General features: G+C 48.2%; 2 protein-coding genes across 3 annotated transcripts; one reads left to right on the top strand and one right to left on the bottom strand.

The window, feature by feature from the left end:
- Positions 1-5,396: 5,396 nt before the first annotated feature.
- FOXRED2 (FAD dependent oxidoreductase domain containing 2) lies at positions 5,397-26,729 on the bottom strand. Of its 2 annotated transcripts, XM_032969985.2 has the most exons (10): positions 26,589-26,720; positions 24,368-24,434; positions 20,001-20,642; positions 17,215-17,466; positions 14,988-15,260; positions 13,835-14,001; positions 12,724-12,889; positions 11,915-12,156; positions 10,036-10,206; positions 5,397-6,620 (listed from the first exon to the last, which is right to left on the bottom strand). In XM_032969985.2, the coding sequence occupies exons 3-10, from the start codon at positions 20,528-20,530 to the stop codon at positions 6,520-6,522; spliced, it is 1,902 nt and encodes a 633-aa protein (XP_032825876.2). In that variant the 5' UTR covers positions 20,531-20,642; positions 24,368-24,434; positions 26,589-26,720; the 3' UTR covers positions 5,397-6,519. The 2 variants fall into 2 exon arrangements, with proteins under 2 accessions (XP_032825876.2, XP_032825875.2); XM_032969984.2 differs by lacking the exon at positions 24,368-24,434 and having other exon boundaries at positions 26,589-26,729.
- A 17,072-nt stretch (positions 26,730-43,801) lies between these two features.
- On the top strand, positions 43,802-64,401 carry TMEM204 (transmembrane protein 204). Its single transcript, XM_032970004.2, has 3 exons — positions 43,802-45,182; positions 49,512-49,667; positions 58,437-64,401. Exons 1-3 carry the CDS (start codon positions 44,879-44,881, stop codon positions 58,688-58,690), a joined length of 714 nt encoding a protein of 237 aa, XP_032825895.1. The 5' UTR covers positions 43,802-44,878; the 3' UTR covers positions 58,691-64,401.
- Positions 64,402-103,220: the final 38,819 nt, after the last annotated feature.

Here is a 103,220-nt window from a genome sequence, read left to right as displayed (position 1 = left end):
CGGAGACCTGACATCTCTTTGCCTTTGCTATCATGTCTCAACAAAGGGTGAAATTAGCCTTGCTGCTCAATGTCTATGGCAACAAAGGGGGGAGAGAGGATGGGGTTCGATGATGCATTTGGCTTGCTCGAGTCAAAGTGATGACTTTGCACAAACGTGCGGTATAGAAGAAGGTTGCTCATCTTCTATATTTTTTGGCTCTTTCGGTAAAGTCACGTAAAATATAAAACAATATTATTATTGTATTGTTTCCCTGCTAACGCGGTGACTTTACCGAAAGAACCAAGAATATGAATCCCTGCGGTCACGAAAGCTTTAAATCGAAATTTAACTGCTCATCTTCCGTTGAAAGCCACGATGAGACAATGTGTCGGTACATCCACATTCCTTTGGAGTTTGCGTGTCTCACACTCTCTCCCCGTGGTCGCGTGGATTTTACTCCGGGTCTTCCGGTTTTTTCTTCTCCACATTTAGAAACCATGCCTTCAGAGTATTCGGCTGCAATAATTTTCCACATGATAGGCCACGCTGTTGAGCTTACTTGTGTGGCCAGGTCGCTTATGAAAAAGAACTACAGTATGTAGCTCAGTGGGCCTTACCTGGTAAAATAAAAACATATTTTAGTTTTCGATAGGGGGACAGCAACGATGTTTATCAGACATCACTCGCCACTGATGTTCTGGTGTTAGGTGTGGTTTGAGAATTAAACTTGGGTTCGTTACTTGGTAGGTTCAAAGAACATTGCGCTCACCATTGCGCCACCACTCCACCCCCGCAACGTATCGCTCAGTTTAAACCAGATTATACCTTCGCATGTTAAAACTCCACCGGATAGCCACATCACTTTTTTTCCCGTGTTGATTGCATTTGGTTGAACCGTAGAGTCGGTATCAAACAGTGGCGTGACATGTCCTCTAGGTGGGGCTGTTGTGAGTGACCTCTGAAAAGATGGTGTTGTAATTAAGAAAATCCTCGTACTGGTAGGAACCTCCTGGGTACACCAGCCCACAGGGGATTATTGTGTCCGTCCGTCATGCATCCAAAAATGGGAGGGGTGGGGCTGGGTGGAGAGGGGAGGGGCTGGGTGGGGAGGGAGGGGCTGGGTGGGGGGTGGGAGGGGTGGGGCTGGGTGGGGAGGGGCTGCTCACCCCGTGGTGCCCTTATAAAACTCAACGTTTAACCTACTCACGCCGGCTTGTGCCCGCCCTCACAGCCGGGCATATTTGCGGAACACACCACGTGGTGCCGCCGTTGACCCTGGCAATCAACCCAACGTTCCTACCAGCTCCCTCTGCAGGAATGTGTTCATGTTATTGGCCTTCCCGTGAAAGTGATGTCACTGTCTTATCTAACCGACTGTTGGCACGCGAATGCTGTCCCCATGACCCTCAAGTCCACACTGCACAACCCGTTCGACACTGCCGAAAAGCCGTGAGCTGGTATATTTGCACAGTGCAACGTAGCGTCGTCACATCGTCTCTCATTACAGCCACGGGCGCCCTTTTTCACCGCCCTGAAAGGGGTCTCAAACGGCGTGGATAAAAATGCTAGAAGCTCATCGCAACGATCGAAGGGAAAACCTCTCACTCGGACGCCTTCACTTGCCACCCCCGAGAAAACCTCCACCCGAGAAGGCACAAATCAGGCAAGGGCGTTGCGGCGGTTTTGAATACGAACAACGTAAAATGTTATCTTCATTAGGCAATTCACGTCGAATGAAACACAACAAAACTATTTCTAGGAAAGTAGTTTCCCCCCCCCCCCCTTCGGGGCCGTCCATAAATGACGTCACGCGATTTTGGACGATTTTTGACCCCCCCACCCCTTCGTCACACGGCGTCACAAAAAGTCAGACCCCCCCCCCTCAAATATGACGTCACAAAGCTCTGCCCCCACCCCCCCCAAAAAAAATGCTTCAAATCTCTTTGAACTATTGTCATTGTAGTGCCTCATTTAATGTGCCGCTGCACTCTGACGTTGTAGCGGAAAATAATAATTAAAACGGCTATTTAATTAAGTAGAACGTGTTTGTCTATATTTATTTAAAGTTGCGCATTTTGATGTGACGTCACACTTCTTAAACCCCCCCCCTTCTCGTCACACATCGTCACAAATGTCTGACCCCCCCCACCCCACCCCCTAGGTGCGTGACGTCATTTATGGACGGCCCCTTAGAAAAACAATTTCTCATCTGCAGCTGCTTGATGGGGCGGTGCCCCAACGCCCCTAGTGGACGAACCGGCGCCTCGTCCCAACATTTGTGTCATTCTTCATTTGAAGCTTTCGTGACTGCAGGAATCCATAATCTCTGGTTCTTTCGGTAAAGTCACCACGTAGGTAGAAGAAGCACACAATGAAGTAAAAGAAAACACGTTTCGGACGCTTGTGGTGCGACCGAAACGTCGTGTTTTATTTTCTTTTTTTTCTATCTACATGACTTTACCGAAATAACCAGAGAGTATTTGTGTCATTCCAGGCAAATGTGCCTCTTGGCTGCCGACGTCCGACATTGAACCTCAGGGCGGTACCCCGGGGTGTCCAAGGTACCCCGGCTCTCGCATAATGTCCGCGATGCAGTCACTCGTAGTCTGTTGACGGGTCGGCGATGCGGCAATCGACTCATCTCGACGAGCTGTACTCACGAGGATGCACCGCTACAGGGGTTTGGAGCAATCGTCCTCACTGCGTTTCCACATCGTGGAGTGTGCCACCGATTTCGGATTGATTGGTTACCCCCAGTCGCGGAGTGAAGTTACAGCCCTGGGGCAAAAATAGTGTCCCAGAAATAAAATACTTAATTGCCTCGGCCATTCTGTATTATTTGGAACCCCGGGGTACCGCAATGAGGATCATTTTGGCAGTGGTTATCAATCACCACACGATCGAGCTCGTCGTTCTGGCGACGTGTACAGGGCTACAGGCGACGACAGATTGACGCCGCGAAGTTCAGAAAGGCCAGTCGGCATCTGATCGCAGGGTTCCTTCCTCCCACCCACCCCGGACGATTGAATGTCTTCGTAGCCGCGCTGAATAACGGTAAGTCGTTCTCGACCTTGCGATCCAGAGGTCAACGGTTTAGTTCGATCTCCCCGTGCGGGGCATGTATTGTATGTTGAACTTCTTTCGCACCGCGCGTGGTCAACCGTGCTAATCGGAGGCGTGGGGGATGCGTCCTCAATCCCCCACCCGGTTGCAGTGCTGGATTAATTATCCCAGTAGCAAAGTAGCTACATATATGTAGTAGCTACTACATATATGAAGCTACTACCCCGCACTTTCAAGGGCCCCACGCGCTAAATGCTTTCAAGCTGTCAATTCCGGTTCGGTGATTCTGCACTTGCTCTATTACTGTAGTACTATACCGCCTTCAACTTTTATTAACGACTGGGTGTTTAAGGTTAACGATTTGTCGTATTATCTGGCTGTATAGCAAATGAAAAAATACAATTACTTTACTACACAAGTTAACAATGTGTTATTATTTTGTTTCCCTTTAACGTGACTTTACCGAAAGAACCAAGAATATGAATCACTGCAGTCACGAAAGCTTTAAATAAAAATTTAATGTGTGTTAAATATTTATGTTTTTTTGCGGCCTCTTTATAACAAATGCTACAGGCCCCGCACTAGCTTAATCTGGCCCCTGCCCAGTAGTATGAATGCATTGATACATCGCAGTGAGGCAACAGGCAGTGCGCTTGTGGTGGGGTAAAGTGTGGGTACGGTCTGTCCAGTGTGGATATATTGTCTAAAAGGCGCGCTCTGGAACTCCATCCCTGATGGAGAGCCCTTCCACCAGCAGTGGCGTGAGCGTGCAATTGGAGGGACTGCGCCTTTACATTTTCCAATAATAATAATAATAATCATCATCATCATGGTGATGACAACGATAATTCAGCGGTCTTGCTTTTAATACGCATTGATCGGAGTTGTAAAAATGCGACGAAAAGCGCTGCGAAGACGATAAATAAGGAGAGAAAATCAACACCAGACGCGGGAAGGCGGCCGGGGTGAGAGAGGCAGCGAGAGACGCGCTTCGAGGCGGCCGTTCAGCCAGAGGGCTCGGCGGCATGCGGTTGAACACGAATGGGGTGAGCACAAAAAAAACCGGGCGCGAGACGCAACGCTGAACAAAGGCCGGAGTTGAGTGCCACCGTCTGCGTTTTTCAGTCCTCGATTTCATTGTGTCCGCACGTGCATGCGCATGCTTCTGAAAAGAGCGCGTCGCCCCGTGTTTTTAACGTTACCGGGCAACAAAACAACGCTAGACTTGTACAGTAGTCGAAAGAATCCCCCGTGGGATCATTTTAAAAAAACAAAAGTGTGCGAACGAAGCCAGCGGGCCTGAATGTCAAAACCGGTCGTGGGTTAACGGCAGGAGTGAGGGATATTGGAGCGGGCGCTCATCATCATTGCATCGCAAACGCGGAGAACCAAGCACACGCGCCAACGTTGGCCCAACGTTCAATGTTCACTGGGATTAAGAACCACTGTGGCCAGGCAATTCCGGAATTTCACACCATATCGGTGCTGTGCGCCCCACCCCGAGCAGCGTGGCGAAGTATGGTCAAAGAACCCCCAGTGGCCGACACAGCGAGAGAGAGGGGGGGGGGGGGGCTTCAACTAGTCGCAGTGGATTGAGACACAAGACGTGATCATCGTGGCCAAAGCCATCGGTGCAAACCTCCGGCTCGCCAACGCGTTGCCGTAGATGCTGCCGATTGGACGAGCGACCTCCGAGATTTGCCTCCACAGTGTCCCACCACCACCACCTGGGGTTAGTTCGACTTCCCCCCGTTGGTCAATGGACTCGTGAAGACCATTCCAATGTCTGTCTCGGAAAATGGGCATTCTCCCATTCTGCAAACATTTCACCCGGCTAAACTTTTTTTTAGCCTTATGATACCTGCGACACTTCCCTGCCTGCCGTGGTCTCTAACAAACTTCTGCTGCGCACGCATCTTAGCTTGCCACACAATTTCCAGTAATTCGTTTCAAAACAGCCGTGCTGAAATGCCATTTTTTTGTTTTTCAAACTGCACAGAGTCTAGCTGTCTGATTCATACAGCAATAGATACACTCTTGCCTCAAATATTGTTTACACTCAGACTAATCCCTGCTCGCTTCCACAGTGGCTTCCATAAACCATCAAAAACCTGGCTCCTTGCTGGACGCCTTCCCTCGATCTACGAGCAGCTGAGTTTTGAGTGACGTCCGAATGAATACATCTTTGACACAGACGACGTCTTGAAAGATGCAAAAATAAATGTTGGCTTCATGTAAATTTCAACGTACGGATTCAGTCACGTTATTATTCTGATTGCGCGACAGCACAGGGTAATGTACTTAGTTCACTGTTGATGTGGCGAGAGGTTTGAAGGCAGAAATAATACATCTCAGGCACGCAGGCAAACGTTTATTACCACGTGCATACAATTTGGTTTTCAGACGGCATCAGAATACAATTGCATCTCTTAGCTTGGCATACACATGATCGGGGGTTAGAGAATATGTAATAAAAAAACAACGTATAGATTAAAGCAGATATGTACACATAAGTAACGTATATACAAACAGGACTTTAATATATAGTAACGTTTATATAAATAAATGAGTGTCAAAAATGAGCTAACAGAGACCCCAGAAAATCAGTCTACACACAGTAAAAATAGGCCTTCGATTCGTTACAATAATAAAAATCATAATAATTTACCCGGAAAAGCCTCAAGACCCTTATTTCAGGAGTGTCCTACTTGGTATGTTTGGGCCAATTCCACTCGTGAGCGATTGGCTTTCACATGGGACGACACCGGAGGAGTACCCGGAGGAAAACCCACCACGCCTACGAGTGCCGAGATTCAGAGAAGGTATTTTTTTTAAACAAAATCCACCCGCAGACGAAATGCATTCGGCCTCCACGCGTGCCGAGCGCCCATTGCTGGACTGTCATCTCACCGGCAAACCGTGCAGCCCGCTGCCTCGGTGATTGCCTACAGCGACGCCTGGCGTGTGTCCTGGTCTGTACCAGCGGTTACCCCATTCGAGTGGTAAAAGCAGGGTCAAACCCTAAAAAGGCTTCAAGATGATTTGATCATCGGCAGATAAAAAATATATGTGTCGAGAGAAGGGGGGTCCCACTGCGTCCGTGATGCAAGGGGCACCCGCGCACAGATTGTACCGCTTGGAAATAACGGTTGTAGACGAAGAATGAGTTTGGCGAGTTATAAACGTTTCAGATTTATAAGGGAAATTGTAAAAAAAAATAAAAAAATCACATTTACAAATTATTTCCATCGTGTAACTAATTTAAAATGTCTTCGCGTCGCCGACGTCACCCAATGCAACGTGGCGCCACGTTTTATTTGTTTTGGCTCATCCGAAATTCTGTATCCTGGCCAAATTGTCGGATTTGTCATCCGATGAGCCCTGTCCCGCAACCGTTCCAAGTGCTCGCCATGGCATGACCCCCCAGCTGTGGGTAAAAACAAACCGCCAGATGTCTGTGGAGCGGGGGCAGTGCTACACGAGGCCGTCGGCGGCCAGTGAGCGCCCCTCCGAGTAGCCCTGCTGGCAGGAGAGCGGCGACTGCTGACTCGTCAAGGCCATCTTGAAGCACGACTCTGCACACGCACCACCGCAATAGCGTCACGTACCACCGCAATAGCACCATGCACCACCGCAATAGCGCCACGCACACGCTGCAATAGCATCACGTGCCATATGTAGAACTTCTTTTGTACCATACGTAGACAACTGTGCTAATGGGACGTGCGGGGGCAGGGCAATAAACTGAACACAACAAGCAGTTATAGAGAAATTGGTTTTCAATCAACATTATTTAAGAGTGCATAGCTCCAGCGGCTTCCGAATATCGTAGAAGCGCATCTGAAAGCGCGCGATTCTCGCGACGGTTTATGCTCCTAATTGCGGTGGTGCAATGGGACCATTATTCTCACTCCGTACTGTGTCCCGTGCTGAGCAAACTTTAGTTGCGTGTTGTCAACAACAACAACAACGCGAGTTGTAATACGACCGCGTAGGTATGTCGCGGTTGTACCGTATAGCCCTCCGGATTTGTGTTCATAGGTCGCGTCGTTCGATGTTCGTCGTGATTGTCGTTTCGCTCCACGTGCTCGCCACTTTTGCTCTGTTATCATTTAGGAAGCCACTGGGGCCACACATGACTCTAATTCTAGATGTAAAAACAAATTCCTTCAGGGCTGCCTCTCGTGTTTGGTTTGTCGTCTTTCCCGCCAGCAACCTCTGATTGGCACGGTTGGCTATGCACGGTTGCGAAAGAAGTTCAACGTGCATGCCTTCGCACGTCATTCCGCCTCCTGAAAAAGCTTCCAGCCACACGGAGCGAAACGTTGGGACGATCGCGCTGAGGCAAGACGCGCTGCAAACCCGAAACCACATCCGGGAGCTCACGTCGTCCTGTTCACGTTTGCCGTTCCAGCGTCACGGCCGTTGCACACCGAATCGTACCAGCGTCGACCGTGACGTGCGCACCCCCCCCCCCACCCCCCCCCCCCACCCCCCCCCTCCACCTCATTTTGGGTTTGGCAAAGCGAGTTGTCAACTGATGCGTGCATCCCTATCGTCAAAACAGGTTCTGGCGGAACATTACACGCGCTAAACGGAATGCAGGTTCGCGTGCAGTCTGATCTTGGCAAGGCGGCACCGGATGCAACGCTGTGGGAAGATGGAACAAATTCTTCCAGACGCAGCGCGAAACCCCCGCCCCCCCTCCGCTCCGCGGGTAACTGCAAAGAACCTTTTATTTTCTTAGCGAGGTAGATGCCGCAGAATGCGCCGAAGCTATGTTTGAGTGAAAGCGATGGACGGATCGTTTCACCCCCTTCCGCACCCTCTCCGGGACGGCTGCACGAGTTGTCACGATGTCGAGTCACGCACAATGGAGGCGAAACGGAGAAATGTGTGTTTGCTCGTTTGCGTGTTTTTTTGTGGAACTTTCATCACGAGTGTGCTTTGCGGTGCGACGTCACGGGACGAGAATCATCCATTCCAATCTCTCGCGCGGCAAAGTGAGCAAAAACAACACTTAATAATTCATAATAAACGTTTTTGGGTTAGATCGCGTTATTTATAAATGTGTCGTAGCCCTCCACCACCCGGACACGGCCAATCAGCAAAATAAAGTGTCACGTTGTCAAAAGACAAAATAGTTCACTACTTTAGCCCACCGGTGTGTTGAAGAGTGAATCCACAACATTAACAGTTTTTGAGTACGACGTTTCGCTGGTAATTACATCCAGCATCATCGGGCAATTCGCCAGAATGCTGTAGCCCTCACTTGCTCCCGGTCTTCAATGGAGCAGCAGGGTGACGCCATCATTTAACTCATTCAGATGCAACTCGACGCGCTGAGGGCCTCTCTGCGCCAATGTGGGCACATTGGCACAGAGAGGCCCGGAGGGAGACGGAGCGACAGAGGGCTTCGCGACGTGCGCAGCAGTCCGCCGTCGTCGAACAAACGGCCCAACGGAATCGCCAACACCAGGGGTGGACCCATCCGTGGACAGGAGTCGATTCCGAAACGCACCGATCCGCACGTGCGCCGGCGCAGGTTCGTAGCAATCGGCGCACGCGAGTGACGCCTGCAGCATAGGCGGAGTTTGACTTCTATACTTGGGTGGAGAGGGGGGGAGGGGGGTTCGCTTTGTCCCCCTCACAGTAGGAATCCCCGGGTGCATATAATTAATAATGTTATTATCTTAATTGTAAACAACTGAAAATTACTAATATAATGAGCCAGGAATGTGTGTGTGTGTGTCCCGCGCGTGACGTCACTCCACATGAGGCCAACCCCCCCCCCCCCCCAATTGATATATTCAAGAGTGGGTGCATTATTACACTAACGCAGAGGAAGGTCGAGCTGAATTAAATAATTTATTACGCAAAGTCGCTTCAAATGTGACGACGTTTCTTTACAGAAAGTGACGGCAAAAAAATAAAATATACGCAGCACAGTGCTACATCCGTACGTGACGTCACTGCAAAAGAGCTCCCCCCCCTCTTCATTAATATGCCGCACCCCCTCCCCCCCCCCTCATTAATAATCATGAGCTGAACAATTTTTCTATTGAATATTTCAGATTTACTGCAATATACACCCGTCCTTGGATGGCCAAACGGCTAGTAAATTAATAAAGGTGCCCAGGTTTGGGAGGGGTCTTAACCCCCACCCCGTCTCCCCCCTCTCCGCAAACTCTGCCCATGCCCTGAAACCACTACAGCTTGTTACTTCTCGCAGCAATGTTACAAAAACAAAACTACAAGCAACAACAAACATTATGAGACCTCCTTTGCCAGAAACAAGATATAGGAATAGGTTTTACCCTTTTAACTGGCACAAAAAAACTGACACCTTTATTCAAGGCATCATGTTTGCAATGACCACAACACAAGCAGTCAAAATGCAAACAAAAAAGACAACTCTGATAATAATATTGGCACTGTCCTTGAATTTGATTGGTCCACACCCGAGACGGCTTTTCTTAGAGCCTAGTCTCCATTGGTGTTGGACCAGAAGACGCCAAAAGGCGTACAACTCAAAAACAGCGCACAATCAGAGTATTGAGGGCTCGGGGTGAGCATTTACATTATGAGACCTCCTTTGCCAGTAACAAGATATAGTAATGGGTTTTACCCTTTTTAACTGGCACAAAAAAACTGACACCTTTATTCAAGGCATCATGTTTGCAATGACCACAACACAAGCAGTCAAAATGCAAACAAAAAAGACAACTCTGACAATGATGATGGCACTGTCCTTGAATTTGATTGGTCCACACCCGAGACAGCTTTTCTTAGAGCCTAGTCTCCATTGGTGTTGGACCAGAAGACGCCGAGTTGTCTTTTTTGTTTGCATTTTGACTGCTTGTGTTGTGGTCATTGCAAACATGATGCCTTGAATAAAGGTGTCAGTTTTTTTGTGCCAGTTAAAAGGGGCAAAACCTATTACTATACAACAAACATTATACTCCTTCGGGTTGCGCGTGTGTCATCTACCCGCAAAGTGGTGGCGTAGGTCTCTGTGCAGGCAGGCCTCCAGGAATCGGCGCAGTGGCAGCAAATGAGTGTTGGGAGCGCTCCAGTCGGTGAGGAAGTCCTCGACCATGTGGTGGATGGCGTCCGGCCGAGGGAGCGGCCACTTCTTGGGCCTCCTCCTCATTTCCGACTCTGCCGGGGGGAATTGTCGACAGTGCGGTGTCGAGGGCAGGCGGGAGAGTAATCCCGCAGGAGGAGAGTCTCGAGCATCCGTGGGAGGACTTGCGCCGGGCTTGCGGATTAAAAGCGTGGCATTTTATAGGAAAAGATATAAAAGTGAAGAAAAAAATAGCGTTCACGTGCACGCTGTCTTGTTAACTCTTAGCTACTCCTCACTTGTCGAGGAGTCCGTAACTTCGTGCCCACATAGACCGCAAATGGGTTGGCAAGTAGAACGATCACTTGAAGAGATTATAAAACACTCGACACATTCCACATTTTCACAGTCATTGTCTGCTTTTGAGGTGTGTTTTTTATTTATCCGGGCCACGCCTCTACCAAGTAACTTGATACCCCATTCTACGCTTTTTGCAGAGGGTCGCGATTCGAGTCTGGCAGGCCGCCCTGGTTAATATTTCACGTGTATTAACTTGAAAATACAACGTGCTGTTCACTTTGCAGTGGACGTTAAATATCCCATGACACCATTCAAAAAGAGTAGGTCATTATTAGCTGGTGTCCTAGGTCCAAATTTTAGCTAAATTTGTCAAATTGCTTTAAAATTATTCAATGGGGATTACACACAGCAAGACCGCCCCCTGATAAAAAAAAAACTACTGCAGGAATATGTGAATAAAACAACGCCTTCATAATTGTCTTGCACCTTCATGATATACTAAACTAAAAATTTAACATTTTTTTATATTATAGCAGCTAAGGCCCACTGAGCTATATAGCACTTTTTCAGAAGCAACCTGGCCACAAATGGATGGCTTGTCACTTGGAAATGTATAGCAGGCGAATGCTTTAAACGCACGTTTCTAAATGTGGAAGGTAAAACCGGAGGACCCGGAGAAAAATCCACGTGACTGCGGGGAGAACATGGAAACTCTAAATATACAACAGGCATCAGGGTCAGGATCGAATCCACAACCTCCTGTATACCAGGCGAAGAAGTTAACACCTCACCACCGTGGTGCCCTTGCGCTGCAAGAATAGCATGAATACCAGAACTACCAGCGAAGTATCGTACCCGATCGTTAAATGTGTGGATTTCTCTCCGACGTACCGGTGCGCTGAAGCCACACTAAGCTGGCATGTTTATTCACGTGGCGACTCTATTTATTTGATTTGCTGTGTCGGTTGGAGGAGGCTGTACGGCACACATTTCACTCACGCAGCAACCAATTACGAACCGCACACACTGGACTGTGATTGTTATTGTAACTGAGGGTTTACTGTACCAACTGGAGGGGTGGAAACCGAACTTGGATCACAACTAGACATCGAGCACGAGCTCTTGGGGTGGAATTGGGGGGGGAGGTGGCGTGGTAGGACATAATGGGGAGATGATTGTTGAATCTCTCTCTCTACTCACCACCACTCTCCTACCACTCCCCTCTCATCTCACTCTACTCCCCTACGCGCATTCTGCTTTCAATGGGAAAGTCTGTTCCCCCAATGAGTCTGGCTTCGGGAGGTTTTCCCGTTTACTAGACCCTACCTTCTACAAGAGATGCACTTAGAGCCACTGAGCCCCTACCTGGGCCACTCAGCGTGGGTGGGGGGGGCGGGATGCAAAGGTAGCCATTTTCCTCCGGTCCTCACACATACGATGGGGACCCACAACAATGGGCCCTCCCGGGCCTCCAGGAGCCTCCGAGGCGGCCGTGGCTCCTACCGGTGGGCAGCCGCTCGTAGTAGTAGATGACGGGGTGGAGGAAGTTGGAGCGCCAGGCGTCGAGGGGCGCCCCGACGGCGCGGTTCGTGCGGAACACGTCCTCCCCGGGGCCCGAGAAGTTCTTGCCGTACTCCATGTTGACGACCAGCAGGCCGCCCTCCGCCGACTTGCCCGTGTTCGCGGTCAGCGCCGGCAGGGCCGCGATGGGGTACTCCTCCAGATATTCAAACTCGGCGCCATCCCTGGACAGGGACAGCAAAGGGGACGCCAACCCCCTCGTTCGACAAACGGTGCTGTGCTGCGGCATCGCGGGGGTGGGTGAGGCTGTCTGCTCGGTTGTGATACCGCGGGGAGCTCTCAGGTGTGCGTTTTTGGGGGCGTGCCGAATGGCACGCGGCCCAATGGTTACGGTGAGCTTCTCCGGGGAATGAACGGGAACGAAATGGAGCTCCCAAACGCGCGTGGAGAGAAACATCAGACGTCATGCAGAGCAACACCGACAAAACTGATATCGAAGTCTCAGAGCTGGACGTAATTTGAAGTGTACAACCAAGTCATTGGTGACCAGGCTAGGGACGATCAACCTGCTACACTCGACAACCTAGTTAAATCACAGGGCGTGACCGCCTGGATTCAAGCTCAGAATTCTCAGCAGTCTGACCCCTGAACTAGCAGATCCAACCTCGCTCACGGCGACTGAAAAATAGATTTGCAATTAAGGGCATATGCCGATGCAGACGCTTCAGCTTCGATGGGACTGTGGCCACCCTCAGTCTACAACGAGAGTGAAGGACGCTGGATCCTCTCACCGTTTGAGCAGGGCGATGTCCCCCAGCACGCCGAACATCTGGTAGGGCCCCGAGGCCTCGTTAATCCGCCGCGCGACCGTGGCGAGCAGCAGCGAGGACGGCAGAGTCTGCGACGGCCAGGGCAACCCGTGGTACCGCCACTCCATCGAGCGGAACACGGCTCTGGCTGAGCTCGCCCACAGCGTTCACACGAACGAGTCAACGCACGCGCCTTCCGCGGACGCCTGCGATTGCAAGTGTGGTTGTCTGGGCCTTGGGTCTGCGACGTCGAAGCGTTAACAGACTCGGGCTTTCGCCACGCGCTACTACTGCGTCTTATGACGACGGCCAGAGAGCTTGAGAGAAGAATTGCTCAATGCGTGTCGATCGACGAGGAAAGCCCCGTCGCTCCGGTTTCCTCCTGCATCGAACACTCATTACTTGGCTATAAACGTCTTGATACACAGAGGACCAGAGAGCTTGGGCAATTGTTGGCGCCGGCTCCCGGGCCTGGCTGCCTTCCCGCTTGTCTGTGGTTCCTCGCGCCTCCGAGTCGTTCCCCCTTTCTTGTCGAGAATGAGTGAATGCCGCGCGGCGTGTTTACAAGTTGAAATTATTATATTATTGTTTTTTTGCTTAAATATTTTTTTTATTCGATTTTTGTTGGACACGAGAACAAAGGGCCGCTGCAGAATGTTGGCCGACAAAAGAAAACCAACCGCACGCGAATATCCACCAGGCCCCATGTACCCGACACATCCTGGTTGATGAGGCGGGGGGGGGGGGGGAGACAGATAACCTGAGGAGGGGGGAGAGGGGGGGGTGTATGAGAAAGTAAAAGGGAAAAAGAAGGGGGGTGGAAAGTCCCCGGCTTGTATGGTGGAGGAAGTGAGGGGGGAAGGGAAGTGGAGGGTAAGCCGGGGTGGGGGGGGGGGTCGCCCCAAAATCAACAAAACACAAGCGCGGCTGGTGCTCGACAACGCTTCCCCGCCAATAGGCCGAGTATTCTAATGTTATTGTTGAATAATTGAACTTCGGATTGCAGGGTTCACGGGGGCATTGCGCTTTCCACAGAGCACACCATCGTTGATCGCCCGTTCGAATTACCACCGTGGCCTCGGTGTCCACCCACCTGTGTAGCGGAAGCCGTGGATGAAGCCGCCGGCTGACTTTCTGTGGTCTACCGAGTGGCTGATCGTGCCAATGAAGAACATCCCTCTCGTGGTGGGCGATTCGTAGTCTGCCTTTATCTTTGGGTATTTTTTCTTCTGACCTGATCCAGCTTTGGTCTTTGTCGAGCTAAATGAAAGACATTTTGAGAAAGGTTGAAACAACAAAAAACTGGCAAGTGACATATTTCGAAAACGTAATCTGCTCAGCCGTGGATTCACTGCAATGCAATACGCGTTGATGGGAGAATGTGCGCGCACACTCCTAGCTTAGGGGAAATACAAATATTAAAACGCAACTTTAATTTATTTGGCAGTAAGGGGAAATCCTTCGCAGCACAGCAGAGTGGAAGTTCTTTGAGACTGCTTCTCAAAAGAACATTTTGGCAAGACATTTTTGTGTGTTTTGAAAACCTCACGGGTAACCAAAAAAAGACTAATTATCTTGCAATCTTGCATTGGCATAAGCGGCAAAAATAACACTGAAATTTTACTTCGCTAATCGTCTTAATACTGAGTTTTAAATTACTTTCGAATCAATTTTCCTTATCGAGAACCCCAACCACACTATACGATGATGAGAATTCCCAAATGCACACGCTGCACAAACCAATTATAGGTCTGTCCATTTCTCAAAATTGCAAACACTAAAATTTATTTGGTTGCCGATAACCTTTTTGTGATAAGCACCACCTCTACCGGCGCACTGGACGTGCAATGTCAACTTCTACGACACACAGATAATTAGCTTTTGTCAGAAAATCCATACAAGAGACGACATCAAAACTTACCAGAGATGAAATGCACCTGGTATTACCTTGAGAAATGTAATTGCACCGCTTGCTTCACGGAAAACTACGTACCGTATTCACCGCATTCAACACATTATAAGAAGCTCCGAAAAGTTAAGACACACACGCCCGGTTGTCAATAAAGTTATACAAAATCTGGTCACGCACTGAAACAAAAAGCAAGTTGTGAGATGCATCACCCCCAACTTGGGCATGTACAGCACACACAGAGAGAAAATTGCACCTCATGGGGTCCAGAGAACACGGTGCCCATTCTTGTTTATGAAAACACGGGCAAAAAACGTGAGCCAACATTTTGGCATACCTGTGAAAGATCGAGAAGTCAAATTCAAAGCCCAGGCAGCGGACGATGCGGTCGTACGGCTCGCGGAGGGAGAAGTTGTCCTTGTTCTTGCTGGGGTCAATGATTTTCGAGTTGCCGCCATTCGTCAGCGTCTTCCTCCCGTCCGTGTCGTGCAACAGAATGCGCAGTTTCCCCTGTCGATTGCGCACCACCGCCATGGCCTCCATGGGCGCCTCCAGCAAACCGTCGAGGGACTTGAGTTGGTACGTGTCCAGCAGGCCATTGTTGATGGCTCTGCGGAGGCCAAAGTCATTTTTAAAGTGCGTTCTTTTTTTTGTGTTTGCCAAAAAAATAACGTTGAGCTGTGGCGCAAAGGTCAGCGCACTGCGCTATAAACCCGCCGATCCAAGTTCGACTCCTGGCCACGGTTGGTTATTGGTGGTGGGTGAAATGTTGACCCAGCTCGGCCTCGCACCGATCCAAATTAGCAATGAGGTGGAGCTCATCTCTGGTTTATAGCTCTGAGCCATTGGTGTAAATTGCACAGTCCTGTGGCAGGGGCAAATCTCTCCCAAGGAGAATCATTGCTGACTTCCTCACAAAGTGGTACAAATTTTATCGGCCGACGAGGGGCGATTAAATAGCCGGGTCAACCTCTACCAGGATTTGATGTCGCAAAAACTCTCTCCAAAGGGCAACCATTGTTGATTTCCTCATATTACTGATTTTATTGACCGACGAGGGATGATAGGCTGGGTCAACCTCTACCAAGATTTTAACCTCGCAACCTTCTGAATGCGAGCGACTCAACCGCACACTCCCAGCGTTTGGAGGCACCACCAAGCGAAATCACGAGCAGAAATTCACACTTGGCATCCACTGCTCCCTGAAGAATAGAGGCAAGTAAAATCAACGAGGGCATAAATGGGCCATCACGCGGGCTGTGAATAACCTCCCAGCGCGAAGGAGGCACGTGGGGCTCGCGTTTAACACCGGTGATTGGAAACATTTTGCGCCGCAATGATCGAGGTTTGTTGGCAATGAGGCACCCTGGACGCGCCCTCATTGACAGATGTGCAAAACACGGTTGGCTGTCGCGATTGGTTATCCAGGGTAATGGGGGAAGCGGAATGACTGGGGTAAAATAAAAGACACGGAAAATATTCATCTTCTTTAGTTGTTTCGGTAAAGTCACGTAGAATGAGAATAAAATCATAAATTGATAAAATAAAATAACACAATAAAATTCTCACGACGTTTCGGCCACAACACAAGCGGCCTTCACCAGTTATTGTGTTATTTTATTTTATCAATTTATTATTTTATTCTCATTCTACGTGACTTTACCGAAAGAACCAAAGAAGATGAATCATTGCAGTCACGAAAGCTTTAAATCGAAACGGAAAATATTATTATTATTATTACATCTGCTTACCCATTAAAGCGTCACTGACACTGGAGACATTTGCAGGGGGGTCCTGCAAAGTTTTCGCTGCAGCAGGGGTGGGTGTGACAATCGCGATGCGTTTCACGATAAGCAATATGCGAGTCATTTTTCAATTTGGGTAAATTTTGGAGAATTATGCCAGCACACAGTGGGCCTTAGTCTTCTATGCAAATATGCCACGGCATTGTTTTTTCTTTATTGGATTTTTTTTTTTATTCAAGAGGCCGATACAGAACACGAAGGTCGGAGAGGGAAGCGCATAAATCACTCGCGAGCGATAAACCCGGGGCCAGGTGCCCTCTCAGATCCGGGACCGGGCAAAGTGGTCTGGGGGATCACTTAAGGGAGGGGGAGATGAGTGGAGAAGGGAGCGGGGGAAGTGCAAAGGGGGGGGGGGGGGCAGAGAGAATATAAACAAACACACGGCCACGGCATGTTGAACGTCGACTGCGACGCAGACGACGGGTACTTTACGGTTATTTGTCTTATTTTGGATTTATGGAGCGCCGTGCCTCAAGGCGCTTTTTACATCGTTTAAAAAAGGCCGGATTTAGATGGCAGGGGCAGTGCAAGGGCCGAGGAATGAGCGAGCCCACCAGAGGGCACGTGGTGGGTGGAGTGGGGTGGGGGGGGGGTGTCACAAAAGGGCTATAGGGGAGGGAAGAGGGCAATGAAGAAGAGGTGAGGTCACGTGATAGAGGGACGGAATGAGGTTAAAGGTGGGGGAGGCGCCGCAATATGGAGTCGTCGTTGATGTCGTTGACCTCTATACAACACAGGGGTGAAGAGTAAGAACCTGACCTGAGGTCTCCGACGTAGTGCGTGGCCCAGGAGAGGCGAAGGTGGGATCGGCCCAGCATGTGCACGAGGTTGGTGGAGCCCATGATGTTGTCGGCCGTCTCGAACGCGGAGTTCCCACGGCCCAGGATCAGCACGCTCTGGCCCTCGAAGTCACTCGGGTTCACCGACACGTTCTCGTAGCCCTCCACCAGCTCCGAGCCGATGAACCGGGGAACTCTGGGCAGCCACATGCCCGTGGCCACCAACAAAACCCTGGCAGATTAAAAAAAAAAACCAGTTGACAATAAAAAAACGACAAAAACATAACATCCAACTGCCTATTGATTACCCCCAGGGCAGATACATTTCCGAGGGAAAAGTAGGTCTGCCACCTCACCTGGTGTACAGGAGGTTGTGGGTTCAATCCCAATCCTGCCAAATTCCATGCGCGGGCATGCGATTTAACAGATAGAGAAGTCGAACATTCTCTACTCCCATTAATCAACCATTAGCAGTCGCAAACACCACCGCTTGAAAGACCCCGGACCCACGAGACCCCTGGCTTCGATCTTCCACGAAGCATCCACACGCAAACCATGGCAGCAGCAGATGGAGATACTCATTGCACAAATGGAAAATTAAACGCTCTGGTAGTGTGCAACTGTGGCCACCCAGAACAGATGAGGATTTTATTCAAGCGCCACGGTGGAGAGATGTAATCGACCTCGACTGATATACAGGAGGTTGTGGGTTTGATCCCAACCTTGACGCCTGTGTATTTGGAGTTTGCGTGGATTTTTCTCTGGGGTCCTTCGGGTTTTCCCCTCCACATTTGGAATCAAAATGTGTTTAGAGTATTTGGCCATTATACATTTCCACCGGATGATAAGCCACTTCGTTGAGTTAGAATTTCTGATAGCCACGTTGCTTCTGAAAAAATAAAACTACGTAGCTCAGTGGGCCTTAACCTGGTAAAGTAACAAAATATTTTTTATAAATAGTTTTTATTTCCACCTCTTGGCAACTGTAGAGCTGCACCGTTGAACCTCGCGCCTTGAAGCCACCGACATTACAACTCGAAGGGAATTACCTTCACGGCCTATTTTAATGGTGAGCATTAAAGAACGCTAAAGCGTGATTTTCAAGAGTAGGCTATTGTGTTCATTTCATACAACAGGTTACAAATACGACAATTTGTATTCACGACACATCACGTTTTCGGTTAAGCGTTGTGAATAAAATATGCACGCATAACCATTAGCGGACCTTTGAGATAAAAGCATCTTTTCTTTTTGTGCAAATGTAAAAATATAAATTAATAATGCGGCTCAATATTGAATTTATAATTGACGAAGGCAGCACCCCATCCCCCCCCCCCACCACGAACATTTAAATGGCTAAAGGCGAATTGAAATCGTTTTTTAATGCCCTCATTCCCGTCTGGAAATTAGCAGCGCAGTAATAATGACACAAAGCCTGTAAAACACAATTTAAAAATGCGCCGGACGTTTGTGTAATCACCGTATTCAATCTCACTGCATCGCCTTGCTACGGACGTGACACAGCGAACCAAGGCACAGTAAATATATTACCGTGATCATTCTATTTTAAAAAAAAAACAAATCCTTGCATAACTACGGGAATAATCTACAGAGGCAACACTGCCAAATTCCATGCGCGGGCATGCGACTTAAGAGAGAGAAGTCAGACATTCTTTACTCTCGTTAAATTGATGAATCATTAAAAGTCGCAAACGCCTCCTCGTGGAAGACCCGACATTTCAGATCCCTGGCTTCAATCTTCCACGAAGCGTATGGGCCAAAACCCTGAACCGTATCCACACGCAAACCGTGGCAGATGCAGATACTTGATGCACAAATGAAAAATTAAACACTCTGGGCGGTGTGAGTATGCGACTCTGGCCAACAAGAACAGAACCATGGGACGTATAACAACTCAATGCCCCATTCACAAACACGAAGGTGGCACTGGCTAGGCGATTCGCCGCTCGGCTACTCCTGACGCAATCATCTGGCTCAACCACCTCAACGTAAAATTATAGTTGCTGCTCCACATCAACACCAGCCACACACACATCTACTGCTGGATGAAGGCCTCCTCCGCCTTGGGGTTCTTTGATCATATTTCGCCACGCACAAAGCAGGTACTAGAGGCTGCTGCGGAGCTACACTGTGGCTGGTAGAGGGCAGTTCAACAAAACCCACCGTCGTACGGCCCTCTGCTGCCACGTCCAGGGTGCCATGGTGGTGAGATGTTAACCACCTCGCCTGGTATACAGGAGATCGTGGGTTCAATCCCGACCCGGACGCCTGTGCATTTGGAGTTTGCGTGTTCTCTCTCCCCCGCGCGTGATCGTGTTGATTTTTCTCTGGGTCCTCCGGTTTTTTCCACTCCACATTGAGAATCGACGTGCGTTCAGGAGTATTCGGCTGCAATAAATTTCCACGCGGGAAGCCGGTTCGTTGAGCTATCATTTGTGGCCAGGTAGCTCCTGAAACGGAGCTACGTAGCTCCAGTGGGCCTTACCTGGTAAAATAAAAATAGTTTAAATAGTTTCGTTTATGCTCCCCGCTTTCACCAACCCACGCCCATCGGCATGACACTGTACATTCAGAGAACCACCCCCCCCCCCTCTCCACGACACGCACGGCGTAGCTAGGGCCCTCGCCCGGCAGCGGCCGAACGACGCGATAGGGCCGCCCATGGCACAATGCCCGTGTCTCGCAAAAGCTTCGGATGTACGGGGGGGGGGGTGGGAGGAGGGGGGTGGGGTGCGCTCCACTTACTGGCACCGCCACTCGTTGCCACTCTGGTCCCCGAGGACAAAGCGGTGTCCGTTCCATGCGCTGCTGTCTGCCGTGGCCCTAATCTCGGTCACGTTCGTGTTGTAGCGCACATTCAGGCGGAACCGCTTGGCGTAATCGCTCAGGTATCGCACCATGTCGTCGGCGTGCGGGAAAAAGTCTCGGGAATAGTGCCGGAAGAGCATCGTCTCGTCGTGGCTCAGCAGGGAGTTCCAGTCGTGGCGAAGGTTGAACTCTTTGTTGCGCTTGCCCGTGTGCCGCTTGTTGATGCTGATGAGCTTGCGGTGCCGCGGGTACACGGCGAAGAAGTGGCCCGGGGCACCGCTTCTCTCCAGGATGACGTAATCTCGCCGGGACTGCTCGAGGTAGTAGCCCATCTGCAGGCCGGATGGCCCGGCGCCCACGACGCAGAAGTCCTTGGCGATGGAGGACGACGCGGCCCCATTCGCATGGACGAGAAGCGCCAGGAGGCAGCATAGCGTCGGCTTGAAGGGAGCGAGTTTCATCGGCATGCTGTCTCTGCACGGCCGTACCACAACCCCCCCCCACCTCCCAACGTTCCCTGCCACCTGCGGCAGCTCAGGATCGTCAGCTTCTTTTCAGACGCGTTGACGGTGTCATTTTCTAAACGGAGGCAGAAAAACGATATCAGAATCTTTGTTTGCACTGGAGGAATCTGAAGAGCTATAAAGCTCTTTTTCACAGATGTCCATTAGGGGCCGGTCAGAAAGTTACAACAACAAACAATACAACAAACACGACAGAAGTGCAAAGTAGAGGAAAGTGTAGCATATCACCAAAGAAAATTAACTTTTAAATGTATTTATTTTACCAGGTAAAGCCCACTGAGCTACTAGCTTCTTTGTCAAAGTGACCTGGCCACAAATGAGAGCTCAACAAAGCGGTTTTGATCATTTTTTTTATTTATAGCAACCAAATAATCTAAATAAATAATCTACATCAACTCGAAAAGAAACACTCATATCACGGTTGGGAGTTGACTCAGCCCATCATTCCTACCAGAGTCGATAAAACGAGCACCACTTTGTGTGAAAGTCAACAGTGATTGTTCTCTGGAGAGATCTTGCCCCCCACTCACAGGATATGTGGAATTTCCACCACTGGCGTCAATTCCTCATTTGAGCAACAAGCCACTTTGACTTTTAGAAAACAACCTTGGGGAGCAGGTGGGGTGAGTGCGGAGTGCTTGGCACACGACCGCGCGGTGAACCCAACCACAATCTCGAGTCAGATTCCCGGCGACGGTGACAATCAGCGGCGAGAGATATCCTAACCGGGTCCTGGACCTGCTCCCCTACCTTCACCAAACCCACGCTGACCAGCGTGGTGGCGACAGTACGGGTCAGAAAAACTTACGACACAGCGTCGGGAGGCCGTCATCCAGCAGTGGATCGACCAAGGGCTGTGAATGAACGCGATCGATGAATGGGCAAATGTTTCCATCAGAACATCAGCAGGAGAAAAGAGGCGAGGCTTTTGTTCGTCAGCATCTGATTTCAGTGACGAAGCAGTTGAAAGCATTTTTCCCCCCGACTACTCAGCTAAAACATGACGTTATACTTTACATACATAAAAAAAAACACGAACATATAACCTCCGTTGCATTCATCTTCATTGAATAAACAATGTAGTGAACCAAGTACGCGGGAGATCACGGCAGACGGTAGCAACGTGGGGAGGCCTTCATCCAGCAGTGGATTGACCATCGCTGATAACGAGGGTGACGATAATGCGTTCATGAAATGTTTTCTTCTTCTTCCTCTTCACGGATCAAGAGTGGCATTTCAACACGGAAGCACAACTTCTCTCCGCATGTGCATGACCAGACATACCGATGCACGGACAAAGATCTCCCAGTATAGCCTTACGGTATTTTTCGGGGCAAGTGCTGTTAGTGAGCAGCGCCTACGAAGGCCAACACAGGCCACGAAGGGAGTGGCGATGTCTACACACCGCGCCAGGCATTCATTTTTTGAGGCTGAGTCGACCTAGGGGAGGCCCCAGGACCGGTGCGGACAATCGTCACCAATGTTGGCCGCGGGCGTGAATTGAACCCATGCACACACGCAGGCGCATACCCCGTGCTGTAGAGGAAGTAACCGGGAGGAGGGGGGGGGGGGGGAGAGTCAAGGTTAAAGAAAATGCACAATAAATCGTGAAGGCAAATTAGGGGGCTAAACGCCTCCAGCCCCGCTCCCCTCACCCACCACTATCCTAAGCTTGAGAGAGAGCGAGCTCTCGTTTGATGCTGTCACCAATCCCTCATAGGGGCCCTGCACACACACACACACATACCTCGTGTGCCACGGGTTGCCAGAGTCAACAGGGGCACATATCGAGTTACAGAGAAACCGGGCCCCACAAGGTGACCCCATGGGATTTAAAACAAACGTCCCGGGCAGTAAGTGCATCCCGGCTTCCCTGCACGGACGGACGGGACAGGCACTACCCCTCGACGCTGTCAGCCGTCCGTCTTCCGTTTCGAATAAGAACACGATCATAACAAATGTTGTTGTCGTCGTCGTGAGCCTGTAACAACCTCCCACTGCTGGACAGAGGCCTCACTCGCCGTCTCCTTCCTTCCTGCCTTGCGTCCATCTAATTGCCTTTTAAATATCCCGAGAAGAAATAATGGGAACAGGGGCCGTCCATAAATGACGTCACGCACCTAGGAGGGGGGGGGGAGGGGTCAGACATTTGTGACGAGGGGGGGGGGTTGAGAAATGTGACGTCACATCAAAATGCGCAACTTTAAATATATATAGGTAACACGTTCTACTTAATTAAATATAATGTTTAATAAATGTTTTCTCCTACAACATCAGAGTGCAGCGCCACATTAAATACGCAACTACAATGACAATAGTTTAAAGCGATTTGAAGCATGTTTTTTTTGGGGGGGGGCAGGCAGAGCTTTGTGACGTCATATTTGAGGGGGGGGGTCTGACTTTTTGTGACGCCGTGTGACGAAAGGGGGGGGGGGGGCGGGGGTCAAAAATAGTCCAAAATCGCGTGACGTCATTTATGGACAGCCCCATAGGTGACAAAGGCTTTGCCGTTGCAGCGCCAACGTTTCGGAAAGAACCTTGTTTCCGTCTCTTAACATCGTAAATCTTCCTTAAAAGAATATCCTGAAGCAGAAGAGTGGTGCCGGATACGAGGCACGTGTCACTTTGATGCTTACCTGTGTATATCGATAGTTCAATGTTGACGTGGGGACACACCGTGCGGTGTTTTCTTGGCGAGGTCTGGGACTGTTTAATTCTTCTTGTTGCCTTGCCCGTGCGCGATAAATCGGACTCACAATGGGGGGGGGGGGGGGGGGGGGTGGTGCAACGGTGGCTAGGAGATGTTAACTACCTCGCCTGATATGCAGGAGGTCGTGGGTTTCGATCCCGAGCCTGACGCCTGCTGCGTGTTTGGAGTTTGCGCGTTTATCTCCACGCGGTAAGCGTGGGATTGGATTCGTCTCGTCGTTACCGCCGCCGCCGTCGCCGCCTTCGCCCGATGTTGCGCTGCTAGAAGTAGCTGGCTGTCTCAGTCAGGGCCGTCAGTTTAAAGACGGCTCGTGTTAGTGCATAGGCCAGGCTACGCGACTGTAGGGAAGCGCGTAGGACGAGACCGTGAATGTTTTGAATAAAAGAAGCTGCTTCCTACAAAGGTCACCTCCGAGTCACTGACACCACACGAGTACAGCACCAACCGGTTGTGTGCTGGAGAACAAAACGCCACAACATGTACAATCCGAGCACGACGTTTCGCCAGCAATTACAACCTGCTTGATTCGGCGACAGCCAGATCCGCGGAGAAATCCTCCGGTTTGTGGTAACGCATTGGCGTGTTCGGTTTACGTGACAAACCTTACTAATTGGCTGCGTCGGGTGGTGGCGGGTCGAATGACACATTTATATATTTACGCCATCTAACCCCAAAAAGCAACGCTCTATTATGGATGCGTATGTACAGTTTAGCCTGATAGCTGCAGCTGCGTATAAAGTGAACGCAGCATCTCTTTTGTAACCCTCTCGACTTTTTTTTCCAAAATTTTCTTAAAATTTAGAAATAAAAAAATCACCTTTCTCTTTGTTTGAAAAGAGAAAATGTGATGCACGTGCGGAAACGTACATTAGGATTTGAAATGCAAGTGTTTATTTTTACTTAATGAATGTTCGCAAAAGTTACGTTAAGTTGCAATAAATGTTTGTTAGGTTTATTTTCATTTATTTTCGTGGTCAATTTGGGTATTTTTTATGGTATGCAATGGGTTTCCAGGAACGTAACCCCAACGTATAACATTGCGCCCTATGGGAAACGAGGGTTCGACTTACGACATCCTCAACTTGCGACCGTTGTACAGGAACCAATTAGGTTCGTAGGTGCGGGGGTCCCCTGTGCCTGGTAAAAAAAAATAAAGTTTAAAAGTTGAAAGTTTAATTATTATTACATTTTTTTGTGACTTGTTTACCCCTTTCTCTATTTTGCACTCCTATCGTCTTCTGTCGTTGTACTGTTTGTGTCACTGTGACTCGCTCACCGCGACTTCAGAGCTCATTGGATTCCTCCTCCTGCAGTCTAAATTCTGATTCCGATTCCTTTCCCGAGTTGCCTCCCTGTCCAGCCGTGCCCCCCCCCCTCCCCGCTCGCCCCCCTTTCCAACTCTGTGACATCGTCTCCGCCGCTGCCACCTTTCCTCCGCTCTACCCTTTGCCTCTCCTCGGCGTCTACCACCCCGTCTACGGTGATCGATTCTGTCTCCTCTCCTCCCCTTCTCCTCCTCCTCCTCCATCCTCGGCTGCTTTCGCTCACCCGGCCTGCACATTTGCACTCGATTCGTCTCGCTTTAAACGGCAGCAGACGGCGGGTCAGCAGCGGTCAGCAGCGGTCAGCATCGGGGTACCCGCGGTCTTCTCCGTATTTGTTTATTTATTTATTCCTCTTGTCGCAGATGTCGACTTCTTCAAAACACCAAGCAGACGCACACGCCACTGATCGACAAACCCGCACGGGCCACATCGTGAACCAAAGCGCGCCTCTGCAATACCCACAATCAACACACGCACACCGCAGACCTGCACTAAACCTATTACTACTGTAAGTCAACTTCTCAGTTCAACATCCACAAAATATGTATTGATCGCCCAATGCCAGATGATGGCAATGTACGTACAATCCCGTATATATATCGAACAATGATTGCCGCGTGATACCTGCGAGGTGGCTAGCAGATGTCAGTGTAGCGATGGATTATTGAATCCATCTGTGAGGAGCTTTGAGCGTTATTTCCCCCCCTCCTCCTCCACGCCAATCCGGGTCCCACCGGATGTGTTCTCTCTTGCCAAACTCTCATGAACGAAACTGACCAAACGGACCAATGCAGCATCCTCCTGACAAGTGTGGCGTCCCATTACAGACTCAGGTTGAGGCTTTCCGTGATAAATAAAAGGAAATCATCATTATTATTATTTGCTGTCAAACACGGCGTGTCCATCGGTCTACACAATCGAATCACCACAAACGACAACGCTCGACTCAATCAGAGGGGAGCAAACCCGGCGAGAGAGACGAAAACGCGAAACGCCGATCCGTCATCGGTGCCGGCAAGGCCACCGTGAGGCTTCCTCTCGCACCAAGTGGAGAATAATCATCACAGAAGCTGGAGGCGAGAGAAGCAAATACATACATCTCTCTCTCTCACACAAAAAGACAAAGATCCCACCCCCCACAGATTGTTGGGGGCAAGCGCTGTTAGCGAGCACCTATTAATGCCAGAACGGCACACGAGGGGGTGGGTGGCCAGCACCACGGCCGGCCGCCTTTGTCTCCCCAGTGGCGATGTTTACGCGCCGCACCAGGTACTAATTGGAGGCCGAGTCGACCTAGGGGAGGCCTAGGACCGGTTCAGATAATCGTCACTGATTTTGGCTGTGGAGCGGGAATCGAACTCGGGTCGCCGGGTTCGTACGGCAGCGTAGCGCTAACCGCTACACTAGCGCTCCCCACACAGACACAGCCAGACACAGCCAGACACAGACACGTGTGCTCCGATGTACACAGACACGTGTACTCTGATGTACACAGACACACACACGCAGCAGTAACCACGCTTGCGCTCAGAACCCGGCGAGCTGACTTTCGATTCGCAGCCACGGCTAACATCAGTGGCGAACGAAATCTGAACACGATGCTGGACACCACCCCCCCCCCACCCCCCCCACCTTCACCAAACCTGCGCTGACCAGCGTGGTGAAGTATGGTCAATCACCCCCCACCCATGACCGACACACAGCGTGTGTGTGTGTAGGGGGGGGGGGGTAGATTTTCCTTCATCCAGCAGTAGATTTTCGAAAAGGCTCTGTCTAACAACGGCACACACCGACAGACACGAACGCGTGAACGCGCGCGCACACACACGTGCACTGGTGCACACGCACGCACACACGTGCACACACACGTGCACTGGTGCACACACAACAAGCGGCGCGTTGGTTCGCGCAGGACGCTGCTGCTGCTGCTGCTACGTGCGCGCTTGACTGTGGCTCCGAAACGAACCTCACAATCACGAGACGCCGTTGTATCGAAGTGGTCCCGCTCCTGCCCGCCGCCACTGCTACTGGTGCTGCTGGTGGTGCTGCTGCTGCTGGTGGTTCTCCGTGGTAAGTGACGTGGGGTTGAGAGCGAACGAGATCGATCCGAGCGCGCGCGTACAGCGCGCACGGCGTCGTGACATCGACCGCGCTTGTTAAAGGGACCGCGCGCCGCTTCCGTGAGCAGCTCCACAGTGACGTAGGGAGCTCCACAGTGACGTCAGCACCAGGACGGACCCCCCCCCCTTCCCCCGAAAGGGCCCTCGTGAAATTTGAATGGAATTTGTCTCGCGACTAAAAATAAATAAATCCACCCAACGTTGCAGGAATCTCCTGAGAGTTAATTAATGAATGAGAAAAAAAATCAACTTTGATTCGTATTTATGCACATAACACCTTAACACCCCCTCCCCCCCACCGTCGCCGCCGCACCTTCGTTTTAAAAATAAATTGTTTCAGTTGATATGTAATAATATATGTATACATATAGCGTCGTTCATGCGAAACTGCATCTCACAGCGATACGCATCAAGAAAATAAAAACAATATATATAACAATAAACAATATATATTGCCCTTCGCAATTTAAGGCCACAGTCAACAAACCGGTTTTGAAATGTATAAATGTACGTCGAACTTGGTTCGCGCCGTACGTAGCCAAGCAATGGGACTTAAGTATTAGAATCAACGTGGGTCTGGTGCCCACAATTATTTGCCGGGCACGTGGAACAAAGACGGCTGCCACCGGCATCGCGCGGCGCCTTCAGACGCGCTTCTGCGGCCGTCTGGAACACTCTTCTCCTTCCCGATGTTAGGAAGCCACTTGGAACTACACATTTTACAATCATCATCATGATCATCATTATCTAGATTGAAAGCTCATTTCTTTCGAACTACCCAAAGTATCCTCCCCATAGACTACCCAAAGTACTATGCAAACCTACCCGGTTATTACCAAAGATTTGTCCATGAAGCCATCCAGATATACAAACATAGACACAACTTCAATCGAGAGGACGGTTTCAAATTGAGCAACTTTTGGAAAGATGTCATCAACCAAGTCAAACGTTAGCTGGCTGATAATTGTACAGCCGTTTCCGTTTCTACCAGGATGGTGCTTGCTCTTGTGCAGCACGCCATCGCTCCCCCTGAACCCCCTGCAGCATAACAAAAGGGGTTGTACCCGCTTTCTTGCAGTGCACCACCGCTCCCCCTGAACCCCCTGCAGCATAACAAAAGGCGTCTTAACTTAGACCCTCCCCCCCACCCACGTCCCTTCCTGGCTCCTCCTCCCCCCCCCCCTTAACCTGTATATAAGCTCGTGTGTCCCAGAGCTGTTCACTTGATACAGCGAACTTTGCTGCGTCTGTTCCACCTGAAGACGGAAGCTTGTGTTGCCTCCGAAACGTCGTGATTTAATCGAGTTGTTTTATTTTATTTTTTATTTTACCTACGTGACTTTACCGAAGAAACCAAAGAGTCTGCCTTTATTGTGTTTCGTTTGTTGTCCTTCCCCACCCAGTGCACCTCCGACGACCACGGATGGCTACGTGCGCTGTAAAATAAGTTCGACATATAGCGTATACATTCGTACAATTATAAAGATTCTAATCTTTAGACTGCAGGAATCCGATGAGCTACGAAGCTCTTGTTACACAGGAGAGAACTCTTAACCTGAGACATCAAGGCGACCCTGCAAAATGTGTTTGAACAGGACACGCACACACGCGCTGACCGCATGGCTGATGAGACTGAAAATTGACACCGCAGTTTTGGGAAAGTTGAAACCGCAGTTTTGGGAATGGAATGGTCCCAGAAGGCTGATAGAGGCCGATGATTGTACAACACAGACACTCTTTTGTCTCTTTCACTCTTACCTTTTGGCTTCGTTCAACTTGATTCCGTTCACTTTTGTTCAAACCTTTCAGTTTAATTCACTTGCATTGAATTGCACTGCCTTAACCCAGAATGAGGATATGTATTTATGCTGGAGGAATCCGATGAGCTATAAAGCTCTTTTTTACAGATGTGTGTCTTACAGAGAGTCACGCACAGTGTAGAGTTTGAGACAGTGTATACCATTGACGGCTCTGCCTCTTAACTGAGCGAAATAAACGAGTGGCTATACAAATTTTGATTTAAAGCTTTTGTGACTGCAGGGATTCATATTCTTGGTTCTTTCGGTAAAGTCACGTAGAAGAGAAACAATAAAATAATAATTGCTTTCTATTTTTATTATTTTATTGTTTCCCTTCTACGTGACTTTACCGAAAGAACCAAGAATATGAGTGGCTATACAATTAAAAGTTCACCATTAAACGCTTCGGGGTCTCGGCAAACATTAATTATGAACTCTCACTGGGGTTTTTTTTTGTTTTTATGTCGTCTCTGTTTTCAATTCGGGCACAAAACCTTTATGTACAGCTACACAGCGTAGATTGGTGGGGGAGCTCACACGGTTCAGATTATAGTTTGTGCGAATCATTCCCAAAGCGATTGCAAGACTGGTTTCGCATTTCAAATCCAACGCCCTCTGCAAATAGAGAGGGGAACCCCGTTGGGAAAATGTATGCAGGCTGGAAACAAATAGATGTAATAGCACGCAAAGGGTTGCGCTGCTGCTCATAAACAAAGCAGGAAAGCCACGACTTCCCCCGAGATGTTCATTAAATCGTCCGGTATACAGGAGGACGTGGGTTCGATCCCGACCCGGAGTGAGGGGCGGAGCCAGGATTTTGACTTTGGGGGGTGCCGACTTCAATATTCTGAGATATCCAGTGTTTATGTTTGCCAATGGGCGCCACAAATGTATAAAACTGATTTTATTGGATTTGAACGCGAAGTTTATTAATAGGTCGGAGCCGCTGATGTGACTAATAAGTTCGATAAGTTCGAAAGGCTGCCGCTCAAGCAGCCTGCAGGGCAGCACAAGGTGGCAGTCTGCAGGGCAGCACAAGGTGGCAGCCTGCAGGGCAGCACAAGGTGGCAGCCTGCAGGGCAGCACAAGGTGGCAGCCTGCAGGGCAGCACAAGGTGGCAGCCTGCAGGGCAGCACAAGGTGGCAGTCTGCAGGGCAGCACAAGGTGGCAGCCTGCAGGGCAGCACAAGGTGGCAGCCTGCAGGGCAGCACAAGGTGGCAGCCTGCAGGGCAGCACAAGGTGGCAGCCTGCAGGGCAGCACAAGGTGGCAGCCTGCAGGGCAGCACAAGGTGGCAGCCTGCAGGGCAGCACGAGGTGGCAGCCTGCAGGGCAGCACAAGGTGGCAGCCTGCAGGGCAGCACACAAGGTGGCAGCCTGTAGGGCAGCACACAAGGTGACAGCCTGCAGGGTAGCACAAGGTGACAGCCTGCAGGGCAGCACACAAGGTGGCAGCCTGCAGGGCAGCACACAAGGTGGCAGCCTGCAGGGTAGCACAAGGTGACAGCCTGCAGGGCAGCACACAAGGTGGCAGCCTGCAGGGCAGCACACAAGGTGGCAGCCTGCAGGGCAGCACACAAGGTGGCAGCCTGCAGGGCAGCACACAAGGTGGCAGCCTGCAGCATTTTACAGCAGCCGTATATCCGGTTATCCCGATTACCGACTTTCCCAAAATTTCAGGGGGGGCTAAGCCCCCCCCCAGCCCCCTCCCCCCCTCTGTGGCTCTGCCCCTGACCCTGTCGCCTGCTGTATATTTGGAGTTTGGATGTCTCTCTCCCCGTGGTCGGGTGGATTTTTCTCCGGGCCCTCGGGTTTTTTCCCCCCTCCGTGTATAGAAACGTGCGTTTAGAGTGTTTGACTGCTATAATTTCCCACGTGATAAGCCACTGCGCTGAGCTATACATGTGTAAAACATGTATGCCTTGCGTGCGTGTCGCGTGACCACCGCACTGCGTGTACATTATAGAGTTCTCAGCCTTGTCGAGACCACCTGCTCAGGAGATTCAACTGCACGCGAGAGTGCGCTGCTCACAAACAGCAGGGGACGCACGATTGCCATCGTGAAAAAGAGCTTTATAGCTCATCGAATTCCTCCAGTATAAATAAATGTTCCGATTCTGCATGTCATGCGACCTCCACACTGCATTGTTGGTGGTTTAAACAATTACAAAGCAATAATATGGCCAATCATTCAGCTCGTTTGAGCTGTTGGTCTAGATAAGGCTCGCATCATTGTATATATAGCGTATGTGTTTGGTGTTTGTCACTGCCAATGTAGTCAAGAGGTGGTCACATCATGCTGGACAAAGTGCCTAGCGATCCATTATGAAACTTATAACGCGCACAAATTGAACTTTAAAGGGATATGAAGAGGCGGCGGAAAGAGGGGAAGAGAGCGAAGTCGTGTGCTTCCGATTACAAGGCTGACACCGATGCCGGGATGAGGGAACACACGGCACCGATGAAGTCGTTTGAAACGGCCCGCGGCCACAGCACCACGGTGACCATGGACTTTCACGTAGAGTCCCGTAAACTCACACAGAGTGCAGTGGTTTCATCTGCGACGCGGACTGAGAGACTCATGATACTTACACAGGCACCATTAGATTCACAAAAAGTTCCCAGTGAATCGCGACTGTCGTCTAACACACAGACTCACAGACTCAGACAGACATGAATAGACTCGTATAGATACCTACAGATGTTATTGACAGTCCACGGCGGTTCACTGCCACATGGTCGACGGTCTGGATAGTGTTCCTTCAATCTACTTGCAAGGGATTGGTACAATTGTAACAATGTAGCTGGGATCCTCTAGAGGGCGCATTTGCTTTTCCCATAACGGCCAACCGGTCAAAACGTTCCGTCGAATTGTTTTCTCATGGCATGTCCGAGAAATGCCACTTGCATCTCCCTGAATAATTATTGATTTTATTTTTGTACCTGTTATCCGTAATACTTCGTGTCTGTCTGTGCAATGTTTAACATTCTTATATATAACGGATTTCTGGTGCTTCAAGTTTTCTTTTTAGGGTCTTTGAAATATTTGAGATTGTAATGTTCCTCCAAAGTGCGTCACAGAGTTATTCACGTAACAATAGAAAACCTTCCCGTTGCCGATGTCCAGCATTGATGTGCAAGCAGCAATGGGAATTGAACAGCCCGTGGTAGCTGACTTGGCAATTGGGTAACAAATAATAACAATAAACTCACAATTTCTTTGTCAATCTACCGCAGGATCAAAGTGTGCCCGCAACTTCGCATCGGCTGGTTGGTCAGTGTGGGCTCGCAGAGACGCCAGTAGGGCTGGCTGCGGATCAGATATCACTCGCTATTGGTGTCAACCGTGGCCTGGAATCAAATTGAGTTGGCCACTTAAACACTGCCCTCCGAGGGCAGTTTGCTCACCACTCGGGCCATCTGGCTTGCGTTATCCAGCCAGACCGCGAGTCTAGAAAAATGCGAGCGTTTTAGTCCGCGCCTGTTCCACGTGCCTGTTTATGTAATAATGCATTCTACCCGTACCGTGAATTGATGTGTTTTTCTATAGCCCCGACCAGCGTAATTACGTCGGAGGCTTATGTAAGCAGAAGAGCTCGTAATCTATGGATTCGAGCCACTCCCGGCGCTTGAAACATACAAATTTGGCACGCGTTTACCAACAGAAACGCCACTGCCAAGGGTATTTTGTTTTATTCCATTGCAGACTTTCAAATAAACATCCTCGGAGCATCGCGAGGTGGGTTCAAGGACATTTTCCCAAGGCAAACTAGTAAAAGTGGGTATATCAGGCCACACGTCCCCAAGGGCCTCTCTGACATCAGAGCAAGTGGCTTCACAACATGAAAAGGAAATAAACTCTGCCAATATCAGCCTAAAAGAAGGAGGGGGAAAATGCTACTTGCATATGTTTCCTTTAAAAGGTTAAATTGTTCTTAAACAAATCTGGATATTGTAGAACTGCTATTATTGGAACATGCTTTCATTGAAATGCCTTAATTTGCCTCCACCGTAATTACTGCCAATTGCTCCTCTAAGGAATAACAAAATCGCCGACAGGCTAGAAAACACTCCGCATCACGTGGAATGCTGCTAGGAGGTGGCCTGGTGACTCAGGCGTCAGAGCAGGGAGCTGGCACCGTTAGAGACCCGAGGGTTCAAATCCAGGCAGCCACTTGTGATTAAATCTGCTTCTCACATTAAGTGATTCTGATCGTCTCAGCCTGGCCACCGATGACCGCACAAAACACCACCCTATTGAACCTTCGGATTAGCACGCTTGGCCACGTATGGTGGCGAAATAAGTTCTACGTACATACATAAACCGTGTGGTTTGTGCTTTGCTTCTATTACCCAGGATCGCTTTTAGTGCGAAACCTCAACCTTTGACCTTGCCGCCATGGGGTGACCCTAGCAGGAGCACGAGGCTCCCGACGGCTTCACTCTTGCGATGTTGGGTGCCACGGTGGCTTCGACGTTAACCACCTCGCCTGGTCGGGCTGGATCACCGACCCTGACGCCTGCTGTCGATTTTGGAGTTTGCGTGTTCTCCCCGTGGTCACGTGAATGTTTTTTCTCCCTCCGGTTCCTGCGCTTTTTCGCCTCCACATTTTAGAATGGACATCGTGCGTTTCAGAGTATTCGGCTGCGATACATTTCCACGCGATTAGCCACTTGGTTGAGCTACCGCTTGTGGCCGGCTAAGGTCGCTTCTGAAAAAGAGCGATGCAGTACTGTGCATCTCAGCGAGCCTTGCCTGGCTAAAGTAAACATCATTAATAGTTCGTCTTCACCACGCAAAGGCTGCGAACCTCGGAGAGGCAGGCCTCGTTACCCGACAAAGCCTCACGCCGGAGTCGCAAGGCTCTTTTTCGGCAAGGGCCCTGCCGAGTTTTCGCAGTAGGGGGCGGCGTCGCTGTCGTACCAGTTGAATAATGTGTAGGTCACATGAGGCGGTGGTCTTCACTCGTTTTTAGGGGTGTGGGGTGCAGTGCAGGACACTTTCGCCCTTAAGACATCGTCAGTGGTATAGTAATAGGTTTTACCCTTTTAACTGGCACAAAAACTGACACCTTTATACAAGGCATCATGTTTGCAATAACCACAACACAAGCAGTCAAAATGCAAACAAAAGAGACAACTATGATAATAATATGCACTGTCCGTGATTTGATTGGTCCACACCCGAGACGGCTTTTCTTAGAGTGTGGACCAATCAAATCAAGGACAGTGCATATTATTATCAGAGTTGTCTCTTTTGTTTGCATTTTGACTGCTTGTGTTGTGGTTATTGCAAACATGATGCCTTGAATAAAGGTGTCAGTTTTTGTGCCAGTTAAAAGGGTAAAACCTATTACTATATCTTGTTACTGGCAAAGGAGGTCTCATAATGTAAACATCGTCAGTGTTGAGGGCCGCCACACATTTGAAGCCATTGGGGTTTGACGGCACGACGATGATTGGGGGGTGGGGTGGGGGGGTTTACATTTGTGTATTTGGTATTTATTGGGGGGGGGGGGGCGCACGCCAGGGGACCGCACTAAAGGCCACCAGGGGTTGCCAGGGGTCTGCGGGCCTTGCAATGAAGGACGCTTTACTCTTTGGTTCTATTCGGTAAAGTCACGTAGGTAAAAAATAAAATAACAAAAATCCCGACGTTTCGGCCACAACACAAGTGGCCTTCATCAGGTGAAGGGACCGTGCTGTCATGAGGGCAGTCATGAGGACAGCACGGTCCCTTCACCTGATGAAGGCCACTTGTGTTGTGGCCGAAACGTCGTGATTTTTGTTTTATTTTTTACCTACGTGACTTTACCGAATAGAACCAAAGAGTATGGATCCTTGCAGTCACGAAAGCTTCAAATCTAGAAGGACGCTTTGTTACAGCATTGGCATGTTTTTCGACAATACCAGGTGCATTGTTTTTTCTCTTAGCTATGAGAGGAAACCAGACAACCCGGGAGAAACCCACGCAGAACAGGAGGGAGAGAAGTACAAACTCCACACAGATAGCGAGGCGGCCTCGTCAGAAATCGACCTCAGGCCCTTTTGCTGTAATTAGTAATTATTATCTAAATTACAGACCTCAAAATAATGGGTAATTTTAATGTAACGCACACGAGACACGGTTCAATGGTCATTTGTATCTACATTACTTACGGACAGTGTATTTTTTTTACGCGTTTTGCCCATCTCTGTGCAGAAGCCTGATGTTTTAAGCACGAGTCACTGATCGGGAAATAATATTGCACAAGCATAATTTCTCAGACATTTCCCGAAGACAACCCAATGTTTTACGCAGCTGACAGAGAGACTGGATTATACTGGTAGGAACCTCCTGGTTACACCAGCCCACAGGGGATTATTGTGTCCGTCCGTCCGTCGTGCCTCCAAAAATGGCAGGGGTGGGGCTGGATGGAGAGGCTGGGTGGGATGGGGAGGGTGGGGTGGGGCTGGGTGGGGGGTGGGAGGGGTGGGGCTGGGTGGGGAGGGGCTGGTCACCCCGTGGTGCCCTTATAAAACTCAACGTTTAACCTACTCACGACGGCTTGTGCCCGCCCTCACAGTCGGGCATATTTGCGGAATACACCACGTGGTGTCGCCGTTGACCCTGGCCATTGACCGAGCAACCCAACGTTCCTACCAGCTCCCTCCGCAGGAATGTGTTTCTCGGAGTCACGGATATTGCTGAGGCGTGTGCGTGGGTGCGTGCCGTCCGCTTCACAGCGCAATACGCTACACATCCCGTGACGTCGTTTGGAAAGACGAGGCCATTGTGTGCCACGGTCATGGAGTGGAATATGATGGCAGCCTTCGCGCCGCCCCACTCTAAGTGTGAAAATCACGACGAATGCTATCAACGCAGGCGACCAAACATCGGTCATCGATCTCCCGGTCTCCAGAGTAACAACAACTCAAGCCAAGCCAACGGTCCTCTTCAGGGCCAAACGACAACGCGCCAGATAGGCCCTGGGACAAGGATCCTCCAACTGAACATTGAGGGACTCTCCCGAGGGGAATTGGTTATCTGGCTAAACCACGAAAGAAGATAGTCCAAATTAGCCACATTTGAAAAATTATACACAAATCATTCTATTGGAATTACGTGGAGCGATCATCGCTACTGAAAAACTAATTCCCACTTGCAGGTCAGTGCCGAGGCATATTATGCCACACAGGGACAGTTGCCACTGGGGGTTCCCCTTTCAATGGTTGAGATGTGATGTGAAGTGCTTAGAGCCACTGGGGCATTTCAGAATAGTATTATGATTATGTTGCGATGATTATCTGCGGGTTGCCCAACGTGCAGGTTATTGGAGTTCTTTGTGAACTCACCATGAAATTGTCAACGCTGTACTGGCAGCCGTCCGTACGAAAATAGACGGCTGAACTGTTCAGATGGGACTTTAGGAAAATTACAAAAGTGTTCCAACAAGAACAGCCGTAATTTTCATACAATGTACCGACGACAGCATGGAACGAAAACTGCCATGATGCAACGACCGCATGGCACGGATTAAAACGGCAGGGACATCAGGGGGGGGGGGGCATTTCCAGGATCAGCTAATTATAGCGCTTCCCTCCGCCTTATGGGCTCGTGTTTCCTCTCGGCGGCCCATCGTGAGACGGCCTGCCCTCCCGGCGTGTCCAGCACTCTGTTCTTCATTAGGCCGCTCACTCGTGGCAACCGGGGTGGAGGGGGGGGTGGGGGGGTCTTGGCAGCAGGGCGAGTGGGCGCCACAAATTTGTGTTGTGAAAAACTTCTGCAAATTTTAGTTTGTGCCACTGTGGATGGCCGATACGCTGGCTCTCAACAATAACACGGGCGTATGCCGGTCAGCGATGTCTCATGAGTGGCATGACATTGTATACAATAATTGAGAATAAGAGTGTTGAGGTGTCCCCCCACCCTTTTTTTGTTACTAATTAGGCAAAAAATTTGGCCACATGCTGAGAATGTAAAATATCGGTTTGAATGCCATGTGACAAACATTTATGTACAGCAGGGCTGTGTCAAAGTGCAGTTCCCTGCAGTGCGCATAAAAGTAACTTGAAGGGATCTAAGGGACCGTCCATAAATGACGTCACGCGATTTTGGACGATTTTTGACCCCCCCCCCCTTCGTCACACGGCGTCACAAAAAGTCAGACCCCCCCCTCAAATATGACGTCACAAAGCTCTGCCCCCCCTCCCCTCCCTCCAAAAAATAAAACATGCTTCAAATCGCTTTAAACAATTGTCATTGTAGTTGCGTATTTAATGTGGCGCTGCACTCTGATGTTGTAGGAGAAAACATTTATTAAAAAGTCTATTTAATTCAGTAGAACGTGTTGTCTATATTTATTTAAAGTTGCGCATGTTGATGTGACGTCACATTTCTCAAACCGACCCCCCCCCCCCCCTCGTCACACATCGTCACAAATGTCTGACCCCCCCTCCCCCGCCCCCCAGGTACGTGACGTCATTTATGGACGGTCCCGAAGAGAAAGTTCGGCGATGTCTCCCTCTGCAGGCGATTCTCTAACACACAGGGTGATACATCGCTCACCGTGCAAACAATCGGAATCGTGCACCTTATCACGGAAGGCATAAAGTTGAAGAGAATAGATGCAAAGACAGAAATCTCTTCAACGCGTACGCAGTGTATACCCATTGTCATTTATACGCATTCATTACTCCCCCCCCCCCCTCTCCACACTTCGCTCAAGAGGGGCTCACAAGTAGCGTCATCACATCTACCCCTCTATTTAAGGGAAGAAACTGGAGGATTTCTCCACAAGGCTGGCTGCCGCCTGATGAAGCTAGTTGTAATTACTGGCGAAACGTCGTACACTCAGATTGTAAATGTTGTTGATTTGCTCTCCAACACACCGGTGTGCTGTACTCGTAACGGATTGGCCACGTTCTGTTTAAGTGACAAACCTTGCTAAGTGGCTGTGTCGGGTGGTGGCGGGTTTATATATTTAAGCGTGTCCAACCCACGAAACATTTCATGCGTGAGATAACATTAAGTGGCTAACATGCAATTCACCATTTTTTGGTTAAAATTGACCCGAGTAAGAGAAAAAAATAACCCGCAAGTTATTGAATTGCAAAAAAAAAACTAAACCCCGTAGAAACATCGCCCCCCTATTGGCAGAATAATGCCCCCTTGTAGGTCGGTGCTGTGTCCACCTTGTGTCCCGCACCATCAGGGGGTCACCTTCGCTAAAAAAAAGGGAAAGCTCTGCACTCCGAGACGTGTGTTCCGCTCCCCGATTGGCACGCTTGGCTACGTACGGTGCGAAAGAAGTTCGACACACGTGCATGCATACGTTCCGCTATGGGACGCATCATGAATGTGAGCGAGCGATACAATTATTGATTTGCTTAATCATGATAAACCCTTGCGATTCCGGATCACGTGTCTCTGTGCGAGCCCTGGCGAGATGACAACGATGAACGAATTCCACCAAAGAAGAAAAAAATGCCGACATTCTTTAACATATAATGCTACCGCCACAATTCGTACGATATAATGTTGTTGTTGTTGTCGTCTGACGATGACAAACAAGCAAAGGCCACGACACGCTGGACTTTCGTTAAAGGGAATTGGGGCCCTTGCTTTTTAGGGGAATGTTTTTTTTTCTGCCCCCCCTAGCTCGGCAGGAAAGGGCTGCTGTGCATTTTCTGTCACAAAGTGCGTACACGGTCTCCCACTTATGGGAAGAGAAGAACACGTGGCGTTTCGGAACGAAAAAGTAATAATAACAACTGGGCACGTCTGGTTCGTCCCATTTTGTAATCAGCATTTCCTCCGCGTGCTTAAAAGCGCCCACACGGTGTCATAATTGTTCCTTCCCTCCGTGGTGTTCCACACGTACTCGTCCAGATTCTCGAGCAGGGTGAGTCGCAGCTCACGTCATGCTGCGTTTCTGTAGCGTGATTTTATGAATCCGTTCCGCCCCACGTATGTCCGTTGTACTTATTTTTGCACCGGGCGTAGCCAACTGCACTCATCGATTTTTTTTGCTACAGATGAGACGATGTGGATATCTCACAGAGCAGTCCATCGCCACGTGTTTTAGAGAAGGGCCCGCGGAAGTTAATGTCAAAGAAGTACTTCTGAGCACTCCCCCCCCTCTCCACCCAGTGACCTCTGATCCACACCATAGAGGGCAGAATTCTCCCACCCGCTCTGCCACCGAGAGAATTGTCCGGAGAAATTCTCCCCCACACCTTCGATTAGCACGCTTGGCTACGTACGGTGTGAAAGAAGTTCAGCGTGCATACATACATACGGTATATTGAATTCACAGGGGTGAAATTTAGCTCTGAGAATTAGTGCAGAACCAAATTGAAGTGCCATTATTGGCAACTGGACTAAGACCGTCAGCTTACTACACTTCAGAACCCAGTTGTGTTTGTGCAACCCCGTGTCTTTGAAGTTGCCTTCCCTCTTAAGTTTGGTCGGTTGCCCTGGTTGATGTTTATTTTTCTTTCCTGCTTTTCATGCGTTGCGCATTGGGATCTTAATAGGATGTAATGCACATTATACATTTTAACAATGATTAAGTTGACACCGCGATTGGGTGACATTTATGCAGCAGCGGATCGGAATAACTGCATTCACCATGAGGCCGGGCAAGATATTTGACATCGCGTGGTTTATATTCTTAGCTCTCTCGGTAAAGTCACGTTGAAGGGAAACAATGAAATAATAAAATATATATGAAACAATAAAAATTATCGCGACGTTTCGACCATAACACAAACGGTCATCATCACAAACGGTCACCTGATGATGACCGTTTGTGTTATGGTCGAAACGTCGTGAGAATTTTTTATTGTTTTATATGTATTTTATTATTTTAATTGTTTCCCTTCAACGTGACTTTACCGAAAGAGCTAAGAATATGAATTACTGCAGTCACGAAAGCTTCAAATCAAAAATCGCGTGGTTTGTTTTTTGTTTTCTATCAAGTCGGTCTTGATTTATTTTTGTTCTTAGATAATTGCAGTGCCCTTTGTTTAGTTTTGTTGGTAGCGAAGAATGTCCATGCGAATGCCCCTTTCGCCGCTTGTTTTGTCTAAAGCATCGTCCTTGATGCTCCTGCACACGCTTAGCTGTAGGGTTTCCCACTCGTTATTTACGTATTTACAAAATGTGAAACAAACAAGCAAGTCCCACTGTGTTCTCAATTGCTCTGAACTAAACTAGATATATATATTTTTTACCAGGTAAGGACCACTGAGCTATATAACTCTTCTAGATTTGAAGCTTTCGTGACTGCAAGGATCCATACTCTTTGGTTCTATTCGGTAAAGTCACGTAGGTAAAAATAAAATGACAAAAAAATCACGACGTTTTTTTTGTTTCCTCCCACACAGCTTAAAGGACGCGACCTGGGCTTGGCTGTCTTCACTCCAACGCTGTCCTCTGGACAGTCCGGTCCCTTCACCTGATGAAGGCCACTTGTGTTGTGGCCGAAACGTCGTGATTTTCGTTATTTTATTTTTACCTACGTGACTTTACCGAATAGAACCAAAGAGTATATAACTCTTTTTGAGATGCGACTTGGCCAAAAATGATAGCTCAAACCAAGCGGCTTATTACGTCGATATTTCTAACAGCCAAATGTTCTAAACGCGCGATTCTAAATGTGGTGGAGAAAAACCGGAGGCCCCGGAGACAAATCCACGTGAACACGGGGAGAGAGAGAGACGCGCAAGACTCCAAATATACAGCAGCAGGCGTCAGGGTCGGGATCGAAACACACGGCCCTCCTCGCAAACCGGGCGAAGTAGTTCACATCTCCTAGCCACCGCGGCGATCCTCATCTTCACCAGGAGCCATTGTCTATCCACTGCTGGATGAAAACTTTCAGACGCCGGTGGCCGCCGCCCCCGGCGTCACGCAAGATCCGTCCCCGCTGATCTCGTCCCTCCATCTCCCCGGTCCGGTCATCCTGCCGGCCGCGTGCATTGTCGTTGGTTGCCATTCATTGACAATGTGGTTAGTTTCGCCCACCGGCAACTCAACCATTCTCGCGGTCACGTCCAGCTCGAAGCGATATCTCCACATAAACAATGCGATATCTCCACGTAACCAATGCGATATCTCCACGTTATGAATGTGATACATCCACGTTGCATTCGCTCCCCAAATCGATGCTGTTCTCCTCTTCCTGTCTCTCAGTGTGATTTCAAGTGCGCATCTTCCGTCTGTGCTCCTTGAGCGTTGTTTTTTTCTTTCTTTCTACGTCAATGCCCACGTCTCTGATCCGTATGTCACAGCGGACAATTTCGTGACAATTTAAAGCAACTCTCTCTTGAACTCACTCCTGTCCACCGTAATCCTTTTGATTCAGTTCCACCTTTAATAGTCGGCCCTGGTACGCAGTTTGGCTCTGTTGTGTTTGCAAGGAATCTCCCCTCCAACACTGATTTATCTTCATTTCATCTTCATGGCCTTCTTTGTGAACTTAGCTAAGAATTGAACTTAGGTTTTTTTCTAGCTTAGCTGGGTAATGTTGCTGATTTAAAGGGGGTAGTTTGAGGACGTCTACTGAAGTATATAAATCAAATATTCAGTCGTACACGTTCAAGGGTTTTAACGGGAAGACAGGACAGCAATCGAGCACAGTTCATTTCAATAAGTAGGCAATGTATAGTGTGATTGATCTGAATACCAAACAAAAGCCTTTTCTTCCAGACCACAGGCTGGCCTTCAATTAAATAAACATTATTTCAATAAAAAGTTATTCTTTAATTTCAAACAATTGTTCGTTCAAGAAAAAAAATGATTAAAAGTATTCTATTGACATCACCTCTGATTCCATTGGCTGTTAATGCAGTAATCATTAACCAATTTCCATGAGTTATCTGAAACGTTGATATTTCAGCCACGTTCTGGAGGTTTGTTAGATTAGGATTTACTTTTGTTCAACCCTTTCTTAATCCACTGCTGGACGAAGGCCATCGCATGCCGCGTGGGTTACAGGAGTTTGTTTTACCGGACCTACCGGCGCTGTTTATTTCATGTTCTGTGGTCGCTTTAAGCTCTTTTCTTTAAATTGTATCACATTTTGTGCAACATTTTCAATTGTCGTTATTCGCCCAAAACAGCGACCTTCCTTTCCAGAAAATACATTATAATTCTTGATTGTTCGATATTTGCATTAAATAACAGTATTGTTAAAGTTAGTCGAGATTTGTTACATTAATAATATAAAACATATATGTTACGTTTACTTAAAATGTCTCTATGTTACCCCACAAGAAGCTCCACAGTCTTAAAATATATGTATGTGTTGTGAAAAAGGGTCATTGCCTCAAACGTCGCCTATTATACATATTTTTGCTTGAAGGCCACAGAGTCATTGACGATTGTGTTGGATGTTTTTATATTCACCGCCAATGCAGCAGCAACGTCACCTACATCATTCGATTGATGCAATCCAGGTTGCGAAAGAGTCGAGGATGTGCCACGTGTCACAATGAGGTTAAATTCACCTCATGGTTAAATTAAGGAGACCGACTGACCTACACCCAGTGCGGGCCAGTGAAGGGGCCATTCGGGAGATGTTTTAACATCACCCGCCACTGACATTAGCTGTGGCTGGGAATCGAACTCAGGTCGGCGAGTTCATCGCGAAGTGAATGAATCAGGGTGACTTACTGCTCCCCCTGTCCGCAAGCATCCACTGCTAATAAATGTACAGACCATCGCGCTGTCGCGTGTACAAGTACGCATTCAGGAAACACTGTGAACGCTGCCGTGGTGCCACGGCTTGCATACTCCCGAGCTGAGCAGTTCGATCTTCCGGCGCGGCAGTTGAAACAGTGGGAAGGTTTATTGACTCTTCCCCCCGCCCCACCCACACACCGCCTCCATCCACCCAGCAGTGCCAAACGGTTGCGCTGCAGTTCAGTATGATCGGCAGGTTGCGCGCGGTAGGGTAAAGTGTGGGGACTCCCACCTCTTCCACGATGTCTTGCCAGCAGGGAAGATCAGGCCACAACACCCTCTAGACGTGCTCTCTAGAGTTTCCTCTTGGTGGAGGTCCTTCCGTCAGCGGCACCTTTCCCTTCACCTTCGATATCATATTTAAGTTGAAATGCTTGTGAACATTTAAACAAGTCTTACATTTGCTGTTTCCTCAAAAAAACAATTCCGCCCCCCTTCCATCCGCCCACGCCCATCCACGATGGCGGAGAAAGAGAGGACTGGCTGAGTGACCTCACCGATATCCTGCCGTTAATCTTATCTCAGAGTGCAAATATAGCCGCAAACAGTAAGCGCTCAGGTCAGGCGGCGATTCATTATAAATAGCATACAAAAATGTAATATAAATATGTCAACGCGGGCTCGCATTGTGGATTGTTATACCCTGCTCAGAGCCAAGGACGGTTTCATCTCTGGCAAATACTCCGAGGTATGGCTCATGCAGTGGCACGGCACGGTGGAATAGAGGGCCCGCGTTTATTCAGCAAGGCAGTGGAATAAATCTTTGTCAATGACAGCACTGGCAAATTTCCCACGGTTTTTTTTTTCCCATTCCAAAATTTTTCGTTGTGATTTTTATTTGATTGAAAGGCAGTTTGAGGTTCTGCGTGGATTGTTACGAGTTAATTAATGATAATGATTTTCGGACGAAGACGATGATTAGGAAAGTCAGTTAGTGTTACTGATTCCATTGAAGATTAAAAATCTCGAATGGCTTTTTCAACACGTTGCCATCTCACGATCTTTTTTTAAAAACACAATTGTAATATAATTTGGCGGAAAAAACGACCAAGTAATGTGTATTTAGCATATTTTTTTTATTGAGAAAAAAATGCAAGTAGGTCAAATAGACGAATTCGTGCTGCAGGATTAAATTGTCACGATTTAAATAATCACATTGTCCAATTTCCAGTATCGGTGGAGGCCATGAATTTCGAACAACAACAATCCCATTGAGTGGCCCGTTCCAGTGAACTTTGCGCGATGGATGAGAAGTACCACACACTGGTGGCCTACGAAATAAATGAATTTAGCAATGGCTTTTACGGGGGGAGGGGGGGGTGGACAGGATATCTGACGTAGAATTGGAACGGACACACTTCTATCATCTACACCCTCCCGTAGGTGGCGTCTCAGACGCAACACCGAGTCTGCGTCAGCACAAGCGGGGAGGAGGAGGTGGGGGGGGATAGCCGGGCCACTCTAAGATTTATCGCGCGCCGCGACTGCGGCCCTCCTGACGTACAGTACGTGCTGGCCAGCCATGGGACAGGAAGCGTCAGCGCAGATCCACAAACAGCCGAGTGTGGGAAGAGCTGCGAGCGAGACCCACCGCTTGATGTCAACATCCTGGTTGGATATAATCGCCTACCCCCGCCACATCCCTCCGCGTCTCTCGCCGCCCGTCCTGCAGGCACACACGCAGGGATGTCCAGCCGCCCACCGCCCCCCCCCACCTCACGTTGAGCCATTGCAATACCCCCCCCCCCACTTCGCTCCCGACAAATGTAGCAGCAACTCCTTGCCACATCCTCGGTCACCACCCCCAACCCACCCCTCTCCAGCCAGCCAGCCAGCCACCGACCACCACCTCCACGTCCTCCCAACAGCTTCCTCCCATGCTTTGCTGTGCTCCTGCGGGGTGGGGTGATGAGGTTGGTGGTAGTGATGGTGGAGGATGGGAGTTGAGGGGAGGAGGAGTGGTGAGGTGGGTGGGGTAGGGGGGGGAGGGAATTTGCTACCCAAACCCCCATTTTTCCTTCCACCCGATAGGAAACAGATCCTGTTTAAGCGCTGTTCGTGGGAGGCTACATATAAATAAATAAAAGTCACCGCCTTTCTATTCAGTCGCCGCGTGCGCAAATGTGCATCCACTTGGGCGGCAGGAGCCTCCTCCTCCTCCTCTCCTCGCATTGAACTGCCGTGCGCATCAGGAGTTTGAGGGAGGTTGGGAGGGGGGCGGGAGAACCATTGGCCATTAGCTGACGCGGTTACCGGGGCCAGGTGAGCTGCGAGGGAGATCCGCGCGCAAACACACACACACACACCAAAAAAAGAGACCGCCTGGGAGCAGCGCATTGCACCGAGAGAAAAGTCCAAGTTCGGTGAAATTTCAAAAGAGCCCGAAGGCGCTGCAGCTCCTGCTGGCGGCGTCGCCCGAGCCGGAACGCGACGCGGGCATGGCCCAGCGCACATGGCCTCACCCCGCATGCAGCGAGCGTGCACCGGCCATGGCCCATCGGAGTGAAGCGCTCGGCAGAGGGCAGCGATCGACGGCGGCGGCGGCGGCGGCCTCGGCACCGGCAGCGGCGGGGCGAGCGACGTTTTGCCGTTGCCAGCGCGCACCTCAGCGATGGTTTTGAACGCCAAATTGGTGGCGCTGGCCGTGGCTGTGGCGCTGGTTTCCTTGGTCCTCAACAATGTGGCGGCGTTCACGGCCAACTGGGTCTACCAGAGTCTCGAGGAGGGTCGCCGGCGCAGCGTGGGGCTCTGGCGCATGTGCTACGCCGGAACGGAGGGGAGCGGCGGGGCGCCAGCGCAGGGCGGCGAGGCCCCCGGGGAAAGGCAGGAGCAGAGGGGGCCCAGCGTCCCGTGCGTGAACTTGGGGTGGGGGTCTGACCCTGCGGGATACCTGGAGTCGCATGCCACCGTCAAGCGTAAGGCGACTCTTTCGCACCTCCTCTTCCCGTTCACGTGGCGGCGCGTTGCTTCACTCGGACGCGCGCGGATTTCGATTGACGCGGCGGTTCCATCTCAGTAGAATTGCCGCGGAATTGGTGGCCAGTGTACGTACGTATGTGGGATTTGTTTCGCGCCGTACGTGAGCGAGACCGTTGCGAATCAGCGGTGCATTGGAGGGACAACAAACAATTCTAAAGAACGTGTGTCCAGTGGGACGTATTTCAGGTGTAATGACAATTTTGCAGGTGTGTGCGGATGAAATTCCGGCTTCCCGACGTTGTGTGTTGGATCGTACCCTCGTGTTCGCTGGCACCGTGCCCGACGTGCCCGGGAGCTTCTCCATAGGAACCTAAATTGTTGCGTTCAAATTCATTCGTGAGATTTTTTTTATGTACGCCTAAAGTAGGTTTGGCTTGGCATTTTTTTTTCTACTTGCCACGGAGCGAGCCATCAGTGTGCACGGAGTCAAAATTTCCAATCACAAAATCTTTAACTTCCGTCGACCTTTTAATTGCCGTGAGAATGTCCAAAGGGCCCTCCCCCCCCAGCTCCTGTGCCATGTGTACGTGCGTCAACGGCCTGCGTTTGCGCATGAAGTTGCATCGGTTTTGAAATAAGTGGAACCATCGTGCGCTCGTGTCGTTTGTTTAAACGCAACACTTCAAACATCACTGCGGCTCAATTTAAAGGACGCACAACTGTCCATACGTGGTGGAGGATTAGTCAAGAGCTTTTTGTGCGGCAGAAGGGATTACAACATGCCGTTAGACTCTAACCTGATCAAATAATTCATGGACGCAATTGTACTAGAAACGCAAGTTTATAGATTGTCCTATAAGAGTATCGTTAAACTGCCATGGGAAAGACACAAACTCCTATTTTTGGCGTGTGGCAGTTTGTATCTAGAGAATTCAGTTTAACGATTATTGGGACCATCTTGTGAACACAGCATACACACCAAGGTGAACATAAAGACATCCATTGCCTCTAACTTGACGAAATTGTCATCTTCGATTCAGATAAATGAGGGTGAAATGTGAATAGCAACACAATACATTTGAAAACTTCGTGAATGAGATAGTGGAATAATGATTGCGGGAAAAAACGTGTGCATCTCACACCAAATGGATTTACGGGAAATAACATTTGTATTTTTATACTAGATATGTTTCCGTGGTCAAAATATACACGTATTTTTGATGGTATGGGTATGGCATAACTTAGTCATAGAATGTGGTATTTCTGTTCTGCCAACCACTAGAATCGACATATTTTGTTGAAAGTGAGTGGGAGTTTATTGCGATTAAACGTCTCGAGGGAGTGAATTTGTTTTTTCAATTGCCCCCCCTCCTCCTCCGCCCTCCACCTCCCCTCCCCCTAAATAAAGGTCTCCAGGGAGACCTGGGTAGCAGCACCGAGTTCTGCTCATTCACTGTGACAAAAAAAAAATCCTTCATGCAAAATCATTTGCTGCAGGCAGTGTGATCACTTCAACTCTGATCGGTCATCGTTGAGATCTGAAATAGTACCTTTTGCAAACAGACGAAGAAAAACGATGTATCTATATTTTTAACAAGGTTCGTGCAAATATCATTTTGTTTCTTATAATCTTTTTTATTTATTAAGCAAGCGCCCGGTACAGAGCAAGCGCCACAGGGACCTTGCAAAGACTTAAACATTTTTAGATACAGGCTACATCAAGGATATGCAGTGGTGTGCAATTATATATATTTTTTCATGAAGTGTTACTGGAATTAAAACTTCGATTTTTAATAAAAGACGATTTGGCTGTGCATAGTATAGAAATTTGCAGGTTGATGAGAGATTGCGGTGATTTAGAGTGGACTTCATCCAGCAGTGGATTGACCACGGCTAACAATGATAGTAAAAACTTGATTTGAAGCTTTCGTGACTGCAGGAATTACTCTTTGGTTCTTTTGGTAAAGTCACGTGGAGAGAAAATAAATTAAATAATAGCATACGACGTTTGGATTGCAAGACAATCAACCATCATCAGGTAAGAATGAATGAGAAAACAAACCTATTAAATTTAGAAATATAATGCAATACAACACAGAGAGTCGGCTAACAGTCAACACCCCACCTGGTTGATTTCGTTCTTCCAAAGATTGCTAAATTTGAGAGAGAGACAAAACACAGACACGAAGGCACATAGACAGACACACAAGCAGAGAGAGACACACACACATAGTCTATGTGTGTGTGTCTCTCTCTCTGTGTGTCTCTGTGTGTGTCGCGGGTGGACGCCAAATCCTGTATTCCAAAAGAGCCAATTTAGGGTCCATCCAGGGCACCCTCTAGTGGAGGGCCTTCTACCAGCAGTGCCGTGGGGAAGACATTGAAGGGCTGCACCTTTACATTTTTATAGCACGTGGGAAGCTTTGTGAATCCCTTGCAGAATTGGCAGGTGGCTGTTGGCAGAGATGCAATTCACTCTGTGCGAAAGTTGCTCAGGAGTGAGTGTGCTTACCAATATTGCCACGTTGTAAGCCGCCTGATGTGGGGACGAAGTGAAAAACGAGGTGGCCGAGTGACTCAGTGGTTGCCTGAGCCAGCACCGCTAAGATTTTTGGGTTTGAATCTGGGCTTGTGTCGTGATTGAAAACGTAATATCGAGTAGCATGAGTTGATGGTCGCAGACAGGTCACCAATCACGAAACAGTCGCGTTGATTTTGGTTTTGCCCATCGTTTTGGGTTAAAATTCCTTCTCTAAAAATTAAACATTACCACTTCTACGGCCATGTAATGCTGCCCCCTTGGGGGAAGGGGAACAAAAGGTGAAATTTGCCTCGGGTCTGATCCCAAGGAGGACCTCAACAATAGGCGAATTATTTTGTCGCTCATGAAAAAGGAGGCGCCACTTGGCATTCTGCCCTGGGTCCTCGTTTCATGAAATGATGCCGAGAACACGACTGGAATAAAATTTGGAACAGAAAAAAACAGAGAGGAAGTGAAAATTACCAATGTGGCAGTTCTGGTTACCCAAGTTGGACGTCTGTGAAAAAGAGCATACTTGCTCATCGGATTTCTCCAGGATAAATAAAGATTCTGATAGATTCTGAAGTTAAAGGGCCAGGAGTAAGGAACCTTTTCTTACTGAGGGCTGAGTAGGGCTTTCAGATATTTTTGGTTGGCAACCACACATTAACACACACCGAGACCACGGTCACTTCTGTCACAGCAAGAGGCTCGTGCAACAACAGAAGTGACCGAGCACATTAAAATTAGAATGCGGTGTTTGGCAGGTAAAACAAAACATTCCCCCAACGTGTATGATTAGTTCGGCTAAGTGGCTTTACAGTGACGGATACATTTTGGTTAAGGGGCATTTACATTTTTAGGCAGTGGTGGTGCTCACCCTATTCTTGATAATTGTTTTTTAACCCTTTTATCTGGCAACAAGACTGACACCTTTTTTTTTACAAGGAGTCATGTTTGTATTGACCACAATACCTGCAGTCGGAATGCAAACAAAAAACACAACTCTGATAATGTATGTGGCACTGTCCTTGAAATTGATTGGTCCACACCCGAGACAGCTTTTCTTAGAGCCTAGTCTCACATGGTGTTTTTGGCGTCATCTGGTCCAGCACTATGTGAGACTAGGCTCTAAGGAAAGCTGTCTCAGGTGTGGACCAATCAATTTCAAGGACAGTGCATACATTATCAGAGTTGTTGTTTTTTGTTTGCTTTCCGACCGCAGGTATTGTGGTCAATGTAAACATGACTCCTTGTAAAAAAGGTGTCAGGTTTGTTGCCAGATAAAAGGGTAAAAAACCTATTATCATATTTTGCTACTGGCAAAGGAGGTTCCAATGGCGTCCACCCTGTTCTTTTTTATGGACCCCCTCGATGTCATGAATACAATTCGGGTGAGATGACGAGAGATATTAACAAGATATGTCGAGATGTAGTGAGGTAATATAACATATCTACCGTAGTAAGATTAAAAAAAAGAGATGCAGACAATATAGAAATGATGGCATTGCCATTGTAAATATTATTACAATAATTAGGCTTTGCATTTGAGCCGATGATTTGCTTACACATCCCTGTTTTTTCCCCCCCCATTAATTTCAGGGCGACATTGAGCCTCCTTGCTGTGCCCCAAGCCTTCGCTCGCTCTTTCTCATTCGCAGTGCCACCACTGTCGGTAGGCCTCACGTGGGCCAGGTGTGACCCATGGGCCGAAGGGGGTATCCCCCTTGCCCCCGTGTTGCCCAGAGGGCTGAGATTTTCGTTTTTCCGCTGTCACCAAACCCCCCTCTCCCCCCCCCCACAGTGCAATTCGACATGATGCGGGGGTGCAACCTGATTGCGAGCGCTGCCCTCTTCCTCGGCCTGCTGCTCTACGTGATCACGTGGGCCCGGTCGCCCTGCCTCAACCCCAACACCGACTGGTGGGAGGAGGCCATGGCGGGTACCTTCCAGCTGGCATGTGAGTGGCGGGCACCGCTCTGTGAACATAAAACAATGCATTCACGCTGTTGCTCTCCGCACCTTTGTTCCGCGGTTATGGAGGCGTGCGGAGGAGGAGTGATCAAATGGCTGTGGGATTTAAATAATAATAATAATAATGACAACAACAAGAACAACAATTTAATTTAGTGGTCTACAAGCGAGGTCACCCGGAGTGCTCTTGAGCTCGTCGCATCTCGTAATCTAAGCAGCTGGAATTTGAGTCTGGATAGCACTGGGAGGATGGGTGACCCACTGTCAATGCGCGACAGGTGCATGGGTGGTGATCAGCAGACGACACTGCAGACACGTCCATTGTTACACTGCACCTGTGCACTCGAGAACAGTGGAAACAAATGGCGAAATGTGCGGTGGACACCTACGGGGCTACCTGCCCATGGATCGTGACGACGATGACGACGACGACGATGATGACGACACTAGCGCGTCCGTGCCCCCCCTGACCTTCAGCATTGTATGTGGTGAAGTATGGTGAAACACAGTAACTGCCACAACCCGCACGGCATGGGCAGCACTTGTGCGCGCGCACGCCGCGTTGGTCAATTCGGACTGCTGCAGGTTCAGAAACCACTCACCGCTGATGTTAGCCATGGCCAGGATCTAAACTCGAGTCACCGGGGTTCATAGTGCAGTATGCTAGCCACTGCCCAACGGCTGCACCCGTACGGGATTTAGATGTTAATAAAATCACACCCACCGCAGTGGCGAGATGATTACTCCCTCGCCTGGTATGCAGCAGGTCATATTGTTCAATCCCGACCCTGACGCCTGTATAGTTGTAATTTTCGTGTTCTCCCGGTGGTCGCGTGGATTTTTCTCCGGGTCCTGCAGGGTCTTCCCTCCACATTTGGAAGCGTGCGTGAAGAGTGTTTTGCCGCTCTACATTTCCACGCGATGAGTCACTCCGTTGAGCTATCATTTGTGGCCAGGTCACTTTTGAAAAAGAGCAACACAGCTCAGTGGGCCGTACCTGGTAGAATAAAGGTAAAGAGTGATCGTTATCAGCGTTGTGAAATAAAACAAAGCAACCAATATATAGATAAAACCAAGAAACAATCAATAATGTATGGCCCACACCTTCGGCATCTGTGTTCTCTCCACCACTGGTTGAAGTGCCCTTGACTAACGTTTCACGTGAGGTGCAAAACGTCGGACATCGTGTACAGAGGAGCACGTGGTACAAACCCAAAAACGCATCGGAGAGCCGTGCAACACATCCGCGGGGGGAGAACAAAAAAAACACCTCCGCAGATTTCCTATCGCCTTGCTTAAGATAGGCGCAGCAATGCTTTCTACGAGGTACGCGGAAAGATCAATGGTGAGTACCTACTACTGCTGCTTCCTTCACTTAACCATCATAAATAGCCACGGGCAATCCACTGCTGGTTGAAGGGCTTCCCCCAAGCCGCCGCCGCCGCCTCTCACGATCCCGCGATGTTAATAATTCCCCCAGCAGCTGCACACGAACCAATTGGATGGCTCCATCTCCTCGGTGGGCCTGCACCTCGCGTGTGCGTTCCATCCCTCGGCCGCCGCTCCGTTATTACGCTCGCTCGTCGGCCGTGGCCCCCTTCAGGCCGTGTCGTGTCCTGCCCAAGCGCGCTCTTCTCTCTGAACGTCGTTCACGAACCTGCGTCAGTTCTCCAATCCCCCCCCGCCTCCTTCTGTCTCAATGTAATTCCCAGCATGCACCTCTACGGCGCTTCTCTGCGCACTTTTTTTTTTGCTCGATGAACGACGGCCGCGCCTCGGAGCCCGTGTTGCGGCAGGCGGCACGAGCGGCCGCGTGCGTTGACCGTTATCAGCGGCTTGCTTACAAAGGTCACATGTCAGGCAACACGGGGGCCAGCAGTTGCCAGTACCTTTACTAGAGTTGGAGGGCGGTGTGGGTGGGGTGGGGAGGGTGGGGGAGAAACCAGGCCTGTCCCTTTCCTTCTCTCCCACCAGCCCTCTCCTCTGCTTGCTCTGGGCCACTGCTGCTGCAGTTTGCAGAATAAAAAAAAAACAAACGTGTAGCAAATCTGGTTCATCTGTGCGAAGGGGGTGACCTGTCCCAGGGGGGAAGGCGGCGCACGCACGCACGCACACACGCACTCGCGCGCTGACATGGATGAGCGTAAATAAAAGGCGGCTCACTCAGGAAGACACCTGGCTTTGTGCAGCTGCGCCGAAGGGCCCCCCCCCCCTCCACCCCGTGTGATTTTCTTCTTTGGCTGGTTATCGTGCAGTTAAAATTCTTCTCACTTGTTACATAACGCACATCGCACACCGAGCAAAGTGAAACGGTGTGTTTTTTTTATCGCACCAGAGCCTTCATAAAATGTACCCTACGGGCACGAGCGGGCTTTGGTAGTTTCAAATACGCGCTTGAAAAATGTTCCCCCATAGCGTGCCTTTTCATAATGCATTTCCTTTCATGTCGTTTCGAATATTTGATTGCATAATTTTGTTCGCAGTCCATGCCCTGGTGGATTTCTTTTTGTTTTTATTAGGCTGTGCCACAACATGAAAAATTGCAGAAATTCCTTTGCAAGCCTCACCAGGGCACATGTGTGGGTTATTTGCATGCCTCTCGTGTCCACCCTAGACACCAGCCTAAAAAGCAGAAAGCATTTTCATTTGAAATTCCACAGAGGCAAAACAGCAGCACGCCTCCAAGCCACCATATATTGGTCACATGATTGTATTCATTTTCAGTGGTCAACCCTATAGGAGAACTGACTAATCTTTTCCACTGGCACATCCGTGCCGTGATGGGGCCGTACCGAGCCTCCCTTTTTTTTACCACTGCAGAAGCTGAGCTGTCACGCTCGGTAAATCCACCGAGTCAGCTGGTGTTTTACCGCTTTCATATGTCAAATGACTCATTCTGTGCGTCACACGCACTAAAAGCGTCACTAGACCCGCCCCTGGCCCTGCTTGGACCAGAACCAGATTCTGGCAAAAAAATTATATTAATAGGAGCACAACATTGAAAATTTAGAGCAATTATAAATTAACCGTGTCAGTTTTCTGTATGTGTTACTCCCACCTCTTTGGTGTAGCTATCTATTATACGTCTTGGGAACTTCTTCCGCCGTTTCAATGCAATGTTTATTTGTTATGTGGAAAATCCCATTTAGCCAATTACCCAGCTAGTTTCGGTTACAACGACCTCAACAATTTTTTGAGCTGTCGTTTTGTATTTACAAGAGGTGGTCATTTTTTGAACTGACGTTTTGTATTTACAAGAGGTGGTCCTTTTTTGAGCTGCCGTTTTGAATGTGTAAGATGTGCGTGTTTGAGCTGCTGTTCTCGCTCTGGCCCCTCCCCCCCCTCCAACCGTATTTCCTATTTAAGCTTCTGTTCATACGTCCGCCCCCCCCCCCTCTCTCTCTGCCTCCCTGTCCGTCTTTCCTCCCTCCTTACCTCTTGGTGGACTTGTATATGTATTTCTACTGACCGTGTACCTCGTATTTTTCATTCTATCTATGCTGCTATGTGCAATCCAAAGGTTGAACACGAAATTTAACACTCTTCTGAAATTCGTGGTCCGCCAGGAAGTGTCTAACTGTGTTGTTGGCTTGACTGGATGTGCTTCACGTAATGTTTTTTCAGGTTTGTTACATTCTCGTCTCTCATCTTTTTTTCGTATTTACCTCCGTGATTTGTTCTTGACACCTGATTAAGATCGCTTGCGTTGTGATTGAAACGTCGTGATTGTTTTTTGTTTTAACATCATTTTATTGTATTTCTACATACGTGACTTTACCGAAAAAAACAATGAGAAATAACAGAGATTGTTCTGGTCGACAGGAGCCCAGCCATCAGCCAGCCAGGACATTCTAGACAAGATAATTTTTAATGTTAGAATTATTGTATTTTACATTTTTTTATTACTTTCTTACAGTTTTTATTTTATTAGCCTGCGATTAGAGGGCACACGCATGTCGAATGCCACCATTCAAAACTTCTGAAGAAAAGTCCACCTGGGCAGGGCCCTTCGCGGCCAGAAGGGACGACGTCTGATGGTCCAGAATAATAACGACGGCAGTGGCAGCCCAGGGATGGAACGCATCATAAAGAGGACAACCTTTTGCGGCGGAGATGGAGCGATTAAAAAAAAAAATCGGTTCGTGCGCAGGTGCTCGGTGGGTTATTGCATCGCAGCAGCATTGTGGGAGGTGGCGACCGCGGCAACTTTTGGGAGGCTTTCATCCGGCCAGGAGATCTGACCACGGCTGAAGATGATGACGACGATTCACGAACGCATACCGCCACGACGTCGAGTTTGCAGGCGCAGACGCACTACGCGTCGTTAACGATCTCGTGGCTCAGTATTTGGTGGCTGGGTTAGCGGGGCGGGTGTGGAGAGGAGGAGGAGGGAGGGGGGGGCTTTTGTGAAAGAGAAGCTTGGCTGTGCGTGGAAAGACGAATGGAGCTGCGCCGCACTCTTGCAGCCTTTGTTTGCACGGCGGCCCTCGTCCGAGGCGTCTGAATGCGGGTGGCCGTTGACTGCTAATATTAGTCCCGCTGCGCCAGTTCGCGGGAAACAGCTAAAAATACAGCGACTCGGGGGCGTCAGGATATCCTCCGCTGCCGCCACAGGATGTAACTTGCTACGGCGTGGGGGGGAGGGGGGGGTGGCGGGGAGGGAGGAGGACGCTTGGACTTGGCACTGCCGCGGAGCGCGCGGAGAAGCGGCGCACGCAAGCGCGTGCGAACAGCAGGCGCCCGCGCGCGCGTTAGCGGGAGCCGAGGCGCTCCAAAAGCAATGCCCGGCCTTTTGTTGGGGCCACGGCGCGCGCTGCGCCAGCCGCGGTTGGTCTCCAGTGCCTCCGCTGTTTGCGAGAGCTGCCAAGGAGCGCAAATGTGGTGCGGGGGATGGGAGGACGGTGTATGTGTATGTGTGGGGAGAGAGGGGGGGGGGGTATGACTAGTGAATGACTCCCCCGGTGGTTATTGCTTAGATTAGAGATCTAAAAAACTCGTCCCACCACCAACCACCAAAGCCATCTCCAGGGTACGGCGGACCGGGGTGACAGACCGGGCCCCGCATGTTGGTGGGCCCCCGGCGCTTCGACGTCACGGTGTCTGATGCAATAGTTGCGGATTCGTTTGAAGGCATCGGGGTGGCCCACACGGTGTAGTTTGCCCCGGGCGCCGCACCCCCACCGCCCCCCCCCCTATGGATGGCTCTGACCACCCCCCCACCCCCATCCCCACCTTTGGTAAATCAGATAAATGTAACTGTATCACAGGTGCAGTTAAAGGTGCAGCCCTGCAAATTGCTTGCTCACGTCCCTGCCGGCGGAAGGGCCTTCGCCAGAGGGAGCTCGAGAGAGCCACTCTAGAGGGTATGGATGTCGAAATGCAAGAGGTGGTGGGGGGGGGGGGGGGAGTTCCCACACTTTATTCCGTCGCAGGCAACCCGTAGCCCCGACTGTGGTGTTGCGCTTATGTTTTACTGCTGGGTGGTCAGGCTGGGAGATGGAATTCGCGACCTCTGCCGTACACCACGTCGGCATCCCCCGCTGTGCTGCTCATTGTAATTACGTGGGGTGCCACGGCGGCAAAATGTTAACTACCTCGCCTGGTTTACGTGGAGGTTGTGGGTTCGATCCCGACCCTGACGCCAGCTGTATATTTGGAGTTTGCGTGTGTCTCTCTTTCCCGTGGTCGCGTGGATTCTTCTCCGGGTCCTCCGATGTTTCCCTGCACATTTAAATTCAACACGCGTTTAGAGTATGTGGCTGCTGCACATTTCCACATGACACTCCACTTCGTATCATGTGGAAAAGAGCTATGTAGCCCAGTGGGCCTTACATGGCAAATAAAAAAATAATGTGAATAGTTTTAGTTTATATTCAATTATATATCAGATTTGCAGCAATACTTAGTGGCTGCTGATTCGGTACCCAGCCTCCTGTTCGTGCGCCAGCCCATGGTAATTTGAATGTTTCACCTTCAGCACAATCAGCACTTACGTCACCTGGTGGAAGGCAAGCAGTGCGTGGGCCCCAATATACAGTGCCGTGAATTGTGTCCAAATTTGTGTGGCCATCTCTCGGCCACATCCAAAACTAAATTTCGGTGGGCGGGGGGGGGGTGGGTGGGGAGAGGTAGAGAGGGGAGGGTGCAGTCACCCACAACACGCACAGCGCCTGCGCGCCTGGATCGAGAGCGCTAAATTTAATCCCTCCGTCGTAATGGGCCCGCTGGGATGCGTAAATAACACAACAGGAAAATCGTGAATGCCCGAGCTGAAGGCATTATTCATTTATTTATTTACCCAAGGAAGTCTCCTTTTCAGAAATGTCCCGCTAAAGTTTTGCAGTTGAGTGGTCGACGTATCTATGTGCGAACGCAGTTGAGTAATTGATGGGTATAGGAATAGGGTTTACCCTTTTAACTGGCACAAAAACTGACACCTTTATTCAAGGCATCATGTTTGCAATAACCACAACACAAGCAGTCAAAATGCAAACAAAAAGACAACTCTGATAATAATATGCACTGTCCTTGAATTTGATTGGTCCACACCCGAGACGGCTTTTCTTAGAGCCTAGTCTCCATTGGTGTTGGACCAGAAGACGCCAAAAGGCGTACAACTCAAAAACAGCGCACTATCAGAGTATTGAGGGCCAGTTAAAAGGGTAAAACCTATTCCTATATCTTGTTTCTGGCAAAGGAGGTCTCATAATGTAATTTATGGGTAATTTTTCAAATTTTTACCATCGTACATTCTGCGCTTCTGCGGCCGTCTGGAACACTCTTCCTTGCGATATTAGGAAGCCACTGGAGCTAAGCACTTTTAAATAATCTAGATTGAAAACTCATTTCTTTAGAACTTCTTTTGGTGTTTTGTTGGTTGTCCTTCACTCGCACCTCCGATTACCACGGTTGGCTACGTATGGTGCGAAAAAAGTCCAACATACGTTATTATTTGTATTTTAGCAGGTAAGGCCCACTGAGCTATGTAGCTCTTTTTCAGAAGTGACCTGGCCACAAATGGTAGCTCAACGAAGTGGCTCATCACGTGGAAATGTATAGCAGCCAAATATTCTACACGCGTGTTTCTAAATGTGGAGGGAAAACACAGGAGGACCCGGAGAAAAATCCATTTTACCCCGGGGAGAGAGACACGCAAACTACAAATATACATACCTCAGGGTCGGGATCGAACCGACGTCCATCCTGTATACCAGACGAGGCCGTTAACATATCGCCACCGTGGCATCCATATACAAACATGGCCCCATTCTGTTCGAATAGAACAAATCACATGCCTGTGTTGCGTTGTATCGAATGAGGTCACGGGATCTCTAACATTCCACTGTGAAGCAGACGGTCTTCTCATTCGCGGTTAACTATTAACCAGGGCGGCCATGGGGCTCGGAACCGCGAGTCTCTTGCATCGAGCGGCACCGCGCGAGCGCTCGGCCACATCACGCCGCCCCTCCCTTTACGCATCATTCGAGACCGTCGTGTATACATCCCGAGCTACAACAAACCCCATATACGGCTTCTTCATAAACTATTTGTGCCGGGAGTATTTACAGCAAAGTTACACAAAAAGGAGGGGAGGGACATGAAAAAAAAGACTAAAACTGGACGTCCAGTTTTCACGGGAGAAGACGAAACAATTTGAGAACGAGCCAAGTTGTGGAGGCTTTGGCTAAGCCGTGGATTTTATTAACTTGTAGCGGGAGACTGGCCAGGATGCTCAGGTTAGCACCTATGCCCCCGATGGAACCGAGCCATGGGCCACACACAATTCCTCTGTTTAAGGACCCCGACTGGAACAAACCACAGCGATCCGCGATCCAAGTCCAATGCTCCTCTGTGAATGCAAAGGAAACTCATCACAACTGGAGAATACGGTTCAGGCTGGGAAACAAAATAGAATAAGCGACACAGGAAGGTGAGCTGCTGTTCACAAACAGCTGTTCACAAAGAGCAGCTCGGCACAACTCCCATTCATGCCTTGCATGCATGTAATGTGACCACCACATTTGCATGTACAATGCTCAGCCACCAGCTCAACAAGAGCTGATGTCCGTGGCCTTTCTGGAATGGCCACATTCTCACTCTTCTTGAGTTGGTAGCCTAAATAAGAATACAATTAATAATACGTCACATGTTTGATATAAAATACGGTAGTATTAAAAAATATGATTGCTTTTTTTTTTCTGATGGAGTTCATGCGTTGTGGATTGTTTTTAGGCGGCGGCAAGCATCATGGGAAATTGCCACAATTCCTTTTCATGCCTCACCAGGGCACATGCATGCGTAATTTGCATGCCGCTCATGTCTCCTCTGGTCACCAGCCTAAGAGGCTGAAAGTGTTTCCATTTGAAATGTCACAGCGGCAAGATAGCGGCACGCCTCCACCCCCATCAACACATTGATTAGAAGTTTTAATTTATTATTGCCGATCAACCGTATTGGACAGGGGGTCGGCAACCAAAATAGCAAGAGGAGCCATTTTTTTTGGAGTAATTCGTTAAAAACAAAGAGATGCACGCTAATGCGAGACGGCGATGCTTCTCGATCAACAACGGCGTCACGAAGCAGCAGTCCTTAGAGGGCCGCACGCGGCTACGGAGCCGCAGGTTGCCGACCCCCTTTGTGTGTCGGAGAAGCGAACGCCCGTTGTCGACGGGCACATCAGGGGCGCCGGCTCGTCTTTTGTTTGTGCCCCCTTGCTGCGGCAAAGCCAACCGGCACCGTTCTCTCTCGCCTGCAGGCTTCGTGCTGGTGATCGGTCTGGCCACGTTCTTCCGCGTGGGGCCCTACACGCAGCTGGCATGGTCCTGCTACGTGGAGGTGGTGGCGTGCCTCCTGGCCACCGCCGCCGCCGCCATGATCATCTGGGACGTCATGCAGCTTCCCGACGAATGCCTGCCTCCGCGTCAGAACATCATCATCCGCCACCCGCTGCCATCGCCCTGCCCGCCCAGGCCCAACTTCCAGAACGAGTATGTGGAGACTCCCTGCTAGTCCCCGCTAGCCCCGCTGGCCCCCTTGCGAAGGGTCTCGGTAAGGAGAGGGGGTTGCCACCTCTTGAGGTACACACGCAAAAAAACCTGGACATATCATGGGAAGAGGAATATTTCGCAACAACGGAAGAGGGGAGAGCTACGCGACAAACACATTGTCTTGAGCGCTGAATTATCCCGCGGTGGACAAAAGCCGGGACTTTTCATGCTACCGGGGAAGACTTGCAGCATTCCCAGGACGGTTACCTCGACAAGAAGACGATCCTGGAAAAACAACAGGACAGGTGGCAACCCTTGGTCTCGGGCCGGAGGTGTTTTACATCAGAAGGGCAGAAACATTACCCCTGCCCCCCTCCCCCCCCCCGGCCGCTCCCACCTCCCCCCCCCCCCCCGCCGCCACTGTCGCCGACTCCACTGCTTCCACAGCTCCCGCGACGACGAGGGATTAGAGGTGCCAAGTTTTGGTCGCTCCTACCGTGGCAGGACTTGAAAGTGTTTCGGACGAGGGGGCCGCGAGGAACGAAACCGAGCGACTCGATTGGACAGACTTCTCTGCCACCTGTCGTCGGGTTGTGGAGGGGGGAGGTGGGGGGGGGAGCGCTCACGGTGTCTCACGCGAAACGTCCACTGCGTGAGTGCGGCTCGTGCGGGAGCAATCTCACCGCGGGCTCGCCGTCCTGAGAGGCGCGCGTGCCCTCCGTGTATGCAATTATTTATGGTATAAAACACGCGCACGAGCGCACACACACGCGCACACACGCGCACACACGCGTCTGTTTGCCTTCAGAGGGCGCCGTGTCCCACCGTTGAAAGTAAAGAACGCCGTCGTTCTTTTCCTTTGGCGATCGATTAGCACGGCTAGCTACGTATGGTGCGGGAGAGGTTCAACGTACAACAACTTAATGAATCTGTCGAGATTTCACTAGACGCGGTCATTGGCTCATCCATTCTACCAAAGTTGCTGGTCACAGTCGGAAAGCAAATTCACTTGTGTTTTCTTCAATGATTATACCAAATAGGTCGTATTGGCGGTACACAGGTGCAGCATTACACACCGGCCCCCATAAAACAGTTTAAAATCTACATTTGCACCGACATTCAGTCTTGCGACTGCTTCGACATGACGAGAACTGATTTTGACGCACGACCCCGCAAGACTTTGGGAACGGGCTTTGCGAATCGCGGGTAAAATAAATAATTATTGCGCAAAAAATGTGCTTTTTTTTTTTACATATATATACCACCCGTCACCGGTGTTCCGCCAATACGTTCAAACGTCAGCCCTTTGCTGGATGATGGCCTCCCCGTGCCACGTCCATCACGGGGCTGGCTTGCTTGCTTTGTCGTCGTCACTTTCACCACGACGATCGATGTCACGCCGCCGGGGTGGGCAAGCGGTGGGGACGAGCTCGGGACGGTTTCGGTATCCCTCGCCACTGACGTCATGTCCCTGGCCGGGATTCGAACTCGGGTCGACGGGCGCGCGGACCGTGATGCAAACCGCGAAGCCGCCGCTTAAATTGAAGCTGGGCGGCAATGGGTTCTCAACTTTAAAGGAGAGGTGGTTGTGGTTGTTGTTGTTGTTGTTTAACTCGTGGAGTAAACTCACTGGGAAAACAGTTCTCCGATAGCCTTCGTACAATTAGATGAAGCTGCGATCTTAATTGGAAATGCGTTGACAAAGATCTCCAGGCGATGGGGCAGAGAAGTGCAGTGTCCGTGGTGCTGCGATTGTGCTTGTACTTCGAACCCTCGAGTTTTGCTGCACCTGTACACCGAGCACATCCGTACGACGAACCGAACAAACAAAAAAACCGCAACTAATATTGTGTTAAACAACTAATATTGCCAACGGATTTTCGTTACCTTTGTACCAAACTTGGTCTTAATGAAAACGAATGAAAACTCGGAAGCTCGTGGCAGTTCAACTTTTCTTGAGCGAGGGAGGTGGTTGGCAGGGGGAGGGGGGAGGTCAAATGACGGCCCTTGCTGTTGGCGAACAATGGACTATGGATTACGGAAGTTTGGAGAAGCAACTTTTATACCCACGGGACTTGCCAGACAACAACCACAGCCCCCCCCTTACCCACCTCCGCCTTACCCCCCCCGCCACCCCACGAAGAGTTTGTCGAACGCACAGAGAATTATACGAGATGAGGTATCGTACGAGATGCCATGTAACCGTCAGGCACCGAATGAAACGGTGCTGATGGCACGGTGATGCTATGGCCCCGGCCGGTTTTTCGCGCAACTGTTCAAACGGCGAGACCCGTCCCGAGGATTCTGCCGCGCCTGTTGTGCGCGCATATCCCTGTGCATCTTCGTGAACGATAACAAAAAAAAACCATTGCTTTTAACCACGTAAGGTCCACTGAGCGATACGGCTCTCTTTCAGAAATGGTAGCCAAATGAAGTGCTGTCCTTCCTCCGCACCTCAGATTCGTACGGTTGGCTACGTGCGGTTGTCCACGTATGATTAGTGAGAAAGAACATACGCACATATGCATACATACAAGTGGCTTATCATGTGGAACGTCAATTCTGCACGAAGGTGCAATTTTAAATGGGCGTGCATGCAGCCAGATTTCCAGACACTTTCTGCAACGGGGGCGGACACTTTAGTTGAATAAACTCCAGCTCCGGAAATAAAAATATCGGGTTGACGTATCATGCAACGTATGGGTAGCACTTACCACGATGCAGCGGTAAGTGCTGCCCCTTTTACCCCGTGTCGACCAACCAGAGGTGGCTTGAAGGGATCTCAGGGAGTAACCCCGTGATATCTGCTTCCGTGGGCTGGGGTCACACTGCTCTGGGAAAGATCCGAAAGGATACTTTGACTTATGACGGAACCGCCAACAGCACAATCGGGATAACATTGGGTGGGGGGGGGGGGAGTGTGGAAGGGAAATGACAACAACAACATCAATACAGGGGCTGAGTGAGAGTTCAAAAGTTCATAAAATTGTTTGTCTTACGGTGTTAAAAGGCACACTGCAATTGTGACCTGTGTGTGTATGTTGAACTTATTTCGCACCGTACGTAGCTAACCACGCTAATTGGAGGTGCGGGCGAAGGACAACAAACTGAACACAAAAAAAGCAGTTCTGAAGAAATTAGTTTTCAATCAATTATTAAAAAAAAAAATAATGCATAGCCTCCAGTAGCTTCCTAACATCGGAAGGAAGAGCGTTCCAGACGGCTACAGAAGCGCGCCTGAAAAAGCGCGCGATGTGGCGACCGAATTTTCGGCAAAGCAGAAAGCGAATGCGCGAGATGCACAGCGGCGCACAGACACCACAGAGTGGACGGTTGAGAGTAGATGGATGTCGGAGCTGAAATCTGAGAATCACAATTAGGCGACATTCATTTGAGGAGCTGAACAGCCACTCCATCTTTTTACCGTCAGTCGAAAACAATCATTACCCCCCCCCTCCCACCACACCGTGTCCACTCTGAGCTTTGAGCTACTGATTGAAGGAAACAATGTACCTTCACTTTGCACAAGGATGAGGTGAAGTTAAGGTGTTCACACTTTATTTATTAACGTTATTTTAAAGGCTACCTAACATTCAATAGTATTGCTATCTCGCACTCGACGTATGTTGCCCACCTACAGCAGAGTTGGACTCGTCTCCGGTTCAGTATCCTGCGGGGAACGAGCAGCCGACAGATGCGGGCGGTTAGCAAACTTTGTAAAAATGGCAAAAAAGAACCCGTGTATTATAGTATTTAAATCGGTGGGCTGTTATAATCGTTGGACTGTTAATGTAGCGATCGCTTAAAACGTTCAGCCATTGGGCAATAAGCAGTTGTGAGAATGGCATATCAAGGGGTTAACAAAGACGAATAAGACAAAGACCCCCCCGGTATAGCCTTAACAGGCTGTTGGGGGCAAGTGCTGTTAGCGAGCACCTATGAAGGCATAGACTCATTCAATGTCACCCGCAAGCGCAAGGAGCTATATTGCGACTGGTAGACAAGTAACGACGCATCGCTTCAGAAATATAAATTCGTACCCTCAAATCAATGACTTAAGGACAAAATGCAGAAGTCACGCGAATTTGCGTTTTGCGATACTGCGTTGGCAGTGGCGCAAATGGCAAAGACGTGACACGTTCGTCAAAAACAGTGCCTTCAAATCAAAAGTATGTGATCGGTGACAGTTTTGGAAAAATGGGGCCTATGAAGGAGGGCCTATTATATATTCGTTTCCTTCTAGGGCCACGCAGCGCTACTGACGGATGTGTTGAGATGTTGCAAAACGTTACAGTTAGGGTAATGGGGCCAAGGACAGAAAGCATGACGAGACAGCACAACACGAGAGCACGGACGAGATGGTTAAAATAAAAAAAACGGCAAATGATGTTGAATCAATTCGTGATCCTGTATCGTTAGGAGTAAGGGGCGGGAGCGAGGGGTGCGGTGGATCGTGACGCGACTGTTGATTATTAAACAACAACCGAGGCTTCGCGATCAAATCAACGGTAGCTTGATATGTTTCCAAATCGTTTCGCAACCTTCGCAGAGCAGCACATACGCAGTGTGCTCGGGGATGGCCGCGCGGAAGAAGACATCCAAGAACTACTGCCATTTTTTAATACACCACAATGGCTGCTGAGTGACCGTTTGAAAGGTCAGAGCTGGAATGCAGTCAAATTAGGGTGAAAATTTTAATGCAATTTGATTTTAGTGTGCTATCATTGGTGACCGGGCTGAGAACGTCCATTCGCTGCACTTGAGAAATCCGGTTGAATCACAAGTGGCTGAAATCCGGATTTGAACCGAGGGTCTTCGCAGTTGCGTCTCATTTCATTGCTTTGGCCTCTGAGCCACCCGGCCACTCAAGTGTCCAAAAACGTAGAATATTCTGATAAAACTCACACAACTTGTCTTTTTTAAGAAGAAAAAAACCACACACCATGAAAAGGATGACCATTCTAAATGCATACCATGTAACGAAGAGTTATTGTTTCCAATTTTGCAGACAGATATTCCGCTATAACTATTAACTAAATTTGCACGGCCAAAACCACAATGTGCGTTGGGGGGCTTTTAGACTTGGTACACAATTATTTTGCCTACTACCCCGGAAAGCCATGAAAGTTGTTCTAAGCAAAAGTGCAGCCCTGCGATAGTTTCCTAACACCACTGCTGGCAGAAAGGGCCTTGACTAAAGGGAGCCCTAAATTGGCCCTGTAGATGGCATTCGACCTAATCTTCCAGACTGTCAAAGTGATTCTACTGTGTAGTTTGTGTTTTTCATTCTTAGGCCCCAGTCAATGGATGTATAACACTGCGACGTAGAAATAATGGCCAGAGCCGACCGGTTGATTAGGCCAATGGGAGAAGCGGCCATGCCACTGGGCCAGTTCGTGTGCAGTCGTTGATTGGCTCAATGGTCACAGCCGTGAGACAATAATCTGTGGGACATTCTGAGCGCTGTAAAGGTGGGGAATTTGAGAGGCCTGTGACACGACTCTCAAGAGCAGCCCACTGTGTGCTCGTGTCATCATCCAAATCCCAACATACACATTTTTCCCAAAGCTAAATTACAAAGCAATAATATTTATTATAACAATTAAAGAAATATTAACGGTCACTGCATTGTACGTTGTGCCCATGTCTCTCTCCCTTGCCAAAAAAAAAGGGATATTGTATGTGAACGGGTGCTCGTACGGTTATAAATAAAACGTGAGTGATTGACGTAAACCAGTGACGTGCATTTTTTCAGGGTGACGCCGAAAAATGTTACACGGCGGTGACTTACGTTCTAAAATCCTGACTCAGACGCATCCTGTCTGGAGTCATCCGCTCGCAGACAGCTTTTCGAAGATACGTGCGTGTGTGTGTGTGTTTTTTTAAATGTCACATCAAGTGATGAGCGTGCCAGCTTCTTACACTTACAACATGAAAACGAGTCGAGGTGGTTTCCTGCTCGAATGAACATTGAGGCCGGTGCTCATTTCCTGTTTACAGCCCTGAGCCAGCGGTGGAGATTCACCAGTTATGTGGCGGGGACAAGGATATCTACAGGACAGCCACTGTTGACTTCCCCATAAAAGTGGAAAACGTCTCATCGACATCCGGTTGAATGTTAGGGGCCGTCCATAAATGACGTCACGCGATTTTGGACGATTTTTGAGCCCCCCCCCCTTCGTCACACGGCGTCACAGTCAAACCCCCCATCAAATATGATGTCACAAAGCTCTGCCCCCCCCCCCCACAAAATAAAACATGCTTCAAATCGCTTTAAACTATTGTCATTGTAGTGCGTATTTAATGTGGCGCTGCACTCTGATGTTGTAGGAGAAAACATTTATTAAAAAGTCTATTTAATTAAGTAGAACGTGTTGTCTATATTTATTTAAAGTTGCGCATTTTGCTGTGACGTCACATCTCTCAAACCCCCATCCCACACCACGTCACACATCGTCACAAATGTCTGACCCCCCCCCCCCCAGGTGCGTGACGTCATTTATGGAGAGCCTCTTAGGCCGCGTTACCTCCCCTCCCCTCCCCAACCAGGAGTTTAACTCGTAAAATTTCGATTGTGAGTCGCTTGCTCGACAAACAAACTGCAATGCCTGTTATATATATTTTGTTTTTATTCCAAATAATGTTTATGACGAATCAAATTTAATTATATCGAGCTTAATCAAGCTCACGCTGCTATTAACTCTATTTTATTTCACCAGGTAAGGCACACTGAGGTATATAGCTCTTTTTCAGAAGTGACCTGGCCACAAATGGTAGCCCAACGAGGTGATTTAACGCGTGTAAATTTATAGCAGCTAAATATTCCGAACTTACCTTTCTAAATGTGGAGGGAAAAATCAGAGGACTACCGGAGAAAAATCCACGCGACCACGGGTAGAGAAACATGCAAACTCCAAATATACAGCAGCAGCAGCAGGCGTCAGGGTCGGGATCGAACCCACGACCTGCTGTGTACCAGGCGAGGTAGTCAACATCTCCTAGTCACCGCGATGATGATGAGAGAGAGAGAGACACCGCAAACTCCAAATATACAGCAGCAGCAGCAGGCGTCAGGGTCGGGATCGAACCCACGACCTCCTGTGTACCAGGCGAGGTAGTCAACATCTCCTAACCACCGCGGCGCCACTTACACGCGTCAAATTGTGCGTATGTAGATATTGACAATTATTCTTAGCCATCAGCCATCGTCCATTATTGCAGTGACGCATCCTGCCCAAGCTCCACTGACTTTTTCTAAAACAGTTACAATGACTCTCCATTTGCACGTTCATTACACAATTGGAACTGCTGTATTAATGAAAGTATATTGTAGTAAACAACAATAATTAACAATGTTGTGTCAATCCACTGCTGGATGAAGAACTTCACGGATCTTTTGGTGCCACGGGTGGGGTGGGGGTGGGGGGGGGGGGGGGGTGTTTAGCCATACTTCACTACGCTGGTTAGTGCAGAGTTGAACCGATAATGCTCCACATAACCGGTTCAGATTTTCCTCGCCACTGATGTTAGCCGTGACGGAGAGATCTCAAATCGGCCGCCGGGTTCATGGTGACGCAGTGCGCCACCCGCTCAACTCCCCGGGAATTCGCATTGTTAATACGAACTAACAAACGAGGTAACCAACACGACTGGTCACCAACTTGTTTCCTGCCAGGTGCTTTGTTGTGTAACCACAAGGAATGTTGATCAACGATGCAATCCCCCGCCACCCAAACCGTTTGGAAATAATTGCTTACGGGGCTGGACAGCCGCGACATCATGTTTACATTTCACCATACGACGGTCATATTGTAATAAACAAAATAACAACCCGTACTCTTTGGGTTCTTTCGGTAAAGTCACGTAGGTAGAAATAAAATGAAACAAATCACGACTTTTCGATCGCAACACAAGCGACCTTCATCAGGTGGAACAGCCACAGCATAAGAATGCTGCTCCGCCCCCCCTCTCTCTCTCCCCCCTTGCCCCTCCCCCCTCTCTGACCTATATAACCTCTTGCCACGGCAGCTCTCTCGCCCACTTCAGCGTGTTTCTTGCTGCGGTTGTTCCACCTGATGAAGATTTGCTTGCGTTGCGATCGAAACGTCGTGATTTGTTTTAATTTTATTTCTACCCAAGTGACTTTGCCGAATGAACCAAAGAGTACGGATTCCTGCAGTTTCGAAAGCTTCAAATCAAGATTAAAATGACAACCCATAATGGAATAACAGTACACGTTGGGGAAACCCGTCATTTTTTTTTAACGAGAGCTAAGAACACGTGCTAAAAGTACACATTGCTGCCGGCCCTTTTGCAAGGTGCCATAAAACAAAAACCCATGCGCATTATCTAGAGAAGTACCATTGTGGCCCTCTTGCCTTAAGGCAGGGGTGGGGAACGTCCGGCCCGCGAAATAATTTGGTGTGGCCCTGCCAAGGCAACCGCAGGCGGGACTCGAAATTCAATAAATCTAGGAGCAAACCTGGAAAAGCAGTTGCGAGTAGCAACATCGTCGATACCAGCTAACATCATCACCACGCCTCGCCAAAGAGAAGCAGTTCCAGCCCATCGCATTAGGGGGTGAGTTAATAAAATGTTTGACCAAATATAACAGGCTAATTTTTTTTAGTTGATAATTTTGTATGGCTCGCGAATGATGTTATAAATATCCAAATGGCCCTTGGCAGAAAAAAAAGGTTCCCCACCCCTGCCTTGAGGGCAAAATCACGGCACACTCTGAGTCAGTGTGACCGACCGACAGCAGCTGTGACGCACTGATGGACAACTCTGCGGGCAGTTTTCGTCATTCGGACGATTCTGTGCTGATGAGTCCTAATGGAGGTGAAACCAGTCCACACGGGGGGGGGGGGAGGTTTCACTGCATCGCTGCTACGGTGAGTCGGTCACAACCGTTGAGATTTATTTCGATGGTTACCTTAAACAAGAGAGCTAGGGTGCGAGTCTTTAGGAACAGCTGATGGGATTTGTTGTTGTTGTTGAAAAATGCACAACGGCCGTGTGGTTTTAACACTTTCTTTTGGTGAGTGGCCTTAACTTTGGAGTTGTTCTTCGCGTTTTCGTCGTCGTTTTTGCGTTTGTGCTCTGATGAAGTTCAAACGCAAAAACATTGGGTTCGCTATTCAACTGTACTTCACTCAACTCAACACAGAGCTTGCCACGTGTCTTCTAACCACTATACAGGGCGCCACGGTGGCGAGATATAAACTGCCTCGCCTGGTATCCAGGAGGACGTGGGTTCGACCCCGACTCTGACGTCTGCTGCTGCATATCTGGAGTTTGCGTGCTCTTCCCGTGGTTGCGTGGATTTTTGTCCGGGTGCTCCGGGTTTTCACCTCCACATTTAGAAACGTGCGTTTAGAGTGTCTGGCTGCAAATAAAACGTCCACGTGATAAGCCACTTGGTTGAGCTATCATTTGTGCAAGCCAGGTCGTTAATCCAAAAAAATAGATGAATATCTCAGTGGGCCTTACCTGGTACATTTATATAAAAGGGAAATTTGTGAATATGTGTGTCTGTTCAAAATGTTTAGCATACTTCCCGACATGTATTAAATTTGAAATTTGGAATGTGGGTAGTTTCCAGACTGTACACAATGCAAAAAAAATAAAAATAGATTTTTGTATTTTTTTTGGGGGGGGGCGCAATAATGGATATATTTTGCACGCCAAGTGAGCGGTCACGTCACATCTGTGATGTCACCCGCATGCGGCAGCGTCACGCAGTGTGCCTGCTGACGTCACGCACCCCCCCGCCCCACCCTCCGCGTAGGCCGTGTATTAATCCAAGACAAGAATCCAAGTCTCCGGGCGAAGCCGGGTAGTGACGCTAGTAAATAAATACAACTGTAACTTTACGGTACTGTCAACAAATGCTCAAAACGCACACGCTGTCGTCCAGTGATGACGTCCTGTCATCGACGCAACATCAATTGCTCAAGAAATCGTGTTACAACACTCATTGAACGTACTCTTTGGTTCTATTCGGTAAAGTCACGTAGGTAAAAAAATAAAACAAAAATAATCCCGACGTTTCGGCCACAACACAAGTGGCCTTCATCAGGTGAAGGAACCAAACTGTCCAGAGGACCTCCAACGCTGTCCTCTGAACAGTTTGGTCCCTTCACCTGATGAAGGCCGCTTGTGTTGTGGCCGAAACGTCGTGATTTTTTGTTTGTTTTATTTTTTACCTACGTGACTTTAACGAATAGAACCAAAGAGTATGGATCCTTGCAGTCACGAAAGCTTCAAATCTAGAACTCATTGAACGGATAATACAGTTGTACGGTTTTGTTTTTTTACAATTGTGGACTTATATTTTGTGTAATTTCGTGAATACTTTGTGGGGAAATGAAGGCTAACATTTTTTTTTTTTAAATGAAAGCAACAACAATCACAACGCGACGATATTATTTCTGCCGCCATTCATTGCGGGTCTTATCGTGCGATATATCGTAAGCGTCGCGTCTGCTCCAGTGGCCCGGTTGCACAACGCCTGAAGTGACATTCCCCCCCCCCCAACCCACCCCACCCCGTCTCTTAATCTATAAACTTACTTCGGAAACTAAAACGTTCGCTAAAGTTGTTTTATACGCAACCAACTCCGGACCTCTAAACCAAGCGTCAACCAGCAGCGTCCCGTTATACGCCCTGGCAATGGTTTCCCATCGTGCGGTCCAAGCCCAAAATATCATCGAATTCCAGCCCAAAAAACAAACATCAAACATCGGACATCCTGGCATGAAAGAGGATCAACGCCCTTTGCTGCTTGCTCCTTTGACAAACTTTTTTTATGGGAACATTTCCAAGGATACGTGAATGGAAGCACGTTTCTAACATCAGCATCCCCCCCACCCACCCACCCAAACCGCGCTTTCAACACCACAGCCAACCAATTAATTAAAAGCACTAACAAACAACGGATAACTCACACTACAACTACCGTATTCGCGTGTAGTACGATTATAAGACGCACCTCCCGCCACTGCATTCTAACGCGATGCGTAAAGTTTTCCCGCCTGTACTTTTTTTTTAAAGCAAAAAAAGCTGCGGGCGCGTCTTACAAATCGGGCAGCTGCGCGTTTTGTTTGCGTGAGCGGGTTTGTGCACGGTCATTGACACCAGGCGCACGTTTTGGTGGTGCGTCTTTACCCTCCGGAGCGTCTTCTTAATCCGGAGAACACTGCACGTGTTACATGTCACGAGCACCGTGTATCCGCGTGAAGTTCTCCGCTTTGAGGAGGCAGATGAACAATGCGATGAGAGCTATGTTTGTTATTCCTTGGCAAGTTTACTCGAAATTTAAGACTGGGTTCATGTGGCTTCATGAAACGGCATCGTTTGGAGGTAAGTTGCAGCTCATGCATAGTCCAACGAATCAGCCATCTCTGTTGATGACCTGGGTTCGAATCCGGGCAGCTCCTCCTGTAGGTGTGTTTATTTGTTGAGCTTCTTTCGCACCATACGTAGCCAACCGTGCTAATGGGAGGTGCGGATTCGGGGAAGAAAAACAACGCCCCATAGTAGTTGGTGGGCTTAGTCCCGTCAGCAAAAACTGTACAAAAAACCCATCGTGAGAAAACGTGGGGATTCAGCTAACCTGGTCTGACAAATATCGATTGACATGCAACCACAAACATTATTCGCAGGGCACACAGAACGCTCGCCCGTCATATCACACCTTTTGCCAACGAGACTTTCCGTCTCAAGGGATCCTCCAGGTGCAAATCGTTATTATGTTTATTTAACTGAAATATTTTTGCACGTAAATATTTTGTTGAATATTAAATAAATATAAAGCGGCCAATCGAAGTGAATTTTGAAGTGGTTCTGTTAGGCCATCTTTAGCAATTGCGTCTGTCTGACTCATGGGGGCGCACTGCCCGCTTGTGTAATTTGTAAAATGGAAATGTGACTAGGCTCTAAAGGAAGCTGTCTCTGGTGTGGACCAATCAATTTTAAGGACAATGCACACATTATCAGTGTGTTTTTTTTTGTTTGCATTCTGGCTGCAGGTATTGTGGTTAATGTGAACATGATTCATCGTAAAAAGGTTTAAGTTTTGTTGCCAGAAAAAAAGGGTAAAACACCTATTAGTATATTTTGCTACTGGCAAAAGAGGCCTCATGATGGAAATGTCTGTTTAATGCCATGCTGCCTATAGCACAACCAGAATATGAATGGACTCGGTGGGGGGTAGATATAACACTCATGTTTGTGCTTGTATAAATGCATGCATGTATGTTGAAGTTCTTTCGAGCCGCCGTACATAGCCGACCGTGTTAATAGGAGGCGCGGTTAAAAATAAGTATAAATACCAATATTTTATCCTGATTCTTACTGTCTTAAATTGTCAAGCCACCGTATCTGCACAGAGCTCTCGTGAAGCTGTGTGTTTTTGCTTACACTGTTTATCTGTAATGCTTAAAACACCTGCTCGTAAATCTTTCAAATGTTACAAGCACATTGGGTCTCTGTGAGACAAGGTGGGTGTCACTGATATTTGTGAGACAGGAAAGTATGAAGTGACCACAAGTTAAAACATAACCAATATCATGGCTATAGCATAGGGCATTCACCCAATTTAAAGAGTACCATTACTTTAAAGCCACTTCATCGATCGTCCCAATTTGCCGCCAATGCCGATTCCCGCACCTCCGATTTGCACGGTTGGCTACGTACGGCGCGAAAGAAATTCAACATACACACAATGAAATGATGCAATAATGTCAACTTGCGGCGCACGACGCAGTATTCGCTCACTCTCTCGAAGGGCACGACTCAGAGGCACGGGGAGGAGGAACCAGCAGCATCCACGCGATGTACCGACGCTAACAATTGTCCCCCGAGCTTTGCAGTCCTCTATATATCAAGGTGGTGGTATATAGATTTATATATGTCGCCAAATGAATGGGTGTTTACATGTGGGAGGAAACTGTAGCACATGGTGAAAAGGCACGCGTGAGTGGGTGATATAACACTCGATCCCACACAGATGGAACAGGTGAAGTTCACTCTTTTTTTTGCTGTAACAAATTCTTCAGGTGAGCCGTGAGTATGGCGTCTCCTCGACACGCAGATGGCGGGGAAATGTTTCACAGCACCGTAGGGACAGGAGGAGGAGGACGGAGGATCTTTGCATAGGATCGAGGATTTCAACTCGTACACTCAGAGAGCCACCGCACGCATCGAGAACAGCAGAGGGCAGGCACGTTCCAGCATGGGGCTCTTTGTGTGTCTGCTATAGCAGCTATGCGATTGCACAGCGCGCAAAAGCCGAAGCGTCGTGGTTAGCGCGCTGCGAATACGAACCGGGCGATCAAAGTTCCATTCTCGCTCACGGCCCATAATAGCAGTGGCAACAATTGAATACCGGTGATGGGCACCCGCTAGATACACTCAGCCTTAAACGAGTCCCTGGTGCGGTGTGTAAACATCAGCATTGGGGAGACAAAGGCACGGAGAATGTCCTTGAAGCGATCAATTTTAAAAGGTTTGCATGCCTAATAATGATAAGTAAGACACTCTGTGATGTAAGGCGCAGATCTAAACATTTGTGACCGGTGTTAATGAAGTCATACAAATTTTGACCGCGCGCACATACATACACACACACAAACGACTACCAGATTATGAGACTCACACCACCCCCCCCCCCCCCCAACTTTTGCTTTAAAATTCCGGGAGGAGGAACGCTGTAGGCGTGGAACGATGGATCGAAGCGTCGACTCACAATAAGACACGGAAACCCCAACAACACAACAATTGTTCCGAACGATCTTCCGGGAAACAGCTCTCCCTCCAAAGTGCCCCAACCTTCCAGATTGCGAAACACGCAGTGCCGGATTAAGCTAGTAGTGGGGCCTGTAGGATATGTTATAAAGGGGCCCTAAATATATAGAAAAAAACACGTAAATATTAAACACAAATGTTTTTATTTGCATAGTAATCGTATTTTTTTCATTTGCTATACAGCCAGATAATGCGACAAATCGCTAACCTTCAACACCCGGTCGTTCGTAAAAGTTGAAGGCGGTATAGTACTATAGTAATAGAGCAAGTGCAGAATCACTGAACCGGAATTGACAGCTTGAAAGCTTTTGGCGAGGAGCCCTTGAAAGCACGAGGCCCGTAGCTACTACATATGTAGTAGCTACATATGTAGTAGCTACATGTGTAGTAGCTACTAGATATGTAGTAGCTACATGTGTAGTAGCTACTACATGTGTAGCTACTTTTGCTACGAGGATAATCCGGCACTGTAAACACGGTTTTCCCAGAGTTTGCTCTGTATAGTTTGTAACCGCACATCGCAAACTCTTGTGCTGTCCCGCTAACTTGGGACGTCGTATATCCTAGTAACAACAACAACAACCACCACAAAGTTTTCGGTGCGTCTTACTTTAGAGAGCGCCTTTCGATCGGGAGACAACGGTAATACGCACACAAAACGAAGCAAAATTACAGTTGCAATAAAACTTACAAAACAAATCGCAAACTCAACCAAACCATTGAACGTTCTTAAAATGCATTCCTGTTATTGTGCAATTCTGGTGAGAGAAAAACAAAGCCAAAAGGCGAGCTTGTCTGCAGACCCAATCAGTTAAACAAGCACTTGCGGCGAGATTGTTTTATTGTGAATGCCACAATGGGGCACATTAAAGGAGCAATAGGAAAGGAATGGACATGTTACGGTGAAAACTTGTCTAGCGGATTGGAGAGACACGTGGTGGCGGGCCTCTGGGCCAGGTATCTACATCAGTCTGGGCTTACTGAACTCACACGACACAGCAGGTCAATCACACGGTGCAACTAAATTACCTCTGTGAGACAGGGGAGTCTCACTGGGTCTCTATGATGGTCTCCGGTACCGGTCTGTGAGACAGGGGAGTCTCACTGGGTCTCTATGATGGTCTCCGGTAGCTGTCTGTGAGACAGGGGAGTCTCACTGGGTCTCTATGATGGTCTCTGGTACCGGTCTGTGAGACAGGGGGGTCTCACTGGGTCTCTATGATGGTCTCCGGTAGCGGTCTGTGAGACAGGGGAGTCTCACTGGGTCTCTATGATGGTCTCTGGTACCGGTCTGTGAGACAGGGGAGTCTCACTGGGTCTCTATGATGGTCTCTGGTACCGGTCTGTGAGACAAGGGAGTCTCACTGGGTCTCTATGATGGTCTCTGGTACCGGTCTGTGAGACAGGGGAGTCTCACTGGGTCTCTATGATGGTCTCTGGTACCGGTCTGTGAGACAGGGGAGTCTCACTGGGTCTCTATGATGGTCTCTGGTATCGGTCTGTGAGGTAGGGGAGTCTCACTGGGTCTCTATGATGGTCTCTGGTACCGGTCTGTGAGGTAGGGGAGTCTCACTGGGTCTCTATGATGGTCTCTGGTACCGGTCTGTGAGGTAGGGGAGTCTCACTGGGTCTCTATGATGGTCTCTGGTACCTGTCTGTGAGGTAGGGGAGTCTCATTGGGTCTCTATGATGGTCTCTGGTACTGGTCTGTGAGGTAGGGGAGTCTCACTGGGTCTCTATGATGGTCTCTGGCACCGGTCTGTGAGGTAGGGGAGTCTCACTGGGTCTCTATGAGGCTCTATGAGTCTATGGTACCGGTCTGTGAGACAGGGGGAGTCTCACTGTTCGAATTATCATTATGACTGCTTCCACCCCACTCTAACCACATGATCAGAATTGTCTCGCTCTGAGCCTCTTGCGTTCAGAAGCGATCCCCAGTCCATTAGCCACAAGATCCCCACCCCCCCCACCCCCACTGCACGACCAGCATTAAGGAAACAAGCAAACGGTGCCTAACCCCTAACGCTAACCGGGGGTCAGCCCGAGAGCACGACGGTTGAAGTCGCGGGTTTGGTGTTTTTGTTTTTCTTCTTTTGTTCTTTCGGTAAAGTCACGTAGAATGAGAATAAAATTATAAATTAATAAAATAACGCATTAAAATTCTCACGAGACTGTCTGGAGGACAGCGCCGTCCTCCAGACAGTCTCGTCCCTTCACCTGATGAAGGCCACTTGTGTTGTGGCCGAAACGTCGCGAGAATTTTTTAGCGTTATTTTATCAATTTATTATTTTATTCTCATTCTACGTGGAGGTGACTTTACCGAAAGAACCAAAGAAGCTGAATCCTTGCAGTCACGAAAGCTTTAAATCGAAATGTGTTTTTTTTTCTTGTTGAACCGATTTTAAAACAGGGCCCGCGTCGGCGCAGAGGCGCGTCTCTCTCCTTGCACCTTCCGTGCATCGGGCCAGACGGAGGAGGAGGAGGAGGCTTCTAAACCTCAAGGGGAGAGAGATTGTCGTCGCAACGGAGGGCCAGCGCACACACACGCGGGGCCCTCTTGTTGTTCATCTGAATCGGGGCCACTGGGTTGTTGCTGATGGAACGTCATCGACTTTTTTACTTAAAGCTTTCGTGACTGCAGGGTTTTCATATTCTTGGTTCTTTCGGTGAAGTCACCGCCGCGTAGAAGGGAAACAATAAAATAATGTTTGCCCAGGCATCGCTTTTTATTGTTTTATAGATATATATTTTTTATTATTTTATTGTTTCCCTTCTACGTGACTTTACCGAAAGAGCCAGGAGGACGTCATCGATGTTTAGCGGTCACCGAGGTCACGTGGTGATGGCGGCGGCGGTGGTTGTCTGGCGATGCCAACAGTCTGAAGGCGAAAGTGCACGGCGATGACGGCGAGCAATTAGCGCGGCGAGCAATTAGGGCGGCGAGCATTCGCAGAACTGCAGCCGTGAACGTTCCACCGCCACCGCGCGGGGCGAAGCACCCGGAGGGCATCGACGGCCCAGTTGGGGTCGAGAGCCGTTCGCGACGCGAGCACGCAGGCAGCCGCCTCACAGCGAACACCGCGCGGAGTGATTTGCCGCGTTGATCGCCGCATTATTCAGCCAGGGGGCCCGTGCGTAAATGACGTCACGCACCTAGGGGGGAGGGGGGGGTGTCAGACATTTGTAACGATGTGTGACGAGGGGGGGGGGGTGAGAATTGTGACGTCACATCAAAATGCGCAACTTTAAATAAATATAGACAACTTCTTTGGTTCTTTCAGTAAAGTCACGTAGAATGAGGAAAAAATAATAAATTTAACAAAATAAAATAACAAATTATAGACAACACGTTCTATTTAATTAAATAGACTTTTTAAAATAAGTTTTCTCCTACGACATCGGAGTGTAGCGCCACATTAAATACGCACTACAATGACAATAGCTTAAAGCGATTTGAAGCATATTTTCTTTTTGTTTGGGGGGGGGGCAGAGCTTTGTGACGTCATATTTGAGGGGGGTTTGACTGTGACGCCGTGTGACGAAGGGGGGGGGGGGTCAAAAATCATCCAAAATCGCGTGACGTCATTTATGGGCGGCCCCAAAGACGCGTGTCCCAGTGCCAGTAAAGTTAAACAAACCTCGTCCATAATACAACAACAACCACCGACGATCACCACTAAGTGGCGGTGCCGTCACGTGCCACACAAAGACAAAGATCCCCCGTGTAGCCTGTAACAGAATGTTGGGGCAAGTGCTGTTAGCGAGCAACTATGAAGGCCGGCACGGCACACGAGGGGGTGGGTGGCCAGCAACCACGCCCGGCCGCCTTTGTCTCTCCAGTGGCGATGCTTACACACCGCACCAGGTACTAATTTGAGGCTGGGTCGACCTAGGGGAGGCCCAGGTACCGGTTCAGATAATCGTCACACCGTTGTTTTGCCGTGAGCGGGAATCGAATCCCGGTTCGCCAGGTTCGTAGCGCAGCGTAGCGCTAACCACTACGCCACCGCTCCCCACACACAGACGCACGGACAGACACGCACAGACAGACACAAATTAAGCCACCGGATTAGAAGGCGCACCCTAACTCTTGTCTTCAAATACATTGGCTAATAGTTTGCGTTACTATCTGGAGAAAAATAAACTGCACTGTGTTTGTGGGACGTTGATGTTTTGTCGTTACAACTGCATAACATTGTACGTAGCACCGCGTAACGCACCCGTTCTCATCAGATGTTGGAAGCCAAGCAGAGGTTACCTCCTGCATCGTACTTGGATGGTTGACCGCCGTGCATAGAACAGGCGTTGTAGGCTGCCGCGGGACTACTTTCTCTGCAGACAGCAGTGCTATACAGCAGTGCTGTACAATGCCTTCACCAATCCCCAATGACCAGCACGGCGAAGTATGGTCAAATAACCCCTATGACCCACACGGTGTGAGGAGGCGCTGTAATGTGTAGTTCAATTTACCCTTGGATACCGGGTAATTTATATTTTAAAAACAAAACCCCATGACATCACTGACAAAAGTAGGCCATTGTGTTTTCGTGCAGTACCCAAAATTCACAAAAAGTCAAAGTCAATTGCAGCGAAGTGTCATATCAAACAAACAACTGCAGTGTGCTTCTGTAAACACAGCATGAACTCCTTGAATATGTATTATAAATACAAATTCTGTCTCACCTGACGATAAAAAAATATAAAAATCATTTCACGCAAAAGGTAAAATAAGGGGTGGAGTGGTGGAACAGTGGTCAGCGCACTGCGCCAAGGACCGATTTCCATGCCCGGCCACGGCTAACAGAAAGTCGTGAGTGATACCGAGACCGATTCCTGAGAAACCGCGCCCACTTTCACCAACCCTGCAACTGACTGGCGTGGCCACATTTTGGTGACACAACCCCGATTGCTGGCCACGGTAACGGGAGGCGTTTCCACGGCAGTGAATTGGGAAAGGGATGTGAATTACTTCTATACAGTTGCAGCAAAGCAGAAGAGGAATCCTGTCTTACCCCAGCAGAGAGAACAAGAGACAATGTGGGTCCTGGGTTCGTAAGCCGTGTGATTTGTTTTCAGATCGCTGGTGCAATCGCATCACAACAAGTTATCCCTTTGTTTTATCAATATCAATATGAGCATTGGCAACTGGCCTTGCTCTATACAATCTACGACTGCAGTCTCCCGATGTAAACAATTCACATGCACACCATCGCACCCACCTGAAGAAGATACGATTTACTCTTCACGACGATTTCAGTAGAACAAAACTGTTAAGATCTGTGCTAAAAAAATATATATATCGATGGATATGACTTTGCAACGAGCACGTGGAGTGCCACGTGCTCGTTGCAAAGTCACATAGTCACTTTAAGATGTTTTCTTGTTCATGTTTTTGTTTTTTGTTTGTTGTGGTTGCACCCAATTCAAGAGCCGAATGGCTCACAGGGCTATACCAAATAAATGAAACTGAAAACTGAAACAGTGCCGTCCATTCATGAGGGCACTGCACCTTCTTCTGCCTGACCCGCATAATTCTTGCATATCTCACACTCAGGTACCACATAGCTGCCCTTTCCCGAAATCAATCAGATTCAATAGACATTGTTTTTGTTCACAGATGTCCAATAGGGGGCAGGTCAGAACGTTACAATAACAAACAATATAAAAAAACACCATCGGATTGCAAAGTAGAGTAAAGGTAAACAAATCACTTGACACATACACAGCTTAACTATTTTTTTTTTATCTTACCAGGTAAGGCCCACTGAGCTATTACCTTCTTTTGTCAGAAGGGATTTGGCCACAAATTGCATATATTCCCCCCATCGATACGACCTGAAACCCAGCCCTAAAAGTCACTTTCTGCCACCCTGCTGCTGCCATCCATGTATAGACGTAAGTGACATGAGGAATCACCGTGTGAGAATAAGACGCCGCCTCCAATTGACCACCGCAAAACTGCTCAACAATGCGGTCTCGTGCAGGACACGTCTTCAGAAAGGGATTGGTTTGGTGGCCGATGGTCAAGAATAAGCGACGGAGGTGGCAGCCATGGATTTCAATGCCTCCGTCCGAGTGGGAACGTACACCCTGGGAGACGGAGCGATCAAATCGGCCCCGTGTGTGGGCGCCGAGTGGATTGCTACATCGCTGGATCGTGGGAAGGCGGCTGATTGGGGGGGGGCGATGCGTGCCTTCATCCAGCAGTGGATTGATCATGGATGATGATGATGATGATGACGACGACGATGATAATGATGATATAGATGCCATACGTTAAGCACGACACGAAATGACTGTCCTCCCAATAGTTACCCGATTGGTCTGAGTCTCCACAGCCAACAAAAGGTTGAAAGCCTCCCCCCCCCCGTCCCCGCCCTGCCCTCCAGCCCCCCAACCCCACCAGCACTGGGCAGCATTGAAGGGGAAAGATTGAGGCCCTCAAACCTCCGCCCCGGGTTTAATAACCTGTCGTAATCTGGCACAGCAAATCATTTCAGGCTTAAAGTATTGGAGAGTTCTGCGGGGTTTTTTTTTTATTCCACGCAGAGCTAGGAATTACCGCCAGCAGCAAGGCTGGAATGCCCTTGTTTAACATTGTGACCGAGAAGGCATTGCCATATGTGTTTCTTGGTAAGTTGTTTTAGAGTTCTGCACGTGAAACCAAATACAACATTTAAGCCACTGGGGCAGTTCTATTGAATTATAATAATATTATTGCTGCTATAAATGATGCTATTTAGACGCTCGTTATTTCACTTGTATGAAACAGATGTTAAGGTATGTATAAAGGACGAGGGTTGTAATGATTATATTGACGACTGAGGTCCTGTATTAATGTTATGTTTAAGCTGACAGAGAATATGTAAACTACAAAGCTTTGCCTTTTTACAACTCTGCTTCTGTTCAGACCACACACTGGTGGCTTCTATTGTATATGCCACACATATTTATCTTTTAACCGTGGTATTTCCCTTGATTCACGTACAGTACCACTAAATAAACCCTTTTTGTTAAAACCTTGAAGAATGCTCACCCTTCACCATATGTTTAAATAATGCATGCCATACGCCACGTGGAATGCTATTAATGAGTTTATAAGGCATCTGATTTTCCATAGGATCAGCAATCTAACAGACTGGTTTAAACATTACAACAAAAAAACCTTTGTAGTGGCAGATTTTTTTTTCTTCTACCAGGATGTAAAAAAAACACCAGAGCAAGAGCTAAAATGAAAACATACGACCATGCATTGGCAATTGTTACTAAGAGCAACGCAGCCCTGGTGGGCGATTTAACAGAGTAAGCTAACTTTTTTTAGGAATGTGCTCCAGATATTCTGATGTGATCAAACACAACTTTAAATAAGGCCTAGATATGAAATATTCGATGATCCAAACCAAAACATGTCTTTGGATTATTCCAAAAAAGTGAAGTGATGTCACTTCCATTGTCCCCCCCCCCCCCCCCCCCCCCACTAAAGATAGTGAACCCGAAGACACGGTGAATATATGATGTAAAGTAAACCAATAGCAAATCTGAAAAAGATCCGACATTTTCCCTAAAAATCCGATATTTTGAAATTCGCCGAATGTGTTTTGTTTAATTATGATAGTAGCCAAATATCGCGGTATTTGATACTTTTCGAGGATCCGATGAATTTGCACGTATATAGGAAATCGTGGGGGGAAAATTATACACGTTAAAAACAGCTTGCTCATTTGGTTGGTTAGCTTATAAAGTTTCCATAACTGCCCCCCCCCCTTAAGGTCTACACGCACGCGATAGGAGGAGACTAATGGGTCTCGATTACTTCAATTTCAAATTGGAACGACTGAAGAATAATTCCATGAATGAGCTACAGCGGAATTAGTAAACATATTGCCATGTAGTTGTATTTGTTAGATAACGGGGTGAGGTTGGGTGGGGGATATGCGATTACAGTTAACAGCTATTTTATATTCGGTTGAAAAAACACGAGCGCTGAAACTCACGCATTTTTTTTTCAAATGTCGCGCCAGGAGGTTGAATGAAAGCGGCGACCTCTGCGTTGCCAAGTCCGGTGTGTTGACCATCACACCGCGGTAACATCTGTACAGGGAATTACTCAAGGCTGCCATATTAAACTAAATTAAACAATTTTTGAAGGCCCACTGAGCTATACAGCTCTCTGTCGGAAGCGACCTGGTCACAAATGGTAGCTCAACGGAGTGGCTCATCACGTGGTAATTGAACCCGTGATGCTGATTTTAAATGTTTGAGGGAAAAAGCGGAGGGCCCGGAAAAATAATCCAAGCGACCACGGGGAGAGAAAAACACGCAAAGTCCAACTAGACGGCATGCGTGTTGGTCAGGATCAAACCCACAACCTTCTGCACACCAGGCGAGGTAGTTAACATCTCGCCACCGCGGTGCCCGTTTAGTCTGGGCCTCAGCAAACAAACACACACTGGCCCAGTGCCTGTCACCAGACCCAGAGACACATTCTGTAAACAAGGCAGTAGAGGCAGGGGCCTCTATTCAAAACAAAGTCCCACGTGCACATTCCTTTGGCAATCGGGGTTCAGTTAGCAGGATGCATTGAGCTGTCCGACAAGGAGCACAAAGAGGGCCGAGATGTGAATCGGTTGTGTTATTGGAGACAGCATGGTTACCATTATTGCCGCAGATTCACTCAAACTATTTGCGGTACACCTGGTCTGCACACCTGGTCATTAATTTTGGTTTAGGGGGCCCTCTGAACAATAGCGCACATCTCATAACTCAATGTTGAATGTCCACACCGTGGAGATGTTGGCTTTGATGGATGATGATGATCATCAGGAATTGTTTATCCAGGGCTCGATGAAGACCTCCCCCACATTGTTGCCATCTCATACGGAACTTTGATGCCCATCTCGCTCCTGGCGCATCGGCTTATGGCATCGCCCCGTCTCAGCGCAATTGTCGTCCTCTCGGGCGTGTTCGCTCATTTGGATGCCCTTCCAACCCAAGTCTCATCTATCGGCCATCGTCCCTTCCAGCAAAAAAAAAACAACATTCTTAACCCGAGCCCACTTTTTTTTTTAACAATCAACATGATATCTTTAATTTATGTTCGTTCTTTGATCTCCATGCTCCTCTTTTCTATCTCTGAACGCAATCCCATCTTCGCGTACTTTGCAGCTTTTGTTCCACATTATTTTTTTTTGGTACCAGAGTCGCGTTTCCGATCTCTATCTCAGGGTCAGGTAATATGCACTGATTGGAAACTTTCTTTCTCTGGGCACACTGGCACGTTGTTTTCGTTATTAACTTCAATTGTCCGAAAGCACTCCCATCCGATGTTTTTGCTCGCCTCTTCATTCCATCACTTTGATCCTGGCCCTCCGGTTGTTTGCCTCCAATAATCATTTCCTTTTTTGTAACGGTGAACTTGTCATTTAAGACTTTAGTTATTTTTTTTTTATCTCTCCCTCCCTCTCTCTCTCGTATTTTTCTTTAACTCCCCTTTTTGCAAATCGGTTTCCCAAAGTTCATTTCCAGATGGGTTGTTATTGGCATATGCTTTAAAGGTTCTGGTAATTTTAGCAGTTTTCTTTTCGCCTCCGACCAAGTAAGAGCTGGTGTTAATTACAATAATAAGCATTTGTTTTGGCTTTGTGTGACACCAGAGGGCTGACGCGCGCACGTCATAGCACAGAGCTTGCCACTGCAATCTTGCTGGACTCAAGCCGCGAGAGTGGCCACCCATATGCAGCACCGTACATATTGGAGTCATGGACTTTTTGAAATCTAGATTGAAACCACATTTCTTTTAAAACTGCTTTTTTACGTGTTTGAGTTTGATTAGCACGGTTGGCTACGTACGGTGCGAAAGAAGTCCAACAGACGGTACGTAAGCTGCTCCTCGAGAACTGGGCCGGCGATGAGCGTACTCGAGCTCTAGACCTGGCGACCCGAGTTCCATTTCCAAACACAGCTAACATCGATGGTGAGCGATATCAGAACATAACCGGTTCTGCCCCCGCCCCCCACTCCCATTTCACCAACTTGCACTGCCCAGCGTGGTGAAGTATGGTCGAATCCCCATGATCGACGCACAAGAGGTAAGCCCATCCATCTACCAGTGAAATTCGACAGAGGGCTGCAAATTAAATAAATACAACTATGGATCCTCACTTAAAACTGTAAGAGGTCAGCAATGCAAATAATAACGTCTCTCAGGAGGTTTACTTGTGGATTAAACATGACCGCACCTGCGGTCAGCACGGTTGGCTACGTACGGTGCGAAAGAAGTTCAACGTACACACATACATGACACGCTTGTCACTCTCCGCCTTTTTTGTTGTTTCCACTTTCTTCTTCCTCTTCTTCGTCTTCTAGTTTTGTTCCCATAAACAGCCGCTAGCTAACTAGTTAACCGGCAATTCCCGCTATCGTTTTAAACGTGGAGTGTGTTTTTTTTACGAGCAACACACTTTTCACAAGGGTGGCTGAGTGGCTACGGGAGGCAGATTTTGTTGCTCGTCGACTACCCAAGACGAAAAAGAATAATCATTCGCATGTATAGGACCCTTTCCTGCGTGCATCTATGTTAAACTTATTTCGTGCCGTACGTAGCCAACCGTGCTAATCGGAGGCGCTTAAAATGACTCGGCTCTTCAAAAGCGCCTTACATCATCATCATCATCACACCTCAATTCAGCAATTCCTGCAATGCCCCCTGCTGTTCTCTGTTCAAGGGTTCCCTCCCCCCCCCCAGTGGCAGCTGTCCCTGTGCAGTTCAAGGGTGCACGCGGCAGCTGCAGCCGTGCAAATGGGTAAAAAAAAAATGACATCAGGGCACCACTTTGTAAACGGTGCCCTTTGCTGTTCGTGATGTGCACCTTGCGCTGGGACATGCAGGCCCGGTTTGATGGTACGCAGGTGGGTTAAGTGAGTTTGAAGAGCGCGGCAAAAAAAACATTGGACAGGTATGAGATGCACGGCGGCGATTGCGTGCACAAAGATCACAAAAAGTCCACGTCCGGACTGAAATGATCCTATCCGAGTTTTGTAAGTCATCCCCCGTGCCACAGATGTGACCGATACAAAGGAAGTGCTCGCGTGCTATGTTGTATTTCACATCAAATATCTATTTTTTTTTTCTGCCGGGTGTCAATCCACTCCTGGATAAAGGTTGTTAAAGGTTAATTGTGGAAAAGTCAACGGTGGTTGTCCTCAGCATAAACTCACCCCGAACCATCAAAATGAGTAAGGTCCAACGCTGACTCAGACCTGTAAACGGACGAGCAACGAATCTGCCCCTCTCGAGTAACGTTACCTGCAGCGCTGCCTGCAAAGGGTTTAAGGTGCAGCCCTGAAATTGCTTTGCTCACACCACTGCTGACTGAAAGATCTCCACTAGAGGGTGTCCGAGAGAACCCCTCTGGAAGGCATTTGAACTCCGATCATCCACGCGGCGGCTTTTTGGCCGGCCATCGAACAGAGACGGCGGTCACCGGCATCGCGCGGCGCTTTCAGACGCGCTTCTGCGGCCGTCTGGAACGCTCTTCTCCTTCCGATAGCAGGACGCCGCCGGAGCTTATGCACTTCGAAATCGTCCAGATTGAAAACTAATTTCTTCGCGTTATGTTTTGCTGTCCTTCCCCCGCACCTCCGATGAGCACGGTTGGCTACGTACGGTGCGAAAGAAGCTCAACGTCGAGTACATACATGCCAAGCACACACGGCCACCGTGGGCATGCGCGCCAATACGAGAGGCCGGCCGTGAGTCGCGCTCCTCCGTAGTCACGTGGGCAAAGCGAGCCTGCACGTGGTCCCCCATTCTCGGCGCGAGACTCAGCAGCGCGTGCTGGATTAGGGCTAATCTCGAAGTCCCCCATGAAGCTGCCTTTGTGCTGAGATTGGGAAGAGAGACAGTCGCCACTACCTCATTATATTAAGCGCCGGGGGATAAAGCCCGGTCTATATTCAGCGCCTTTGCTCACAGCCGCCGATTTTGATCTCTCTAAACGTGAGGTGCCTCGCTCGCTTTGTTTGGCGACGATGTCGACATGGAAATAGCCACGGAGATTGAAGGGCAGGCTTCAACCCTGCGGCGTCCCAATATGCTAAACATATCCAATTTGGCTGTCACTTGGATGTAGATATGGCAATTGTATTTGACACTTAGGATCTTGAATGATACCAGCACACAATGCACAACGATTCAGCCTCTGCTCAACATGATATGCCGAGTAAAGCGCGCCAAAGTGGCCAGGAGATGTTAACTCCCTCGCCTGGTATGCAGGAGTTGGTGGGTTCGATCCCAACCCAGACGCCTGCTGTATATTTGGAGATTGCATTGTCTCTCTCCCCTTGGTCGCGTGGATTTTTCACCGGGTCATCCGGTTTTTTACACGCTTTTTATCAACTCACTCTGTTGTCGTTGTATCCTCAAATCTTGTAACTCAATTTTAACCCACTTCCAAATGTGGTATCGACTGCGAACTTGGTATACGTATGTCACACTGCTGACAATACTATATTATATATAAAAATATATATAAATAATATTTTTAAGCAATCTTTTTTTCTATGTTATGTTTCGGCTTGGGTCTATTTGTCCACGCTTAACTGACGTTGGCTGTAAATGACCACGGTCCCCTTACGTTGTGGCAAGCTTCGGGGCCACTTCCTGGAGTCGTGCAGTTCTTCCATTACTAGTACGGTACATTTCATTAAAGCGTGTTTTTTTTAAAAAAAAGTTTTCTAAAAATATTACTTTCCCCTCCACGTTTAGAAACATGCGTTTACGGCATTTGGCTGCCGTAAATTACCACGCGACAAGCCACTTCGTTGAGCTATCATTCGTGGCAAGGTTGCTTCTGAAAAAGAGCTAAACATAGCTCAGTGGGACTTACCTGGTAACGTAAAACATAGCTTAGTTTAGTTTCATATCGCACACCTTGAGTAATTCCCTGTACAGATGTTACCGCGGTGTGATGGTCAACACACCGGACTTGGCAACGCAGAGGTCGCCGCTTTGATCCGACCTCCTGGCGCGTCACAGCCGAGCTAATCGCGCAGGTCACGTGTGGTGGGTAAGCTGTGGCTCCTCCCATCTCTTCCAAGACGTTTGGCCATCATGGAAGAGATGGCCAAATGCATGTACTTATGTATGTTGAACTTCTTTCGCACCGTACGTAGGTGTGTGTGTTGGAGGGGGGGGGGGGGAAGGACAACAAACTAAACACAAAAATAAGTTCTCAAGAAATTAGTTTTCAATCGAGATAATTTAAAAGGGCATAGCTTCAGTGGCTTCCTAATATCTGAAGGAGGAGCATCCCAGACGTCCGCAGAAGCGCATCTGAAAGCGCGCGCGATGCAGTGTACGTATGTACTGTATGTTGAACTTATTTTGCACCGTACGTGCTAATCGAAGGTGCCGGGGAAGGACAACAAACTGAACACAAAAAGAAGGTCTAAACAAATGAGTGTTTAATCTTGATGGTTTAGACGTGCACAGCTCCAGAGTGTTCCAGACGGCCGCATCAGATTGTGCACATGGCTAATAAAAGCGGACGATGTGATAATAGCTGAGTTAAGTTTCGTTGGCGACTTAAAAGATGCCATCTCAGGTGGTGCCAACGAGTAAAATATTTGGTCTGGGCCTATGGACTTCCTGTCGCACCCCCCCCCCCCACCTCTCCCTCTTTGTAGCTAAAGGGCCTGGGCCCCTTCCAGGTGCAGCTCAACCTCCGGCTCGCTCCTCCTGGACATCTGTGAGAAAGATCTCTTCAGCTCATCGGATTCCTCCAGGAGAAATACGTGCAGCATTCTGATTCTGAAAATTACACACCACGTCACGTGCAGCCTTTTCAACAATTCCCTTAAAATGAGCGGAAAATCGTGCCCACGGTATGGTTAGGGTAACTTTTGGGATTTTTTTTGTTCGTTAAACAAGTATGTCATGCAGCGGTGTAAGAAGAATGTTGGTGAGTTTACTGTGGTTCTGGGGGGGGGGGGGAAGGTTTCATCACCAGCAGCCTTTCTCAGCTTCACTGGAAAGTTAAAGTGTATCGCTTAACAATAATCTCACTATATACTTAGTTTTTTCGGTAAAGTCACGTTGAAGGGAAACAACAAAATAATAAAATATATATAAAACAATAAAAAATTCTCACGACGTTTCGACCATAACACAAACGGTCGTCTTCAGGTGTGTTGGTTTGCATAAATTTATTTTTAAACGGGGCATTTATTTATTTATAAAAAAAACGTTAGCGCCACGCGCAACGATTTGGCAGTTTATTAAAAAATATTAAAAAATAAACTGCCAAATCGTTGCGCGTGGCGCTAACGTTTTTTTTATAAATAAATAAATGCACCGTTTAAAAATAAATTTATGCAAACCAACACACCTGAAGACGACCGTTTGTGTTATTGTCGAAACGTCGTGAGAAATTTTTTATTGTTTTATATATATTTTATTATTTTGTTGTTTCCCTTCAACGTGACTTTACCGAAAAAACTGAGAATATGAATTACTGCAGTCACGAAAGCTTTAAATCAAAATATTCTCACTCATGAATGATTAAAATCATCATCATTAACAACTACACCAACAAAACACCCTCCTTAATTATTTAGTTCGATGTGATTTTAGGAGTCAAAGGAATCTGCCTAATGTGTCAAAGTTTTTTAAAAATATATATATATAATGCCATGGCAGTCATGTAGGTCATACTCTCCAACACAATGGTGTGCCGAACGAGTAATTAATTTGGCATGCGTTCTAGATTTAAAGCTTTCGTGACTGCTAGGATCCATAATCTTTGGTTCTATTGGGTAAAGTCACGTAGGTGAATTTATTTTCACCTACGTGACTTTACCCAATAGAACCAAAGAGTTTGGCATGCGTTGTTTACGTGACAAACATTACTAATTGGCTGTGGTCGGGTGGCGGCGGGTTTAACGGCGCATTTATATTTATGCGATCTAAACCAAAAATAACCTCTATGATGGATAATATTAAATTTTGATTTAAAGCTTTCGTGACTGCAGGGATTCATATTCTTGGTTCTTTCGGTAAAGTCACGTAGAAGGGAAACAATAAAATAATACAAATATAAAACAATAAAATTCTCACGACGTTTCGACTGCAACACAAGCAATCATCACACCCCTGATGATTTTATTGATTCCCTTCTACGTGACTTTGCCGAAAGAACCAAGAATATGGATAATATTGGTCGCGAAAGGACACGTGTTCAATTGCTCTCATCTCGTGGACACACGACCAGAGTCAATGTGTCCCGAACCATCCCATACGAGTTTACAACTTCGTCAAAGGTTCCACCAGCCGGTTGCTTTTCCCCGACCAATATTATCTGGCAGCAGTTTGTTTATGCGAGTCTGAACTCGGAGACCAGTTTTGACCTTCTGGATATCATCAGCGGTCAAACTTGCTTTAAACAAACGCTTGCTCGACGACACCGCTCTGGAAGTCAACAAGGGGCTGAACAATATTTGTTATCTTATATTTAAAGAGAGAGAGAGCGAGAGAGAGAATGGAGTCGGTGTACGTTCACGTTTGCTCTAACCCATTGCCCTTTGTGCAGCGTTTCCTCCTCGTCCTCCTCGTTGTTGTTGCCGCTGTTGTCTTTGACCGTTAGCTTAGTTCCTGCTCACTGGTAGCGGATAAACGGGTCGTCGGAGAAAGTGACATACGGGGGGGGGGGGGTGGGTGATGGGTGTTCAGCCATGCAAGGAGGCAGTGAGTTTTGTGCCTTCTGCCCTGTTTAGCTTTGGGCCTTGAGAGAGAGGGGAGAGCAGCCTGGCATGAAGGCTTGAAGCCTCGCACGGCGCTGGGAAGCGACGCGAGTGTCGGTGACTGAAAAAACACGAACGTGGAGCACATTGTGTGGTGTGGTGTTTTTTTTTTTCCTTCAACTAAGAAGTCAACTTAAACAGATAGGAAAATCTCTTGACGCGCGCGAGTTCGTGATAATGCATTGTGGTTGTTTTTTTTTTACCGGCACCGCAAAGCGCACCGGAACGGCATTTTCGCGCAAAAGGATAAAGGCGCAGCGCTGAAATTGCTCTGCTCACGCCGCTGCTGGCCGAACGGACCACGCTCGAGAGAGCTCGGCAGAGTATTTGACCAGATGCGCTCGAAGAGGTGGGATAACCCCAATATTACGTCGTGCAAGCGGTTATAAAACTCGTTCCACACCCGTAGCCCGACTGAATGAATTACTCATTTATTATAGCCCTTCAACGGCACGCAGACGCAAGCGCCGCACACTCCCCTGCCCCGTGACCACGTAGTCAGCGTGATTCCACATCGCAGTACAACGTCGCGTATGCCCCCTGAACGATTGACCAGCGACACTTCGTGCAGTACTGTGTGCACGGTGTAAGGGTTATGTAAATGTATATGCGTGTGTGTACATTTCATAGATGTTCCCAAAATACGACCACTTTCCCGCGCCTCCGGTTAGCCACGCTTGGTTACGTACGGTGCGAAAGAAGTTCAACATCGTACATACGTACATACATGCAGCGGTGTACAATCGCTCACTACCTGATGCACAGTAAACCAACCGGGCAAGTTAAAATCAGCCCGCTACTACATCGCTATAAACACACAAATATTTTTTTCCCCCCCTTATTTTAGCAGGTGAGGCCCACTGAGCTGTGTAGCTCTCTTTGTTCAGAAGCCACCTGGCTATCGCAAACGGTAGCTCGGCGAAGTGGCTTTATCATCACGTGCACATTTCAAGCAGCCACGCACTCTAAACGCGCGTTGATTCTCAATGTGGGGGGGGGGGGGGGGGGGGTGGGGAGGGAGGAACCGGAGGATCCGGAGATAAGTCCACGCGACCTCGGGGAGAGAGACACGCAAAGCTCCAAATATACAACGGGCGTCAGGGTTTGGGATCGAACCCATAGCCCTCCTGCTATACGGGGCGAGGTAGTTAACATCTCACCACCGTGGCACCATTTGGCATGGTGTACGTTGTCGTTTTCCATAGACGTGACTTGTCGCCATATCGGCATGCGGCGTTGAGAGAGAGAGAGTCGTACGTACTTAAAGTTAATACTGGTAGGAACCTCCTGGTTACACCAGCCCACAGGGGATTATTGTGTCCGTCCGTCCGTCCGTCGTGCATCCAAACATGGGAGGGGTGTCGCTGGGTGGAGAGGGGAGGATGGGGAGGGGCTGGGTGGGGAGGGTGGGGCTGGGTGGGAGGTGGGAGGGGCTGGGTGGGGAGGGGCTGGTCACCCCGTGGTGCCCTTATAAAACTCAACGTTTAACCTACTCACGCCGGCTTGTGCCCGCCCTCATAGTCGGGCATATTTGCGGAATACACCACGCCGCCGTTGACCCTGGCCATTGACCGAGCAACCCAACGTTCCTACCAGCTCCCTCCGCAGGAATGTGTTTTATTTGGTACATTAGAAACGTTGTAACGCTCTCAACCCGTCCTTACTGGGCATTGTGTGAAAAAAAGAGCTTCGCAGCTCATGGAATTACTCCTGCAGTCGACTACATCAAGATTCTGATTCTGAAATTACAAATCCCTCGACAAGAGCACAACAGACTTCCCGTGCCTCGGGGCCATCCATTTAGACGATCTGTTTGCTTAAACACGTTACTATCATTAATCCTTGATCGTTTCTGCGTGGTTTAAATATCGGCCGTTTAATAAGATTCGGGGGTGGGTGTAAAAAGTACACGTGCGTACAGGGAAGGGGGGGGTCAAGGGGCCGTCCATAAATGACGTCACGCACCTGGGGGGGGAGGGGGTCAGACACTTGTGACGATGTGTGACGGGGGGGGGTGGGAAAGGTGACGTCACATCAAAATGCGCAACTTCAAATAAATATAGACAACACGTTCTACTTAATTAAATAAACTTTTTAATAAATGTTTTCTCCTACAACATCAGAGTGCAGCGCCACATTAAATACGCACTACAATGACAATAGTTTAAAGCGATTTGAAGCATGTTTTCTATATTTTTTGGGGGGGGGGAGGAGCAGAGCTTTGTGACGTCATATTTGAGGGGGGTCTGACTGTGACGCCGTGTGACGAAGGGGGGTCAAAAATCGTCCAAAATCGCGTGACTGAATGGATGGCCGCTTACCTCGAGCAAGCGGCGATCTCTGTCACTATGCCCCCACCCCCCATTCCCCCGGCTATGCGCGATCCCTACCGGAATCTTAAGAGATTTCCAAACGCCGTCCCGAATTTTGATTTAAAGCTTTCGTGACTGCAGGGATTCATATTCTTGGTTCTTTCGGTAAAGTCACGTGGAAGGGAAACAAATTAAAAAAAAAACTATAAAACTATTTCATTGTTTCCCTTCTACGTGACTTTACCGAAAGAACCAAGAATATGTCGTCCCGAATGTTACGTAATGGCTTTGCCGCGACCTGTCGGCATCCCTTGCAGAACTACCCCGCCCCCTTTTCGCACTCCGGAAACGCGAACGGCTCATCCTTATCGCGCTCCCTCTTTCCCGACGACATCGCGGCGCTATTGAGTCACCGTTGAACGCACGCGAACTTAAAATATCGTCGTGATATATTATTCTTTATTTTATTTTCTACCCACGTGACTTTACCGAAAGAACCAAAGAGCGTGGATTACCGCAGTCACGAAAGTTTCCAAGCAAGATTGGCATATCAGTTGATATCACAGACCGTGTGATTTTTTTTTTAAAGAAAGATAGAAAAAATACATTTAAGTGTGTAACGTCTATTTACCAAACTTCCCCAATTGCTGAAAAATGTACCTGCAAATGTACTCGATTGGGATCAGACGCAGCAGCATCGCCCCTATACTGCGAACACGTGGCAGGACCCTCCTGATAAAAAAACACACAACTCTTGAGACTCCGTGTTCGGCTTTCCTGGGTAAGCGCCTGTACAAGAATACATACATCGATGAAATGACCCCGCTGTTTTTGTCTGCTCGAATTATAATCTGACGATAGAACTGGCTACTGGGTTCGATGGCCCAAGATAATCCCTTTTAACGTCACGGTGTGCAGGTGAGTGTCGGTCAGAGACACTGCTCCCTTATAGATGATGGGCAGCGTCCTTGACTCAAGGGGCATACTTTGCCGCCGCCACCCCCCTCCCTCCATCCTCCATGCTCTTGAGTCTACGATCACTGCTGCCACTGCGGGTGCTTGCAGACAGTGGTGTGGTGCCAACCCATAAAGCCCTTTTGGGGGGGGGGGGGGGTTCTCAGGAGCAAATTATCTTTGGGTGCATCACGCGCCTTACAAACGTTATACGACGGTGGTGGTCGCTGCTCTGTATGGAGCGTTGTGGCGGAACGGCATTTAAAAATGTGCTTTAAAGATCTACATCATTCTATATTAATAAAAGAAATGTTTACGAGTTGAACAAATGATTCAGAGAAGTAGCTGATGTTCACTCACTTTCTGCCGATTTTTTTTTTACGGCATTTCAAATCCATTCCGATAGAACTGTTGGGACATCTTCGAATTATGGGGGGCGCCCGGTTTGGCCGCCGCCGCAAAAAATATATATTCTTCGGCATCTCATTGGCAGATTCAAACCACTCACACGGAGCGCCAGCAATTTGACCCACCAGCCGCCGTTGTGCGATGGACACACTAACGCAACTTGTTTACGTTACCGTTGTGTGAAGGAAATAAGTTAAAATGTTTTAGAGAAATCTGAGTTGAATTTAGTGCACGCGTGGGATGTGCTTTTTGAGTGTTGGATGAATTCGAGAAAATGTTGTTAACAGGCCTGAATATGAAATTCGGGACTGATCCAAATGTTTGCTTTATTTTGTAACGATCCGAAAATTGGATCTAACATCACTTTAAACGCTTTTCCAGCCAAACGTGTTCTCACGTTCAGTTAATTTATTAGCGGTAGCCCTGTGAGCCATGCGGCTCTTGACTTGGGTGCAACCGCAACAAACAAAAACATCAACAAGGAACATCTTAAAGTGACTATGCGCAACAGAAAAATCCAGGAAAAAAACAGCAAAGTCTTCCGGAAAAAGCACCGTATATCAATGCTGTGTGCAAAAATCCCGGTGGGATGCAAGTCAAATAATAACAAGCATAAGACAATTTAGATTAAAGTTATCAGTCTAACTCTGTACTACCACAAACAAATATGGCTAAACCGAAACGTTTTCGAAATCACCAAAATAAAGCTATAAAAACAATGTAACAGTGATCATAAGAACTGTGATTCAAACTTTGGCATCTGGTATCGTCATGGTTAGCGCAACGACAATTCCACAGTCGTCGTTCGCATTGGAAATGAGCGGAAAATCTGAAAAAAAACATTCAAAACTGCGCTTACAAATTCCAAAATGTTTCATGAATCTGCCCAGCGGTGTGCGCCGGCAAATTGGGTTCTTGTGGGCGGGTCTCGCCGAGGTTTCAGTTCGGCCCTGGGCTGTTCACGATGGAGGGAGAGGTGTTGGGAAGCCTCGAAGCCGCGCTGCTGTATGTGGGCCCCCTGATGAGTTGAGGCTAAGCCATAGCATACCTGGCTTAATCGATAATCTGAGCCTGCAGCCCTGGGTTTCGGATTACACAGCGACACACGGAACTGCATGACGCCAGCAGTAGTAATATGTCACGCCGGCGTGTGTGTCTGACACGTATACCCCGTGCTTCAGCGGCAAGTGTTTGTGGCATCCAGGGCAACGCCGCAATTATTGCGATGCGCGTCCCGTCATTGTGTTTGCGCGTGCCAATGTTTATAAATAGCGTGCGCATTGTTTTGGGGCGGCTGTTTAAATACAGCGCACACGAAAACGGCACGCACTTATCAGCGGCCAAAGCCACTCACATTTTGGCAGTTAAACTGCAAACATGTTATACTTACCTTCCTCTGCGTGATGTCATCAAAACTAGAAAACAAACACGTCCAGGTAAAGGACATCGGTTCGTAATAACGACAGAGGTCTATTTCCCCATGTCATGTACCGCCTTATGTATTCACCCAAGAGCCTATGGGGTTTCCAGGTCAATGTCTTATATCACCGTTTGTTCAACACCCACTAAAATAAATCTTAGCCCAACAGGCCCGAGCCTGCTGATGAGACTGATGCATCCATAATGGAGGTTTTTTTTAAAGTTAGGTCGCGTAAATTTGAGTCGTTAACCCTGCCACCACCCGACACAGCCAATTAGTAAGGTTGGTCGTTCCTAGTTCAGCGCAACGGGTATGTTGGAGAGTAAACCCACAACATTCACAATTCGGGTACTGTTTCGGTCCTAAATAGAATGGATACATGCGAGACCGAGAGAGTGAAAGCAGTTTAGTATATGTACGCTCAAACATTGACCTGGAAAGCTCACACGCCGACAAAACGAATAAATATATGCAGCACAGGGTGTCCGTAAAGGTATCATTATACGAATTGTAATTACAGCACACGAAGCATTTCGAACTGCGTGGTGGAATTAATTTGGGTTATGCGAACGGCAAAACGGCTTGAGGCGGTCGTTAACAAGCGGCACAGCAGAAGCATTGAGCACAGCCACAGCCGAGACGATGCCGAACACGTGGGCCCCTCTGCCACGTCTCAAGTTGACGGGCGTTGCGGGCACCAAGACGGATACGAGGAGGTGTCGGAGGGGGGGGGGGGACAGTCGTTTGTACAACAACACCGCCACACCACAAGCAAGTGGACGTGTGTGTGTGTTGGTCTTCGTTTCGTAGTGTTACGAAGCTAGCTCAGGGGTCGGCAGTCTGCGGTTCTTCAAGGAACTGCTGCTTCGGGACGTTATCCATCAAGGGGCCCACCGTCTCTCGTATTCACCGCGGTGCATTGCGTCTCTTGAGATATTGAGGGTTTTTTTTATTGTTGTTACCAAATTCGACATGCAAAAAAAATAGCTCTTCTTGTTAATTGTGATGCCCAACCCAGATTTAGCTGAGACTGCGAGTAATGAGAACGTCAGGATGGACATCTGGCATTTCAAGTGGAGAGGCAGGCTCTTCTGTGTCGATCGTATAGCTCTCGATTTCTCCCGCAAGACACATTGCCTTCTTTGAGCACTCACCAGGTGCTAAATCACGAGGCCGAAGAATGGGAGAGAGAAAAAAAAAATTGTCAGTGGGGGCTTTAGCACTGACGATGTGGGACTGGGATTAGAAAATCATCCGCGGCTGGACACAAGTGACCAGTCCAGCTGTCGAGCTCACTCTCTTAGTGGCATCCTTGACTCCGACAAGCAGATGCATCGCCAACTGTGTGAGGTTTTTTGCAAAGCTGTTTAGCACACGGTTCCCGCGCGTTCGAGCCTGTTGCAGAGTCACATCGAGTCCATCCAAGTGACTCTCAACTCCCAGCGAAATCCATTCCACTGTTATTTGTTTCACTCATGCCTCTCTTCCCCAGAGCTTATTCATCAGGCTCGCAAATAAGTGTAAAGCCCTGGGAATGCAAGGAATTTGTTTCTGGATTAGTGGCTTAACACTTGGGTCTGCGAGACGGGGAAATCAGGTTTTCTCATGGATCATAATTAAGTCTAGTGATTGCCAGAGTGCCTTAAAAACGTCAGAATGTCTTAACGCTAATGACGTCGCACGTCAGATTACAGAATAATCATTAAGCATCGTTTTGGAGAATATAAAAAAGAAAATTAACAGACAATAAGCAAAGGCTTCCCATATTTGTTTCGCCAGAAAAAAAGCCCGCAAGCATTTACAAACGCATCCAATTAGTCACACCTTTCAGCAGCATTGGTCCAAAACTAATTACATCTGGCATATCCAGTTATTCATGTAGTTCATTACTCGGAGATGATCGATTTGATTGCTCAAACTAATCAGGTAGCACGAGAACAGATTGCGAGGCGGGGGTTGGGTGAAATCACCTCACCCCTTGTTCCCACGTGTGCCGCTGCGCAGGTGTTGGGTGGGGCTTTGTGACGTCATCGGCCGCGTCACGCTGGGTAATCGATCACGCAGAAATAACAAATAACATGCAAGTGATTGCAATTATTCGTCGATTAATCTACTTCAGCGACTCATCGTGCCTTGTGCTTTTTTTCTTTTTTTACAAATTAATCACCTTTCTCTCTGTCACAAGGTTCGCAGGTGGGGAGGGGGGGGGATAAAATACAATTGGCTATTAGCAGAAGTTGTGTTCTTTTCCATTGTTTATGTCTTCACAATGGCCTATTTTCCATTTGCACCCAAGCAGTGGCCCTTAACGCATGGCTCACTGGCCCCATGCAGCAAGAAGGGGAGGGAGGGCCCTTCGCACGAGTGAACAAACCCAGGGCTCTCTATTTTCGCAGCTCAAATGAGGGCGGTTGTCTCTGCTGCATACTTTTGCTACTTAGTCACGGACTCGGAGCCTGGCTCCTCACCTCGCCGCGCTCACCTTTCCCTGTTAGATCCCACTCACCTTTCCCGTTTGGCTCTTCTCACGTCCACCCCATGAAACGTTGGCACAATATTTGACAACAGTTGCACATCAATCGTTGCGCATTTCAGCCGTTCCACGTATACTTTGGGTGGGGGGTCGGGATGAGGTCAGATTTTTTTTTAATGTCAGACCCCCCCCCCCCCCCCCTGATCGTCCGCGAGGCTACTCCAGGGGGGTCCGCGGATAAGAAGAAAAATAATAACATCCCCACCACGGAAATGTACAATTTGAGATAACTAGTAGCGGCGTGTGGTGGTCGTGCGAAATGTTTGGAGGTTGAAAAGGGGTCCACACATTCGAAAAAGGTTGAGGAACCGCCGTGCCACATCGAAGCAGTTCCAGCCACCGGCGAACCCCGTGGCTACAGGGGACACCATCCATAACCACCGTGCGTGCGTTGATATTGCAAGTTGAATTGTATGTTGAACAATATGTTGAACGTCTTCTTTCGCACCCCCCAATAATCAAATATTCTCAAAATGTCCCCCCCCATATATTGCTAGAAAATAGATTTCTGTTTATATGATTGTGGTTATGGTTGTACTTTATTAATCCCTAATCTCTGCCATTACATACAATGAAACAAGAAATGGTAAAAAAAGTAAAATCAGAGCAATGTAAGTACAATACACTATTAGACATTATTGTAAAAAATAAATGAAAAGTCCATCCCATGTGTTAGTGATTTTTTTCATATTTTATGCAGTAAATGGCAGTAAATTAGTTTTCAAATTTACATTTTTTTCTGGGGGGGGGGGACCCCCAGACCCCCTGGAAGATTTGGTCCCCCCCAATGTTGACTCCATGGCTATGGCCTTGCATAAAACTATAAAAAATGTTTTTTTTATTTTACTATTTTGTAATTTACCAGGTAAGGCCCACTGAGCTATGGGGCCCTTTTTCAGAAGCGACCTGGCCACAAATGGTGGCTCGACGAAGTGGCTTATCGTGTGGAAATTTACAGCAGCCAATCACTCTAAACGCACGCCGGGTGACCACCTTCTCGAGGCGGTCACCCTACCAGGCACTATCCAGGCTCAACTCTGCTTTCAGCTTCCCAGATCTCATGAGATTCCAGGTGATTTTGGTCATAGGTGGTGGTCATCACCGGTGATTATAGGCGCAACAATTGACCAGACTGTGCATTGTTCAAATGATAAATGTGTTCTATTACAATTTTATTGGGCCACGTGACAATCTGTGTTGAAGTTACTGGTAACAGAGTGGACCCACATGCTTGGAAATAGGAGCCTTTATGAATTCTCCCAGAACAAACCATACATACACTTGGTATCTTTCCAACTACAGTACAACTGTATAACTTTTGCCAAAGATAATATACATCGTTGTCATACCGTGCACAGACCCACATCAGATATGCACACACACACACATCGTCGGAGTCTTATCAGCTCAATCCGTTAGCTTTCGCCTTTCTTTAGCCTTTTCAGGTCTTCTAATGTAACCCAAACATCATGTCAGCTGTAAAATAAAATACAGAGCAGCGCACGCTACGCGTCCGTATGTATTCACTTGCAAAGAATTCCACTTAAGGACTCGTCCATTCATCGGGTGTAGAGTGTGGCGGCTTGATCTACGTTGATATCAACGTCGTGAGCCACGGTCTATCCACCGCTGAATGAAGGCCTCCCGGACCCGTCAACATCCCGCCAGCGAAACCACCATCCATCTCGCCTTTCCACGCGAACCTGATCTCCCGTCGCCGCTCTATCTCCATGCCAGTGGTTTCCTCGGATACATTTTTCTTCTTTGCCCATCTTTGCCAGAAGTGTTGCCCATTGCCCATCGTCTCCTTGAGAAATGTGTCTTGCCCAGTCCCGCTGACTTTTTCCTAACAGCCAATACGATATCATGCTGTTGAGGTTTGTTCCAGATTTGAAGTTTTCCTGACTGCAATGATCCATACTCTTTGGTTCTTTCGGTAAAGTCACGTAGGTAAAAATAAAAATAAAATAAAGTTAATCAAATCACGACGTTTCGGAGGCAACACAAGCTTCCGTTATCAGACGTAACTAGCACAGCAAAATTACTATACAGTGATTTGATTAACTTTATTTAATTTGTATTCTTACCTACGTGACTTTACCGAAAGAACCAAAGAGGGAGCTTTGTTCCGTTATCCATATGCCCCTCTCTATATCTCTCAAGCGTTATGCGGGTTACCTGAGCAAATTTCAGCCTGCTGATCAGTGCGGGTTGAATTGCTGAGTACTTGACAAGATGTGGTTGCCCCTATCCAGTATAGCTGCCCTGTCTTTTCAAGGCTCTCAAGTTTCTTTGCCATGGCAAAGTCAGTGCTCCATTGCAAACGTACACTTATGACCATTGACATTCATGTTAAATTGAATACCTGTACAGGGGTTATTACATGACAGCATCGTGATAGATGGTGGTAACTTCGGGACGCCTTTATCTAGCGGTTTGGAAACAAACCATGGCCCTGACCGTTGCTTAAACGGAATGCTCTTGCCAATAACATCCCGAAACCCAGCAGCATTTGACAAGTCTGACTGCTGATGAGACACAGAAGGTCAAAACCGGTTCAGAGTTTTGCTTGCTTAGACACATGCTGCTGGACATTATTGATCTGGGAAGCAATCACCCTAGGCCACTGAAGTAGAAACTTATTTCACTTATGAATTAAAACTTCCGTGACTGCAGCAAGTAATATTCTTTGGTTCTTCCGGTAAAGTCACCATAGGTACAAATGTTTTAAATAAAGTGAATAAAAAATCACCATGGAGGTAGAAAAGGATGGCATGCTCCCCTTCTTGGATGTCCTTATCAAAAAGCGACCAGATGGCTTAATGAGCCATTCTGTCTACAGGAAAGTAACCTATACTGATGCCTACCTTAAACCGGACACCCACCACCATCCATCCCAGAAGAATTCCCTCATCAAAACGCTACACCATAGAGCTCAATGTATCTTCGACCATGAACACCTAACCAGTGAACTCAAACACGTACACCAAGCTCTCAAGGCGAATGGATATTCTGACTACACAATCCACAAAGCCATCACCCCAACCGTGAGGAAGGAGCCATCTGAAGATCCAATCAAAACCATCACCGTGCCATACATAGCAGGGGTAACCAAAAATATTTCCAAAATCATGAACAAACACAAGATCCAGATCCGATTTAACACAGTACATAAAATTCGTTATCTGATCCCATCTGTGACGGACAAGATTTCTGACATGCATTATTCCGGCGTCTACAAACTAAAGCTGTATCTGCGACAGCAGTTACATTGGGGAAATTAAACGATATGTCTCGGACAATGTTCATCAGCATAAGGCAGCTTTGAAACACGGTAGGACCAATACTTCTGCCGTGGCTGATCATTATTTTAATCCGGCTGGCTCACACAAAATGTATTCTCTAAGATGATGGTACTTTGCAAGCCTACTGGCTATCAACAAAGATTCGCTCATGAAGCCATCCATATATACAGACACAATTTCAACTGAGAGGATGGTTATAAACTCAGCAATCATTGGAAAGATGTCATCAACCACTTTGGGTCATGACTTGATTTGTGTTTTCTTGTCAACCTCCACCGTCAGCAGTGTGAGTGTGTGGAGCGAAGTGCAATGATTGCCTGGCGGCCCTTTGATTGGTGTAGTTGCAAGTCTTTCTCCTACATTAACATAATCTGCCCCGCCCATGCTGCTGACACACTTGGGCTATGCCCATCTCTTAACCTTTATAAACAGTTTGCCTTTAGAGGCTACCCCCTCTTTTCTTGATGACGACCGCTTGTGTTGCGATCGAAACATCGTGGTGTTTTTGTTTTTATTTCATTTGTGTTACTGAAAGAACCAATAATAAGTCTACATTATAGACTGCCACTACGCTCACTCAGTTTAATAATGCTACAGTCTACATTACAGACTGCCAATACGCTCACCAGGTTAAAAGCCAGGCTACAGTCTACATTATAGACTGCCAGTACACTCACCGAGGTTAAGAACCAGGCTACAGTCTACATTATAGACTGTCAGTATGCTCACCGAGGTTAAGAACCAGGCTACAATCTACATTACAGACTGTCAGTACGCTCACCGAGGTTAAGAACCAGGCTACAGTCTACATTACAGACTGCCAATACGCTCACCAGGTTAAAAACCAGGCTACAGTCTACATTATAGACTGCCAGTACACTCACCGAGGTTAAGAACCAGGCTACAGTCTACATTATAGACTGTCAGTACGCTCACTGAGGTTAAGAACCAGGCTACAGTCTACATTATAGACTGTCAGTACGCTCACCGAGGTTAAGAGCCAGGCTACAGTCTACATTATAGACTGTCTGCACGCTCACCGAGGTTAAAAACCAGGCTACAGTCTACATTATAGATTGCCAGTACACTCACTCCGATTAAGAACCAGGCTACAGTCTACATTATAGATTACCAGTACACTCACTCCGATTAAGAACCAGGCTAAGTCTACATTAGTATTTTTTGTGTGTTTTTATTATAATTTGTATTATTTTTATATTTTAAATTTGTATTCAAGTTATTTTTTTCTATACGTGACTTTACAGAAAGAACCAAATAATATTACATATTTGACTATTTGTATGTGTCGACACGGAATGGACATCTGCTTGTATGTATTATATGGAAAAACTCACAAAGTCTCATGTCATGAGCAAAAGAGATGTATACTCCCCATGAATCTGAAATTAATCGCTTGATCTTACTGAGAATGTGACCGACCATAAGCACGGGGGGTTGAGGGTTCTTTAGCCTGGCGCAGGCTAAATAGTTTAATGCAGTGCAGCTTGTATGTTCCCTAACGTTGCATCGTATGCTCAATGAGTTTTCCCAAGAAAGAAATTGGCAGCTCAATAAGGCTATGCATTTTTTGTTTGTTTGCGTCTGATCATTACAAAATGCGTATTAAAAGTAAGCGACCTAGGAAAGCCAGTTCGATTCATAAGCCTCTTGTATAATTCAATAAATCCTTTGCAGTTGTATGTGAGAGAATAAACATCTCTGTTCAGACAAGAGGCAGCTGGTCTCTGCACAAGTCACGCTGTTTAGCTATGCCAGCAGCTAAAGCATAGTGCCACATCAGCATTCTGTTCAAGAACATCAAACCTCTCTCATGTCAGCGCCGGCAGTGTCCATTATGCTCAACATATTGTTACATTTTAGGTCGATAGTTGTTCCTTGTTTTTCTCTTTTACCGTTTATTAAAATATGTTATTTGGATAATCCCTTGAGTTGGAACATCTCATTGGCAAGAGTATTCAAGTGTGTCGAGGGACACACACAGAATACATCTTTAGACGTATTTTTTTTTAATATTCTGATTTATATTTCTGTACAAGGGCTTTGATACACTCTGTGAATTGCCGCACCCCCTCTCCCACAACCCGCATGATTGACAAAAGGCCTGCAATTAATTCACCAATTATAATAGCTTTTAGGTGGCTAGATAGCAAGGGAGTGCCATCAATTTTATTCATAATCGGGTTGCCGATGATGTCATCGGCACAGTTAAAATCTTATTAAACGCTTAACTAAATCTTCTTTGGTTCTTCTGTAAAGTCACGTAGAATGAGAATAAAATAATAAATTGATAAAATAAAATAACACAATAATATTCTCACGACGTTTCGGCCACAACACAAGCGGCCTTCATTAGGTGAAGGGACGAGACTGTCTGGTAGTACAATATCGTTGACGTCCCAGCTTCATTACGAATACAGTACACCTTGACATAATTAAGGATAGCCTATTTTCACCGTTGGCTACATAGATTCCCGTTATTACACTAACCTCGCCTGCCAATCACATCCAATCAACGAGCCAATCAACGAATGATTCAATTAGATCACGTGCATGACGATGACGTAATGGCATCTACAGGATCAGGACGAGATCTGAGCTCCCGTTTACAAGCTGATATGACGACGATGATGATGATGACGACGGACGTAATCGCCGGCGCGGCGTCATTACCCAGTTCAATATTGTGAGTTGATTCTTTACAACAACAAACACCGGTGGTGGTTTTGGTGCTGAAGTGGTAATACATGAGGCACGTTTGATTCACGTGACGCTTTTTATGACTTGGCTGTGTCGGGTGGAGGAGGGGGTTTACGACACACATCCAATTCGCACGGTTGACTACGTAAGGTGCGATGGCTCAACATATGTACACATTTTTACACGGCCTAACCCAAAAGAAGCCAATTATGAATCATAATATTGGTCTGGAAAACCTACGTATCATTTCCTCTGAAAATGTATCCCAACTTAAGTGGAGGTTTAAAACTCACCTTTTTAAAATCATGTTCAATACTTAGTTCGTATATTTACTCTTAAGGATATGGCGTCTCTATTCCTTGAATGGTTCTATGTGTTGGTTTATTCAACAATCCGGTGTATCCTGGAGCGCATCATACACTGTGTTATTGGTTGTCTCGGAAACCTTTTGTGTGCTTGTGCATTGCATTGTCACGTGAAAACCTGTTTTATATTTGTGTAAGGCGCAATATCAAGTAAGAACGAGGGGGGGTGAACATGTGATCAGATCCGGATATGATCCGTGCAATTGTGGACGAGTTAATGATCGAATTTATGGGTCCCGATCAGAGCCATTGTGAGTGACTTGGTCCAATTAGACCCAGATCCTGCAGCGCTTCGTCGAGGTAGTTTCTCGATCGCTCAACGGTTAAGTCACTCACCACTGGTCCATTGGACACACAATCTACGGTGTAATTCTTACAGCCACTCCGTAATCCTTGTGGGAATTAAAAGCCACCCTAAGCCAGTCGCATCCGTCACGTGTCCTGGCCCAAGCAGGCACGTGGAACTGACTTTTGAAGTTGGTTGGGGTGCAAATATAACCGTTGGGGGCACGTGTATCAAGTAGCCAAGGGGGCAAGCCATTAGGGCTACTGAATTGGATTGATAGAGCATTTGGCTTCCACTCCCCGTCGAAAAGGTAGGGTGTGCACCTGCCCAACCACCGTGTTCTCATGCAGTGCGACCATAATGCCACGATTGCAAAATTACAGGAGGCCGAGTGAAATGTGAAACGGCTCTTCGCGTTCCATTCAAGGAAGATGCATGTGCACCACAGCTTCAAATGTCGTTTTCTCTCTCTCTCTACATGCCCATTTAAAATGTTTCTCCGATGTAAAAGGTAAAGACGCAGCCCTGTAATTACGTTCTCGCTCCACTGCTAGTGGAAGGGAACTCGACTTGAGGGAGATCTAGAGACCCACCCCCGCTGCGGAGGGCATTTGGCTTACTGGTCCACACTGGCCAGACGTCT

This window comes from Petromyzon marinus, chromosome 43, assembly GCF_048934315.1.
Source record: "Petromyzon marinus isolate PM22_M1 ecotype Great Lakes invasive population chromosome 43, UKy_Petmar_22M1.pri1.0, whole genome shotgun sequence".
NCBI lineage: Eukaryota > Metazoa > Chordata > Hyperoartia > Petromyzontiformes > Petromyzontidae > Petromyzon > Petromyzon marinus.
This window is presented reverse-complemented; position numbering and strand designations above follow the sequence as displayed.

What these genes read in the sequence shown, in the direction of transcription:
- FOXRED2 (XM_032969984.2), bottom strand. Translation starts at nt 20,530, where the DNA reads ATGCCGATGAAACTCGCTCCCTTCAAGCCGACGCTATGCTGCCTCCTG. An exon ending in CACTACGTCGGAGACCTCAG is followed by an intron (nt 15,261 to 17,214) that starts GTCAGGTTCTTA and finishes TGGCCTCCGCAG; the next exon opens with AGCCATCAACAATGGCCTGC. An exon ending in CCACGGCTTCCGCTACACAG is followed by an intron (nt 12,890 to 13,834) that starts GTGGGTGGACAC and finishes GGGCGAGCTCAG; the next exon opens with CCAGAGCCGTGTTCCGCTCG.
- TMEM204 (XM_032970004.2), top strand. Translation starts at nt 44,879, where the DNA reads ATGGTTTTGAACGCCAAATTGGTGGCGCTGGCCGTGGCTGTGGCGCTG. An exon ending in GTCGCATGCCACCGTCAAGC is followed by an intron (nt 45,183 to 49,511) that starts GTAAGGCGACTC and finishes CCCCCCCCACAG; the next exon opens with TGCAATTCGACATGATGCGG. An exon ending in GGGTACCTTCCAGCTGGCAT is followed by an intron (nt 49,668 to 58,436) that starts GTGAGTGGCGGG and finishes TCTCGCCTGCAG; the next exon opens with GCTTCGTGCTGGTGATCGGT.